The sequence below is a fragment of the Equus caballus genome, chromosome 24 (genome assembly GCF_041296265.1).
Source record: "Equus caballus isolate H_3958 breed thoroughbred chromosome 24, TB-T2T, whole genome shotgun sequence".
NCBI lineage: Eukaryota > Metazoa > Chordata > Mammalia > Perissodactyla > Equidae > Equus > Equus caballus.
The window spans coordinates 57,728,806-57,871,444 of NC_091707.1; the positions used below are offsets into that span (position 1 = coordinate 57,728,806).

Consider the following 142,639-nt stretch of genomic DNA (forward strand, 5'->3'; position numbering starts at 1 on the left):
CAATCAATTAACAACAACAACAACACACACACTGAGGAATGGCTCCTGGGTCCCAGCAGTTCCCACACCCTCTGGTACAGAGAGCACAGGCCCGGGGTCAGGAGATCTAACCACTCGACATGGTGGTATTGGTTTGTATTGGTTAGGAATGTATTGGGCTGCAAGTAACATACAACCTAACTGGCATAGCTTAAACAAATGGGTGCTTATTTTTCTTGCATAAGAAGAATTCTGGAGGAGAGCAGTCTCAGGGATAGTGCAGATACTCAAAGATTCTTTCCTTCTGATGCTGGAGTGGCTGGGGTACTGAACAGATCTCCCCACCATGTGCCTACACTAGCTGTGGAGCAAGGACATGGATCTGGGGCTTGGGAGATCTGGGCCCCATTCTGGTGTGCTGCTCACTAGCTGTGCAACTACAGACAAGTTACTTCACCTCTTTGAGGTTCAGTTCCCCTTCTGTCCTGCAGCAGCAAGGGCAGGACTAGATTATCTCCAGCTTCTGACATCTCATGATGACCTTTCTTCTTGATGTGAAGGTAAGCACTGTCTATGCACATACACAGATTGGCATATATAGTTACATCTTTTCAGTTTAAGGAGACTGAGATAGAACCTATTTTAATATGAAAACAGGAAACAAGGAATATGAAAAAGGACAGAAGGCATTTCAGGAACGACTTCCACGTCTTGCCCTTCTGTTCCTTCTAGACCATAGACCTATAGATGTACATAACTCAGGGCCACAGAGGGTCCTTCAGACAGAAAAACACTTTGGTTTTTTTCTTTTTCCTTCTCCTCCTTCTTTTTTTGCATGTAACATGCACACCCTGCCCCCCCATTTCCAGCACTTTATAGTACCATGATGTCATTTTACATAAGTGCAATGAAAAGTTCAAAGTATTTCTTTAATTCTAGCCTTTAGGAAAACCAGAAGCATTTTGAATTAAGTAGTGTCAGCTTCATTTCCTACCTTTTGGCATTCCCTGACTCATTATTTAACGTGTGGCTTCGGTGAGAAAAGCATTTAGGCAGAAACCTCATCCCCCAGCTACTTCTCTGGCCAATGTGGAATGTTCTGAACAGTCCAAACACTTTCTCTCAGCCCCCGCCCAAGGCTAAAACCCTTTTGTGCATCCTCTGGGTGTTTTCCCAGGTGACCTAGTTGACATTCCTGTCATCAGGATGCAGAATTGTGTGCCATGCTGTGTCCAAACCTGGCCTAGCTCCTGCCTACCCCTCCAGGCTCACCTCTTGCTCTCTTGACATTTACCCCAACCCACCATGTTGTTCCCCATCTCTGTGCCCCTGTACAGGCCGTCCTTCTGCTTGGAATGCCTTTCCACCTATCTTTACCTGGCTAACTCTACTCATGCTTTTAGACTCAGCATAAACACCTCTCTTCCAGGAAGCCCTGACCCAACCCCCCATGTTGGGCTAAATGCTCCTGCTGGGACACCCACAATGTTGTGTTCACCCACATTTCAGTTGGACTCTACGAAACATACATTTAATTAATAAGAATTCAACCATCACTGCACAGCTAAAGAGGGAGAAAGAGAGTAACATATTAAACAGGGCTGCCCTAGGCCCAGTGAACACTTGCCTGAGAGGGTGAGATGGAAATATCTCTGTCCTCTGATGTTTTTATATTGGGAGCATCTGTCCTCTCTGGGAATGATTTTGGTATTTAAAGACATATATGTCTCACAGACCAGGAAATGTCCCAGACGTAGCAAGATGGTTCACATGTTGGGGGACCAAAAGAGAAAAAAACAAAAATAGAAAAAGAAAAGCAAGACATACCCACTGCAAGGCCTTATTTGTTACGGAAGTTTTAGGATATGGTTCAAATCCCAGTTCTGGGGCTAACCACCTTGTGTACTTTGGTCAATTCACTGTCACTTGTCTAGACTTCAGATCACCAGGTGTGTTTGCCCATCTTATAGTGTTACCCTGAGGCTTACATGAGGTGACAAATGTAATGTACTCACAAAGTAGCCTCTCAATAGTTCATGTTACTCCAGGACACACTGCTCTCCTTTTTCAGAATCCTGCCTCAGTGGATTCCACCCACTGTTGGCCAGGACCACCAGACACATGCAAAGGAGAGTGGACAAAGGCTTCCAGGGAAGGTAGCATTTCCAATGTCCCAGGCTGCCAGCATCCACTGAGCTCGGGCCCAGCCTGGGACGCAGGGATGCTTCCAACCCTCCTGCAGTTACATGCTGGTGTATAAGAAGAGCCTTGTTATAAATCCCCTACAGGCATTTAGGAACTGGTCCTTGGGGGTTTCTAGGGCTTTGCCTCGCTCCTCCAAGCCCCCTTATAGCACTCTTCCTTCCGGATGGCATTTAGCTGGGTGCCCGTCCATCTCCCTCCTAACGACGAGGTCCTCTAAGGCAGGACACGCCTGCTGCCCTCGGGATGCCAAGCCCAGTCCCCGCTGCTCAGAGCCAGAGGCAGGAAGGGTGACTGAGTCCTCAACTCCCGGGTCACTGTCAGTGATGCAGGAACCCAGCTCCCGCCCGCAGCCCCGGCCCTATAATTGCTGCCGTGGCTGGATTCGGCGCGGCGCGGTCCCCGGGACGCGACCTCAGGTTTTGCACACAGCAGGTGCTCCATCAACTCTGTAAGTGCCAACACAGTAGTGGGGCTCAGGCCACCGCCCAGGGCAGTTTGCCGGCTTTTTCGGAGGTGTAGGCGTGCCTGGGACGCTGGGAACCCGCCGCCCCCGCCTCCCGCGGGGACCAGCCATCCCTTCCCCGCCCTGGGTGCCGCCCCCTTGGCCCGGGACAGGACCAAGTCGCCCCTAGCAACAGCAGCCGAGCCGGCTTCCTCCGGCCGCGCTGACTGGCCGAACTCCGGGAGGCGGCGGTGTCGTCACTTCCGGCATCCGGAGGCAGCAGAGGAAGCCGAGGGGCGGCCATCTTGGGTCCGTGAGGCTCTGAGGTGCCGGGAGCGGCTGCGGCGGGGGCCACCGGGCGGAGGCTGAGGCCGAAAGCGAGCCGGCGGGAGAAGAGCAGCCGGGCGCAGGTGCCGCCTCTGCAGCCCCCTCCATGGTCGGCGCCCGCAGCCCGCGGCGGCCTGTCTCGCGCTCTACCTCCTCCACATCCTCCTCCTCCTCAGGGGCCGCCGGCGGCGCTGTGTGGAGGCCCCGGCGCTGAAATCCGCGGCGCGACGGGCGAGAGCGGAGAAAGAGGCCAGGCGGTCCGGGCCCGGGGGGCACCCTGAGGCGCGGGGACGCCGGCGGGCCGACCCGCAGCCTGCCGCCACCGCCCGCCGCCGGCCGGGCCCCGCCACCGCCGCCCGCGGGGCTCCTCGGCGCAGCCGCCGGGGCCGGGGGAGCATGAGCCCCGGGACCCGCCGGGGGACGGCCCGGGCCCGGCCCGGGATCTAGACGGCCGTGGGGGAGGGGAGCCGCCCTCGCGCGGCGCCGCTGCAGGACCGCGGCGCTCGACGCCGCCGTGCCGGCCGCGGGCCGCCGCTGTTTCCCCCTCGCATTGTGCTTCAGTGAAGTGGAGTAAGATGTCTACTAGGACCCCGCTGCCGACGGTGAATGAACGAGACACTGAGAACGTAAGTGGCCTGGGCGTTCGCGGGCCGCCCCGGGCGGAGCGCGACAGCAGCCTCGCCGTCGGCCGCGGCGCCGGGCCCTCTGGGAGCGGAGGGCAGGCCGGAGGCAGCGGGCGGAGCGTTTCCTGGGGAGGGCAGCCGTCCGGCCGCGCGTGCGGGGCCGCGCGGCGTCCTGTTTGTGACTCGAGCCGGGCCGCGGCGGTTCCGTCGGCGTCTGGGGAGGCTGGGGTGCCGCGTCGTGCGGGTGGCCGGAGCTCCGCGGTGTTTAGTGCTTCTTGCACCCAGACTCTCGCTCCGAGTTGGGCAGACAGCTCTGGAGAGCCGGTCGGGTTAGAAACGTGTCCGCGGTGCCTGTTGAAGGTAACTCATGGGGTCACGCGGACCGTCCGCTGTGCCTCCTTGTTTGAGACGACCGTCGCTAAGACCAGGTGCCCGCCGAGGAGTCCCGGCGGCCCCGTGGACGGCGCTGCAGAGCCGTTCGGGAGAGGGGTGCTCAGAGCGCGCGCGGACTGCGGGGAGGGCGGCTCCGTTTCCGCACGAATCTGTCTGGAAGGGGTTGGTAAGCCTTTTGGGAGGAAGAGGCGAGCTAAGGCTGCCCTGCCGCTCGCGGCCTGGCTGAGGGACGCCGCTCTCGGCTCCGCGGGGGAGAGTGGCTGAGGGGGGCTCTCAGGCCCCTGCGGCGCTCACGCCCTGGGATTCTGTATGAGGAGCCTTTGATTTTGTTCCTGTAACCCTTTCAGAAAGGCCAGGAGGAGCATTTTTAGGGAATGACAACTTGTAGGCATTCCGTTGGAGAAGTGTTGACTGTCCGAGTGCCTTCTGAACCCTTCTCTGGCGCTGGGTTCAGAACCTCCGATCTAGCTGAGTTATCTTCGGTGAAACATCTAGGAAGTAACTCGTAAACAAGCTTCGCTGGCCTTTCCTTGTAAGTGTTGTGAGGTAGTTCCTGGCAAGAAAATGCTGTCACCTAGGAAGAGCCTCCTCACTCTGCCTGTTTTCCTGCTTTCAATAACGTCCTGAGACAGTGTGGCCTAGTGGTATCAAATACCTTCCTTTTAATCTTCAAAATGCCACTTCTTTGCTGGATACCTATTAGGTGATGTAATCTGTTTATGTAAACCTTGGTCTAAAGCATGCCTCTAGTAACTTAATGTATAGTATTTAATGGTCTTTAACCTGGTCAGTAAGTAGTACGCGGCTGTACGTTCCTTTACCTGAGATGGATTAGAAAATTACACAAAGAGTGAGTAATAGAAATTGTAGACTAGGTGAGTCAGTGAACTCACTTTCTTGTAGACCTTTTGAAGAACCTATTTCTGACCTCATCATTTTCCTGTTCTTTGACTGCCCTGTAGAGTGGAGCAAGTAAAAAAGTGAATTGATTAGCTTTGATCATTGACTTTCATTCAGAGAAGCAAAATCTTACATTGAACCAGAGCAGGAGCTCTATACTTCCTCAATAAACTCAAGCCAAAAACAATCAAAACAGATTTGTAATAATGAAGGATTTACACCAATGGGTCTTTACCGTGTTCTGTGGAGAATTTGTTGAATTATGTTGTAATTTTTTTGTTTCATTAGAAATTACTAGCTTTAGTCTTTAAAAACAACGTAGGGTATAGAGTGTGCCTTTATTTTCATGAAATGTGTTTAAAATAGCATGTTTGACAGCGTTAAAATCAGAGGTTTCCAGCACTTAATTGCATTAACTCACCATGCTCTGTTCCATTTTTAACTCTGGTATTGGCATGTTCTGGAAGTAGTTGCATGTCTTTTGCAGTGTGATGCTCTTGTATCAGTGTTATACGTCTGGCATATACCATGTTATTTACCTATCATTACTAAACTAGGTATTAGACTTCCTGCTGATTGAATGGTGAGGGTACAAGAATGATTGAGAGCTCTGAGTCTCTTGAGCAACTCTTTTGTTAAAGTCAGGTTTATTGAGAGAGAACATTGACTGTTGAAGTGTACAGTTTGATGCGTTTTGATACCATCACAGTCAAGGTGTAGACATTTCCATTGCCCAAAAAGGTCCCTTGTGGCCCCTTTCCCAGTTAGTCTTCTCTCCCTTCCCCCAGCCCCTGGCAACCACTGATTTGTTATCTGTCCCTATGGTTTTACCTTTTCTAGAATGTTGTATAAATGGAGAGTGTATAATCTTGTGTCTGGCACCTTTCATTTAGCGTCATACTTTTGGGATTTATTCGTGGTTGTGTGCATATCAGTAGTTCATTCCTTTTTATTGCTGAGTAGTAAGTAGTTCATTAGGTATACCAGAGATTTTTTTAAAAAATTTTATTGAGGTCATAATAGTTTATAACATTGTGAAATTTCAGTTGTACATTGTTATTTGTCACTCACCATATAAATGTACCCCATTACCCCTTATGGCCACTCCCCCCAACCCCTTCCCCTTTGGTAACCACCAATCCCTTCTCTTTGTCCATTTACTAGTTTATCTTCCACATATGAGTGAAATCATATGGTGTTTGTCTTTCTCTGTCTGGCTTATTTCGCTTAACATAATACCCTCAAGGTCCACCCATGTTGTTGCGAATGGAATGATTTTGTCCTTTTTTATAGCTGAGTAGTGGTCCATGGTGTATGTGTGTATGCACGTACATATATATATCTCTCTCACATCTTCTTTATCCAGTCATCAGTCACTGGGCACTTGGGTTGCTTCCACTTCTTGGCTATTGTGAATAATGCTGCAATGGACATAGGGGTGCATTAGTCTCTTTGAATTGTTGATTTCAAGTTTTTTGGATAAATACCCAGTGGTGGGATGGCTGGGTCATATGATATTTCAATTTTTAATTTTTTGAGACATCTCTATACTGTTTTCCATAGTGGCTGCACCAGTTTGCATTCGCACCAGCAGTGTATGAGGGTTCCCTTTTCTCCACACCCTCTCCAACACTTGTTATTTCTCATCCTGTTAAGTATAGCCATTCTGACGAGTGTGAAGTGATATTTCATTGTACTTTTGATTTTTATTTCCCTGAGATTAGTGATGTCGAACATCTTACGTGTGCCTATTGGCCATCTGCATATCTTCTTTAGAAAAATGTTCACATCCTCTGCCCGTTGTTTTGATCAGGTTGCTTATTTTTTGTTGTTGTTGAGTTGTATGAGTTCTTTATGTGTTTTGGAGATTAACCCCTTGTAAGATATACGATTTGCAAATATTTTCTTCTAGTTGGTGGGTTGTCTTTTTCGTTTTGTCCTGGTTTCCTTTGCCTTGCAGAAGCTCTTTACTCTGATGAAGTCCCACTTGTTTATTTTTTCTTTTATTTCCCTTGCCGGAGTAGACATGGTATTCAAAAAGATCTTCTAACACCAATGTCAAAGAGTATACTGCCTATATTTTCTTTTGGGAGTTCCATGGTTTCAAGTCTTACCTTCAAGTCTTTGATCCATTTTGAGTTAATTTTTGCTTATGGTGGAAGATAATGGTCTCTTTTTGTTCTTTTGCATGTGGCTGTCCAGTTTTCCAAACACCATTTATTGAAGAGCTTTCCTTTCTCCATTGTATGTTCTTGGCTCCTTTGTCGAAAAATAGCTGTCCGTGCATGTGTGGTTTTATTTCTGGGCTTTCAATTCTGTTCCATTGATCTGTGCGCCTGTTTTTGTACCAGTACCATGCTGTTTTGATCACTAGGCTTGTACTATATTTTGAAGTCAGAGATTGTGATGCCTCCAGTTTTGCTCATTTTTCTGAGGATTGCTTTAGCTATTCTGGGTCTTTGGTTACCCCATATGAATTTTAGGATTCTTTGTTCTGTTTCCGTGAAGAATGTCATTGGGATTCTGATTGGGATGGCATTGAATCTGTAGATTGCTTTAGGTAGTATGGACATTTTAGCTATTTTATTCTTCCAATCCATGTGCATGGAATATCTTTCCATTTCTTTATGTCATCATCGGTTTCTTTCAATAACTTTTTATAGTTTTCATTGTATAGGTCTTTCACCTCCTTGATGAAATTTATTCCTAGATATTTTATTCCTTCTGTTGCCATTGTAAATGGCATTGTATTCTTGAATTCTCTATTAGCTCGTTATTAGAGTATAGAAATTCAGCTGACTTGTAAATTGATTCTGTACTCTGCAACTTTGCTGTAGTTGTTGATTATTTCTAGTAGTTTTACCACAGTTTTTTTAGTCCATTCTCCAGTTGATGGACATTTTGGCTATTATGACTAGAACATCTTTGTCTTTCTATTTTGTAAAAAGACTTTCTGTTTTGCTTACCCTAGGAGTCTTATTTAAATTATTTATTTTATGTTTAAATTATATATACCTGTGATAAGAATGTTGCTTGTAGATCAAGAATAATAAAAGGCAGATAATTTGCAACAAGAATATTATCTTCATCCTAGTACACTACTCTATTTTCATGTGTTTGATTTCCAAATATGAATTTCCCCCTTTTGCTGATGAGTCTGATATACTGTTATCAAGTCATTTTATAACTCAAAAGGACTAGTCAGACAGTCTGACCTAATAAGGATAAGAGAGGTGACAGGAGATGCTTTTCACCACTCACTATTTAGTAGCACAGCCTCTGCTAGGCCCCAGATCTCCAGCTCAGTCCCCTCTGCTTTTTTGTACCAGCCTGTTTCTCAAAAGCTTATGTACTAATTATTCAACTAGGGAGATAAGGTTGTACCAATATACAGAGTATATTTAACAAAATATTTTTTAAAATCTTATTTTATAGAAAATTTCAAACAAATAATTAGAATTCAATAAGTATTTATCAATGGTTCTCCACCAGGGACAATTTTGCCCCCAGGGGGACATTTTACAACGTCCAGAGACATTTTTGGTTGTCACAGCTGAAGAGGATTGCTACTGACTGGGAATGCTGCTGAACGTTTTACAGTACACAAGACAGCACCCCCCCTTCTCCCAACAAAGAACTTTCTGGTCCAAAATGTCAGTAGTACCAGGGTTGAGAAACCCGGGTATATAGATAGCCACCAGGTACTCCACAGCTAAATGGCCAGTCCTGTTTCATTTGTTGTCTCCCCAAGAAGCAAATTCAGTATGTCGTATCATTTCATCTCTAAAGCTCTTGGAAGAGATAAAGCTTCTTTTAATTTTTTTGGTTTCTGTGAGGAAGATTGGCCCTGAGCTATCCTCTGTTGCCAGTCTTCCTCCTTTTGCTTGAGAAAGAGTGTTGCTGAGCTAACATCTGTGCCACTCTTCCTCTGTTTTATGTGGGACACCGCCACATCCTGGCTTGACGAGCAGTGCTACGTCTGCACCCAGGATCTGAACCTGGGAACCCCGGGCTGCTGAAGCAGAGCATGCGAACTTAACCACTGTGCCACTGGGCTGGCCCTGAGATAAAGCTGCTTTTAAAAAAAAATGTAATCATAATCCCTTTATCATAAGTTCTTAAATATCCAGTCAGTGTTCAAATTTCCTCTGTTGTCTACTTTTTTAGCACTCTGTTGAAGGGTCCATATATTACAGTTGGCTAATATGTGAAATAAGATGCTTTTTAATGGCAACAAAAAAGTTTGCATTCTAGTTTATTTTCTACGGTTGACTTGTGTAGAGCCATTGACAAATCCTGTTTATATACTCGTAAAGTTAGAAATGTATTTTTCACTTAAATTTCAAACCATATGACACATTGTAAGCCTGGCTTATTTGCCAAAGTACCAGAGGCCCCAGGGCTTTGCCATTTATTTAATAGCTCCTGGTGTGTATGCACCATGTACTTACTTATTATTAGTTAATGCAGACAGTCATCAGAATTTCTTATCTCTCTGAAATAAACTGATGGTGTATTGTTTAGCTAACTATTGATTATGTAAGACTATTATTAACCTCTTCAAATTTGAGTGCCTACTCTGTGTATGACACTGTACTTAGGTGCCATAGAGGATATACCTAGGAACCATATCACTCCTGCTCTTTAGGACTTCGCAGTGCCTGCAGAACAAAGTGTGCTGAACTCTGTGAAACCGTTTGTAAACTCTCAAACTGAAGCAAACACAAGAATCACCTGGAGAGCTTATCAAAGTGCTGATTGCTGGGCCCCACCTGCAAACCTTGATTCTATCATTGGGGCGCTAGAGTTTGCATTTCTAACAAGTTCCCAGGTGATACTGATGCTGCAGGTTCAGGGGCCACACTTTAAGAATTGCTGCCTTAGAGTGGATACCAGGGGAAAGGTGGGGTGGGGGGTGGGCACAAAGGGTGAAGTGGTGCACCTACAACATGACTGACAAACATTAATGTACAATTGAAATTTCACAAGATTGTAACCTATCAATAACTCAATAAAAAAAAAAAAAGAATTGCTGCCTTAGTATTCAGTGAAGGCTTACCAAATAAACTATATTTCTTTAGATTGTATTGTGACTATAGAAGAGAGATTTCCAGCAGATTCAATAATTTTCAGGTTTCATGAGTTGTTTTTTTTTTGAGGAAGATCAGCCCTAAGCTAACATCTGCTGCCAATCCTCCTCTTTTTGCTGAGGAAGACTGACCCTGAGCTAACATCCGTGCCCATCTTCCTCTACTTTATATGTGGGACGCCTACCACAGCATGGCTTGCCAAGCGGTGCCATGTCCGCACCCAGGATCTGAACCAGTGAATCCCGGGCCGCTGAAGTGGAACATGCACACTTAACCGCTGTGCCACCGGGCTGGCCCACTATGAGTTTTTAAAATTGGTTCTTTCTAAGAAAGTGTGGTTATGGAGAATAAGAATAAAAATAGTTACCATTTGTTGATCATTTACTATATATCAACAGTAGTAAGTACTTTATATAACATTTTATTTAAAATATGTAGTATAATTTCATTTAATCTGCATTTTAACTTCCAAGCACAGCTGTTTATTGAATCAAGCTGTTTGGGACTTTAAAAAAAAGTTGAGGGGCTGGCCTGGTGGCATAGTGGTTGAGTTTGCATGCTCCACTTTGGCAGCCTGGGGTTTGTGGGTTCATATTCCGGGCACAAACCTATACATGGCTCATCAAGTTGTGCTGTGGCAGCATCCCACATATAAAATAGAGGAAGATTGTCAACAGATGTTAGCTCAGGGCCAATCGTTGTCACCACAAAAAAAGTTGATCTCTGAAGAATTAATATTTTTTTATTGGGTCAAAGTGTTTGGGAAAAGATCTTAGAGACTTCAATTTGAGGGTGATTCTTGTTTTTTCTGTATGTAAATTAGGTGAAGGTAGAAATTTGCCGTGAGTAGAAAATTGGTCATTTTGATTATTTATGTAGCACATGATTATTTACATTGTAATAACTTTTAGGAAACTTATACATAGCTTAATGTAGATTAGTAGTACTTGTTATCTTTAACTTCAAAGAAGATTGTTCTAGATTCTAAGATATAGACAAATTTTTATCCCTGGAATTTGTTCCCAAGCTGGAATAAGAGTCAGGGAATGTGACCCCTTCTTATCACCACTGGGAGGATTAAGGCAGAAATTCGCTTGTTTTGCATTCTTGTTTTGTTTTGTTTTTTGCTGAGGGAGATTCGCCCTGAGCTAACGTTTGTTGTCAATCTTCCTCTTTTTGCTTAAGGAAGATTTGCCCTGAGCTAACATCTGTGCCCATCTTTGTCTATTTTGTATGTGAGTTGCTGCCACAACGTGGCCGCTGATGAGTGGTGTAGATCCACTCCTGGGAACCAAACCCAGGCAGCCCAAGCAGAGCCTGCCGAACTTAACCACTAGGCCACAGTGCTGGCCCCCTTTACATCCATTTTAAACTTTCAAATTAAACCTGAAGGAGAAAACAAATCTCTTCCCTGGGAATCTCCCAGCTTTAAAGTTGTCTTACACAAGAATTTAAAGAATGTGCTTGGAGTTGATTTGCAAGTAGTAATAAGGGGTTTGTGCTGACCCACGTGCACCTGCCTGTACAGTAATTGAAAGGGTGGAAGTTGGCACTGGAAGAAGAGAACTTTTCTTGGGGAGTCCACCTTCTTCTTCAAGCTAGAGTTCCTTAGCACTGCGCTCTAACCACCTGAGCTGCTGAGCCATGGTTAGTCTTATAGTAATGTTATGGGGACTAGATAAGGCATTGTTTTGTGGGTTACATGTTTTGTGGGTGTTCAAAGTTGAAGCTTGAACCAAGTAGATAGAAGGTGTTTCGTTTGTGTTTCTTGCTAATAGTTAGGCAGTTAGTTGCTTTTGAGGGGAGTTTAAATATTGTGGGATTTGTGTTACGGACATTTTACCTGAAAATCTGTATTGGTAGAATTTAATATGAAATTTGAATAAGCTGAACCCAAAGGTTTTTATTGCAGAATTTTATATAACACTATTCTTTATGTAGTTAGTACATTTATGATTTCATTGACTACAATAGCAGATTCTAGGATGAGAATCCTGGAGAGGAGTAGATTAGAATAACTTCCTAACTCAGCCTTTTGCCCTTAGACTTATTCTTTATCCAGAAGAATAATTTAAACTGGGGCAAGCAGCTTTTGTTGTTGAAGGCATTTGAAGTGTTCTTGATAGCATTCTGTTCACATGCTATCTCCTTGTCTTCCTTCCCTTGCCTCGCCCTCCCTATCCTAGGCCTGCCTTGGTACCCATAGGCATCTATTAGCTTTACTAGTAGAATAGACTAAAGGAGCGTATGTCTTCTCTTTTTTTTTTTTTTTGAGGAAGATTAGCCCTGAGCTAACATCTGCCACCAATCCTCCTCTTTTTGCTGAGGAAGACTGGCCCTGAGCTAACATCCGTGCTCATCTTCCTCTACTTTATATGTGGGATGCCTCCCACAGCATGGCTTGCCAGCCTCTAAGAAATCTTTTTTAAAAAAGTTTTCTTTTTTGGTGTATGCATGTCTAGAGTATATTCTCATTTGTATCTTCTGGTTGTGTAATGACTTATATTCTATGGCTCTTTTATATATGGACAAAATTTTTAAGAACTAATACATAATATATAAAATGGAGTGCATTCCCCATTCATTTTTCTTACTGCTTTTTTCTTTTCGTTTTTTTTCTTTTCTTTTCTTTTCTTTTTTTGCTGAGGAAGACTGGCCCTGAGCTAACATCTGTGCCCATCTTCCTCTACTTTATATGTGGAATGCCCACCACAGCATGGCTTGACAAGCACTGCATAAGTTCGTACCCAGGATCTGAACCTGTGAACCCTCGGCCACCGAAGTGGAACGTGCGAACTTAACCACTGCACCACCAGGCCAGCCCCCCTTATTGCTTCTTACATTAGTGTTGATATGGCCCCTCTAACAGTTAGTAGTACTTTGGCTGAAAATCATAAAAACCTAACATGACAACTTAACTAAATAGAGGTTTGTTTTTCTCACATAAGAAATCTAGGCAGCTTCTAGCTTTGGTTCAGCAGTTGAGTAATATTGGAGCTGGTGGTTTTTAAAAATATTTTTTTGTCTTGGGCCATCCCCGTCGCATAGTGGTTAGGTTTGCTCAGTCTGCTTCAGCAGCTCAGGATCTGCAAGTTCGGATCCTGGGCGCAGACCTATGTACCACTCATCAAGCCATGCTGAGATGGCATCCTACATACAAAATAGAGGAAGATTGGCATAAATGTTAGCTCAGCGAGTCTTCCTCAAGCCAAGAGAGGAAGATTGGCAACAAATGTTAGCTCAGGGCCAGTCTTCCTCACACACACACACACACACACACACACATTTTTTGTCTTTTTTCTCATATTTGAGACCTTATGGCTATAGGAGATCTCATACAGCTCCAGCTGCTATGGTTGCATTCAAGGCAAGAGAAAGGAGAGGGGGCTGTACTAGTGTATCTGTCTCCTTTTATGAGAAACACAAGGTTCTCCCAGAACCCTCCAGTAGACTTTCACTAATGAGAACTGGCCGGAACTAATCCACATGCTACCTCTCGCTGCAGGGAAGTTGGAGAAAACAGGAATTTAGCTGACATTGTTGCCTCCCGAAACACACACGTAGGTTCTCTGGAAATGAAGAAAGGAGGATTGGATATTGAGTAGCTAACTACAGTATTTACTCCATTCTCTAATACTATGTAGCAACTTAAACGTTTTACATTAAAGAGAGGGTTTAGTTTGAAAATGAATGCTTTATGAATTTGTTAATAATCCTTCTTTGGCTTGATTCTGCGTTATTTTCAGTATCAGTGTACATATTCTAGTTTTCATGGTGGATGAATTGGTATCAGCTCAATTCCATGGGAGGGAGAAGGATCACCACTCCTTTAAATTGTTTTGTGTGTGTGAGGAAGATTGGCCCTGAGCCAACATCTGTTGCCAGTCTTCCTCTTTGTGCTTGAGGAAGATTGTCGCTGATCTGACATCCATGCCAATCTCCCTCTATTTTGTGTGGCATTCTTCCACAGCGTGGCTTGATGAACAGTGCTAGGTGTGTCCCCCAGATCCAAACCTGTGAACCTTGGGCCACCAAAGGAGAGCATACTAACTTAACCACTATGCCACTGGGCCAACTCCAGGACTCCTTTAAAATTTAAGAATTAAGTTCAACAGCTTTGAGTACCTGTTAAGTGCTTAGTGCTGCCACAAAATGTTGTAAATTGGCTACTGAAGAATTATATAACTTTTTTTTGGTCCTCAGGTTGTTTATTGGCTCCTTAGGGAGAAGAAAATTCCATGCATGAAATAATTGGCTAACAGTACAAGAATTAAAAATTTTTGTTAAAATGTTTAGTATTGAGGGGCCAGCCCCATGGCCAAGTGGTTAAGTTCATGCACTCTCCTTCGGTGGCCCAGGGTTTCACCAGTTTGGATCCTGGGTGAGGATCCAGCACCAATTATCAGGCCATGCTAAGGCGGCATCCCACATGCCACAACTAGAAGGACCTACCAGCAAAATATACAACTGTGTACCTGGGGCGCTTTGGGGAGAATAAGAAAATATTTTTAAAAAAATGTTATTGACATTGAGTGCTATGATATAGGAATAAGAAACTTTTTCCTCTTTAGGGCCAATGATGAATGCATGGAAAAATAAAATGAAGGCCAAGGAGAAGCTGAAGTCAATTTAATTTGCTTCTGTTTTGAGAGAATTTTTTTAATTTAAACACATTAGACTTTTAAACTTAAGCACTTTATGTCAGGAAACATCAAACTAAATATGCTGAATTTAACCCTATTGGAATTTAACAAACATCAGATATTTCAGTCTGTTGTGTGAGTTTATAATCTAATGGTGAAATACAGGTTTCTTTCTGCTTTGTGTTATGATTGTTTATTTGCATGAGTGTGTATTAGGTTAGGCTGCATTATGTTGTGGTAATACAAATGACCAAAATCTTAGTGGTTTTACACAGTAAAAAATCCTTGTTCACACAAATTTTGCCTGAGGGCTCATTGGCTCTATGAAGAGTGAGCTCCATGTCCAGGCCAATTTGATCCTGTGGCCCTCCATCTTTGGAGAGTGCTCAGGCTTCAGGAGAGCAGAAGACAGGGCTGGAGTCCAGCACTGGCAGTTAAATACTTTAGCATGGGAATGACATGTCACTTTCACTTGCATCTCATTGGCCAAACTTAGGCACGTCGCTAGAGGGAAGTGTGTTTCTTTGCAGTCAGATGAATCCTCCACTAACTCAGAAGCAAAAGAGCCCATGTGGGGGATAGTAATATTGTCTACAACAAAGTAGCATAGTAGAGATAGATACATACAAAGTATCTCAGGAGCCCAAAGGAAAAGAAATTAATTCTCATAGAAAACAGGGAGAGTCCTGGAAGGGCTTCATAAAGATGGTGAGAAACGATCCAAACATAAAGGAATGAGTAGGGTTTTAGGTTTGAAGAGAAGAAAGAGCACTCAAACTGAGGGAACAGGATCACACTAGAGAATAGTGGAGAGGAGGAAAGGATTAGATCCGAGAGGGCCTTGAATTCATTTAACATTCATTCAACAATAATGTATTGCACAGCTACTATGTGCCAGGCACTGTTCTAAGTTCTCAGAATATCTGATAATGAACAAAACAGACAAAAATCCCCTTGTCCTCTTGAAAGTTACATGCTAATGGATGTAGTACTAAAGAGTTAGTCTTTTATTATAAGTAGATTGGGGAGTAAGCAAAGGTATAAACTTGGCGTAAGATATGAATCTTAAGATTCTTTCACCATTTCTATTTTACATGCAGTAAAAGACAGTTGATTTGCACAAAAGTTAATACTTTGTCTCTTTAACTGTCCCTCCCTCTAGAAAACCTAATACATGAAAAGCTGAATTTATAAACCATGTAAATTAGAAAAATGTATGTTTACATTCCAAAAGCTTAACAAAAATTTTGGATAGTAGTATAATTTTTTTTTTTTTTTTTTTTGAGGAAGATTAGCCCTGAGCTAACTGCTGCCAATCCTCCTCTTTTCATTGAGGAAGACTGGCCCTGAGCTAACATCCATGCCCATCTTCCTCTACTTTTTTATATGTGGGATGCCTACCACAGCGTGGCGTGCCAAGCGGTACTGTGTCTGCACCCGGGATCGGAACCGGCGAGCCCCAGACCGCCGAAGCAAAACGTGTGCACTTAACCGCTGCACCACCAGGCCAGCCCCTGGATAGCAGTATAATTTTAATGACTATGTTTTCATTGTGTAAATAGTAAAACCACTTGACACATACCTCATGGAGATGGGGACTTTGTCTTATGCACTGTTGTTTTTCCAACACCCAAAACAGTGTCTGGCACATATTTATATAAAGTTTGTTATATATTGTCACTTGGCAAATATTTGAATGAATGAAAGAAGAAATTCAGAAGATAGAAAAGAGTAATTTCTCGTACTTTAACCACCTGAACACTACAGTGGTTAGTATTTTGATATTTTTTATTTAGTCATTTTAATATTTATTAAGGACCTGTTATGGGCCAACTACTGTTTTAAGATCTAAAGAATAATAAATTACTGTCCCTGTTTTCATGAAACTTAAATCTAGTTTGGAAATAAATATATAACAAATATGGTTACCAAAATTCTTATAAAACCATACTCCAGCTGATCTACAAAATTTGCGTTACAACAGCATGTCTTGTGTACAACAAAGTGTACCTGTTTTGTTTAGTGTCATAACTTAGTTGTTTTAATCTTTTCTTTGATCAGCAAGTCCTCATTTATGAAGAGGCTATTTTTCCAAAGTTCTGATTTGGAAATTAGAATCCTTTTTGTTATAGGAACAGTGTTACAAGTGGCTTAGTTTCATAACTAGTCCTGTTTTACCTAAAATATACATTTACAGTAAATCATACAAATTGTTTTCAGTGCAGTTTTACATGATAACTGAATAGAACAGAGGAGAACTTAATACCAAAATCTGGTACATGAAGGAGAAGTATTTGTTTAGAGGAATATGAGAAAGTAGATGGAGATTAACATGGAAATTCTGGAAAGGACAGGACTTCAGAAGTTGATGGCACAAATTAAGCTTCACTTTAAAATACTTGTTTTTCCTTCTTCTTGATATGAGTGCATTACAAAATACTTCTTATGTTTATCAGCTAGAATGAGGCTTGTGTGGACTGATAGATATAGAGAGAGGATGGGAAAGAAGGGACATTTTCCTGGACAAAAAGTTAGAAAAGAGAAAAGAATGAAGGAGGTTGAAAGTGTCTGTGTGAGGCTGTTTTGAAAGTGAGAAGCCTTCCTGGAGCAGGAGTTCACAGCCATGAGAAACAGGCAGTGGGGCATAGCGTCCTTTGAGCATGTCTGGGGAAAGAGGAACACTGGGCAACTGGGTGCTTGTACTTACAGAATAGCACACAGCAGGCGTTTGTAACTCCCGTACCTTTGTGTTTAATACTGTTAGAGCCGCATATGATTTGTTTTACCTTTATGGAGCACGTTGAGTACTTTATTCATCTTTTCAACAAATATTTATCAAGGGCCACACAGTCTGGCTGTTTCTTTAAACACATTGTTTTGAATTACTGTTAGCAGCGTACTGTTGAAATAAATTGAGAATCCAGATCCTCTTTGGATTTCTCACTAATGATGTGGCTATGAATAAAGCACAGAATATCCTCTGGTGAATGGTCATATCAGCTGTTCTGCCTGCTTCACAAGGTGTAGTAAGAATCCTACGTGCCGGTGTGTTTAATAGCATATGGAAAAGTTAAGTTCTTTATGACTGTAAGGCAGTCCTGTTACTCCTATTTTATATTACAGCCACATATAGAAAATATCTCGTTTCTTTCTGAACACCCGGGTGAATGTCAACAATTGATATTTTTCTTCTAAGTGTTGTCTTGTTTTCCTCATAAATTTATTTCATGTGGGCAAATCCCTTTAAAGTACTAGCTGCATTAGGATTAAAATTAAAGGTGTAATGTTTTGTTTCTTCAATTAGAGGCTCTTAAAACTTGGCAAGTACTATGTGTTCTCTCATTTCCTTATCTTTGTTGTATGTTGTATTGTAGCACACGTCACATGGAGATGGGCGGCAAGAAGTTACCTCTCGCACTGGACGCTCTGGAGCTCGGTGTAGAAACTCTATAGCTTCCTGTGCAGATGAACAACCTCACATCGGAAACTACAGACTGTTGAAAACAATCGGCAAGGGGAATTTTGCAAAAGTGAAATTGGCAAGACACATCCTTACAGGCAGAGAGGTAAAATACAAATTATGCTTAATTTCTGTTATGATGCTTGCTCTGTTTAGTTCCACGTGAGAGAGAAGAGAGTGTCTATATTTGCGCTTCTTTCTAAGCTAAACTTTTTTTTTTCAGAACAGGAAACATATATTAATTATCTAGGAGTTTTTTTGCTTTCCCATTTCCTTAAATTAGTTGTAAATATTATGAGTGTTTGAATAATCTTTTTCCTTTAAAAATAGTGGTCTTTTTCAGCAGTAAACATCTGCCACCACAGTAAAAAGTGTTTTGAACATCAAGTGTAAGCTCTTGGTACTTGAAAATCAGTAGTGTTATCTGTTTTTAAAGATTTATGCTCAAGAAGGTTCTTCATCTCCCCAAATACTTTTCTCATGGCTTATATTTGATGGATTATCATGCACGAAGGCGCATGCTTTTCTAACTTGTGTGATATTGGCTTTCTGCTCAACCACATTCTCTATTTATCAGAAATACTTCCATTAAAACTACTGAGTTAACTCCTTCTTCACATTATGCTTGTGCAGCACAGAACCTGTTTTGCTTCTTTGACATGGTTTCTTGCATTTAGATCTTTCTACCTGTTGTTCCTCTGCCTGAAATACACTTCACCCTTTTGTGTAGGGATCACTTCTGGGAAGTAATCATTGACAGACTCTTTCCCCAGGCATGGGACTCATGTTAAAAATCCTGCTACTTCCCTTAGATAGCTTGTTGTACGTTATATTGGTATTGCTTATTTGCCTGTCTTCCCCCTCTAGTCTGTAGGGTAGAAGTCAGTACTTAACACAATGTTTGGCACATATTAGGTACTTAATATTGTTGAGTGAATGTAATGATACTTTTGAAGGAAGCTTTTTAAAGAAATGCTTTCTCTGTACTGGAGCCTCCTGATATGTGTGCCAAGACAGTGTTACGAATGTGCCGTGGTACAGATGCCTGCCACCCACCATACCCAGGGCTGCTGGAGCAGGACCCTGGGCCTGTTATTCTGTCAGCAAGCAGCCTGTGTTTGCTGCAGTGTGCCCTAAAAATATTCTCATTTTCTCTATGTGCTGGGACCTGAAGAAGGTTGGGGAGCACTTGTCTATGCTAATTGGAGTCTTTTTATTTATTTATCTATTTATCTATTTATTTATTTTATTGAGGTCATATTGGTTTATAACGTGTAATTTCAGGTATACATTATCATATCAGTTTCTCTATAAACTCCGTTGTGCACACCGCCACTAGTGTAGTTTTCATCTGTCACCATACACATGTGCCCTTTTTACCCCTTTTGCCCACCTTCCACCTCCTTCCCCTCTGGCAGCCACTAATCTGTTCTCTTTGTCCATGTGTTAGTTTTATCTTCCATCATATGAGTGAAGTCATATGGTGTTTTTCTTTCTTTGTCTGGCTTATTTCACTTAACATAAAACCCTCAAGGTCCATCCATGTTGTTGCAAATGGGACGATTTTGTCCTTTTTATGGCTGAGTAGTATTCTGTTGTATGTCTATACCACATCTTCTTTATCCGTTCATCAGTTGATGGGCACTTGGGTTGCTTCCACATCTTGGCTATTGTGAGTAATGCTTCAGTGAACAAAAGGGTGCATAGATCTCTTAGTATTGTTGATTTTTGTGTTCTTTGGATAAATACCCAGTAGTGGGATAGCTGGGTCGTATGCTATTTCTATTTTTAGTTTTTTGAGACACCTCCATACTGTTTTCTCCAGTGGCTGCACCAGTTTGCATTCCCACCAGCAGTTTATGAAGGTTCCCTATTTTCAACATCCTCTCCAACACTTATTATTTCTCGTCCTGTTAATTATAGCCATTCTGATGGTTGTGAGGTGATATCTCATTGTAGTTTTGATTTGTATTTCCCTAATAATTAGTGACATTGAACATCTTTTCATGTGCCTGTTGGCCCTCTGTGTACCTTTGGAAAAATATCTGTTCATATCCTTTGCCCATTTTTTGATCCGGTTGTTTGTCTTTTTGTTGTGGAGTTGTATGACTTCCTTATATGTTTTGGAGATTAACCCATTGTCAGATATATGGTGTGCAAATATTTTCTCCCAGTTGGTAGGTTGTCTTTTTGTTATGTTCCTGGTTTCCTTTGCCTTGCAGAAGCTCTTTAGTCTGATGTAGTCCCATTTTTTATTTTTTCTTTTCTTTCCCTTGCCTAAGTAGACATGGTATTCGAAAAGATGTTGCTAAGACTAATGTCAAAGAGTGTTCTGCCTATATTTTCTTCTAGGAGTTTTATAGTTTCAGGTCTTACAGTCAGGTCTTTAATCCATTTTGAGCTAATTTTTGTGTGTGGTGTAACGTAATGGTCTACGTTCATTCTTTTGCATGTGGCTATCCAGTTTTCCAAACACCATTTATCGAAGAGACTTTTCCTTTCTCCATTGTATGTTCTTGGCTCCTTTGTTAAAAATTAGCTGTCCGTACATGTGTGGTTTTACTTCTGGGCTTTCAGTTCTCTTCTGTTGATCTGTGTGTCTGGTTTTGTACCAGTACCATGCTGGGTTTTTTTGTTGTTTGTTTTTTTTTATTTAGGAAGATTAGCCCTGAGCTAACTACTGGAAATCCTCCTCTTTTTGCTGAGGAATACTGGCCCTGAGCTAGCATCCATGCCCATCTTCCTCTGCTTTATACGTGCGATGCCTACCACAGCATGGCTTTTGCCAAGCAGTGCCATGTCCGCACCCAGGATCCAAACTGGCGAACCTCGGGCCACCGAGAAGCTGAACGTATGAACTTAACTGCTGCGCCAGCAGGCGGACTCCCCCATGCTGTTTTGATTACTGTAGCTTTGTAGTATATTTTGAAGTCAGAGGTTGTGATGCCTCTAGCTTTGTTCTTTTTTCTCAGGATTGCTTTCGCTATTTGGGGTCCTTTGTTATTCCCCGTAAATTGTAGGATTCTCTGTTCTATTTCCATGAAGAATGTCATTGGGATTCTGATAGGGACTGTATTCAATCTGTAGATTGCTTTAGGTAATATGGACGTTTCAACTATGTTTATTCTTCCAGTTCATGATCATGGAGTACCTTTCCATTTCTTTATATCTTCTATTACTTTCAGTAATGTCTGATAGTTTTCAGTGTATACATCTTTTACCTCCTTGGTTAATTTTATTCCTAGATAATTTTACTCTTTTTCTTGCCATTGTAAATAAATGGGATTGTATTCTTAACTTCTCTTTCTGCTAGTTCATTATTAGGATAGAAATGCAACTGATTTTTGTAAGTTGATTTTGTACCCTGCCACTTTGCTGTAGTTGTTGGTAATTTCTAGTAGCTTTCTGGTGCATTCTTTAGGCTTTTCTACGTATAGATCCATCTTGTCCACAAACAGCAAGATTTTCACTTTCTTTCCTATTTGGATACCTTCTATTTCTTTTTCTTGCCTAACTGCTCTGGCCAAAACCTCTAGTAGTATGTTGAATAAGAGTGGTGAGAGTGGGCACCCTTGTCTTGTTCCTGTTCTCAGAGGGAGGGCTTTCAGTTTTTCAGTGTTAAGTACGATGTTGGCTGTGGGTTTGTCATATATGGCCTTTATTATGTTGAAATACTTTCCTTCTGTACCCATTTTATTGAGAGTTTTTGTCATAAATGGGTGCTGGGTCTTGTCAAATGCTTTCTCTGCATCTATTGAGATGATTGTGTGATTTTTATTCTTCATTTTGTTAATGTGGGGTATCACATTGATTGATACACACACATTGAACTATCCTTGCGTCCGTAGTATAAATCCCACTTGATCGTGGTGTATGATACTTTTAATGTATTGCTATATTTCGTTTGCCAATAGTTTGTTAAGATTTTTGCATCTGTGTTCATCAGTGATATTGGCCTGTAATTTTCCTTCTTTGTCTTATCCTTGACTAGTTTTGGTATCAGGGTACTGTTGACCTCATAGAATGAGTTAGGAAGCATTCCATTGTCTTCAATGTTTTGAAATAGCTTGGGAAGGATAAGTAATAAATCTTATTTGAATGTTTGGTAGAATTCTCCAGAGAAGCCATCTGGTCCTGGACTTTTGTTTTTTGGGGAGGTTTTGATTACTGTTTCAGTCTCTTTACTTGTAATTGGTCTATTCAAATTCTCTATTTCTTCTTGGTTCAGTTTTGGGAGGTTGTATGACTCTAAGAACATATCCATTTCTTCTAGGTTATCCAATTTGTCGGCCTGTAGTTTTTCATAGTATTCTCCTGTAATCCTTTGTTTTTGTTTTTTTGTGGTATCATTATAGTTTCTCCTCTTTCTTTTCTAATTTTATTTATTTGAGCCTTCTCTTTTTTTTTTTAGTGAGTCTGGCTAAGGATTTGTCAATTTTGTTTATCTTCTCAAAGAAGCAGTTCTTAGTTTCATTGATGCTTTCTATAGTTTTTTTAATCTCTATTTCATTTCTTTCTGCTCTGATTTTTATTATTTTCCTCCTTCTGCTGACTTTGGACTTTGTTTTTCTTTTTCTAGTTCTGTTAGGTGTAGCTTAGGATTACTCATTTGAGATTTTACTTCTTTGTTGAGGTAGGCCTGTATTGCTATAAATTTCCCTCTTAGAACCACTTTTGCTGTGTCCCTTAAGAATTGGTTATGTTGATGTGCCACACTAGAAGGCCCTACAACTAAAAAAAATACACAACTATGTGCTCAGGAGATTTGGGGAGGAAAAAAAAAAAGAAGAATTGGTATGTTGTGTTTTCGTTTTCATTTGTCTCCAGGTATTTTTTGATTTCTCCTTTGACTTCCTCATTAATCCAGTGCTTGTTCAGCAGCATGTTGTTTAGTCTCACATATTGTGACTTTCTCAGCAATTTTCTTGTACTTGATTTCTAGTTTCATAGCACTGTAGTTGGAAAAGATACTTGATATGATTTCAGTCGTCTTAAATTTTTTGAGGCTTGCTTTGTTTCCCAACATAAGATCTGTCTTTGAAAATGTTCCGTGTGTACTTGAGAAGAATGTATATTCTCCTGTTTTTGGATAAAATGTTCTATATGTATATATTAAGTCCGTTTGGTCTAGTATTTCATTTAAGGCCACTGTTTCCTTGTTGACTTTCTGTCTAGATGATCTATCCATTGATGTAAGTGGGGTGTTGTGGCCCCCTACTATTATTGCATTGCTGTCAGTTTTCCCTTTAGGTCTGTTTGTAGTTGCTTTACATACTTGGGTGCTCCTGTGTTAGGTGCATATATATTCATAAGTGTTATGTCCTTCTGGTGGGCTGTCCTTTTATCATTATATACTGCCCCTCTTTGTCTCTCATAGTCTTTTTTATCTTCAAGTCTGATTTGTCTCATTTGCTGTCTTTTGCTTGCCATTTGTTTGGAGTATCATCTTCCATCCCTTCACTGTGTCTTTTGCTTGCCATTTGTTTGGGGTATCATCTTCCATCCCTTCACTGTGAGCCTATGTTTGTCTTTAGAGCTGAGATGTGTTTCCTGGAGGCAGCATATTGTTGGGTCTTGTTTTTTAATCCAACCAGCCACTCTGTGTCTTTTGATTGGAAAATTCAATCCATTTACATTTAGCGTGATTATTGATGTATAAAGGCTTAATAATGCCATTTTATCTCTTGTTTTCTGGTTATTTTATATTTCTGTTGTTTCTTTTCTCTTGTATTTCTGACTGCCACTTCAGTTTGGTGGTTTTCTCTTTATGATTTGTGGCTGTACTTTGATTTTTTGTTTAGTGGTTGCCATGAGGTTTGTATAAATTATCTCATAGATGAGATAGTCAATTTTCTGATAGCCTCTTATCTCCAGTAGCTTATCAGTTTCCATCCTTTTCCTCTTCCCCTTCTGAGTTTGTGTTGTCACACAGTGTTGTTGTCTGCCTTGTGAGTTTGTGACTAAATTTAAGTGTTTATAGTTATTTTTGATGCTTTCCTTCCCTTTGTCTTTTATCATATAATTAAGTATTTACTAACCTATTCTGATACAAAGCTGCAATTTTCTGATTCTGTCTATTTATCTCGTTGCTCAAGGTTTTGTAAACCTTTGGGTTTTAGTTTCAGATGGGAGGGCTCCTTTCAACATTTCTTGTAAGGCTGGCCTAGTGGTGATGAACTCCCTCAGCTTTTGTTTATCTGAGACAGCCTTTATTTCTCCATTGTATCTGAAGGATAGTTTCATTGGATAGAGGAGTATTTGCTGAAAAGTTTTTGTCTTTCAGTATTTTTGATATATCATTCCATTCTGTCTTAGACTGTAAGGTTTTTGCTGAGAAATCGATAGGGGTTCCTTTGTTAGGTTATTTTCTTCTGCCTTGCTGCCTTTTATATTTTTTCTTTGTCATTGACTTCTACCAGTTTTAACAGTATATGCCTTGGAGAGGTCTTTTTGCATTGATGTAATTAGGTGTTCTCTTGGCTTTATGTACTTCTAAGTCAAGTTCTTTCCCCAGGTTTGGGAAGTTCTCAGCTATTAGTTCTTTAAACAAACTCTCTGCTCCTTTGTCCCTCTGGAATACCTATAATCCTTATGTTGCCTTTCCTAATTGAGTCAGATATTTCTCAAAGAATTTCTTCATTTTTAAAAAAATCTTAGTTTTCTTTCCTCCTCCACCTGAAGCATTTCTATATTTCTATCCTCTAAATCACTGATTCTGTCCTCTATAACGTCAGCTCTGTTTTTTATGGATTCTAGCTTAATTTTATTTCATTTTGTTTTTCATATCCAGAATTTTTCTGGGTTTTTTGTTTTGTTTTGTTTTGTTTAGATTTTCAGTGTCTTTGGTGAAGTGTTCCTTGTGCTTGTTAATTTTATTCCTGAGCTTATTGAACTCTCTAAATTTTCTTGTATCTTGTTGAGTTTCTTTATGATAACTGTTTTGGATTCTCCTCTCCGTCTTTGGATTGTAAATTTCTGTGAGTTCAGGATTGGCTTCTGGAGACTTGTGTTCCTTCTGCTCTGAATGTTAATGTAGTTTTTCATGGTGTTTGATGAAATGATACTTGGCTGGTGCATTTGTGGTAGTATCAGGTTATCAGGTTGCAGATTCAACCTGCCACTGCTGGCGGGGGCAGGAGCTTTTGTTTTCTGATCCTGCCCTGTCTGCTGCAAGTTTTGCCAGTAGGGCTTCCCTGCATTTGCATGCTGACTGCAGCCATTTGGCAGGTCATGCACGCATGCACATGTGGGGCCTCTGTGCTCCACCAACAGGTCACTCTGGTGTGGGACCGCTGCACTTCACAGGGGATTGGCTAAGCTGGTGTGCTAGGTAGGAGGGGTTGGGAGCTTTCTTTTCCTCATGGTTGGCTTGGCTGAGCTGCTGCTTTTGGTGGGAGCTCCTTCTCAGGGGCTGAGCTGTAACATGGTGGGCACTCCCACAGGCTACAACTCTGAAAACATGCACGGGGGGCCTGGCTGCCAACACTGTGTGAACATCTGCAACCTATATTGCTGCTGCCAGAGAGGGGAAGGGGTCCACTCACCTAGTTCCGCTGCCTCCTGGGGATCCAATCCACTCACCTTGAGATGCACAGTTGTGTGGATCTCTCAGACATCCTTTTGTGCTGTGTGGGGAATGCTGCATAGGGAATGTTGTGCTGTTCTGCTGGTTACTGAATGTCCATTCAATTGTAGCTTAGAGGGGAGAGACGAACAACTCACTCCACCATGATGCTGACTTATTCTCTGCTAACTGGAGTCTTAAGCAAAGACTCTAAGTAAAGCTTTGTTTCTTCACATACCATCTCAATTTTAGCGACAAATCTCTGGTTAAGACTCAGTTGTTGACTTGCCTGGACTGCTTTTGGAATCAGTAAAGAGCACAAGTAGGTGGAGCTTTCCTCAATGTCCTTGATCACAGCTTGTTGAAATAAGGAATAAAACCTCTGAGTTAGTTCCCACCAGGCTCAGGTGGTTACTCAGCCAGTTTCCTTACATGGGCAGAGAATGGTGGGTTAGAAGAGGAGTGGGACAGACAGAGCCCCTCCCCTTTTACTTAACATACATGGCTGAAATCTGGCCTATAGTGTTTATATCTAGTGGTTCTCTCTCCAGAAATGCTTGAATCTCACTAGATAGTGGCTAAATTTAAATTGTTTGTTTTTTTTAAACTGAACAAAACCATTTTTTCTTTTTTTCTGTTGTATTACCCAGAATCATATAAAATATAAACATAGGAATTCATTATGTAGAATGTAAAAGTTCCTTGAAATTTCTCTCCTCCAAGAGGATTATTTTCAGCAGTTTGGTGTAGATTCCCACAGTTTTTTATGTAGACATTAACTTTTTGATTATTTTAACAAAAAAGGACTCGTTGGACGTAAGGGTAATTTTTTTTAGCCACATGCTTGACCTGGTCTGGATGTTAGTGCTCATAGGTCTGACGCGTTCTGTTTAATGGGACGTCATCTTCCACTGTGTGCTGGTGTCCTAGCCTATCCCCTGTCAGTGGGCATTGGGTGGTTTCTAATTTTTTTGCTGTCAGAAACATTTGCAGTGGGTATTCATTTTTTTTCTTTTTTTTTTTTTAAGATTTTATTTTTCCTTTTTCTCCCCAAAGCTCTCTGGTACCTATGTTTTTAGCTGTGGGTCCTTCTAGTTGTGATGTGTGGGATGCCGCTTCAGCGTGGCTTGATGAGCAGTGCCATGTCTGCACCCAGGATCTGAACTGGCAAAACCCTGGGCCGCCGAAGCAGCGTGCACAAACTTAGCCACTCAGCCACGGGGCTGGCCCCTCAGTGAACGTTCTTTAACATCACTCTCTGTGCTCTTGTTGAGAGTGTTTCTGTAGGATAAATTCCTAGAAGTGGAAGTCCTGGGTCAAAGGGGATGAATATTTGACATTGTAATAGATACTGCTAAATTGGTTTTGAGAAAACATCATACTACTTTATTATCCTTCCAAAATTAATGAGTGTCCATTTTTCTACACCCTTGCTAAGACTGTGTAGATAATTTTTGTCTGATGGACAAAAAAATGGTATCAAAAACTTGCTTTTTCTTGATAACTGCTTAGATTAATGGTATTTTCATATAGTTTAGTCATATTTTCTTTTTGAAACATTTCCTGGTTATATCTGTTATCCATTTGTCTTTTCTTTTCTCTTTTAAATCTTAGTGATTTAAACCCTTTATGTGTTTCAGACATCAGTCTGATTTGTCTGGTTTCAATTCTGATTGGGGTTTCATGTGTTGGTGAGAAAGATTTAGTTTGTCCCAAAATTTTAATAATGATTTTGTATTTTCCTGTAATACTCCTATGGCTCACATTTGAATACTTAATTCATTTGGTATATATTTGGGGGGATTAGTATGAGGTATGGGAACTTTTATTGTTTCATCTGGATTACCACTTGTCCCAGGATCATCTACTCTTTCCCTCTGATTAAAGATACCTGCTTTATCACATACTAAATCCCCATATATGTCCTTTTGTTTGTCTGATTTATTTATTTAGTCTTGTACCAAACTGTGATGTTTTTATTACTGCAGCTTTTGGCTGTACTTTTTGATCTTTTGGGAGTAGGTAAAGTCTGTACTGATTATTGTTATTTTTCAAAAAATTTCATAGCTCTTCTTGCCATTCACTTAGATGAATTTTAGAATCAAGTTACTATGTTCTAAAAATAACCTTACTGGAATTTTGATTAGATTAATTTTGTTTGGAATTAATTGAATTTATAAACTGATTTTGGGGAATTTTGCTATTTTAATGATGCCACATTTTTCTATGCAGAAATATGAAATGCGTCTCAATTTTTTTTTAAGATTTGTAATTTTCTTCATCTGGGTTTTGTGTAATTCTTGTTCATTGCAAAACATTTTATAATTTTTGTCGCTATTGTGAGTGGGATTTTTTTCCCTAGCTGTTGTGAATATATGGGAAAGCTATAACATTTGTATAACATCTTGTATCTGAGCACCTTTTGAACTCACTCTCATTTTGTGTATCAAAATTAAGCAAGTTTATTTTTAAATTATGCGTTATTTTTTTCTTTTGGCGTGCAACTCTCAATTTTAACACATTTATAGATTCATGTTACCACCATCATAATCGAGATACAGAACAGTCCCATTATTTCAGAAAACTCCTTTGTGATCCCTTGATGGTTACCCCCTCCCCCAACATAACCTCCTGCAACCATTTGTTTGTTCTTCATCCCCGCAGTTTTGTTTGTTTTGATGTCAGGTAAGTAGGATCATATAACATGATCCCTTTTGAAACTGGCTTCTTCTCACTCAGCATAATGCCTTTGAAGTTCATCCAAGTTGTATATAGGATAGTTTTCTCGGTCAACAGTGGACCACGTATACCATGGGGCTCCCATAAGATTAGTACCATATAGCCTCAGTATATAGTAGGCTATACCGCTTGGTTTTGTGTAGGTACACGCTATGGTGTTTGCACAATGATGAAATCACCTAACAACGCATTGCTCAGAATGTGTCCATGTCGTTGAGTAATGCAAGACTATACCATTGTATGCCTGGACTGCAGTTTTGTTCATTCCCCCACTGAGGGACATTTGAGTTGTTTCCATTGTTTGGCAGTTATGAATAGAACTGCATAACCATTCAGGTTTTTTTTTTTCTTTCTTGAGGGGGGAAGATTAGCCCTGAGCTAACATCTGCCGCCAGTCCCCCTCTCTTTGCTGAGGAATACTGGCCCTGAGCTAACATCCGTGTCCATCTTCCTCTACTTTATATGTGGGATGCCTGCCACAGCATGGCTGCCAAGTGTTATGTAGGTCTACATCCAGGATCCGAACCGGGGAGCCTTAGGCCGCCAAAGCGGGACTTGCAAACTTAACTACTGCATCACCAGGCCGGCCCCACCATTCAGGTTTTTATGTAAACATAAATTTTAATTTCTCTAGGATAATTAACCGGGAACTAACTAAGTGAATTTATATTATAGAAAGTTGGTTTTATTATAGGTTTATTGCAGTATAATATTTCTAATAGATAGAAGGAAACTTAAAACCTCTTTTCTATTTATTATTGTATTTTTATCACTTGATGCTGTTCTCAGCCCTCTCAAAGCTAAAATCTTTATTTCTGTTAGCATTTTCTTGCCCTTTGATGTGTCTTGCCTATTGAGGTAACTAAGACCACTAAAGAAAACCCAGAGTGTTGTAGGAAGTGGTAGTACCGATTGGGAGACTTAACTCAGTCTGAGTCAGTATAAGATAAAAGAATTATTATATATTATGTTAAGAGACAGTTTTGTGTTTTTTTTCTTGAAGATTAAAAAAATTTTTTTTTCCTTTTTCTCACCAAAGCCCCCCGGTACATAGCTGTATATTCTTCGTTGTGGGTCCTTCTAGTTGTGGCATGTGGGACGCTGCCTCAGCATGGCTTGATGAGCAGTGCCATGTCCGCGCTCAGGATTCGAACCAACGAAACACTGGGCCACCTGCAGCAGAGCTCGTGAACTTAACCACTTGGCCATGGGGCCAGCCCCTAAGAGACAGTTTTAACTGCTATCCTTGGGGTAAGAATAGAGATGAGGTAGAATTATATAGTGGAAAGAATTTCCTAAAAGAAGAAGGGAGTGGGTATAATCTGTATCATGCACTTAGATCACAAGGATGTTGGGAACATAAAAGATACATGAGAAAATTTATGCATTCATTGGAAGAATGGCATTTTTACTGAACAGACAAATTAGATTAATGACTTATAACCAAGGTGTATACTATGTACAGCTAGATAACAGTTTCTGATAAAGTCTTTAAACAGAATGATTGTGGTATAAGCCCAGTTTAAATGAGACCCTTCTCTCAGGATGATTCTTAATTTTTAGACCACGAACTAATCAGAAATAGACACCAAAATCCTTATTTTATATATATTTAAGAACACAAATACCGGTCATAAAGTTTGTCTGATTTAATTCTTTAATGAAAATGCTATCCATTCTTCTTAGTGTCATGGAAGCACTATCCCATATTTACTATGGATTTGGGGATGTTTGGTGCATTTACTGTCTTGTTTTTGGCCAGCTTTTCACAGCTGAAGGTTATTTTCTCTTCTGAAATATTGTCTGTTTCTATACTACAGTTTCCTTTGAACCTAACGTTTTCTTTCAAGCTCATTTTTTTTTCTCAACTTATTTTCATAGCCTCCCAGGGATCTCTCCCCTCACGTGAACTACAGGAGAACTCACTTGTATCTGTCATTTGGTACTTAATTGAGGCTATTTTTAATTATCTTAAAAAAATTTTTCCATAGTAATATATGCATATAGCTTACAAAGTCAAATAGTTCTAAAAAACTTCTAACTAAAATCAGAACTTTCTTTTCCCATCACTCCTTGTCACTCAGTACCATTACTCAAAGGCTCTCACTTTCAATTCTTTAGCTCTTTCTTCTGATACTCTCTTGGCCATCTCCAAATTTGTAATTTTAGATACCACTGACTTCCTCTTTATGGAAGATGAGGATATAGCTTTCTTACATAACTCACTTCCACATCTCCTTTCTTTTCCTCAATATTTCTATTGCAATGATAGCTTTGGGTAAACTTAGATTTATTACTTAACTAAGCTCTGTAAATATTGTTCACTGTTGAACTGTGATCATTTATTTTTTTATATAATTTTTAATTTTGTCTAGAATTGAGTTGCTTCAATTTTTTTAACACCTTTATGATTCTATGTATTTACTGCTAATTGTCCCAGGTGTTCTAGCATATCTCAAACATCTTAGAGTACCCATGCATATCGTGTAATATATTAGTTCAAGAGAGAATGGGTGGGTGGACTTTAGAGACAGCAAGATAGTTCTTTCAAGGCACAGAGAAATGGGATGGTAGCTACAGGGAGATGTCAGACCAAGATATTTTTTAAAAGTTGGGCAAAATACCATGTTTGTCTGCTAATGGGAATAATTTAACAGAAAGAGAGAAAGTGGTGGCGTGGGAGAGATACTGGAGTGAGTTGAGAGATGATGATGGAGGCTTTGGCCTTGGATAATGCGAACAGTTCTTACATGGAAACAGGAAGAAGGTAGAGGGTACTGGCATAGGCACAGGTGTGCGGCTCTGTATGGTGATGGGAGCTTGTAGACGTTTTCTTCTCATTGCAGCTATTTTTTTTTCAGTGAAATGGAAAGCAAGATCATCGGCTAAGAGTGTGATTATCGATAGGAGACAGAGATCTGAGAAGGTTACAGTAATTACCGGGCAAGCTCGAGAGTGAATGGACTAGAGAAATGCAGTAGAATTGTCAGGCAACCTTAAGGCTTCCCTGAGGTTGGTGATCATGGATTTAAAGTGGGAATAGAAAGCAAGGTAGTAAATTACTCTTCAACAACATTCACTACCCCGGTGCAGCATGGCATTTGTGGATGGTTGGGATTTTGTCACACTAAGTGTAGTGAAATGGGAATGGAGTGAAGGCATTGATTTGGAGTACCCAAGGGAGTCATTACAGTGAAGAACTACAGATTTAAGTAGGAAGTAAGAACTTGAGGGAAAGGCAGACCATGCAAAGGTGGTGGGATCAATGGATTTTAGATCCTGGTGAGTTCCGACAGTTGTTGGAGTTGTAGAGCAAGTGAGTGAAAAGGTTGGAGGAGGTGGTTAGAGAGTGGGAAATTCAAAATTAGGATCATACAGCGTTTTCACATATTCATAGTTCCAAATACTAGAGTATAACAGTGCAAGTGGCTTAAGTATGTGACTTTTTTTTTTTTCCTTTCTAGAAGCTTCTCATTTATACTGTTCAGAAATTTCACAGGTGCCAAGGAGTTGTTCATCTTCATTCATTGTTCCTGGTACTCATTAATCAGAGACCTGACTCTTGAAAAGAGCCTTGATTTTTTAAAAAATCTGTTTTCCAGCTCAGCTCTGTTTTTCTATTTTACTTTTTGGGACATCTTTAATTTTATCTTCAGTCTTTCTGTTAAATATTTGTGTGTGTGTGTCTGTGTCCTCTCCTCTCCTCCTAGCTCTTTCTTTATTCTCTGATTATTTGTATCCAGTTCAGGTGTCATGAATGCTTTTTCTTCTGTTAAGTCCCTTAGGATAGTAAAGCCTTAATTCTTTTTTTTTTAGGTAGATTTTTGCTCCCTGCATTGTATCTCTTTTCTCTGGGCTTCTTTCTTGATGTATCTCTTTCATACAGATACTTTCTTTGGAATCTGATCATCTCTAGTTGCCTATTTGTATTAAGGTGGAACCCTAAGAAGCTGATCAGAAGCTGGGTTTGCATATCTGACCACAGAGCTTTCCTGTTGGGAGTTGTTCAGTGCTTTTACTGAAGGACCCCAGATTTGTTTATCTTTAGATCTCTTTTCTGGGCCTATTTAGTTTCTTTAGATAAGAATCCTCTGTTGTGTGTGGGAAGAGCTGGTGGTCCCACCCTTCAGAGGCAGTCTGACCCTTAATTCCCCCTGCCTCACTCCTGTCTTCTCCTGGACTCATTTACCTTGAATCCAGAGCCTTGTCATCTTCTATACAGAATTAATTTCCAGCCTCTTAAGAACCAGTGGTTATTGGTCGGGTTGAGGAACTGCAGACATTCTCTGTAGAGTTTTGCCCTTAGAATAGCTCAGCAGCTCCCCCTTTCCAAGTTGTGCTGGGTGAATCACGTGTCTGGTTATACCTTCCTCTCCTCTGCTCTCTGTCTGCTCTCTTTCAGAAAATTATTGAAATACCTTCCCCGCTCTTGTCTTCTCAATGTCTTATTGTGTTTTTATGCCTCTATGCCTTTACTGTCAGTCCTCCACATTTAACTGGAAGTGTACTGTTACCTTCTCATGTGTGTGTCCTGTCTTCTATGATAGAGGAGACAACAAAGAGGGGTTAGTGGGGAGGATTCGATCTTGAGCCTTGTTTACCCTCAGCCTCTAAGTACTCAATAAGTATTTGTTGTTGATTGTAAGAATGATAAAACCAAAGTTCTTCATCCTGGGATGTGTGCTAAACTTCTTGAGATTTAGATAAGTGGTTATTTATTTTTGTCACAATTTTGTGTGCATGTGAGGACTGCGTTAATAGCTTTACAGAAAGTTTGGAGACAGGAGAAAAATCCCATGATCATAATATTATGAATACCATTTTTATTTTTGTATATTCTCCATATTTATGTGTATATTATTTCAACATACTTTTGGTCATAATTTTGTATCCTCATTTTTTCCCTCAGAATTTTATCCTAAGCAGTTTTCCATTGATGCTGCATGATCATCATAATCATAGATTCAATGGTTATGTGCAATCTAAAGTTTTTTTGCCTTAAAACTCCTTTTAACTTTTTAGATTGAGGACTCTCAAAAACCTTTTGTTTATCAGGTTATATCTACTGATATTTACTGTATTAGAAGTTAACAGTAAGAAACTTAAAATATATATATTAATTCATTTAAAATAATCACAAACCTATTACATGTTAATATAAATAATGTGTTTTTATGAAAAATAGCTATTTTCCAAAACAAATTATCAAGAAGAGTGACAGTGTTTTAATTTTTTGCAAGTCTCTTTAATGTCTAACTTAATAGAAGTTAGCTGGATTTTCCTGTCTGCTTCTGCATTCAGACTCTTTTGGCATATTGTTTTGGTTGAAGTAGATGAATAAAATCTGGCCTCACCCAAATATTTAGCTAGAAATGAGAGGAATATCTTAATACCCCTTCAGGTACTGTTCTTTGATGCTATACTAAAACTCAGCAAGTAGTAATTTCTTGGTGAGGAGCAATGATTAGTAGAATGTTTATTCAAAACAACTGTAGTAACAGACAAAAAAGAATTAATACTCAGAACAATTTGCTTCAATTGGAAATTAATGGCAGCAGATTTGGAAGCAAGCAAGCAGAAAAATGAAAGAACCTTAGTACTTTGGTAACAGATGTAACTGAAAAGCATAAAGATGATCATCATGCTTTTAAGACAATCTGGAAGTGGAGTATTCACAGTTGATCTGTAGAAACAGAAGGAAAACCCATATAAACTCAGTTCTTTTAAATTATGAATCACTTTATTATGCTTTTTTTTTCTTGAGGAAGATTGGCCCTGAACTAACATCTGTGTCAATCTTCCTCTATTTATGTGGGGTGCTGCCACAGCATGGCTTGACTAGCAGTGCTGGGTCCTTGCCTGGGATGCAAACTTGCAAACTCTGGGCCACTGAAGTGGAGTGTGCAAACTGAAGCACTAGGCCACTGGGCTGGCCCCTAATTACACAATTTTGATACTTTTGTTTGTTTGTTTGTTTGGTTTTTTTTTTTTTTTGAGGAAGATTAGCCCTGAGCTAACTGCTGGCAATCCCCTTCTTTTTGCTGAGGAAGACTGGCCCTGAGCTAACATCTGTGCCCATCTTCCTCTACTTTATATGTGGGACGCCTACCACAGCACGGCTTTGCCAAGCGGTGCCATGTCCGCACTCAGGATCCGAACTGGCAAATCCTGGGCCACTGAAGTGGAATGTGCACACTTAACTGCTGCACCACTGGGCTGGCCCTGATACCTTTTTTTATTGTGATAAAAGATACATAAAATAAAATTTACCATTTCAACCATTTTTAAGTGTACAGTTCTGTGGCATTAAGTATATTTGCGTTGTTGTGCAGCCATCACCACTCTCCATCTCCAGGACAGATATAGTCAATCTCATTATTTGAAAATTCCATATTTGCAAATTCACTTACTCCCTAAAATTTATTTGTAATCCCAAAATCAGTACTCTCAGTGCTTTTGCAGTCATTTGTGGACACACAGAGAACAGCAAAAAGTTTGAATTGCTTGATGTGCATTTCCCCAGCTGAGGTTCAACAAGGTGACACTCTTGTCATGTTTCAGCTTTCGTACTGTAGACAAATGCCCTTTTTGTGGTCTGTTTAGTCCACATTTTCCGCATTTTTATGCTTTTTGTTGGCAATTTCACTGTTTTAAATGGCCCCCAAATGTAAAGCTGAAGTACTAGCCAGTGTTCTGATTGCAAGGCTGTGACGTGCTTTACAGAGAAAATACATTTGTTAGATAAGCTTCATTCAGGCATGAGTTATATCGTGCTGTTGACTGAGAGTTCATTGTTAATAAATCGATAATATATAGGAAATAAAGTTTCCTTAATAAACAGAAACACACATAAAACAAGGTTATGCATTGATCAGTTGATGAAAATATTATGACTAGGGCTCGCAGGAACCTAACCTTGTATTTCCCTAGGAGCAGTAGTTCAGTATTCACAGCGACTTTATAGAACATAATCACTGTGAATGATGAGGATCAACTGTCTCTCTCTCTCTTTTTTTTGTTTTTGAAAAAGGAGGCTTAATTATTGCTGATAGTTTTGCCTAACAACAGATATCTGGAAAGGGCTATTAGAAAAAATCATAGGCTTTCCTCATATGTCTAATGATTTTTGATTCTCAATGTTGTCAAGAGGGGAGCATTAAGAAGCAAATTGAGAGCTCTCTCCATGAGGTGGGGTGTGTGGAGGTGCTGGTCAGGTACCTGACTTAGCTTCATGGTGGCTAGGAGTTAAGTTGGCCCCTACACTGGGACCTTCCAGTTATTTTCTCTGGTCACTTAAGTTTTTCCTGTATTGTACTCTTTGAGCACATTCTAGGCTTGTATGTGCCCTGCTACAGGTGCCTCAGATTTTTATCTCTCAGAAATTGTTTAAAGTCACTTGTCTACTGATGGCACCTCTCCCATTCTCTTTGCCATTCTTTGTTATTCTTCCTTCTTTTTTTTTTTTTTAAGATTTTATTTTTTTCCTTTTTCTCCCCAAAGCCCCCTGGTACATAGTTGTATGTTCTTAGTTGTGTGTCCTTCTAGTTGTGGCATGTGGGATGCCACCTCAGCATGACTTGATGAGCAGTGCCATGTCCACACCCAGGAACCGAACCGACTAAACCCTAGGCCACCACAGCAGAACATGGGAACTTAACCACTCGGCCACAGGGCCGGCCCTGTGTCTTTATTCTTTAATTGAGCTATCAGGTGGGAGAAGAGAGAAAGACATGTGATGAGTATGCCATCTTATCCAAATGTCTTCATTATGGTTACAAAAAACCTTTTTATTTTTATTCTAGTTACATATTATACAGTTTAAGAGTCAAAGCTTGTTAAAAAAAAAAAAAAGTGTCCTCTGACCTCCTCTCCCCGGCTCCCAATTTCCTAATTTCCCAGGATGGCCACTTTCAGTCTTTCAAACTGATTCTTTAGGTTTTACTTTTATATCTGTAATAACATGCTTCTATTCTTAATTATTCCGTCAATTTTAGGCGTTGTCTATTGACTTTTCATTATCAATTTTTAAAGTCATCATCAGTAGTTTTAAAAACTCTTTAGTGAAATACAACACACATCCAGAAAAAGTCCTCTCATAAGTGTACGACTTGATGAATTATCACAAATAAACACATTTGCATAACCATAACTCAGAGCAAAAATATACTATGACTTGAACCCCAGAAGCCTCTCTTCTACCTCCTTCTAATCATTTCACCATCCTTCCTCCCCAAGGTATCCACTCTCCTGACGTCTAACACAGTAGATCATTTCTTCTGTTTTTTCTTTAATATCATATTAATGGAATCATACAGTATGTATTATTTTATGCCTGCTTCTTCTACTCCACTCTATGTTTGTGATATTCTTCCATGTCGTTATGTATCATTAGGTTTTAATTTGAACTTTTATTTTATAGCCCACTGTTGTTGTTTGGCTTGGTCTCCATTGCTGTGGACTGAATTGTGTTCCTCAGAATTCATGTATTAAAACCCTAACCCCCAGTGTGACTGTACTTGGAGATAGGCCCTTTGTGGAAGTTGTTAGGTTAAATTAGGTAGGTCATAAGGGTAGGACCCTGATGCAGTAAAATTAGTGTCCCTATAAGAAGAGACACCAGAGAGGTTTTTTTCCTCTCTCTGCCATGCAAAGACACAGAACATGGCCATCTGCAGGCCAAGAGGAGAGTCCTCACCAGGAACTGATTGTGCTGGTACCCTGATCTCGAACTTCCAGACTCCCAAATTAAAGAAAATAAATTTCTGCTTTTTAAGCCCCCCAGTCTATGGTATTTTTTGTTATGGCAGCCTGAGTTGACTAGTATACCATTCTTCCAGCTACTGTGTCCTCCTAAAGGATTTGGGATCTTTTTTTGCCTTCTCTTTATTGATTGTGGGTGTTTTAACACCTGCCAGGAGCAGAATATTAGGATCATGTGACTAGTAGTGAGTTGACAGGAAGTAGAAGATAGGATTTTTCTCCAGTAGGTGTTTGCTACAGGTTTGTTGGGCCCTTTCAGTTGAGGAATGCTGGGAGAAGCCCTTCTCATGTATGAGCTCTCTTTATTCCTACTTCATAATTTTCTACTTTGCTTCTGGCATCAGGACGAGTAAATGGAATTTCCCAGAACTTTACACACGTGGCTGGGACACTCATCTTTCCTTGCCTAGTGTGCTCCCTTGACTTTGGCTGTGTGCACCACCCCTCCCCACCCCAGACAAAACAAAACAAAACTCTACAACCTTGAGAGTGAGTGGGTGGTCTTCTCTCCAATCTCCATCTTCCTGAGGCACCTAGGGATGCCTCACAGTTGCCTCTTTTGGTGACCTCAAGGTCTGAGCTCTCCTCCAGGCTCCAGCTCTGGGTCAAGGTTATTTTTGGTAGTTGAGTCATCCCAGAAGGGAGCTCGAAGGAAGAGGGGATTAAGAGCTTCCCCCCTCAGGCTTCAGTGACACACACGCACATCATGTTAAATGATGTTTTACTCTGAGGACACTTGCTTTTGATAAAATGACTCTTTCCTACTGGTCGATTTAGCTGAATGCAGCATATTTTGAGCTCCTGTTTTTGCTTTAGACACTGTTTGAATAGCAGTACTTGAAAATGAATAAGAAACATAATCAGAATAGAATCTTTAGAATAGAAGGCAGATATTGAGCAGAACCAGAAAAAACTAGTGATCAAGAGTCCAGTCATGAGAAAAGATACCATTCTGGCTCCATCTCTAATGTGTGTGTGTGGTTACTGATGTGAGTGTTCAAGGCCTCAGATCAACTCAGCAAGCATTTATTGAATGCTTCTTATGTACCTGGTAATGTGCTAGGGCTGTAACAATGAATAAGACATCTTCTTTCCAGTTGAGATATACACAAGGTGGTCATTGTTTGGGTATTCCAGTAGCCAGTATGTTGTTTTGCTTAATTTACTATAATTTCTATCAAGACTTATATTTTCCAAATAGAAAATTACAATACTAACTTTACTTTTTTCAAGGATACATACTCATTAACTTTCCACTCCTCCTTCAATTCTGATTTTGTTCCTCTCCCAGATGGGAGCAAGAAGAGGTGGGCTCCTTCCACTCCAGAGAGACTCACTGGAGTCCTCGCTGCAGCATTTCTCTTTCTGTAGCTCCTCTGGAGGTTAATAGGTTCATAGGAAGTAATCAGATAACTTGGGCAGATGGAGGCTTTAGACCAAGTTAAGCAGATTTTTGTTTTTAAACAGTGTTAATATGAATAATGCACCAGTTCTTGAAATAGGCATGGGGACCCCTCAAGGTTTTTCTGAGACCATTTTAGGGGGTGTGCAAAGTCAAAACTATGTTTGTAATACTATTAAGACATTATTTGCTTTTTCCAGTCTAACGTACAATTTCAGGAGGCTATGTGACATGTGATAACACAACAGATTGAACACAGAAACACATGAGAATTCCATAAAAATGTTATTTATATTAACATGTAATGGGCTTTTTCCCCCCAATTTTTTATTGTAATAAAATACAACATAGGGGCTGGCCCTGTGGCCGAGTGGTTAAGTTCGCGCGCTCTGCTGCAGGTGGCCCAGTGTTTCGTTGGTTCAGATCCTGGGTGTGGACATGGCACTGCTCATCAAACCACGCTGAGGCAGCATCCCACATGCCACAACTAGAAGGACCCACAATGAAGAATATACAGCTATGTACTGGGGGGCTTTGGGGAGAAAAAGGAAAAAAATAAAATCTTTAAAAATAACAGTAACATAAAATGTATCATCTTAACCATTTTTAAGTGTGTATTTCAGTGGTATTAAATACATTCATAATGTTGTGCAACCGTCACCACCGTCTATCTCCAGAACTTTTTTCATCTTGTAAAACTGAGACTCTATACCCATTAAACACTAACTCCCCATTCCCCCCTTTCCTCAGCCCCTGGCAACCACCATTCAACTTTGTCTCTATGATTTTGAAAACTCCAGGTATGTCGTATGAGTGGAATCATACAATATTTGTCTTTTTGTGACTGGCTTATTTCACATAGCATCGTGTCCTCAAGATTCACCTATGTTGTAGTGTGCACCTGAATTTCCTTTGTACGGCTAGCATTCCATTACATGGATATACCACATTAGGCTTATCCGTGCATCCCCTCAGTGGACACTTGGGCTGCTCCCATGTGTTAGTTATTATGAATAATGCTGCTATGAACATGAGTGTACAAATATCTATTTAAGTCCCTGCTTTCTATTCTTCTGGGTACATACCCAGAAGTGGAATTGCTAAAATCATATGGTAATTTTATTTTTTTAATTTTTTGAGGAACTCTATACTGTTTTCCACAGGAGCTGTACCGTTTTACATTCCTACCAGCAGTGCACAAGGGTTCCAGTTTCTCCACATCCTCACTAAGGCTTATAATTTTGGGGGTTTTTTTGTTTTATTTTTTTAAATAGTAGCTGTCCTGGTGGGTATGAAGTGGTATCTCGTAGTTTTGATTTGCATTTCCCTAAAGATAAGTGACGTTGAGCATCTTTTTCATGTGCTTATTGACCATTAGTATATCTTCTTGGGAGAAATGTCTCTTCAAGTCCTTTGGCCAGTTTTGAATTCGGTTGTTTTTTTGTTGTTGAGTTTTAGGTGTTCTCCATTTATTCTGGCTATTAATCTCTTGTCAGATTTATGATTTGCAAATATTTTCTATTTGATGGCTTCCCTTTTTACTCTTGACACTGTCTTTCAATGCACAAAATTTTAAAATTTTCATGAAATCCGATTTATTTTTTTCCTTTTTTCCCTATGCCTTTAGTGTCATATTTAAGCAATCATTGCCAGATCCAGGGTCATGAAGTTTTTGCCTTTTATTTTCTTCAAAGAGTTTGATAGTTTTAGGTCTTAGATTTGGATCTTTGATCCACTTTGAGCTAATTTTTGTATATGTTAGCTAGGAGGCCAACTTCGTTCTTTTGCATATGGATATCCAGGTTTCCCCAGCACCATTTGTTGAATATTACGATGTTGAAATGAGTTGTTCACTTATTTTTACACTTTTTCAGTTTTCATTTGTAATATGGTAAATATTGATAGATATAACCTACACTTGGGGTCATCAGTAATCTTCAGGAGTGTAAAGGAGACCAAAAAGCTTGAGAATCATTGATGTAGAGAATCTCTGAGCTGCTTTCCCCAGACTTTGACTATAGTCCCTTTCTTCAGTGTTTCTTCTCATTGGATCTGTCCTCTGAAGGATGCACAGGAGGAAACACAGCCTCATCGATATGTTCTGGACCTCAGGTGCAAAGCTGAGTTAATTATGTTGCTCAGTTCATGGCAAAGCTGCTCTCTTCAGTTATGTTCTCTTCCATCCCGTTGTCACTCCCGTCCCCTCATTCTGGATATCCATAGTTCCTAGAAATCACTTTCTGCAAGAAATGATGAACAGACCAGGTGAGGATGCCTGTGCAGTTCCACTTAGAAAATATTAGTAAGACTGATTTTTCTACTTTTTTTAAGATAAGAAGTACATATAACTAGAAGCTTTAGTTTTCTTTCTATGTCTTAGTGGATTGTTTTAGACTTCCTGGGGTATCCTCACCCCTTTTTGAGAGAAGGCTATCAGGTGACCAGTTTGTTGCCTCTGTACATTCATTGTGTTAACCTACAAATTGGTCTGGAACTCATCCCTTTTCCTTCTTTAACCACCTAAAAGTCTATTTATCTTTTTAATAAAATGTTTTTAAAGTTTTCAGATTTAACAACAACCTATTTGTTTACGTATTTACTCAATTATCAAGCTCCCACTGTGTGCAAGACACTCTGGGAGCCATTCTGGGCTATATAAACCTATAAAAGCTGCAGTTTCTGCCCTTCAATCCCAGAGTAAGATAAAATTAAAGTGTCAGTAAATAGTGAATGGATTTGCTACATTGCCATATGTTTTTAAAAGTGTTTTGTATAGTCTCTCTCTCTCTCTCTCTTTTTTTTTTTAAGATTTTATTTTTTTCCTTTTTCTCCCCAAAGCCCCCCGGTGCATAGTTGTATATTCTTCATTGTGAGTCCTTCTAGTTGTGGCATGTGGGATGCTGCCTCAGCGTGGTTTGATGAGCAGTGCCATGTCCACACCCAGGGTTCGAACCAATGAAACACTGGGCCACCTGCAGCAGAGCGCGCAAACTTAACCACTCGACCACGGGGCCAGCCCCTCTCTCTCCCTTATTTTTTGGTGAGGGAGAGGTTTGTGGGGGATTTTTTCCCCCATATCTATAGGTAACTTAAATATAAAATGTTATAATAATACCCTTATTTGCTTGAAGCCCCTCTTTTCAATTATAAAATATTTATAAAATATAAAATATTATTGTAACTAGTTGAGTTTTAGGTTTTGAGATTTGTTTACTTGCTTTTTAACAATGCCACTGTCTGGGCATTTATAAAACTATTACCAGTTAGTCTGTAATTACCAAATTCTTAAAATCCATGAATATTTGTTAATTTTTTTTCTAGGTTGCCATAAAAATAATTGACAAAACTCAGTTGAATCCAACAAGTCTACAAAAGGTAAGATTGGTCCAGTATCCAGTATTTTTTAAATTATTTTCAGTGCTGATTGCCATCTAATTTTTCCCTTAAATACCTCTACCATTATTTTTATTTATTACATTTAGTACAATAAAACTTTAGCCCTCATGAGTGCAACTTAAGTGTAGTATTGTTTAAAAATAGTATTGTTGGATTTTTTTCCTTCAGTTGAAGATAATGATTTAAATGATCTTAATAGTACAAACTGAAGGCTGTACTTCAAAATTGAATATTCTAAATATTGACTAGAATAGAGTTTTTAAAAATAAGACAGAACAACATGTTTTCATATAATGAGCAGAGTTATATACCTTTCTTATAGCTAATACTGAGATCTTTAAAGTCAGTACTTTGGCTATATTAAAGTGTCCCACTATGTCTAATTAAGGAGTGATGATTAATTCATATAAAAGGAAAATATAAAAGTAAAACTGAATGATAGTTGAAAAACATGTTTGTAATGCACTGTTGCCATTTGTATCATGTAACATAGATCAGAAGTTCTCAACCCTGGTGCCTGTTAGAATCACCTGGGCCTCTTTTCAAAGTCCTGATGACTGGCTGACAGGCGAGATTTAATTGCTAAGGTGGGGCCTGGCCATAGCTATTTCACTGGCACATCAGCAAACGATTAATGACCTTCATAGTAAGATCCTTCTAGTTCTTTTTATGTGCAAAGCGTTTTACATACTTTATTTGATTTCTAGATTTGACCTATAGTAGTTGGGGGTACAAAGACCTTGAACTAGGGACAGGAAGTCCTGAATTTAAGTCCTGGCTCTGCCACTTAAGCGAATGTCTAACTTGACCTTGAGAAAGTTAAGTCATTTAACTTTCTGGACATTGGGTTCCTCATCTTTAAAATGGAGAGAATTTCATCTTCTCAGGATGGATGTATTAAAGAAATAATGCATATAATGAAGTACTGCACATGTAAGATATTGTAAGTGTAATGCCCTATAAATATGTCCCTAATAGTTATTTTCCATTTATATAATAATTTTGAAGCCTGTGTGTGTGTGTGTGCGCGCGTGTGAGATGGGAAGGGAGATAGACTTTATCTTGCACTAAAAATGGTATTCAAACAAGTGGTTCTGCAGGACATAGTGGGTTCTCAAGGTGGCACTGAAAGGATCCAGAAATTCCAGTCTTTTGTTCTGAAGATGAAATTGTACCTAGTTCCTTAAATTTTCATTTCTTCATATATCTAGGGACTTGGTACTAATAAGTAAATTAGGGATTACTAAAATTTGGTATTCAGAACTAAAATCACCATATAAAGAAGTTCAGTGTTCTGGTGATGTTACAAATCTTCCACTATTCGAGTGTACTTGTAGATAAACTGGAATTGTAGCGGTTTTTTAGGAAGAATTTTATCATAGTATTGTCTTGAGTTGGTTGTAATTTTTCTTGCTTGCTTTTTTCATTATTTTCGGTTATAGTTTTTAATTGCTGCTACTTTATTATCATTATTACAGATTACTGTTTGTCATGTTGTTATCAATTTGGTACATGGTAGATTGATTAGCCTGATAGTGTGATTGTACAGATTTGCATCAGCATTAATTGTAGCACATAATAATCTAATAGGTAGGACTTTAAGATTTGTTTATGGTATAGTTCAAGTATGAAGCATACACAAAAGACTTATACTAAAGCCAGATCTGTCCAAGTTATATAACTTGATAAGTGTAATGTTTTCAGTTTATAGGGCATTGTTTTAAATTGTGTATATAAATTCATATTCTTTTCTTATAATTTAGAAGCATTCTATATATATATTTCTTTCACGTTATTTTTCGCTGAGTTCCTTTTCCATGGAAAAGTAGAAGCAGGGTGGAGTGTACCTGGCATCTTTTGCTTTTGGGATAGTAGTTCTTGCGATCTTTTTCTTCCTCAGCACCATTCACAATCATATCACACCTGCGTGAGGAATAGCTCTCTTTATATTGTGACTTTAAGTCCTGGAGCTTTGGGCACTGCCTTAGAAGCTAACATTCACTTTAAGGAACATTCTGCTATCAACACTATGTAATCTTTTTGTACTGCTACTACCAAAACATGTGAACTGGTTCATTCAGTCAGTATTCGAAATAGGTATTAAAATAGTGTCCATTTCAAAATGTTCACAATATTCAGGCTTGCACATTGAATCATGTACATTTAATAAATGCATGTAAATAAACCTGAATTGACTGCCTATTTGCAAACTGATGTTATTTTCACAGACAGGCTTTTCATTTTTCCTTTTTATTTTTCCAGCCATTGAGTTAATAAATGTTAGATTCTAGTAAGCGATATATTTTTCGCCATTGCTTTAGTACTCCTTAACTTCTAACTATTATTCCTGAGATGTTTCCTGCTCATAAATGTCTTTTAGGTCAGCCTTTAAACAACTCTGTCATATTGTATACCTATAATGGTTTTGAAAACAACAGTAATAAATAACAGTTAGTGTTCTTCCAGGTTTTACAAAGTCATTTTTAGTTTCGATTTGGTTATACGCAGGTGATCTTGCTGGGTCTTGTTTTATTGCATCTAAGTCTGTCATTAAGAAGTAAGTCATGGTTCATTTTTTAAAAATGTGTTTACCTATTCAAAAATACTAGACTTTATTAAGACATGCCAGTACACTAAGTGTAATCTATCTAAAGTTGTTAGTGTTCTTTTTCAGTCTTGGAGTAGACTGTTAACATAAAGAGGGACTGTAGAGTAATGGTTAGGAACACAGTGAAGCCAGACTGCATGGATTCAAACCTAGTCTTCAACCCAGGCTAGCTGTGTGACAAGTCACTTAAAGTCCTAGGTCTTAGTTTCCTCATTTGTAAAATGGGAACAATAACAGTATCTCATAGGGCTTTAGTGAGAATTTAACATTTAAAACCCCTTAGAAGAGCTCAGAATAATACCTGGCACATGGTAAGGACCGAATGTTTGCCATTATTGTGTGTCCTGCTGAATATTAGTTTTTTTGTTTGCTTTGTTTTGGGGCATGAGAGATGCTTTTTGTTTGTTTAAAATTTTCCTCTCATAGGAAGTAAGTAAAGCTTAAGAATTGAATGGTAGGTTCTGGCTAGGTCTCTTTTGTAGGACTTAATTGCAGTAGCCTACTTCTGATAATGGCTGATATTTGAGCATTTAGTATATTCTGAGCACTGTTGTAAGTGTATTCCCTATATTAACTCACTGTAATAATTTGCTCCAGCTGCTGTAACAAAATACCATAGATTGGGTGACTTAAACAACAGATGTTTATTTCACACACTTCTGGAGGTTGGACAGTGCAAGATCAGGGTGCCAGCATGGTTGGGTTCTGGTGAGAGCTCTTTCTGGCTTGGGGAGGGCTTCCATCTCACTGTGTCTTCGTGTGTGGCACAGAGAGAGCGAGCGAGTGAAGCAGTTGCGAAGTGAGTGCGCTTCCACTCTCCCTGGTGTCTCTACTTATAAGGGCACTAATCCATCATGAGGACCTACCCTCATGACTTCATCTAAACCTACTTAACTCTCAAAAGCCCCATCTCCAAATCCCATCATTTTGTGTGGCAGGATTTCAGTGTATGAATTTTGAGGGAACACAGTTCAGTTGGTAGCATTCGTTTATTTAATCTTTACAACTTTATGAGGTAAGTTCTATTATTAAAGAAAGAGAGGCCAGAGAGATACCTGCCCAAAGTCCCCTAATTAATAAGTGATGGATACTTGGACAGTCATTCTGTGATAGGTATACTTAGCATTGAGTCAAGCATTAATGAACTCTAAATGAAAACGTTTGCCACAGTTCAGACGATAGAGCAGTTGTGGTAAGCAACATCCTAGGAGCACTATTGTGTATTAGTTACATAGGAATTCATTGTCATTAGATACTACAGCATGTGCCTCCTGTGTTCTTACACATGTAGACATTAAACTGTTTCGCATCAGCTAGTCTGGTAGGTATCTTTTCCTCTTTATACTCTGTTAGGTGAGTACGTTATTACCATCTTGATTTTCCAGTAAGGAGGCAGACTCTGAGAAGTTCATGTAGTGAAGCTCCCCAGCTAGTAAGTCATGGAGCAAAGATGTAAATTTTGACCTGACTCCCAAATATGGGCACTTTTCATCCCATTATGCCACCTTACCGTAGTTATTTGTTTCCCTAATTCAGAATTTATGAAAAATTGGATGAGAACTAACCTGAGGCTTTCCTTTGTAGTAACTATAAAGAAGTTGGTTAATAGTTTGAAGTTGGGAGAATATTTCAAGTACTTGAGAGAAGTAGACCTTGTACCTCCCCTCCCCTTACAAACATTGCATTAGCCATGTTTTTATGCAGGTTTGTTTAGTTATTCACTCATTCATTCAACAAACACTTATTATTAAACACCTGCTGTATGCCAGGTACTGTTCTAAGCACTGTGAATATTACATTGAACCAAATGAAGTTCCTGTTTTCATGGAATTGACATCCTAGTAGGGGAGCAGCAATAAACAAATGTATAATGTCAGTGCTATGAAGAAAAAGAAAGCAAAAATATTAAGTATATTTTCTTTTTTTCTCTACTCTTGATGCTCTGGCATCTGGGACTTTGCTGACCTGAGAGAGACTGCCCCTCGCAGGGCTAGCTAATTCCTAGAAATATCAGCCTTTCCCCTTTGAGCACACTGTTCATATGCAAACCAGCTAATCCCAAGCCTGTATTCCACACCACCTCACCTATCTGGCTCCTGAACTCCAGGAGGCAGTATTCCTCTGCCCTAACCCCAGTGCTAGGTACCAGACAACTAGGAGCGCACTTATACCCCAGAGCCTGCTGGAATTATTCAAATGAGCCAGTCCTCAGCCTGCTTACCTGCCTGGCCTTATCTTTCTTGTGGGAACCATGATAAAGACTCTTTCCCATACTTTCCCTTTGCTCCTTCTGCCTCCTAACTGACCCTGGGCTTCCACATCTGGCCCTGCGTGACACTATCTGCCCACCCTTTCTTGGGAACTATGAGTAACAAATGATCCTTTCACTGGCAGTCCCCTCCTGATCTCTTGGTTCACCATACCTGAAAAATAATAAAACCTACATTTTAAAACACAGAGTAAGGAGATAGTGTTACAAGGAACATGTAGATTTCAAATGAAAAATAAGAGTGTCTTCTTAGTAATTAATTTAGGAAACATCCTTGTCCTCCTGAACCAAGTTCTGTTTTGTCTCTGAAGAGTCAGATAAGGTCAACGAACTCTGGGTGAATCCATGTAGTTTGGAGTAAAATTTTACCTAGGTCTTGAAGGATCTAAATATTTTTCACCAAGTAATAAAGAATGGAAAGACTTTTGCAGTCTTCATTGCTGTGTTGACGTCGGGGTACTCACTAAGTGTTGGTGGGAGGAGTGCACACACAGCCCAAGAAGCCACAGCAGCAGTGGGCTGCAGAGACCTGCAAGTGTGCAGGGCAGGTCAGGCTCCTGAGCTGGAAGAAGATGAACTGGAGGCTACATCAGGCCTTGGCAGGAGCCTTGAATGCCCCAGCTCTTATAAGGAACAGTTGTCCGTGTGTAATAAACTTTTCAGTGATTCCCTAATATTCCCCTGGGTTCTCCTGACTGACTAAAATTTGATCTTAGAAATAGTCTTCTCGGTGGCAGAAACTTAATTGTCACCATACTGTGGCAGAATCGATTTAAACAGGAATCTCTTTTTCTTAAGCTGGAACTACTTAATTAAAAGCAAGAAATTTGTAACATATAATGAAATAATTGATTTTTTAAATATATGTGATAGCTCGTTAGTTAGCTAGCTTTAAACACATCTAGGGATGGCGGCACACTCCTTTCTATGCCATCTTGTTCCAATGTTGGACAGCTGTAATTATCAGGGGGTTTTTTCCCTTAGTTCGTAGTAGCATCTGTCTTCTAGAAACTTCTACAACACTTCTCTATTCTGCCATATGGAGTTAGAAAGGTTAAATCTACTACTTCAAACGTAGCCAGCTATTTCGAGTCTTTGTGGTCCCTTCTGAGAATAAATAGCCTCTTGGGCCAGCCGCAGGAATTGCCCTCAATATAGGACTAGTTTGTTCCATACCTAGAATTGATTTTTTTCTTACCTGAATTTGATACCTGCTAAAGAGCATTTAATGGGTTTTCTGCCATAATTCAAGTCTCTTGGGGAATTTTTGATTAATGAATCTTTGTATTAGCTATCACTTCTAGTTTGGTGTCATACAAATTAGATAAGGATGTCTTCATCCAATTAAAATATCCAACAAGGCCCTTAATGGAGAATTCATTCTTTAGTTGATCTGTTGACCCAGTAGTAAAGCATTTTTTGAGTAAGATTCAAGCACCATTCTTAAATGCAGACTTTTAGTGAGAAAGGGAAATCCCTGTGTTTGAAAAATTTTAATCAGGGTCCAGCCCCATGGCTGAGAGCTTAAGTTCGCACACTCTGCTTCGGCGGCCCAGGGTTTCACCAGTTCGAATCCTGGGCACGGACCTATCACCACTCATCAAGCCATGCCGAGGTGGCTTCCCATGTGCCACAACTAGAAGGGCCCACAACTAAAATACACAGCTGTGTATTGGGGGGCTTTGGGGAGAAGAAGGAAAAATAAAATCTTTTAAAAAAATTTAATCAAAATTACTGAAGAAAAACAGAATGAACATTAAATACAAGTATATGCAAAATATACAGTAGATTGCCAAATGATCATTGAAGGATTATTGAGTATTCATTCCTTTTATTAGGGTCTTTTGTGGGGAAATCCTACTTACACCCACTCAGTCTGTTTTCTTTTTAAAGCTGATATTTGTTTTGGAGCCACTGTTAATGTTAGAACTCTGTAACAGTAGTGGCATTTTTTGGCGTCCCAGGGAATCTTAGTTGTAGGACAAATCAGAGAACTGTCTAATTTGAAGGCAGAGAGAACAGTTGATGCTTTTCATGTGGTCCACAGTGTAATTGCTTTTACTGCTACCCCACCGGGTTATTTGGGGCTGTTTTGCTTCAGCCTCCTTAAACCAGTCATTTTTCAACCCTTGCTGTGCATTAGAATCATCTGTGGAGTTTGAAGAGAAAAAAAAAGCCCATGTTTCCTTCAAAATGCCCCCCAATTCCCACCCCTCATAGGTCTATAGGGTGAGGCAGAGGAATCCCAAGTGCCCAGCCCGGGAGAGAATGGCTCCTAGACTTCCTTTGGTTCCTCTCAAAATTCTTAGTTTCTCTTCTCTTTCTAAAGGTAACCTGTTTAAAGATGACCCCTTCCCAGGGTTCTGAGTCTTAAAAACTGCTGCCACTGCCACTCCTGAGAATTTCCTCCCTCTCTTGAATTCTTTTCCTGGGAATGCCGTGATACCCAATTTCTGGACTTGATTCCTTCCCCTTCCCCATCAGGTGAAGCACAAATCATTTTGGGAATCTTTTTCATTAAACAACTCTGTTCATCTTTTCCTTTCTTAATGCCTCCCTTTTTCCATATTGACTTGTATCAGGCTAACAGTTCAGGCCATTAACAAAAGTAATTATTAGAGTCCTGACGTTTATTTACCGTCCAGCATCTTCATCCATATCATGTAATGGATCTGGTAAACTAATACAAGTGGGTGATGATAAATGAAATCTAAGGCAAACCCTTGCTAGACTTATTTTCACTTTGGCAGGAAATAATACAGCTTGATAATTGAGTAGATTGTGAATTGAGAGTATTAGAATTTATTTACTTATTTTTTTATTTTTTATTGAGTTAATGATAGGTTACAATCTTGTGAAATTTCAGTTGTACATTATTGTCTGTCAGTCGTGTTGTAGGTGCACCCCTTCACCCTTTGTGCCCACCCCCCACCCCACCTTTCCCCTGGTAGCCACTAATCTGTTCCCTTTGTCCACATGTTTAAATTCCTCATATGAGTGGAGTCATACAGAGATTGTCCTTCTCTATCTGGCTTATTTCACTTAACATAATTGCCTCAAGGTCCATCCATGTTGTTGCAAATGGGACGATTTTGTTCTTTTTTATGGCTGAGTAGTATTCCATAGAATTTATTTTTAATTGTACCAATGATTCATTATCCCATTTTAGATAAGTCATCATAGAACCAAGTATTTTAAGTAGGTTAAACTTAAAATATAGCGTGGACCCATTTGCAGAAAATTGAAAATGGGGCACAAATTAGATCTTTGGGAGAGAACCATAACAACAGCCTGAATCACAATCACATATCACATGCTTTTTGTGTGCCAGGTTCTGTTCCACGCCTTCTACATGTCAGGCTCCTTTAGCTGTGGGGGTACCACAGTTAAAGCCAGTGAGTGAGTGCTAGAGCCAGGCTGGAGCCAGGTAGTGTACTCCAGAGGCCAAATTCTTAATGACTCTGCACACTACCTGCGTCATTTGTGGCCTGTTTCTTACAGCAGCCCTGTGACATAGCTATTTTTATCTATATTTTACAGATGGCTAGACTGAAGCTTTCTAAGATTTTGTAGCTCCTTCAGTCATCTAGTGAGAAAGCGACTGAACTAGCGTTAGAACCTAAAGTCCTAACTTCTAATAGTCTTTTTCCAACATGTCCCCTTGGAAGGAATCAGGCCCAGCACCTTCCATATGGGAAGGATAGCAAAGGAGTGTACTGAAGTTCACCTTGCATGTGGTAGATACCCAACAAAATCTGTTCTTTATTTTTTAAGTGCCAAATTTATTTTAACACTAATATTTCTTCATATGGCCCTGATTCCAGGAATCTTGACCACAAGAACTTTGGGTTTGGAGGAGTGGAAGAATTTGTCTTTGAAATATTTGATCATAAAAATCCACATTGCTACCACTCTTATTTTAAAATTTTAAAAACTGCTTAATTTTATTAATCAGCTAAATCTGAGCAATTATTTACAATTAAGTTTTAATTTTTATTAAATTCTTTACATACAGAAGAATATTACGTGTTTTCAGTATAAATATGTTTAGGAAATGAACGCCTGTTTGGTTTAAGAAAGATCATCAACAACACCTTAAAGTCAGTCACACTGTGGCTCTCCCAGCCTGCTTCCCCTTCTTCATTTCCCACCTACCAGGCAACCAGTAACAAGAGTTTCGTGTTATTATTTTCTTGACTGTCTTTAAGTTTTACCACATATGGATCCCTCATCAGTATCGTGTGAAGATTTTAAATATTGTATAAATGGAATACTATTTTATGTATTCTTCTCCTTTTTCCTTTCTTTTGCTCAAATTGTGTTCCATGTTGACACTAGCTATAATTCACTTTCACTACCATGCTCATTTTTATGATTATATAATATCCTATTATATGAAAATGTCACAATTTATTTATCCATTCTCTGGTTCAGAGTCATTTGGATTGCTTATAGCTATTTCTATTACAAATGTTGCTGCTATGAATTGTCCTGTATGTGTCCTGGTACACTTGTGCAAGAGTTTCTTAAGGTGTATATCCAGTAGTAAAATTACTGGTTCACAGAGTATGTACATCCTCATTCATTAGAGGAGGCCAAATTGTTTTCAAAGCAATTGTGCTAATTTATATTCCCACCAGTAACATATAAGAAAAAGGTCAAGTAATGTCACATCCTCATCAAAATTTGATTTTATCTGATTTTTTAATTCTTGCCGGTCTGGGAGGTATAAAAATAATATTTCATTGTGATTTTAATTTATATTTCCTTGATTACTGATGAAGTGTTACATCTTTTCATATTTTTATTGGCTTTTGTTTCTTCTGTGAAGTGCCTCTTCAAGTCTTCAGTTTCTAGTGGATTTTTTTTCCTTAATCATTTTAGGAGATTTTATATTCCAGATACTAACATGTGGCGGATATCTTCTTCCGCTTGATGGTATATCTTTTCATTCTTTTGATGTTGTCTTTTAATGGAAGAGGTTCTTTTTTTCCTGATGTTTTTTATTTTTTTATTGAGGTCATAATAGTTTATAACTAAAATTTCAGTGGTACATTATTATTTATCAGTCACCATATAAATGTACTTCTTCACCCCTTGAGCCTACCCTCCAAATACCTCCCCTTCCAGTAACCACTAAACTGTTCTCTTTGTGTGTTTATCTTCCACATATGAGTGAAATCATATGGTGTTTGTCTTATTTCGTTTAACATAATACCCTCAAGGTCCATCCATGTTGTTGTGAATGGGACGATTTTATCCTTTTCTTATGGCTGAGTAGTATTCTATTGTATAATACCACATCTTCATCCAGTCCTCAGTCACTGGGCACTTGGATTGCTTCCACGTCTTGGCTATTGTGAATAATGCTGCAGTGAACATAGGGGTGCATAAGTAAGAGGTTCTTACTTTTAACGCACCTGCATTTGTCATTCTTTTCTTATATGGTTTGTACTTTTTGTGTCTTTTTAAAGAAATTCCTCCCTACCTGAGGCGCTAAAGATATTCTTCCCTGTTGTCTTAAAGTTTTCGTAACCTTTAATCTACCTGGAAGTTGTGCACATTGTGTGGTAGGGATCCAATTTTGTGTTTTTTTGTATGTGTTACGACTTGTTGCCCAGTCTCTCTTTTCCCCACTGATCTGCAATGTAGAATTTCCACACCTCTTTGTACACTCACACACTCTGTTCTTGGTTATTCTGGTTCACTTAACAATTGCTGTTTTAAGGGCAGTTATTTTAAATTTATTTTCGTATTTTAAAATTTTAATAGTAGAATGGCAAATGATAAATAGAACCCCAGAATATGTGACAGATAAAATCTGAGCTAAATTAATAGAAACACAAGAGTGACAAAGGAGACTTTCCTCTCTCAGGCCATTATGACACATTAAATTGAGGGAAAAAAGATGCAGATCTTAATATACAGTGTCTCACTAGCCCATAGTACAACTTCATGAAATTTTTTTTTTTTAAGCGTCCCTTTCTGAGGATACATTACGGCTGTGTGCCAGGAAATTGTAGTAACTATTCAGATCTATGATTACTACAAAGTAAATTATTTCCTTAGGGTAGGGCAATATGTAATTTGCACAACTTTAAGCAGTGGTCCTGTTAATATGATTAATAAGCCTAACTAACGGATCTTTCCAGGCTACATTTTCTGAATGAAGAGCAATAAAAATAGAAACCAATAAAATTAGAAACAAACAAGTGGAACTTAAAACACAGAATTCATGGGTCAAAGAGAAAATGCAAGCCAAAATGGCAATATATATAGAAATTAACACTAATAAACAATGTATCAGAACCTATAGAATACTATTTTTGGTACTCAAAAAAACTTGTAGCTTTAAAAACATTATTAAACAAGAAAGAATGACAATAAATACATTATTAAACTAATAGGTTAAAAAAGAGAGCAGAATGAATCTCAGGAAGTAATAATATAAGGGACTAATAAAGTTAAAGGTGGAAATTAATGAATTTGAAAAACAGTGGAAATAATAAATCTAAAGCTTTGGGGTTTTTTGAGGGGCGATGAGAAGGGAGGCGATAAAATAGATAAACCACTGGTTATTTAATCCAGGAGAAAGGAAGAGAACACAGGCAAAGAACGAAATGAGGGCTGGGTAGAAGACCAGGCAAAGTAGAATTTAAATTATTATAAAGGAACCTTTTGTGCAAATAAATTAGAACCAACCTAAAGAAATGGATAATTTTCTAGGAAAATATGTTATCAAAATTAACTTCAGAAAAGAATCCATATGCATCAGTAACTATAGAAGAAATTGAGAAAGTGATAAAAATGCCATCTGCCCACTTCCAGATTGCCAAACTCAGAATTTCATAATTGGCTTTTTTCAAACTTTCAATGAATAGATAGTTATGCTTCTGTCCAGCAGTTCCAGAGCTGAACAAAGAAGGGACACTTGCAATTCTTTTCTCAAATTCAAAAACATTGCTATCAAAATGTTTTGGAAACAAGGAAGAAAACTGTAGTTCAGTCTCACAATCTCCTTTCCAAAATTGGAAATTAAGTGTTAGCATATAGGACTTCCAGTTAAACATTAGTACATTTATCTTTTCTCCCTCCCCTCATTCACTAAATAGTGGTAAAAGAATTAAAAAGGGAGTATCAAAAATAGGAGAGAAGACTAACTGATAAAGAATTAAACTTAGTCTTGCCCGATGGAAAATAGGTGGATGAATTAGTGCATGTAACACTATACTACACAACACAGCACAGCATAACATAACATGTAATAGACTTAGTAAACCAGAGTGAGCTGAAACCAAGTCCCTAAGGGGAGGAGTTAGGGTTGGGAGTGGTGGGCTGGTAGCAACAAGAATCTTGCTGAGTCATGCTACAATATTCAGAAAGTTCAGGAATGAGTTCTGCTGGCTCCTGTTATGGGTGGAGGTACAAGTAGAAGTGGAAACAGGAGTGGCTGAATACCTGTATAAGGGCCCCGTATCACTTCCTGCAGTCTGCCCAGTCAGGCAACTGCCCTCTCTCTGCCCTAGTAGAAACTGAGCAGTTTGTTTTCTAAAGAGGTTGAATCAAAGAGCATTTACACCTGGGGACTGCATACTGAAAACAGGGGCCCACTGAGTGGTGAGATGCTTACTCCACCCTGTTTCTTAGCTCGCTTCCTGGAACTCTGTTAGCCCTTTGTATATTGCCTGAAAAGGAGATTGGAGGATTCTTATCTGGGAAAACTGGCTTACACAAAAATATAAATACCGACATTTGCCTGTTTTCCAGTGAAGCTGCTTAATCTCTGCTCACTTATCCTCTGGTCCAGCCCTCACACATACAAAACATTCAGTCCAGCGTTTTGGCACCTCTCTTAAACTTGGAAGAACAGCCAAGAATCTCCAGGTATTTCAGGATAATCAGAGGTGAAAACAAACAGGAATAAAAAAAACCTGGAGAGGAAACTAGACTACTTTTTTAAAAAATTGAGGTCATAATGGTTTATAACATTGTGAAATTTCAGATGTACATTATTATTTATCAGTTTCTGTATAGACTGCATTGTGCTCACCACCAATAGTCTGGATTTTATTCGTCACCGTATATATGTGCCTCTTTACCCCATTTGCACACTCCCCGACGAATGCCCTTCCCCTCTGATAAGCACTAAGCTGTTCTCTTTATCCGTGTTTATCTTCCACATACAAGTGAAATCATATGGTGTTTGTCTTTCTCTCTCTGGCTTATTTCTCTTAACCTAATACCCTCAAGGTCCATCTGTTGCGAATGGGACAATTTTGTCTTTTTTTTATGGCTGAATAGTATTCCATTGTATATATGTACACACCACATCTTCTTTATCCATTCTTCACTTGATGGGCACTTGGGTTGCTTCCACGTCTTGGCTATTGTGAATAACACTGCAGTGAACACGGGGTGCATAGATCTCTTTGTATTGTTGATTTTGTGTTCTTTGGATAAATACCCAGTAGTATTGGGATAGCTGAATCATATGGTATTTTATTTTTAAGTTTTTGAGACATCCCCATACCGTTTTCCATAGTGGCTGTACCAGTTTGCATTCCCACCAGCAGTTTATGAGGGTTCCTTTTTCTCCACATCTTCTCCAACATTTGTTATTTTTTGTCTTGGTACTTATAGCTATTCTAACGTGTGAGGTGATATCTCATTGTAGTTTTGATTTGTGTTTCCCTAATGATTAGTGATGTTGAACATCTTTTCATGTGCCTAATGGCCGTCTGTATGTCTTCTTTGGGAAAATGTTTGTTCATATCCTCTGCCCGTTTTTTGATTGAGTTGTTTATTTTTTTGTTGCTGAATTGTATGAGCTCTTTGTATATTTTGGAGATTAACACCTTGTCAGATATATGATTTGCAAATATTTTCTCCCAGTTAGTGGGTTGTCTTTTCATTTGTTCATGGTTTCCTTTGCCTTGCAGAAGTCCTTTTAGACTACTTTTTTTTCCTAAAAAAAAAAAGGGAGAAAAACCCTATAATTTGTGTTTTCAAAGGTTTAATAAAGAGGAAGACAGTTCAACAACCATTATATTCGTGAAAGAAGAACATGGTGCATTGAAAAAAGACCATTGGGGAGGGGATAATTTATGGTATTGGAAAGAAATTCAATAAAAGGGTTAGAAAATACAGTCAAGGAAACCTCTCAGAAAGTGGTATAAAAATTCAAAGAGATGAAAATTAAGAAAGATACAGTATAAACTGAAGTCTCTCTAGGAGATCTAGTTTGTGATAAAGAGGAGTTACAAAAAGAACTGAGAACAGGAGGAGAAATTATCAAAGACTAACAGAAGGTCATTTCCCAGAACTGTAGGACCTGAATTTCTAGATTAAGAGGTTCAATGCCCAATGCAGTAAATGACAGAAGGCTCACAATGTATCTGGATTGAATGCTAATGTACTACAGATACTGAATCTGTGCTACATTAAAATTTAAATTCATCAAGGTTAAAGAGAAGGAATGGGGAAAAATAGGTCACAAAGGATTGTAACAGAATGGCATCATACTATTCCACATCACTGTAAACTGGAAGAAAATGGATCAAGGCCTTTAAAATTCTGAGAGAACCGGCTATTCACATATAAAAGAGTGAAATTGGACCCCTGTCTTATAGCACCCACAAAAATTAACTCAGAATGGATTAAGGACTTAAATGGAACACCTGAAACCATAGAGCTCTTGGAAGAAAACATAGAGGAAAAGCTCTTAGACATTGGTCTTGAATGATTTTTTTGATATCATACCAATAGTACAAGCAACAAAAGCAGAAATGAAAAGGCAACCTACAGAGTGGGAGAAATTATTTGCAAATCACGTATCTGATAAGGGATTAATATCCCAAATATATAAGGAACTCCTGCAACTCTATAGCAAAAAAAAAGGCCTCACCAAATAATCCAATTAAAAAATGGGCAAAGGATCCGAATAGACATTTTTCCAAAGAAGATATACAAATAGCCAATAAGCACATGAAAAGGTGCTCAGCATCACTAATCATCAGAGAGATGCAAATCAAAACCACAATGAGATGCCACCTCATACCTATTAGAATGTCTCTTATCAAAAAGACAAGATATAAATGCTACCAAGGATGCAGAGAAATGGGAATTCTTGTGCATTGTTCGTGGGGATGTAAATTAGTCCTATTATGGAAGACAGTATGGAGGTTCCTCAAAAAATTAAAAATAGAGCTGCCATATAACCCAGCAATCCCACTTCTGGGTATATATTCATAGGAAATGAAATCACTATCTTGAAGAGATATCTGACCTGCCGTGTTCTTTATAGCATTATTTGTAATAGCCAAGACATGGAGATAACTTAGGTGTCCATTGACAGATAAATAAAGAAAATGTGGGGTGTGTGTGCATATATATATGCATGCACACACACAAAATGGAATATTATTCAGCCATAAGAAGGAGGAAATCCTGCTATTTGCAACAACATGGATGAAACTTGAGGACATTATACTAAGTTAAATTTAAGTCAAAGACAAATACTGTATGATATCACTTATATGTGGAATCTTAAAAAAAACAGACTCTCATAGAAGCAGATAGTAGGTGGTTGTTGCCGGGGCTGGGGAGTATAAGAAATGGGGAGATGTTGGTCAAAAAGTACAAACTTCTAGTTAAAAGATGGAAAAGTTCTAATATACAGCATATACTTGAAAGTTGCAGTAGAGTAAATCTTCATTGTTCTCACCATAACAGCAACAACAACATGGTAATTATGTGAAATCAGGATGTGTTAATTAACGTTATTGTGGTAAAGATTTCACAATATATGTATGTATCAAATAATCAGATTGCACACCTTAAACTTACACAATATTATATGTCAATTATTCTCATTAAAGTTGGGGAGATTTTCTGAGAGAAAATGATTCTTTGAATTCTTTACCCAGCCAAACTATCAATCAAATGTGAAGATAGAATCAACATTCTGGCTCATGTGAGGTCTTAAATCATTTACTTACCCCTCCTCAGGAGCTATTTGTGAAATATATTTTGCCATAACAAGAGAGAATACCAAGAAAGAGAGAAGCTTAGGATCCAGCACAGGAAATCGAACACAGCAGGCCTTGAAAACAGGACAGAGGCCTCCAGATATGGATATCTACAGGGAAAACAAAGATTACTTGACTTTTTGAAAGTATTTGAGAGGAGATTTACATTTCTGTCACAAAGTTTAAGGGTGAATTAGTAAAGAGAGATACGTAGAAAACAAGTGTACAAAATTATCTCCCAAAGCCAAAAACATTAAAAAATAAATAAAAAGAATGAAAATGCATTCCTAGTGTGGCTGTAAGTAATATTTACATAGTGTAAACTGAATAATTTTGCCAAGTATCATGATAACTGATTGGGGGAAGAAGAGAAGGGATATTGGATGGTGGGCAGGATGTCAGAGAGCTAAATTTTTACTGCCTATGTTAAGAAGTTAATAGATAATGGAGGAGGAGGGAGCTAAAGAATCATTGACAAGCAGCGCAAGCATGCTGTTTAGAAGTAGGGCGGCAGATACCAGAGTTAAAAGTGCTTACCATTATGAACAAGGATTGAGAGTGGAGAAAGACATTAAATTACACAGTTTGACTTTTAAAGGTATGTATGTCTACTACTTTTATAAATAAAAATTAAAAACAATATTTATTTAACCAAAACTGTGACAGAACCTCATGAGGACATAGAGGGAAAGCAAAAGTATGTGTTTGGAAGGGCTTAGGAAAGCTAAATCCAGAGTAGGAAGCCACAAGACAGTGACCTAAATAGAAAATCAAGGAAGCAGTATATTCTGACTTTTTAGAAATATGTAGTTAAACAATAGATGAAATAGCTAAAGGAGTTGAAAGGATTGCTCTTGAAAAGTCAGAAAGAATAAGGGGACAGGGTGAATTTGGTGATGAGGAAAAGCAGGTACATCATCCTTCCCTCTTTCCTTCATGAAGTCCCCCAGAGGTGCTCCAGGCGATCTTGGAAGCTAGTTATAAATAAAGATTTATGGCTGCATGTGTAGGCCTGTGGCAGGCATTAGACTCTAGTGTCTGGATTTCGTTCTCTGTCTCTCTGGCTGCCTTTTCTGAGGGTCCATTGTGGACCCCAGCTCTTTTTCTCTCTGAAATATTTGTCCTTGGTGGTTCTATCTTTTCATTCTACACTGTTGGGCAGTGTCATTTCCTTCCAGAGTTGCCATCTTTATGCTGATAATTCTACAGAATGTCTCTAGCCCAGGTTTCTTTCCTGAGCTTCAGACCCAAATAGCAAATATCAAGGTGTGCTTTCAGTAGTATCCTCGCTTAATCGTCCCTCCCATGGCGTGTCCAAAACCGGATTCAGCCTGCCCTGCCATTCCTCTCTGCCAACCTTTTGTGTCTTTTCTGTCTCAGTGGCGCCATATCCACAAACATGGGTGTCAGCTTCAACTCAGCCTCCCTTTCCCTTACCTCCTGAGTATTTCTTGACTGTGTCTCCTTTTCTTCATCCAAGGCATCTAATAATTGTTCCTTAATCTTGGGTTTACAATACAGCTATTTCCTATTAAAGAAGAGGGTGGCCATTGTATTCCCTTCCATTATTTCTAACGCGTAAGTTGTCATTCAACCTGTCTCTCAGCTGCCATGAAAAGTACAGGTTCTCAACGTTGTGGCCTGTTTCTTCTGTCTCATACCCATCTATCTGGAGAAGAGAGTGTGAACACTTTCATGATGATGATTTAGATCATAGTTTGATGTCCGTAACTCCCCCGCATGCTCTCTTTTGTGTGCTCATTTTATTTTTATATTGCTTAGTAAAATTGTCTTTTTCCAAAGATAATTTCTGTACATTCCAAACCCTGGCTATTGCGACATTTCTTTACTCTGTGGTACTGTAGGTTTGGTGTCCTTGGTATTCTGATCACCAGGATCCCAAATCTGTTTTCCTCCTGCGTACCAGTTCCTAGAGGACATAAAGACGTGAAAGTGTGTGCAGGATGCAGATGGGTCGATGAGGAGAGAATTCTTTCACTATATACATTTCTGTGTTATTTGGTTTTATTTTTTACAACTAGCTTTTGAATCTAGCATCTGGTTGAAAGGGAATGTAGAGAAATAAGTTTAGTTAAGATAGTAGAAATAGGTGAATTTCCCTTATTTAAATATCCTTTTCTAATAAAACTTTTAAAATATGTTATACAATCCTAGTAGGGACTTTCCTTAAAGTTCATGTTTTCTTTTCAATAAATTATTTCTGTTTCTATCCATATTGAACTGTCTTCAGCCATCAAGTTCACAGTTGGTCCAAATATATGAAATCTCTGGCTTTTTTTCTTTTTCCTAAATATTTGCTCTGGAATTGCTCCTCACTTTTTTTCTTTTTTTTTAAAGATTGGTCTTGAGCTAACATCTGTTGCCAATCTTTTTTTTTTCTTCTTCTTCTCCCAAAGCTCCCCAGTACACAGTTGTGTATTCTAGTTGTAGGTCCTTCTAGTTGTGATTCTCTGGCATTTTTATCATTTATATGCAAATTGTCAACTTCTTAAAAAGTTCTATGCCGCTGCCTAGCTGTTGCCCTGGAGTTTCCTATATCACCAGCTTGTAATCTGTCAATTATTTTACTTGGGAATTTCGAAGGTAGCTGCGTGAGATGAGTGTGAACTTTGGAGTGAGACAACTCAAGTGCTGGCTCCAGCACCTACCAGCTAGGATTCCTTGAACAAGTTTCTTAACTTCTTCAGTCCCCGTTCCTATACATTGGAGATGATCATAGTCACCTGACCGAGTTCTGAAAATTAAGTTAGATCCTGTCATAGATGTGAAGCATCTAGCTCTGTGCTTCAGGCACAGTAAGCAGTTTATAACTATTAGCTTCTTTCTTCCTCCCCACCCCTTTGATTAACTTGGTATAGAGTTTATTAACTCATTTTTACCTGATACAAAATTCTGATAGAGGTGCATGTATAAAGTTATTTTGGTAACATCCTGACACTCTCCTACTAGGGACTCATTGGCTACTCTTTCTGCCTACAGAATTAAACTTGTACTACTCATCCCTCTGTCTGGTTCCACTTACCTTTGCTCTGTATTTTCACAATACATCCCTTGGTGTGACCTCTGCTGTTAACTTGGGAGTTCTCAAACTTTAACGTGTTGTCTGTAGTGTATTAGTTATCTACTGCTCTCTAACAGATTATTCCAAAACTTAGCAACTTAAAACCATTTGTTATGGCAGTTTCTGGGCGTCGTATGTTTGACAATGACTTAGCTGGATGGTTCTCGCTCAGGCGCTCTCAAGAGGTTTTAGTTAAGAGCCACAGCTGCAGGCATCCAAAGATTTGATTGGGACTGGCAGATTTGCTTCCGGAAGGTCCCTCAGCAGGCTGTTGTTGAGAGGTTGCAGTTCCTCACAGGCTGTGGGCATGAGGCCTCAGTACTTTGCCATCTGGGCTTGTCCATCGACATGTGTAATGTCCTCACTACATGCAGGTGATTGATTTGTGAGAGCAAGGAGGGAGCCGCAGTGCATTTTATGGCCTAGTCAGTCTCTGAAGTCCCCCACCATCTCTTCTACCTTACTCTGTTACAAACAAGTCACTAAGTGCAGCCCACACTCAAAGGGAGGGACATTAAGTGCTACCTTTTGAGGGGAGGATTGTCAAGAAATTGATGAATGTATTTTAAAACTGCCTTACCTGGGGTTCTTGTTGAAGCACCAGCCCAATGGCATAGCAGTTAAGTTCATGCACTCCGTTTCCATGGCCCGGGGTTCGCAGATTCAGAGCACAGACCTACTCACTGTTTATCAAGCTGTGCTGTGGCAGGGGTCCCACATATGAAATAGAGGAAGATGGACACAGTTGTTAGCTCAGGGCCAGTCTTCCTCAGCAAAAAGAGGAGGATTGGCAGCGAATGTTAGCTCAGGGCTAATCTTCCTCACCAAAAAAAGGAAAGAAAAGAAAGATGCTCAAGACCCATTTCAGATCAAGTGATAGGTAGGGCCCAGGAACCTACAGTTTGCACAAGCACCCTAATGATTCTGATGCAGGTGTCCTGAAGTCCACACTTGGAAACACACTGCTTTATGGATCACTTGGTCTTCCTTAAAGAGTTTTAATTAGTCACACCTCCATATCTTTGCAGAGCACACATAGCCTGTTTTCAACTGTAGATAGTGTTTTTTAGTCCTGGGTAAGTCTGATTACCTTCATGGTTCCTGTACCCTAGACTGAAGTGAGCTCTTGCTACCTTGAATTTCTACAATATTCTGTTTTTTCCTGCTCTTTAGCTCTAATTACTTTGTTTCAATGTTCCACTGCCAGTAAGAATTTTTAAAAAATGATTGCCTGCATCTGACCTGCTCTCCTGCCAGCCAAACTATGACAACAAGCATTCTGCTACTCAGGATTTAAAAGCAGAATGGTCATTAGAATGCCAAGGAAGCTGGCTTAAACCACACTTCTTGGTAGTTAGTACTTTCACGCAGGCATTTATCAAACAGATGAGTTCCTGTTGTATTCTAGGCTTGGTTTCAAGTATACAGCAGTGAAAGGAGACAGATGTGCTCCTTGTGGATGAAGAGGTAACAAGAAACAGGTACACAAAAATATGTCATCACAGCTTGACAGACATTCTAGGAAAGAAATGGACAAACTGCTATGATGTAAAACTAAGGAGACCTACTTAGATAAGGTTTTTAGAGAATCTGCCTGAGATTTGAAGGATCCAGAGGAGAAAAGACTCTTAAGGAGATAAAAAGCTTAGTATAATATTCTAATACCTGAGAGGAATTGGGGTGGTTGGAAGGGTAAGAGAGGCTGCCATGGCCATGGTCCGGGTTAATTTAGCAGTTGTAGAAATACCTGGGAGATTCAACTTATAGCTACAAATTCAACTATAACTGATTGGAAAACAGGATTTCTGTGTTGGCTTGACAGATGGAAGCTAAGAAAGAACTCAAGCCCGAATGGTTGTCAGAGTGGCTGTGTTCTCATCTCAGAACATAAAATGTGGAAATGACCACAACAGCAACAGGAGGTTTTTATGTTAGAGATAAAAGTATTCCTGCCTTTAGAGATGATCCAGTATTCTAGACAGGAAGGTTATTCATCTGATTCCATGTTTTTAAGCTCTGAGCTCCATTTGTAGATCAGATACGTCCTTGTCCATCTCTCCATGCTCTCACTTGTTAGCTGCTGATTCAGTTCCAGCTTAGACATGGTGGGTAAGGACAAGTGCAGTAAGAGCCCTGTGATTTCTCACCAACTTCCTTTCCACATAGCCAGCTGCTCCTCATCTCCCAAAGTTCTTCCCCACCCTTGCCTCCTGTAGGTTGAAGTATACTGGGTGTTGGGAGACCTAGTTCTGGCCAAATTGCTCGGGAAAGATAACAGGACCTTGAAAGATCTTTTCCTCTCTTTTTCTGGTTCCCACTTATTCACAACAGGCTTGGATAAGATGACCTCTAAAATTCTGTTATTTTCTCATGTTAGCCCAGGCCGTAATCCTATGACCCTCCTCTGAATTCACAGCATGTGTTCATACAACAACAATTTAATATTTCTCCTTACTCTTTGGGATGACTGGACAGTTCTGCTGGTCTTGACGGGGCAGTTTTTCTCACTGTCCCTTCAGTCTACTTGTGTGGTACCATTCAGCTTATGAGTTGGCAGGAGCTGCACTCAGTTGGAACAGTGGATCTCTCTCTCGATTTCTCCATATAGTCTTTCATCCTCAAGTTAATTGGCTTCTTCATATTATGGCAACATTGTTCCAAGAGAGCAAGCCCCAAGGCGCAAGCATTTTACCCAGTCTTTCCTTGCTTCAAATTTGATAATGTACCCTTGGCCAAAGCAAGTCACACAGCCAGTACAAAAGTGTGAACAGGACCAGTGAGAGGCAGGACGCAATACGGCCGTTAATGTAACAGTCTACCACAATCTCTGTGCTAAATTACCTACCTTCTCCAATGAAGATTTCCCAAAGTGGTTTTGTTCAAAATCTTCTCATAGAATTGCTTGGAATTACGAATCTAATACACTCATGATGTAGTTTGTTGGGACTATACAAGTTTTGATTTGCAGAGTTAGAACCCCTGGGTAGATAGTAAATCAGACCGAGTTTAATCACAAACTCTTCTTGCCTAAACCTCGTATGTGTTCAAGATAGCAAAATATGATTCTGATTGTGGTATCATCCTCCTCTGGGACCTCTGCTGTTTTGTAAGATAAAATTGAAGCAGGTAATATTAGGTTATAAAGCAACTTCATCGTTAACCTGGACTTCATGTTAGTCTAAGACGTGGACTACTAAACATTATCAGTCAGTCAGTTATCTAAGAGAAAATATAAATTTATATTGTAACAATGAAATATAATGTTTAATAACCTGTGTTGGGGGGTTGTGTGTTTGTTTTTTAGCTCTTCAGAGAAGTAAGAATAATGAAGATTTTAAATCATCCAAACATAGGTACTTTCTGCTTTCTTCAATCCTTTTGGGTCTAAATGCTTTTTTGAAAGTATGTCATAAAGCTAAACATATCTCCCAGGAGTGATAGGAGATTCCTTCCTTCCTCCCAGCCCAGATACACTTTTAATAAAATATGTATACAGACTGTTGATCGTACATATTAACCTTTTGAAATTACTAAAGACGGTTAAAAGCTGAAGTGTTAAACATTTGAATTTAAAGCTTTAATGTGGTAGAAACATCTGTAATCAGATTATAATTTTTTACCATATTAGGAAAACTTCATAATTATATTTAATTCATAGATAGAAGGGGATTATAGTAAGTCAGAGTTAAGATTTTCAAACTTATAACACTTTTTGCTGTGGCTGTGTTCCTAAGAAAATACTTGTGTGTTGAATCATATTTTGAAGGATATAGGATACTTAATATTTAATGGAATTTTTATATGAATTGTTTTCTACAGCACGGATTTGTTTTCTGTGTCCTCCATGTACACAGCTCTGTGCTGGGTGTGATGAAGGAGGTTTAAAGACACAAAGGGTCGTGGTCCTGCCCTCATCATAATTGTAGGAATAAAATGGAAATATGCAGTTTACTTAATACTGACCCTGTTATATATACAGCTCAATGAAAACTTTTGATCCCACATATATCAGAGCTCTTTTTAAATAATGTAACTGCCTTTTCACACAGTGATAGCTTCTACATTTTAAAGATATTATTCCTATGATGTACACCTGAAACTACTAGAATATTACATGTCAGTTATATATCAGTAAATAAATAAAAATATTATTTCAAGAATGAAATAGCTCTTAAGACTGCCAGTTATATATCAGCTTACTATCAAAATCAGTTCTGGGAAGTGGGAGGGGTGATGTTTGATGTTAAGGATATCCTATCATGAATTCTTGAGACACAAGAATAAAAAAATAAAATGGAAGCACAGGAGGGAAAAAACCTATACCTTGTTTCATCAAGTCTAAGCCACCATCATTTAAAAGGCGTTATTATTTTACACACTACTAAGAAAAAAAATACTACCAAAGCATCATCCTATTATCAGTGGTATTAGTTAAAATATGAAAAAATATACATCTTAGAATCAATGAAGTATGATATATTTGGAGAAAAGAAAAATAACATGAAGTACAGTAGTGGGAAGAAAACCTTTCATCACTCTTTATTTCAGTCCTTTGGGGTTAGCTAGCCAGCTCTGGATTTCAAATTCCAACTTTTCACTAAAACAGTACTTTATCACTACTTCCTAGAACTGGCTAACTTAAACATATGTATTTTGTTTTTTATTTACTTAAGTTCTACCACAATTAGAGTTCTTTACTTACTAGTAAATGACATATCTTTGATAATAGATTTAAATTTCTAAAAATTTAAATTTTTATTGGATTAAAATAGTTTTTCCAGAAGAGCCAATATTTGCATTGGAATTTTAGAAAGGTTTTATTTATATGTTGAGGCTTACCAGCATATATGTGTTAAATTTCTTTAAATGATTTTTCTTGACAGTCCAAGCATATCTTAGAAGTGATATGATAGTTGTATTCATCAGTTCAACAAACATATATTGAATACTATGTTAGGCACTTTATTTGGCCTAATAGTTTATATTAAAACATCAGAAAATAGCAAGAGAAATGTAAGAGACTAGCATCCCCCTCCCCTTGGTAAATTTAATTTTAAAGTATATGTTATCAAAGTACATATGCAAAATAGTGATTTGATAGCTTTAGAAATTTACTTCAGTTTCATTTAAAAATGTGTATGTTTCTGATTGATTTGTTATGTATATTTATGAATTAGCAGTAATAGAAATATTATTTCTGAGGCTGGCCTGGCAGCGCAGCAGTTAAGTTTGCACTTTCTGCTTTGGTGGCCCAGAGTTTGGGGGTTCAGATCCTGGGTGTGGACATAAGCACCACTTGTCAAAGCCATGCTATGGCAGCGTCCCATATAAAATAGAGGAAGATGGACACAGATGTTAGCTCAGGGCCAGTCTTCCTCAGCAAAAAGAGGAGGACTGGCAACAGATGTTAGCTCAGGGATAATCTTCCTCAGAAAAGAAAAGCAGTATTACTTCTATCTGTAAAAAGGGTTTGCTATAGCAAAGTCACACTGACTCATTGAAAATAAATCTATACAAAAGTTCTTTTCAGTTAATTATGGTGTAATCTGTTCTACTTTTTGCCATCTCTGGCTTCAGGATAGTGACAAAGGAACCTTATTCTCTGAGAACTGTAGTGAGTTTCCCAAGCAACAGAAATTTCAAGGGGAATTATATATATCCTTAAAGCCATAATGACAAGTGAATGGACTTGGACTTGTAGAAATAGAGAGATCTGAGCAGTTCCTGCAGGTTGAATGTGAAATAAGAACGCTTTTCCTGAAGGGCAGAGGATGAGCTGCTGGCAGGGCAACTAGCCAATATAAACATCATAAGACAATGACAGAGGAAAGGGGAATAAACACACTGCACCGTACTACTGAGTGCATGCTGAAGTTACGTAGTTTGAGCACCCAGAAATAATCTTTATTTTTATGGAATTCCATGCTTTCATAAAATCTTTTCTGTTCTTATTGTAATATGTAATAAAATTTCCTAAAAGCGTTTTTGTAGAGAGCCAAAAATGTAAATCTAAAATCTTTAACAGAGGGGCCGGCCCCTCTGACACCGCTCGTCAGGCCACGTTGAGGTGGCATCCCACATGCCACAACTAGAAGGACCCACAACTAAAATATACAACTATGTACCAGGGGGCTTTAGGGAGAGAAAGGAAAAATAAAAATAAAATCTTTAACAGAGGAAAAGTTACTTTTCGTAGTTAGAGTTTATATGTACATGGTATATGCATATAGACATTTGTTTCTTTTTCTCCTGTATCCTCTCTCCTCCCCCAGTGAAGTTATTCGAAGTCATTGAAACTGACAAAACACTCTACCTAATCATGGAGTATGCAAGTGGAGGTAAGAAATTTAAATATATTGTTTTTCTTTCTTTCTTCTCTTTTAGAAGAATACACAACCACACTGTCCATGTGGATAATTGTTAAGGTTTTGTTTCACATCCAGAGTCATAACACACTAGGATGAGAATCAGAAAAGCTGACTCTTAGCAGTTCTGTGGGTTGCTATGAAATGTTTTGCTATTAGCATCGTTGATTGATAGTATCCAAATACTTGTATTTTTTTAATTCTGGTAAAATATAACAAAATTTACCATTTTAATTGTACAGTTCTGTAGCATTAGGTACGTTCACATTATCGTGTAACCATTACCACCATCTATCTCTACAACTTTTTGTTTTTCCCAGATTGAAACTCTGCCCCCATTAAACAATAAGCCCTCATTCCTCCTCCCCCTAGCCCCTGGCAACCACCATTGTGCTTTCTGTCTCTATGAATTTGGCTACTCTAAGAACCCCACATAAGTGGAATCATACAGTATGTGTCCTTTTGTGACTGCCAGTTTAATGTGACTTAATGCCCTCAAGGTTCATCCATGTTGTAACATCAAAATTTCCTTCCTTTTTAAGGCTAAACAATATTATATATATATATATACACACACACACACCATATTTTGTTTATTCCAGGTACTTGGATTTTTAAACATATCAATGTATTAGCCTGTTTGAAATAAATGTGTACTGCGTGTAGGATGGTTTTCTTTATCAGATTTTAATGTTGTTGGTATCTGTCTTTCTCAAGGCCAGAAACGGTGATGACACTGCATATGATTAGATTTTCCTTAAAATAAAGATTAAGGAGTAGTAATTATTTGCTTACAAGATTATATAAATGTTGGACGTTTTTCTGAAATGAATGTGAGTAGCTATTATCTTTTATAAAGATTCTCATTTTAGGGATGAGGTTAGGCTAGGTTTGTAGGTTTTGGACCACATGTGAGTTTCATTGTCTGTGGAGGGCAGAAGCTTTCCTGCTTGTCTTTGTGTGTTCCCTAGCTCTAGCACAGTGCTTGGCACAGAGCATATACTCAACAAATAAGAGTGGAACTGAATTTATGAAATTATAAATTACTGGGGACATATTCTGTTTAACTCTACAGTATAGTTTAAATAGTTTTGATTACAGTGGAGTTGGGTTTTTTTATCCTTAGTACTTTGATCCAGGTTGTAAAACCTGGAGAGAGACAGTTGAATCACAGCCTCACTGTATGAGTTAACTATTAAATGAAAGATTGTAAGCCTGTTGTGGGCAAGAATGAGTTATAGTAGACACACCTCTAACACCACTTTTCTGTACTTCTAATCATTATTAGTTGTATGATTTATAGTTTAAATGTGTGGTTTGAAAATTTAGTTGGAATTTTCACAGCTGACAAACAGTAGGAAGAGCTGAAGGTTGATTGCAATACCAAAAATCTGTATGGAATTCTGATGCTTTTTAGTCATCTTGCAGAATAATGTTCATAACCTTTTCATTTGTGTAGCCTCTACAGTGCACAACCGCTTTCTTACCTGATCTCCTTTGACCTTTACAATGACTTCATGATGTGGCCAGCAGTGAGTGGTGGGCTTTTACCCTTGAGGAAATGGAGGCTGGAAAGTCTCACTGTAGTCACTCTGTCAGGTCTGGAGCCCCACCCATCTGACACCGTATAGCCTCTCCTGGTTAGTCAGTTGGTCGTGGCTTTCTGTTCCCATCTGATTTAGGTACCAGAGTCATAGAGATTGCTCTTATATAGGAGCAAGACAAAAAACGTCTGAGAAACATCCAGTTTTATTAGAAAGAGGATGGCTTTTGGAAAATTCAGAGGTGAAGTCAGTCTGGCCAGTGCCCCTCATTGGTAGCGTGACCTGATAAATTATATGTCTCTGAGCTTTTCAGTGGACTTGCTAACACAGCCCTCATTTGAGAACTCAGTGCCATTGCTCAGCATTGTAACAGCACTGATCAATGATGGTGGTGGTTTATTGGCTTGGGCTGTTTGTTTTAATCAGCTCAACAAAGCACTGTCAATCTCCAGGACATCTGTTTTATTGTTGATGCGTTTGCTATTTTGAACAACAAAAGTTTCGGTAAATTGACTACCTACTCCTCCCCGGCCTGGTATTTTTCAGTTTGGTAGAATCATAGAATTTTAGAATTGGAAAGAATCTTAGAAATCATCGAGGGCAACTGCCTAATTTTTACAGATGAAACTAAAGCTCTGAAAGGTTGTTCAGTGCCGGTGTTTCCATCGGTAGTTAGTGGCAGGATGTGAAGTAGGACTAAGGGCTTTCTGAACTGTCGTGTCCGGTGTCCTTCCGTCAGCCCGCACAGCCCCTGACCTGGGTGAGGAGAGCCACCGTTTGCTCTTTTTTCTCTAATAAATACCCCTCATAGATTTTCAGTTCAGCTGCTTAATCTGAGTGCTAATACATTTTTAATGAGGGAAAAAAAGAGAGATCTGGGGTGAATTCCTGATTTATAAGTTGAATTCCTGATTTATAACTTAGTAATTGTGAGTGTGACTTTATGGTTCCAAAATCTTTTAAGAGGTTTGTATTGCATTTGAATTGATAAAAAATATTTTAAAATTATATCGACAAACTTGGACTTTATCTGTGTTACTCTACAACAACTGTGGGTTTAATCCATTAATTTTTTCTTTTAGTCAAAAATGTTTTCTATATGATATGCACTTTAGTTGTTTCCACTTTCTGACCACTTGTTTTGACGTTATATACTATTCCACAAATAGGTTATTTGCTTAGAAAATGCTGACATTTTACTGAGTTGACATTTAACTTCATAATTCATCATAGTTGGATGAATTGTGTAGTGTAAATTAGCAATATGTAATGCCTTTTAAAAGATCAGTAACTTGAAAATATGTATGCCCACCATTATTTAAAAATGTATTCAGAGTTAGAGCTAAAAGTGTAAAAGTCAGAAATATTAATGTACAATTCAGAATGACTTTTTCCTCAAAAATATTTAAATTATGTTCTCAAACTGAGCTTTTTTTAAGTATCAGAATATTTTAGTTGGATGTTGTCGCTAAGATGATGGAGGTGCTCCTTATTTGTATGAAATAGACGCAATTCTTTCCCAAATACTTGTTATATCTAATTTGCTAAATTAGTACTCTTTTCTGTTGATTTCAGAGGTGTTGCCTCCTTATTCCAAATTGATAAGCAATTGGCAATACTAATATATTTCCTGAAGTGTCACCTGTCTTCCCTGAGGAATTAAAACTACCATGTAGATGTCCGCCAGCACATTCTGTTGGCTTCACCTCACATTGAGTCCTGAATCACCCCTTTTCTCACCACCACTGCCACTTCGCACTCTAGGCCCAGCCACCCTCATTCTTGTCTTGATTATTGTATTACTGCCAATTGGTCTCCCTGTCCCTTTCCCCAATCCTGACCCTCTACTCCCACTAGCAGCCAGTGATCCTTTTAAGAGGTCATTTATTTCATATTCTCCACTTCTCTCAGAGCAAAGCCCGAGTCCTTACGAAAGCCTACAGGACTCTTCATGACCTCACCCCTCCTACCCATCTCTGTGCTTGACCTACCTCCCTTCCCCTGTTCATGCTTCAGCCACATGGGCCTCCTTGCTCTTTTCTCTGCCTAGAATCTTTCTCCCAGATGACTATATTGTCCACTCCCTCAAAGTAGTCGGCAAGGTGCTTACACACACAAACGCACTTCCTGTTCTTTTCCCCTGCTTTTTCTCCACAGTACTTCTTATCATCTGACCTACTGTATATGCATTTGTTTGTTGTTTTTTTTTTTTTTTGAGGAAGATTAGCCCTGAGCTAACTACTGCCAGTCCTCCTCTTTTTGCTGAGGAAGACTGGCCCTGAGCTAACATCCATGCCCATCTTCCTCTACTTTATAAGTGGGACGCCTACCACAGCATGGCGTGCCAATCAGTGCCATGTCTGCACCGGGGATCTGAACTGGCGAACCCCGGGCAGCTGAGAAGTGGAACCTGCAAACTTAACCGCTGCACCACTGGGCCAGCCCCGCATTTGTTTGTTTATTGTCTGTCTCCCCTACTAGAATGTAAACTCCATGAGGAAAGTGGCCTTGCTTTGTTCTCTGCTATATTTCCCCAGAGCCTAGAACAGTGCCTGGCAGTTAGTAGGCACTCAATAAATATTTGTTGAATGAATGAATATATTCAAGAAATGCTTTTTTGTCATAATCCTACAGTGAAGACCTCCTTTTTAACACAAATAACTTATCCATTTTAACTTTCAATTTTCGTTGCTAAGTTTTGATTAAAACATATTGTGAAAACATGGCCTTTAAAATAAAAGTTGTTATATTTTAAACATACGAGAATTTAATTTTAAGGCTTTTCTCTAGCTTAAAGATTTTGTCAGTGAACTTTTCCTGTAGTTAAACTTAAGCCTAGCTTAGTTCAAATTCCACTTTTTTCTGTTTGTGTTCATACTTATACTTAAAAATAAAAATTAGAGCATTTCGAAAAGTGAAACATCATCAGTTTATGGGAAGATTAATGCTCAGAAGTAGGACTTCTGCTTACTTTTATTTCTCTCAATTATAGGTGAAGTGTTTGACTATTTGGTTGCACATGGAAGAATGAAGGAAAAAGAAGCAAGAGCTAAATTTAGACAGGTATGAATTAATGCACCTTTAGTTTATTAATTTAATAAATTTATCTCCCTTAAACCTGGTCATAAGGCCTGTTAGATGGTGCAGGGGTTGGCCATTCAGTTCAACAAAAATTTATTAAGTACCTTTTATGCCTAAGGCACTGTACTAGAAGCAGCCATGGGTTCTATTCTTAGCTTTGTGATTGGGATTTTCGTCTCACGCTTAACCTTAGTTTTTGACAGTTAAGCCTTTAAAAATTAGAGCCTTTCAAAACACTTGTGATTGCATTATTTTCCGAGTTTTAGCAAGAAGAGTGTCACAATCCCAAAATTCATTATTAGTTTTGTCTTACATAAGCTGAAATCAAACAGAACTTAATCTGTTAATTAATGACTTACCTTCTTGCTTTATCTTTATCCTGCTCTTTATAGAAACACTCATTTTAATAAGCATGTTTTAAACGTAAAGGTGACTTAACTCTCCTGTCTTTATTAATAATAATTTCTATTTGTTGGTTGATCATTACCTGGCAGACATTGAGATAAGTGCTTTAACTATGTTAATGTAAATCCTGCAGCAGCCTTGTGAGTTAAAGAGTATAATGATGCCCATTTGCTAAAGATAAGGAAACTGAGGCACAGAGAGATTAAATAATTTGCCCAAAATTTTGATGCCTGGCAAGTAGGAGACCCACTGATTCAGACCCAGGTCCTCTGACCCCAAAACTCAAATTCTTAATCATTATGTTGTGCTATTATTTAGATTAGGAATCAGCAAACTCTTTCTGTAAAGTGCCAGATAGTAAAGATTGTAGTTTTTGTGGGCTGTACAGTCTTTGTCTCCACTATTTAAGTCTGCTCTTGTAGCATAGAAGGAGCTGTAGACAGTATGTAAGTGAACACACTCACATGATTGTGTTGCAACAAAACTTTTATTTACAAAAACAAGTGGTGGGCTGCATTTAGCTTACAGGGCATAATTTGCCCACCCCTAATTTAGATGAAGGGAAGGAGCAGGTGCTTTATTACTTTTAAATTAACTCTGTAATCCCATAGTTATAAGTTTCGTATTTAAACAGCAGTACAGCTTCATTCTTTCAGAACCTTTAAATTTTTGTTTTATTCACATATAACGTCAAGGTAGAGGTGTAGACAGACGTCTTTAAGGTTTCACAATATTTGGAAAGGCAATTTTAGCTGATTTTCAAGATTTCTCTTAACAGGTGCCTCCTTTGATTTGCTTAAGTCTAGTGTTTACAGTTAAGAACTCATTTATAAGTTTCTTAACTTTTGTTGTTGCTTTAACTTAAAAGCTTAAGAAATACTAATTGTACTTTGAATTAAAACTTATTAAATATCAAAGTTGAAACTTACTTGTGGCTATTATTTAACTTGTCTCATCAGTTTTTCTAGCTGTAACAAAGACGACGTTATACTTGAATTCTGAAGTTCTTTCCAGTTCTGATATCATTTTATTCTGTGGTCTATGGAAGGAAACACTAATTTAATTTCTCTTTATTACAAAACAAGTCTGTTTGGCCCTCTCCATAACTATACTCTTAGTTTTTATAAATTGGCCATCTAAAAGCCAAGATTTTTTTTGCCTCATAAAATTTAAATTTCTTCCCATTCAGGTGAATCTGTCTGACTTGCAAATATTTATGTAAATATGGTTTATTGACTTCGAGGAAAAGGCTGATGCTGGCCAGCAACAGGTGTCAGCCTGGACCCTCTCCAGAGAAGTCCTTTAGCACGCAAACCCGTAACTCCTCTCTCTGTCTCCACCCATCCCCCTGGTGGGATCCAACTTGTCAGAGGAACTTAGGCATTTACTAACCTAAATCTTTAGGAAATTACTCAGATTTTTATTTTAAATTCCCTGCAGAAATTCTGAAGCCTTTATTTGCGGAACCTATTAGTTGGTCCAGGAAAGATAGTTTATGTGCTTTTACAATTAATAACTTGATTTACAGTGCTTACAATTAACATAATCCTTTCTCCTTGCCATAGTATTTCCTCAAGGCAGTGTATTTAAAGCTGGAAGGATCGAGCATGATATTGGTGTTTCTGCTTTTCTCCATTTCTAATTGCCATGCTTTCCAAAATTTATATCATCATAACTTTGACTAAATAAAAAGGTTTCCTATTTCTGACAAAGAGGAAGATATGCCACACACAAAGTATGCTATGCCTGATCTGTTTTCCGTCAAAAATAGGCCCTTCTTTCCATATTCATCAGCAGATGGTTTTTCTTCTTCCCATTTCCTTCCCCATTTTCATCTAGTTACTGCTTATGTTGTTTTAATTTTTTGGCTTAGCTCTTGTTCTTTTCAAAGAAAGAGAATAGATTCATCGCTCTATCTTCTTTCCTCACATCTTTCTTGGTGGATTGGTATTGTTGCTGCCTCTCTTCTTTCGTGTTAGGCTTGCATTCATATTTTAATCTGGAAAACATCCAGGTTCTCAACCTTCTTTAGAAATAACTACTCCCAGCTTAAAAACAGAATACAAAACAATAATTTAAAGTTGAGTGTTTTCAGGTTATTGTAGCATTAGGTTAGCTTTGAGCTGTTTGGAGATAAAAGAAGAGAAATTCTTTGATCTCTTTGAGAAAGGCTTGGAAATTGTCAAATCTGATTCAAAAGCAGAATTTGAAAATAACCTATAAGAGAAATCTCAGTATGAGGGGAAAAAGAGGGGGGAAATTGGATAAAATTTACCTATGTTCTAGGCAATAAACCTACTACTTTGTTTTGGGAAAACAAAGCTGTTTCACTTCCCCAGTTTTCCTGTTGACAGAATAGAATAGCAGCATAAGCGATAATCCAAAGTAACAGGTGCTGGAAAACCGATACTTTGGCATTGGAATTTCTGTACCTTTCCAGTTGAGTATGAGTGAGTCTCATCCTGTGAATATTTAATTTATGAAACATGAAGCTTCTTAGTGAAGCCCTGATTTTGGCATCATCCCACCCTGACCCCAGCCCAGTTTCTCCTTGCTGCTTATTCTGAACCAAAATATCACCTGACCGAACAGCACTCTCTGAGTTATGTCCAGTGTAGGTGGGTGCACGTTGCTTACAATTAAAAGTTGATGATGATTTGGAGGAAAAAGCAGTATTTTCATTACCAAACCCCAGTTTTGTGTGTATGTAATTATATATGTTTAAATACACATTCATAATACCAAGGAAAAGACCAGAAGCAAAGGCACCAAAATAACTCGAGATGTTATCTCTCTTTGGTGGTAATACAGGCATATATACTTGTGTATACTTTTCTGTGTTTCCTAAAATTTCTATAATGAGCATATAAAAACTTTTATAATTAGAAAAGGAGACTTAAAAAATTACTAGTGAGTGTGAATTTCAGCAAAACAATTGTTTAATTAACATTGCTAATCACAGGAATAATCAAAAATTGACTAAAGAAAAGCATACCATTTGCTGAGAGTAGGAGGGATCCTTATTGATAGAGCGCATAATAGTTTTCGTAGTTAGTAGTTCACATACATTACAACATTCGTTCTTCCACTTTAAGGAAGAAGAAACTGGTCCTCAGAGAAGTGAAGTAACTTTTGCTGTCCTCGAACCCACATCAGCTGAAAGGAATAGAGTGTTGTAGGAAGCAAACTGACTGGAAAGAGAAGTAATTAACAAAGGAGAACTGACCTAGATGAACACCTGGCCATGGATAGCCTGTAACTGTCAGTTTGGTTTTGAGTTGATTTACACGGGCATGGAAAGGTTGTACCACAGCCATCTGATCCTGAGCCCCAGGGCAGCCAGTGTCCTCTAGTTCCTAGTGGTCTGTTGGGCCCTGGCACCACACTCAAAAATAACTGAAATGTCAGGGGTAGAGCCCGAGAAGAGTCTTTCCACTTAAAACTATAAAGAATAGGAAGAACATCCTCACCTCTCTCCTCTTGCCCTTACCCATGAATTTCTCCAAATTGAAAAGTTCAAAGCATAAGAAAATTACAGAGATTCACACATTGAAGTGCTCACTGAGTATTTTGCATGTGTAAACATTAGTGAAGTATTTTCATTCTAATTAATTATCAGTCTGCAGCAGTGATGACTATTAACCTTGTACCTCTCCTGTCCAGATAGTGTCTGCAGTCCAGTACTGCCACCAGAAGCGGATCGTTCACAGAGACCTCAAGGTGAGTCACAGTGTCTTTACTAGTGTATGCTCTGTTTGTATGTATTCAATTCTCCCAGTGGTCGTGACACAAATGAGGCATAGATTAGATTGTGTTATTAAATTAAAAAAAATCCTTTCATAATTGAATCCTTTTAATTCAGTTATAGTAAAGAGCATTAAACATAATGAAAAATGAGATTTATTAAAGTACTTTACATTTCAGTTTAAGGTAGCTTGTAGTTAGTTGGTCTCTGGAGAAAAATCATCATACCACTAAATAAAAGGAGCCTCCAAAAATGTGTATTCTCGCCTGACCGTGTACTCAAGGCTGCCTGGCACCCACCCTTCTCTGTCTCTAGTCAGCATTCTCTCCTGTTAACAGCAGTGGCTATTTGAGACCTACTTTCACAGTCCTCCACCTCTGCCTTCACTCTTGCCATAGGATAGTTTCCTATTTTACTGAGAAAATAGAAACACCAGGCAGAAACTCCCTCAATTTCCCAGGAGGCCCACAAACTTAGCTGCACCTACACCCATCCATCACCTCTCAGAACTTTCCTCTTGTTACAGGACAATGGGGGCGCCTCTGCCAACCTTGCCTCTGTGTCCTGGATCTTGTCTCCTGCCAGGGGCTGCTGCACTCTGTTCGTTGCCTCCTGTCTCCCATTTCTTCATCCACCCTCTCGCTACTAACTTTTCACCACCAGCATTTACAAAAACATACTCAAGTATATACCATCTTTTACGAGAAAACCTCTCCACATCACTTCCCCTTGCATACCCCTTTTTTCTCTCTTCACCTTCACAGCCATATTTCTCTACACATTGTCTAAATTCTGTCTTAACTTGGTCTTTACTTCCTCTATCTCCTCACATAATTGTCATGGACTTGCTTGTTCCTCTCTGCACCCACCTTTGCCACATTCACATCCAGTCTAATAGCTGCAGTGGCTACCAATGTGTTGATGACCCCTAAACCCATGCCTGCAGCCAGACCTCTCTTCTAGGATGCAGTATCCAGCTGGCAAAAGGACACCTTCACCTAAGCATTCCTCAGGCATCTCAGGTTCACCAAGTTCACAGCTTAAGCACTTCCCTCCTAAACTTGAATATTCATTTCTCATTCTGGTGATTGATGTCCCTCAGGTGCCTCTCTCTTCTCTGCTCTACCATCCACTCAGTCCTGGGGTCCTTTTGCTACTGTTTCCTAAATTGCTCTTAAATGTACTTTTTTCTTCCTCATTACCACTATCCTAGTCCAGACTACTAGCATCTTGTACTTGATTACTACACTAGTTTCTTACCTGGTCTTCCCTGCTTCCAATTTGCCTCTCTCTCCCATGTTTTCTGTATTGCAACCAGAATGGGCTTTTACAAACACAAATAAGATTGTCATTTCCCTGCTTGGATGACTCTTCAGTGGCTTTCCGTTCCATTAGGTTGAAAACCTGAGCTCCCTGACTGCAAGTCTCCCAGCTGGCCCTTTGTGATTCAGACATGGCCACATCCCCAGCCATCTCTCTCCCACAACTGTCTTTCAGTTTCTTGAGTGAAACATGTTCTCTCTTACCTTCCGGGTTTGCAGACTCTTTATTCTGTCTGAAATACTTTTCATCAATTCACCCACTACTGTCAGCTGAACTTTAGGCAGCAGCTTCGATTTCACCCCCTCCAGGAAATCATCCCGCACCTTTCAGTGCCGGACTCACGATTACCCACACCTCTTCTGTCACAGCACTTAGGTCAGAGAGTGTAGCTGCTTATTTTCCTGTCTCTCTCCTTCTAAACCGTGAACTCCTTGAGGATAGGACCCTGTCTGTCTTGTTCGTCATTATAATCCAGACACTAATATAACACCTGGTGTGTAATTGCCTCGTAGTAAATGTTTGTTGAAATAAATGAAAACAACTGTGATCTGTATCTTGAGTGAGGTTTACGATTTTCCCCTACCCAATAATAGCCATTATACAACTGTTTAGCAGTTTTTATGAGATGGGGCTGTCCACTTACAATAATTATCCGTTTTCTAAAAGCTCCTTAGTGTTCTCAATTGAAAGAGCTATTTAAAGGTTTTTTTGACCCTAGGCATTTGTTGTTTAAATTAGTGCTAGAATTACTCTATACCTTGTGTCTGTTATTAGTTGTTAATGTTTAAAAATTCGGAATTCTGATTTCTTGCCTGTTTTTTTCTCATTTTGCTTATTAGGATATAGTAACTTTATATCATTACAGGAAGCTTTTATGAAATACCTAATTCTATCACAATTCTAATTATATTTTGGTTAAATTTCTTTTTTTTCTTGATGTTTTCCCTCTAGGCTGAAAATCTATTGTTAGATGCTGATATGAACATTAAAATAGCTGACTTTGGTTTTAGCAATGAATTTACTGTTGGCAGTAAACTGGATACGTTTTGTGGCAGTCCTCCATATGCAGCCCCAGAGCTCTTCCAGGGCAAGAAATACGATGGGCCAGAAGTGGACGTTTGGAGCCTTGGTGTCATTCTTTACACTCTAGTCAGTGGGTCGCTCCCCTTTGATGGACAGAACCTAAAGGTATAAGAAGCATTTGCATTCATATTCTTCAAAAAACTAAAAGGATTTTATAAAATAATGAGTTAATATTTTATTGTTATGTCAGTATGCGGGTTTTCGATGGGTTTTTTGAGGTTCTTTTTTACCATAAATGTTGACTCACTAATTTTCTTTCCTGTCCTTACCTCCCCAAAGGAACTGAGAGAGAGAGTATTAAGAGGGAAATACAGAATCCCTTTCTACATGTCCACAGACTGTGAAAACCTTCTCAAACGTTTCCTGGTGCTAAATCCAATAAAGCGAGGCACTCTAGAGGTAATTTCATAAGTAGAAGTAAATAACAACTTTGAAGAATCTGTAAACTATTTTTAGAACTTTGCTTGATTTGTATGACATATTGAATACTATCCTGGGGCTTTCTAAGCAGGAACTGAGACATTTAAAACATTTTTTTAAGTTACCTTTGAATTATAATCAATGAAACGTTGAAAATACATTTTCCTAAGTATTGTGATTATCAGAATGTTTTATTTTATGCTGCTAATGAACAGTTCACCTTTCAGCAAATCATGAAGGACAGGTGGATCAATGCAGGGCATGAGGAAGATGAACTTAAACCATTTGTTGAACCAGAACTAGACATCTCAGACCAGAAAAGAATAGGTAATTACTCTGTGCCTGCATGCTCTTGTGTGTACAAGTAACATGTTTCTGTTTTCACTCATGCATATGCCTAAAATGGGAATAATGGGAAGTTGCACATGTTATATGAATCAGCTTATCTGTTTGTCATATTTAGGAACTTACCTAGAGTTTCCTGTAATAGCAGTCAGTAACTTAGAAATAAGCCAACCACACATTTATGTTAGAAAATGTATAATCTTTTGGGTCAGATAAAGGAAATTATTTTACCGTATAACACAGTGATTTCTTACCAAAACAAAAGACATAAGCTATATTATGCCCTTCTCTTTTAGATATTATGGTGGGAATGGGATATTCACAAGAAGAAATTCAAGAATCTCTTAGTAAAATGAAATATGATGAAATCACAGCTACGTATTTGTTGTTGGGGAGAAAGTCTTCAGAGGTAAGAATAATCAGAAAAAGCTAAAATATCCTTTATGTAAATTATCAGTTTATGTAAATTCTTTTCTTAGTTCTAATTTTTTTAATATGTATATTTTGGTATATTATTTTTTAATTTACCTGCAAATAACAAATTTAACTCCTATGACCATTATGAGCCGCTATTTTAACTCTAAGATAATAACCTTAATGGTGGATATTGTCACAGACTTTGCCTTCATAAGTTAACCTATAGTTGTTAATAGTTTAGAAATGTTGTCAGGTATCAGATGAAGTAGATACAGCCTTTTAAGTTATGTGAAAAAGCCTAGAAAGAAGATCATAAATAGCTATCCTTTTGTGAGTTTTTCCAGTGGTCAGAAAAATACTTTTGCCTGAGTTTAGGGTTGTTTTTTTTGTACATCTTGATTCTGCTCTCTAAATGAGCTGTTTATGAGCGGTTTGTATGTTATGAGAAGTTTAGTTTCCTAATAAACTATTTGGGTTCGTGTTGTGGTTTGCTCTGTTTTTCTCATTTTCTCTTAGCTGGATGCTAGTGATTCCAGTTCTAGCAGCAATCTTTCACTTGCTAAGGTTAGGCCAAGCAGTGACCTCAACAACAGTACTGGCCAGTCTCCTCACCACAAAGTACAGAGAAGTGTTTCTTCAAGCCAGAAGCAGAGGCGGTACAGTGACCATGGTAAGTTTCAGACCATTCCAGGGTGTTCTCTTAGAGTCTCCCCTTACTTAAAAAGCCTCCTAACATTGGGAAGCAAACTTTTGCTTAGGGCCTATGGAAGCCAGGGATTACCTTGACTTCCCTTCTTGGCATTTCTTTCATAGCAGCCCTACAGGTACTAGCATGATTATCTCAAGGCTCTGATCTCATTCCCTGGGCTTCTGCTGGGTAAGGCCTTGCTGGGGGGAAACCTTACCATTCTCCTGTCTGGGACCCCTGCTTCAGTCTTTAGTTCTCTGTTCACTCTCTTCCCCATCTCTGCATCAGATCTACTTTCTAGAGCAGCACGGTCTAGTATAACTTTCTGTGGTGATGAAAATGTTTTATATCTATACTGTCCAATAGAATAGCCACTAGCCACATGTGGATATGGAGCACTTGAACTGAGGAAATGATTTTCACTTGTGTTTAACTTAAAATTAAATTTGTATAGCCACATGTTGCCAGTGGCTACCATGTTGGACAACACAGCACTGGAGAATGTGTAGTACCCCACTTTTGCCTTAATTTGTTTAAATTTTTACCGGTGTCATTTTAAGCCACACTCTAGCTGTTGGACTGTCTAAACACCCTCACTCTTAAAATTTTCACCATAGAGGTGAATCTTTTATGAGACTTAGGGCCTTAAAGGTATGCTTACCAAACTTGACAGTTGTTCTACCTTCCCAGCCAGCCCCATGTGTGGGAATCCAGAGACTCTAGCATTTATATGTTTATTTGCCCATAACTATGAATGTTAACGTTGCAGGTATTTCCTTTAATTCTAGTATTCTAGGATTCAGAAACCAAATCTACGTTGACCTGGTCTTAAGTTTTAAAAATATATCCTTACATGGAACACCCATTTATCTCTTGTTCAGGTTATTTCCCTTCTCTGGACATTGTCCACCTCCATTCTTTCATCTTGAGATTTGGCACTTAGAACTGCACCGAGCATTCCAGGTGTGGACAGCTTTGGTTTTGTACCAAAAATGATGACACTTTTCTCGCTTTCCATTTCTCTTGCTGCTGATGCCACTTCTCTATGTGGTTTGAGCTGAAGCACATTGTACTGATATTGTCAGTAAACTGTCTACCTGTCTGCTATAACAGAGCTCAGAATCTGTTCTGACGCCAGAATTTGTGCTCATGGCATTTGTAAACCAAGTGTTGATCTGGGTCTCTGTCTCTTTTGTGTTCATGTTAGTTGCTAACAAGGAGGGGTTTTCAGTGCCTTGTGGACTGCAGGGCAATTAGCAAAGTGCCTACATATTGCTCTAAACTATCTAGTTTAATGGGAATTGTTCCTAAATCCTAGAAAAAAACTGGTAATAGAGTTTTCTCCTGTCTCTAGTGACTGTCTTAATAAGTTAATTCTTCCTTAAGCACGCAGATTCCATCTGGATTGGTAATGCCTTTTTCGCCAGCTCAGAAAATTTTAGAACTAAAAAGGGCTTTAGACATGATGTCATAGCCTCACCAAACCCCCGTTTTATCATTAAGGATAAGAGAGCTCACAAAGTCTCCCAAGGTTACATAGAAGTGGGAACACCTGGGACAGAACCCGGGCCTCGTGGTCTCTCCTGTGGCTCTGTCCACTAACCCGTCCATTACCTCTTGGAGTAGTCTTTTTATAATAATAGTCATCCTTCCTTCTTGGAGCCTCTAATATTAAAAAGCAGTTCATAAAAGCATTTTTCCAGAAATCCATGTATACAGAAAATCACTCACCCAATTCCTCATTCTCTTTTCTTCTTTATGCGGATGAAGATAGTGGTCAACAAAGGAAAGATCTGATTATACCTCTGGCGCTTTTGTTTTAAGTGCTATAAATGAGATAGGTTCTAAATACAGTGTCTAGTAAAGCATTTCTGCTTGATGCCAAGTGAAGGCAGACGAGCCTATAAGCAGATCAGCTTGTAGTTTGTCCTCCCACCTCCTCTCATGTCTCTCCTTGTTCCCTACCTCTAGATGCCAGTGATTTCTATATGTCTGCTTCTGTAAAATCACAACTTAATTTTTATCTGTTTCTTAATTTGGGTCTCATGTGTGAACCCCCTGTATGTGTGTACATGTTTTTCTAGGAGGGGTGGTTTCATCAGATTTTCAAAGAGTTCTTTGTCTTATATATATAAAAGGTAAAGAATCACTAGTTTATTAATCAGTAAATGGTACTGGGGCTGGCTGGTAGTTATCAGAAAAAAAGTAAATTTGCATCCATTTCTCTCGTCTTATACAAGGGGAGATTCCGATTGGAATGAAGATATAAATATAAAAAAATAAAGCTGCAGAAATATTAAAAGAAAACATGAGATATTTTGCTTTTAACTTGGACTAGTGAAGGTCTTTCTAACTATGGCCCCAAACACTAAAAGCCCTGAGAAAAAAGATTTGACAAATATGACTAGTACAGAAAAATCGCATTTCCATCTGGTACATCCACACCATGGAATGCTACTCACGCTAAAAAGAAACAAACTATTGATACATGCAACAATTTGGGAGGAATCTCAAGGGAATTATGCTGAGTGGAGGAAAAAAAAAAATCTCAAAAGGCTACATAAAGTTGATTCCATTCATATCACATTCTCCTTCTTCTTCTTCTTCTTCTTCTTCTTCTTCTTCTTCTTCTTCTTTTGAGGAATATTGGCCCTGAGCTAACATCTGTTGCCAGTCTTCCTCTTTTTCCTTGAGGAAGATTGTCGCTGAGCCAACATCCATGCCAATCTTCTGTTTTATGTGGGATGCCGCCACACTGTGGCTTGGTGAGCAGTGCTAGGTCCACGCCCGGGATCCAAACCTGCAAACCCCAGGCCACCGAAGCAGAGCGCGTGAACTTAACCACCACGCCACCAGGCCGGCCCCCATATAACATTCTTGAAATGACAGAATTACAGAGATGGAGAGCAGATTAGTGGTTGCCAGGTTTTAGGGAAAGGGGTTGGGGTGGAAAAGAGGTGGCTGTGGCTGTGGCTGTGAAAGGGTAACCCACAAGGTCCTTGAGATAGAACTGTTCTGTGTCTTGACTGGTGGTGGTCACATGAATCTGCACATGTGATTAAAGTGTGTGTAGAACTAAATACACAGAGGCACAAATGATTCAAGTAAAACTGGAGAAATCTGAATGAATAAGGTCAGTGGATTGTGTCCATGTCCGTTTCTATTCAGAATCTCAAATCTTAAAATTAAAGGATTTTGTATTTTCTAAATAGAAATAAAAGTTTCACAGTAAATCAATAATAACACTAAAAGTTCAGAATATCATTAGACATCTCATGATATTAAGAAGAAAAATAAGCATTAAGGGTAACATCATTCTATACTTGGTTCTTTGGTTTATATGTTAAAATTGCCAAACTTAAGAGCTTAATTCTTGTCCTCTCATAAATAAAATCAAACCCTTATTTACTTTTAACTCTGTTCCAAATAGTTTTGCCATTTAGATTTTTGTCTGAGAAGTAGCTTTTCTGCACCCCACCCTACCCTCTTTTAGACCTAAAATGTCAAGTCTCTTCTACTGTAGACTAAGTGATGAGCATTTGGTGCTGTTCCTTAAGATTACCACTGGACATCGTATATAATGAATATACTAGGTATCTTCTTTATTTCCAAAGTCCCTTAAAGTCTGAATCTCCTGTGCTACTATCGGAGTCTCCAGATGGTTTATTCCAGCACATCAGTTAATTGTTCACCCAAGATGTCCCTAAGTACACCCCTCTTGTGGTGTGACTGGAAACCTCTGCCCACTTCCTCTCTGTCACTTGCATGGGGAACATGCTTTCCTCTCTCTACTTGTATCACCTTTCCCTGTCTACTCAAATTCCTGTTTATCTAGAAGATTATGAGTGCTTTAAAAAAGATCCAAGATTGGGGCTGGCCCCATGGCTGAGGGGTAAGTTCGCGCGCTCCGCTGCAGGCGGCCCAGTGTTTCGTTGGTTGGAATCCTGGGCATGGACATGGCACTGCTCATCAGACACGCTGAGGCAGCGTCCCACGTGCCACAACTAGAGGGACCCACAACGAAGAATATACAACTATGTACTGGGGGGCTTTGGGGAGAAAAAGGAAAAAATAAAATCTTTTTAAAAAAAAAAAAGATCCAAGATAAAACTTCAAAAGAAAGGCCCATAAATCTGTACTGTTCTGTCCCAAAAGGTGAAGGCATCTCTTGTACAAAGGATGTGATTCACTCAGATGTACCAGGTGAAGCAGTTCATTCTGCATGATGTGTGTGCATCAAGTTCGTTTGATGAGTTATCTGTACAGTAACACCCCCGAAGATGTTTCCAATGGACACCTGTCCCTGAAGGTGTTTCCAAAGGACAGCTGTACAATCTTATTAATAATAATAATAAAAACTTTAGAAAGTTAAGAAGTAATAAGTGGAATTGCAAAATTGAATTCATTGCATAGGGAAAACATTGTACATGAATGGGAAACATCTTAGAGGATTTTACTGTCTTATATTTTCTTAGATGAATAGCAATCTTAGGTCATCTTACAAAATATATTTATTTCCACAGAATAAAATGTGAAACTGTATTCTCACTTTTAAAAAGCGAACTCTTTATTTTAGCTGGACCAGCTATTCCTTCAGTTGTGGCGTATCCGAAAAGGAGTCAGACCAGCACTGCGGATAGTGACCTCAAAGAAGATGGAATTCCCTCCCGGAAATCAAGCAGTAGTGCTGTTGGAGGAAAGGGAATTGCTCCAGCCAGTCCCATGCTTGGAAATGCCAGTAATCCCAATAAGGCAGATATTCCTGAACGCAAGAAAAGCTCCACTGTCCCTAGTGTAAGTATTGTTGCACTGTAGAGCTTTTCTAGGATTGTAGGGTTGAAATGATACAGACATTTTGCGCCAGTGTTCTCGTCTGCCTGGAATGCCCTCCCCACTAGGCCACCATGCCCAATCTCAACCTGTAGAGATCACTTGCTGCCTCGAAGGGATTTCTTGTTGAGCCCTATCCTACTAGAGGAGTGGTCAGATCCTTTATGTCAAGGGCTGTTCCTAGTTATTCTACAAACATCTACCGAGCTTTAGGTTGTGTCAGGCACTGAGAGATGCAAAGACCTCATAGTCTAACAGAGGAAATAAATAAAACCAAATGATGACAGTGCAGACAGGCGACTGCAGACAGAAGCCTGATGGAATCTGTACAGGGCACTGGGAGGTCTGCCTGCCTGTGAGCCAGGGATGTGGTGTTTGCATTGTATCTTCAAAGGGCTCTAACGATAAAAAACGTTGACTGAATCCTTAGGATGTGCCAGGGATCGTGCCAAGTGCTTTTCCATGTATTAGCTAAATTTTAAGGTGAAGAAAAGTTAGGTAACTGCCTAAAATTACAGTGCTAACCTGAATCCATCTCTTGATCCCTACCCTTAACAAAATCTTCCTAGTTAAGTAGGTAGTACTTGTTAAATTAAATTGAGTCTATTGAGTTTCAGAAACTTTTCCATGAATCGAAATGTATTTTGTCTGACCTAACATAGTAATTATTATTCTTAGCACTCCTAAAGTAATTTTAGAAAGAAATTGCAGAGAATGAGCAATCTTAAAGATATTCTGTAACCACGTTTTTCCCTACAAAGTTAACAATGACACAGCCCTCCCTCCGCTCCAGAAAAACCCTAGAGTGAGCCACCCATGTGGAAGTTCTGCTGCTCCCTGTGGGAGTTTTGCATTTGTGCCATTCTGGGGATAGGGTTTCATAAAGGAGCCCAAAGAGTTTTGTCTGCTCCATCCTCTGACCTTGTGCTTTATCAGAGTAAACCCTGTGTGAAAGGGTTTTTATTTTGGCTTCCTATTGCCATCAAATTGGATTGTCATACCATAGCCCTGCAATTTAAATTCAGCCTCCAACATTTGTTGACAGTTAGCAGAGGAAGGTGAGGACCTTCCTGCCTTCTCTGTTCTGTGCCTTCATAACTTTCATCCCTATCGCCCTACTCATCTGCACACTGATCTTTTGAAAGTATATCCTGAGCATTATCAGTCACCCATATTTGATTATTTATGAAGGAAAAAAGAAAGATTACTATAATTTTCTCCTGTTAGTCTTCAGGGTTTACCTGTACATGGTCCCCTCATGCTGTGCTTAAAATTGTTCTTATCTGATAAAATTCCTTAGTTGTGACTTGTTCCTTGCTTTTTAATTTTGAAAGTATTAACTTTTTAAAGCTTGATGTGAAATTCACGTGACATATGGTTAACCATTTTGAAGCATACTGTTCAGTGGCATCTAGTACCTTCCCAGTGTTGTGCAACCACCACCTCTCTCTGGTTCCAAAACTTTTTCAACACCCCAGAACACCACCCTGTACCCATTAAGTAATCACTCTCCAGTCCCTCTTCTCCCATCACCTGGCAACTACTAATCTGCTTTCTCTCTTGTTGGATTTGCCTATTCTGGATATTTCATATAAATGGACTCATACAATATGCAGCCTTTTGTGACTGACTTCTTTGACTCAGCATAATATTTTCAAGGTTCATCTGAGTTGTAGTATGTATCAGTGTTTCATGCCTTTTTGTCTGCCATAGTTTATCTGTCTATTGATGGACATTTAGGTTGTTTCTACCTTTTGGTTATTATGTGTAATGTTGCTATAAACATTTGTGTACAAATTTCTATGTGGGCTTATGTTTTCATTTCTCTTGGATATATATCTAGGAATGAAATTGCTGGGTCATATGGTAATTCTATGGTTAACTTCTTAAGGCACTGCCATACTGTTTTCCACAGCAACTGCACCATTTTACATTCCTACCAGATATGAGAGTTCTTGTATTCCACATCCTTGTCAACCACTTGTTATTTTCTGCTTTTTTATTACAACTGTCCTAGTGGGTGTGATATAGCACTTCATTGTGATTTTGATTTGCATTTCTTTAATGACCGGTGCTGGTCAGCATATTTCCATGTGCTTGTTGGCCATTTGTATGCCTTCTTTGGAGAAATGTCTATTCAGATCCTTTGCCCATTTTTAAATTGGGCTGTTTGTCATTTTTTGGTTGAGTTATAAGAGTTCTTTACGTATTCTGGATATTAAACCTTTACCAAATATATGATTTGCAAATATTTTCTCCTATTTTGTAGGTTCTCTTTTCACATTCTTAATAATGTCATTTGATGCCCAAAAGTTTCTAATTTTGATAAAGTCCAATTTAACTGTTTTTTTCCTCTTGGTACTCATACTTTTGGGTGTGTCATATCTATGAATCTCTTGTCAAATCCAAGGTCTTGCAGATTTACCCCTATATTTCTTCCTAATAGTTTTATTGTTTTATATTTATATCTTTATTTTTATTACTTTTTACTTTATTTGTGTATTTACCTTATATTTATAATCCTTTATAATTTTTTATTTTGAAAGTATTAGCTTTTAGGGCTGGTCCTGTGGTGCAGCAGTTAAGTTCACATGTTCCACTTTGGCGGCCTGGGGTTTACCGGTTCGAATCCCAGGTGCAGACATGGCACCGCTTGGCAAAGCCATTCTGTGGTAGGCATCCCACGTATAAAGTAGAGGAAGATGGGCACAGATGTTAGCTCAGGGCCAGTCTTCCTCAGCAAAAAGAGGAGGATTGGCAGCAGATGTTAGCTCAGGGCTAATTTTCCTTCAAAAAAAAAAAAAAGTATTAGCTTTTAAAAATGTGGATCTCTCTATCTTCCTACTTTGTGTTCATCAGTAAATCCATGAGTTATCACTTTATGGATTATTACAGCCAGCTTTTCAGAATTCCTCTGCCACAACCATTTTTCATTCTTTCTGCCAAGAGAGAGGGCAGAGACTGCTGCCTCCACCCCCTTTTCTGATCTTTTGGCCAGTACTGTTGATATTTTAGTGTAGGTTTATCTGAAAACTGTTTGTTTATTTAGATGAAGGGTTTTTTTCCCCTCATTACATTATACTTAGTTTGACAAAAATGCCTTCTTCTTTTAATAGAGTAATACAACATCTGGCGGAATGACACGGCGAAATACTTACGTTTGCAGTGAAAGAACCACAGCTGATAGACATTCAGTAATTCAGAATGGCAAAGAAAACAGGTATGAAATTTCTCCTGGTTGCAAGAAAATTTGTTTGTCCCAAGAGAAATGGAGGCATGTTAGTTACTTCTCAGTTTTTATAATAATAATTCAAATAGTGATGGTAAGTATTCCCCAACGGTAAGTTAAATTTGAATGCAAATTTTTAACGAGATACTAGAATTCCAAATTTCTCTCATTGTCCAGAACTTGTCCTCCTGGCTAGCTGTGTATGATGATTGAAAAGGTTGAGTTAAACCAGGGAGCTTTCCCAGAGGAGATAGATAGTAAGCTATAGTTTACATGTAGAATAGTGAATAGGGAAGTGGAGATTATTTTGGGCATATTAGTAACTTGAACAAAGGCTGAAAGGGGTGTGGGTAAGGACCTGAAGCAGGGAGCCAGGTCTCTGGAGGATATAGAACACGAGGTAAGGTGGACGAGCCTTCAGTTACAGGTCAGCAGTTTGCCAGAGGGGCCAGGTGGACAAAGTAGTAACATAGGCTCCACCTTAAAAGAGATACAGTTGAGAATCCCAAAGAAATAGAGAGTGCAATCTTCTGAATGATTGTAATCTGGTGAAGAGTCAAGCATACATAGGATAAATGTGATTTAAAATGCTAACAAAGTATTATGTCAGTAAGGAGTGAGCCATATGCAAACAACTTTTGGGGTTACAAAATAAGAGAGAGTTAGAGTCAGAAAATCGCAATTAAGTAGATCTAGAGACCATGGGGTAGAGTTAGTTTGGGGGGAGAGAAAAAAGAAAAGTTGGATTGGTAGAGTAATTAAATATATTCTATATAAAACAAATTTCCCAGGCTAACATGGATTTTCCTTCTTTCCTTTTGAAAGAATAGTATATAAACTAAATTCATAGTGGTGAGATATAGTCAAAGTGAGCAGATAAGGTTCTAGAGTAGAAATCATAAAGTAAATTCACATCATCTTTCATTGTCCCTTGACCTCTTGACTTGAACATTGTTTGATCATGTCACATTCCCATGTCTAGCATGAAAATTGTTTCTTTTTTTCTGACATTTACTTTCTGAAGTTGCATTGTAAGTTTTCTTTTTCCTTTAGACTTCATTAGTCACATGACACGTTTGATCATTAATTGCTATGACAGCCTAAGCAAAGATTCATCTTTCCCCTTCCTCCTTTAAAACCAGACTCTTTATCATTTCCCTTTTCCACAGATCACTTAAGTTTGAATTGATATGAAGGTAAAAGCTTGTTATGTAAGATAGTGTTGATTTTTCAGTGAATTTTTTGAAATATTTACATTCCGGTGTTCTCTTTTCTGATTCCTGTGTGTGTATTGTTTTAACATTGTCTTTTTCCTTATGATAAAAAACTATTAATAACTTGAGTATAGCAACTGGGCTAGATAGCTTACAAGTAGTGATTGATATATTTATTCCTTAGTAGTAATCTATTCTCTGGTAAACTTTCTTTCGTTGCAGTTACATTCTCAAACCTATCAAATTGCTTGTAGTTCAGAGTGATTTAATAGAAGACGTCAATAGAAGACTTAATTAGAAGTTTCTAATATGTTAGGGGTTTTAGTCGATAGAACTAGAAAGATGTAGTCTCATGACCCTTCTTCTTTTTACAAATTCTTCTAATTGTTGCACTGTCAGATTCCTTTTGAACTTAGAATGCACATTCTCTGAGGTACAGATTCAGACTCTTTAGGAGTTTGTTAAGACCAACCTCCCCCGCTTTGTGTCTGTATGTGTGCATGACATGCTCTTCTAATTCTCCTTCCCTACAATTATTCAGTTCACTCTTTGGAAATAGTTTTAAGAATTCTCTAACTTCTTTGGAGTCATTACCTGTCTGTGTTCTACGTGCCAACACCTTCCTCGTGAGGGCTGACTCCTCCTTATCCTGACCTGTTTGCCTCTGTTAGCATCAGTCATTTAAATGCTTTGCTTTTGAAAGTGTTGTCCGTATCTCATATCAAATAGAGCCTCAGGGGCAAACCACAGAAGACTGGGGCCTAAAATTTTAGTAATATCTCTTTTCTTTTTCTTTCTATCTTACAATTGAATTGAAAAACTGGAAAATTACTGGAGATTTGAGTGCCAAGCTAATGGTCATATTTTTTACTTTCAGTTAAGGCACCAAATGTGACAACTTTCTCATCCTTAAAATAGATGCTTGAGTCATAAATTAGATACTCAGATGACTTCTTAGGCAGATCGTTGCTTTTTCTTCTACATACGTATTTTATTCCTTGACTAAAATACTAGTGAGCTACAGGATGCCTGGATCTATGTTAACTTCTGAAAGAAGGACATTAATTTCCACTTTTAGCCTTGAATATGTTGAACTTTTTTCTTATATATGTGAGTATTTATGCAGAATTCCAACATAAGGATGATCACGACTAATAAAACCTGTATGAAAGTTTAAACCAAAGCCTGCATGTCTTAAAAACCCTTCTTCAGCTGTCTTCAAGTCCTACTTTGAACATGGGGTGATGTTTTAAAAGCCTCAGCAAGTGTATTCTCTTTATTGCCACAGGCAATATAATTGATTTTTAATAAATAGTTTTTTCATTTTAAAATTAATTTTATTGATTCTTACTACTGTAATCTTTCTGCTTTATCAGCTTCACTGTGTGAAAAATAAAACTAATCATTGGTGTCTGGGGCTGGCAGAGGTGTAGGTTTTGGCAAATTGTCTCTTTGGCAGGGGCACACATGACTAGTTTTCTAAGTAAGACTGTTTTGAAACCAGACCTGCTAAAATCCATTGTACTTTCTGCTGTAATCCTCCTGATTTAATTATTCGACCTTCTTCTGATGTCAGTCTCTGAAAATGGCCCAGTTCCAACATTGACTAACAGTCAGTATAAACTACACGGGAGAAGGTGTAATTATATCTTCAGTTGTATGATTCTGTCAAAATCACGTAGATTTATAATGAGTCTTAAACCACTTAGCACAGACACTGACACATAGTGCTCAACAAATACTGGCTTTCATTATTATAATAAACAGCTCTGATATGAATGTGAAGAATTTTCTCTTTTTTTCCTTTTTTTTTTTTTTTTTTTTGGTGAGGAAGATTCACCCTAAGCTGACATCTGTTGCAAATCTTCCTCTTTTTTTTTTGGCTTGAGGAGGATTAGCCCTGAGCTAACATCTATGCCAGTCTTCCTTTATTTTGTATGTGGATCACTGCCTCAGCATGGCTGGTGAGTGGGTAGGTCCACACACAGGATCTGAACCCATGAACACAGGCCACCGTAGTAGAGTGCACCAAACTTAACCACTATGCCACCAGGCCAGCCCTGTGAAGAATATTCTTAGTTTACACTGACTATACCTAATCTCTCAACTTAGTAATGTTGCTAACCAAGCCATATAACATAGACACTCTGTCCTCTTTCATATGCTTTTAGATATCTGTGGGAGACTATTGAAAATGTGTTCATTTGAGGAACCCCAAAGAAGCAGGGTGATGTTGTTATAATAAAGCACAACAATCTTTCCAAAGAAGTTTTAGGTATTTGATATCATACGTAAAATTTTAAAATTATAAAGTGGCTCTATTATTTTATCCATTTATCCACTTGTCCTGCATCAAGACACAGGGATTGAGCAGAGAAGGTTTGATCATAGTTAACACATGTATCTTTTGGAGTGTATTTTTAATTCTGCTTTTGCCCAATCAATGAGCATGTTTTGAATCAGCAACCAAAACATTTCATGTCAGAATGTTCTGATACAGGATAGGTATCATATCAAACAAATTGAAAATACCTGTCCTTTAGTAACCATAAGTGAATTAAGAGTTTTTAAAAAAAAAAGAGGGCTGGCCCTGTCGCTGAGTGGTTAAGTTCGCGCACTCTGCTTCGGTGGCCCAGGGTTCACCAGTTCGGATCCTAGGCGCAAACATGGCACGGCTCATCAAGCCATGCTGAGGCGGCATCCCACATGCCACAACTACAAGGACCCACAACTTAAAAAATATATACACCTATGTACCAGGGGCGCTTTGGGGAGAAAAAGGAAAAATAAAATCATAAAAAAAAAAAAAAAAAAGATGATCAGACATAAATATCAAGCAGTTAGGAAGATTAATATGAACTCATGCAACATGAATTTTAAGAAACTCATTATTTCTGTAAGTTTAGGTTTAAAAATGGTTCTTCCTTGGACCCAGAACTACTGAAAATGTAATGCAGCTTATTTAGCTTGTTGTGGGCTAGTCTCTGAAGTAGTATCATTATCTTTAACACTTTTCTGGAGGGAAAATTTTGTCCAGCTTTCACAAGAAACAACTTGATGAACTTCCAAAATATGCGACCAGTTGTGATGTTGGGATTGTCTATTATAAACAAAATTTTTGTGAGTTTGATTGTACAAACATGAAATTCAGTAGTTACTGAGTTTACTGTTTCCTTAATCAATGTGCTAGGCCTCCTGTAGAAATCAAAAAAACACATTTGTTTTCTTGCTTTCTTTGTGTAATTCTTGATATGACATGGATTAAATTTCTAAAGAAATAATTCACTTAATTGCCTTTAAGCTTAGTACGTCAAAAAAATTAATAATTTGTATTGAAAATATCAATTTACACTTCCTTTCTAGAATGGTCTCCAACTTGAAGGAGGGTCACTTTTTTGCTCCAAAGCCTCTGTCCAAACAGTCTTGCCATGCTTGTCTACCTTGTAGATGTTGCCTATACTGTCCCACCAGTGAGCATTGTGCTTTGCGGGGAATAGGTGGAACGTCTCCTTGCTTGGTATGCTGACTAAAAGCCTTTCCTTCTCCAGAGTCTTTGGAACCATATATTCTCCAGGGAAAAAGCCAAACACCCCAACCTCCCCTTCTTCTCTCCTTTTCTTAATGCATCCATTGATTCCAGCTCCTCATTTGAGCAAGAGGAATGTCAGCAGCTGGGCAGGGGTTAAAGTGTGTTGACCCTTGACCTGTCCTGAACAGATAATAGAGCACAAAAGACAGTTGTATTTGTCTATAACTTGTTAATAAAGTAAAATAATATAGTATATGTATATGTATGTCTGTATGTATGTATTGGGAACAACCAGGCATTTCTTCAGATAGTTGAATCAGTTAGGACTCTGTGTGTTGCAGGTGACAGAAAGCTGGTCCAAACAAGCTTAAATTTAAAAAGTTATCTCTTGAGTTCCGATATAGTCCAGAAATAGAGTCAGGTCCGTCTAATAGTTCTGCTTCCTCTGTAGTAGTTCCCTGGTTGGGCTCGGCAGCATCAGACTTAACTTCTTCCCACACTCAGCTCTGCTCAAACAGAAGCCCTGGGCTTGTCTCCTTGGTCTGTGTTGGTCTGGCTCTGGCCATGTGCCTGGCTCTAAACATGTCATTAGCCGGGATAGCTGCGAAGGTCTGGGGTGGAATCAGCAACGTCTAGAGCCCAGGAACCTGCTTCCCCCAAGTATTGTTGCCACAGGAAAAGAGTGGGTGCTAAGTGGCAAAAACACAAAAGTGAATCTATTTTTATCTTTATGAGACATTTGTTTCCAGTTCTGTGACTATATTAGAGCCACTCTCCCAAATCAGGGCAGAATTCCCAAACAAAAATGCGGGGACAAGCAGATCTTCTTGAGCAATGTATTATAAAGACCCAGCTCCCTCATTTTAGGACTACCAGAATTCTAGTGACTCATTTCATTAACTTACGTTTTCAGTTAGGAGAGCATTTATTGAGCACCTGCTCTGTCTGAAGACTTTCTGCTGACACTGAGGACACGCTGATGAGACTGTGGGCCATGTTTTCAGGGCGCTTAAGCAGGGCAGGGTCACCATGATACAGTGTGGTGTGCCACAGCAGGTGCATGCACTAAATACACGGGAGGAAACGATGAACTCCTGATGTGTGAGGGTGTCAGGGAAGAATTCCTGGACAGGATAACCTCTGGGTTGAATTTTGATGAAAACAGGAAGATGCCAGCTCTCCAGGCACAGAGGATAGTTCCTGAAAAAGTTTTTGACCTGATGCATGACCCAGGGACCTCACATCGTCAGGAGAGCCAGAAGGTTGAGTTTTGTGAGATAACAATAGAAGGTAAAGCTTGGAGAGCTGGCAGGGGCCAGGCTGTGAGTGCCTGAGGATGTGACTTGGATGCCACAGTGAGAAGTTTAAACTTGTTCCTGAAGTTGCAGTGTGCTTTTGTATAAGCAGATGAGTGACAAGGTCAGGTTTGTGTTTTAGGAGTTCACAGCTTTATGGTACACAGATTGGAAGGTATGCCCGTGAAGGCCAGGACACCAGTGAAGACAGATGCTGAGTAATGGGCCTGTGAGAGAGCTGAGGCTCTACACTAAGACCCTGGGAGTAGAAGTGGAGGGTAGGAAGTTGACACCAACCAGGTGTCACAGTGGCTCTGGATATGGGCATGAGGCGGAAAAACCTGATGGTTTCTAGATTTCAGGCTTTAAAAGGATTTCTGCAGAAAGAAAGACAGTGAAAGAGTATGATCAGAATTCTAAATCCTTGATTATCCTTAAAGGAAAGAAACTGCCCCTTTGGAATTCCAAGGACACAGTGACTGAGCTGGAATTAAGGAGTAGCCTGGTCATAGTGAGACTCATGTAGGTAGTTTTGTCCCGTAGCTATGTTTGCCAGGTGAAACTGCAGACTTCCAGCCGTTTCTCTTGCTGTTTCTCTGTCTGTATACAGTTAATTTGCTCTTATAGTTTTCCCACCTGAAAAAGGGGACTCTGTTGACCCCTTAGGAATTTTGACTACTGTGTATAAAGAAGTCAATGTCCTTTGAGTAGGAGGATTTTCAGCTATATTTAAACAACACATAGGATACTTTGATAACAGCCAGTCACTATATGCATAATTTGACTAGTCCATTTAAAATATTTCAGTGTGCTTTGGGAACAGGTTAAGAGCACAGTGTGCTTATGTTATCGATTGACTTTACCACTTTGATATGAATGGCGACATCTTTTTTAGCATAAGCTTTATACCTAGCTCGGAAGACATTGTCCCTCTTGCATAAATAATCAAACATGTAAAATGTTATTTTCTTTAAAGCTAATAAACTTTTTAAATTACTGTTTGAAAAATAGATACAGGTTAGCAGCTGCTCCAGAATCCCCAAAACAAGTTTAAGAGATTTTTATTCTTTGACAAAAATGAGATGGTTTGGGGAGGAAGGTATGTGCTTTAAACAACAGGTTGCTCTTATTGTCACTGGTCCATCATACTGTTGTTTCTGCCTTTGCCTGAACCCAAACCCCCTCCCAGCCTGACAGAAATGTTCGCTTACGCAGCTAGCCCTGCCTCAGTTTGTACCACATCTTCCACCTGTCGGCTGAGACATCAGAAGTCGATGTCCATGTCAGCCTCTGGGCACCCCAAGATGATGTTACCTCCAATAGACAGTGAAGGAGATAACTTCAAGGCTATGTAAGAACAATGCACATTCCTTGTGAAACTAATGTGTACCCACTGCTTCTTAATTTTGTGCTGTGGATTATAGTCCAAGATTTTGTTACAGTTGTCCACAAAGTGTCCTTCTTGTGTGTGGTTTCAGTTAAGCACATCCTGTCTCATGGTGTCCTTGGTCATCTGTGTGTGTCTTCATGCCTTATGCATACTACAAAGGGTGTAAGAAATTCCCCCTCCTCTCCAAGTTGCTTTCAGCATGTGGAATTTTATACTTAGACCTTTTGTGTGCTTCCAAAACTTTTTAGTTGCCTGTTCTTCAATTTCACCTGCATAGCCTTTTATTTCTTTTATATTTGCAAGGTTCTCTGCATGTAAGCAATTTGAGAGGGAAGCAAAGGAAACAGCTTGAGTTAGCCATTTTTTGTTCTAGAATTTCCCTGCGTTAATCTTGTCCTTGAAAATACGTATGTACTCTTTCCTTAAACTCCATGAGGCTTTGTTTCATTAGATACTATTCCTTTGGTACCCTTTCCCATTTAACTTACCTTTTGTTCCTAAGTCCTGTAAAATACCCCTTGGACCTGGATTTATTATAACTGCTTTTCTCCACTGTATATAAAAGATATATTGTGATTGTAAATCTTTGTGTGCCATGTTTGCCACAGAGCCAGGATTTTGTGAACAAAGATGTAAGAATTTATTACTTTCTGATCTCGTAGCACTATTCCTGATCAGAGAACTCCAGTTGCTTCAACACACAGTATTAGCAGTGCCACCACCCCAGATCGAATCCGCTTCCCAAGAGGCACTGCAAGTCGTAGCACTTTCCACGGCCAGCCCCGGGAGCGGCGAACTGCAACATATAATGGCCCGCCAGCCTCGCCCAGCCTGTCCCATGAAGCCACACCATTGTCACAGACTCGAAGCCGAGGCTCCACTAATCTTTTTAGTAAATTAACTTCAAAACTCACAAGGAGGTAAGTGCCAGGCGGCGCTGGTTGTTTGGAGCAAATGCAAGAGCAAAAAGAGAAATGTCTTCTCCTCTGTTGTGTGAAGCCACTGCCCAGATGCTGTGCATTTTGTCTTTAGCTCATCTGTTTCTGGTTTATTTATCTAATTTTGTACTTGAAAACCTCTTAGAATAGAAATTACAAAGTTCAAAGTCTTTTCACAACACTCAAAGTTCTGAAGCACTTGGGAGGTTGTTGTTCTTTAATTATTGTTCCTTTTGATTACACATCTCTCCACAAGGCATGTAAACTGCAGTTTAGCAAAACCCTAGATCCACTGTAGGCGGGGGCCTGGCGCTCTGTAAGCAGTCCCTGAAGAAGACATTATACAATGTAATCATCCCCAGACACAGAGGAGAGAGATATTTCCTCGTCTCTCATTTCATTTCATTGTCGTTGAGGAGCACTGAGTTTCTTAGAGTCTAAATCTTGAAGTTTCTCTCTGTTGGTCTCAGTAAATTATAGTGAAAACAAGGTAACTTTCTTAATTGCTGTAGTTTTGGAGACAAAGTGCCTGGTTTATTCTTAGAAAGAAACTAGTATCTGGTCATGTATAAAATCCTTCATGTGTCCAGCAGACTATCATTTTGGGCTTTGGGAAATCTCTAAGGGTTCCTGAGGTGCTTTAACTTTGTTTCCATAATCTAGTCTGGAGGTTGCAAAAGCCTAGAAACACTGACTGCTACAAGAGAAAAAAGAAAAGATACCACTTTGCACCCACCATAAGCAAATAGCCCAAGGCATCTTTAGCCAGGGCCACACCCAGGAAACCTGAGAACCCCTGCAGTTCCTGGACTCCCGGAGGAAATTCTTTGAAATTAAACCTCACTATAGATTAGTATGTGCAAGGTTTGTCTTCAGGTTTGTCTGTTACAGACCTTCTTCATCATCTTATCTTACTCACAGAACAAAGGTAGGGTCTTCTCAGAATCTAAAATGATTGATGCCCTCGTCTTTGTTTCTCTGCACTCCCTCTGGCCCATGAGCCTATACTGCTCTGTTTCATGCCATCTTTGTTATTTAACCTGCAAGCTAAGTACCACTTTTCAATCCCCTTATTTCCTCCAGTAGTTTTATTTTATTTTAGAGCAGTCATCTAAAACTTAGACGAGTCACATTTAACTGTCTTTCCTCAGATGATCTGTTTGTTGTCAGGGCATTGAATACCAGATTAGGGAGGACTTCTGATATTAGCATTGACTAGAGGTCACAGGAGTCAAAAGGTTCCAGTCTACCCTCTTATTCTCTTCTGAACCCCTTTGCTGAGACACCCCATTCCAGACTGGGCAGAAGAGCAGAATCGTCTATAAAGGGCCTTGCCAGGTTTGGGGCACCCATTCGTGACCAGCGAGAGAGAGAGTGAATTCAAGTCTGGTGACTTCCAGAAGAATTCATTCCTTCCTTTCAGAGTTATCCCATGGCCTATGCCAGGCTGCCCTGTCCCCCAGTTCCTTCCTCGGGGACTAGGCTGAAATGGAATCTGCTTCTGAAATTTGAGTGGTAGCAGATGGAGCCAGGTATCATTCACCTGGCTGATTACCTGCCTGACCCTGCTTAATATCAACTCATGTTTTGCCCTCTGAGCCCCAAGCACAACAGGGATGTCCAGTAGTCAGGTCTGTCTAAGCTTTAGTTAAAGGACAGTCAGTTTTGTGACTCTTTGGTCTATAACAGGCTCTTTAAATAAAACCTTGCACATCATTAAAATTCTTCAGTCTGTCTCCTTTGTGTGCATTTTTTTTTGTCATCTTAATATTATCGGTGATAAAAAATAATATCAGCTGCCATTTATTGAGTGCTTACTAGATGCTAAGTTAAATAGACATAGATGTATAGATATACTCGTTTTACATATATAAATATGTATGTGTGTATACACACACATTTTCTCTCACATACTCATTTAATCTCCACAGTCTACCCTGTGGAGAAGATATTATCCCAGTTTCATAGAAGAAATAGGTGAGGTTCAGAGAGATTAAGGCACATGTTCAAGATCCTACGGCAGAAATGTGCTGAGCCAGGTCTGTGGCTCCAGAAGAAGCCCTTGCAGCCGCTCCCTTGTGCTCCCTTGTGGAGAAAACCGTAAAGGACTGTTGCAGGCAGGAGCCCTTTTCCCGCATTTTTTAATTGTATGTATTCATCTATTTGAATTGAAATTGGAGACTGAAGTTTCCTATTAAAACAAAAATTCTAGGGAGTGCCCTTGTATTTGCTAGATAGGATGCTGCCTGAGTCATGAATTGCTTAATGAAACCAATTAGATCTTCAAAAGAAAACACAAAAACAAAAATTCTAGGGTATCATCTTATTTTATAATTTCCAGGCGATTTCCACCCCTAAATTTTTGCAGAAGGATAGTCTTTTGTTTGGTAAAGTTTGCAGACTGAGGTCTGTAGTCTCCCTTCAGTTGTAGACAGTTCATTCTTAAAAACAAAGTCCTTGCTGCTGTGTCAGCCTTCTTATCCTCCCCTGACGATAATTCCTAGGATTACAGTTCTAGTGTCTGAAAGTCTCAGGTGTTTACACTTAGGTGCTGCAAAGGAGAGTGACTGCCAGTGACTTGGTGGGAAGAGGTCTGGCCTCAGAAAACCCACACTGCTCCTAGCCCTGCCCTGGACATGTGTGGCTTGGAGAGCTTGGGCTCTGCGGTGCTTTGCAGTCAGAAGAAGCAAGGCTTTCCCTTTCTGGGGCCAGGCCTAGTCTGCTTGGGCACTCAGTGCCACCTGTACCCTGGAAGCAGAGCGGTCCTGGCATGGATGCAGGGACTCTGCACCCGAGATTCATCCGTGTGGCCCCAGGCACAGAGGGAGGGCCTCAGTCCTGCAGCTTCCTCTCCTTTATCCCTTAAGGGATTCATGGGAGGAAAAGTTAAGAAAGAGAGTCCTGTGGTACTTGACCAATAACCCTGACTTTTCTCAGGTTGAAAATTTGAAAACAAAAATACATTTTCAAGACCTTTTAGTCAATTTTCAACTAAAATAATCTTTTGAATAATACTGCTTTATATTTATGCAGTGCTTAATTATGTACAAAATATTTTCACTTATTATCTTCTCTACTGTGCATAACCCTGCTGTGTACCACTTTTGATCTGATTATGAAAGTGGCTGGCAGTTATCTACCGTAGTTAGATATTTTTTAAATTGCTCAGTATCTGGAGCAATGCCAGCGTTATCCCAAATTAGGGGGGAAAAATCCAAGGAATTCATTAATTCGGTCAGTCACTCAGCAAATACATGTGAGTGCCTGCTGGGTTCAGTTGCAGAACTGGGTTTTAGAAATGGTTTGATGGGCCCAGCCTGCACTTGCCTGGGAACGCTGATAGCATGATAATACAAGCCTGAGTCATAGTTGGAAATTTTTTTGTCAGATTCTGTTCAATACAACCTAAGCATCTTCTTAAATTTTCTTAATAAGCAGAGTTACTACTTTTAAATACAACTCTTCCAGTTTAATACATAAAACATAAAATGCAACCCCCTCTGTTACCTTGTCATTTAGTTTTCATTTTGATAGCTAAAACTCTGAAAAGCCTACTTCATTTTAAACCCTAAGAAGTTATTTTTTTTCCTCAAAAAGTGATTTTTATCATACCACTGTGACAGACATTCTGTTAATATTTAAATCATATTCCTAAAGTAATGATTCTCCTAATGGTTAAACGTTTTATAATGAAATTTTTAATGTTTTTTACAAAGATGAGATTTTTGTTCATAAGATAATTCTGAAGAAAATTGAGAAATGTTGTTACTAGTACATTGCAAATGACTTAAGTCATTTCTTTAACACAAGATGTCGAATTTTATTATCTTAAAGTATATCCATCTGAAGATCCTTAGTAAATTTGATTACAGCCAGTGGCAATATTTACTGCTGAATTTTTTCTTACGAGTACAGATTTTTTATATTTCTAATTAAAAGATCACATACTCTGGGCCAACCTGGTGGTATAGTGATTAAGTTCACGTGCTGCCTTTTCGCAGCCTGGGGTTTGTGGGTTCAGATCCCCAGCACAGACCTACGCGCCACTCATCAAGCCACGCTGTGGTGGCATCCCACATAAGAAAATAGAGGAATATTGGCACGGATGTTAGCTCAGGGTGAATCTTCATCCCCCCAAAATAAAAAGATCACATACTCAATTACCTGCAATAATTTTACTTTTTCAACAAATGTCACTGTTTTATTGTTCATTGGCTAGAAGAGGAGCCCTGTTTTATTTGTTGTTTTTCTTTTTCTCTGTAATTGACTAGATTTTCTCTTTAATTTATGTAAGTCATTTTTGTTAATTTTTTTTTTTGGCTTAATTTCTTTTAGAAACATGTCATTCAGGTTTATCAAAAGGTAGGATTTATGTATACACATTTTTTTTCAATCCTCACCCCAAAATGGCTCCTGCAATTAACATCAGGTTTGGCTTTCTAGCCCTGTTTTTTTCCTTTAAAACTAAACTTTCTGCTGAGAACTAAATACTTATTTCTTTGAGAGGAAACTGTGGGAAGAGATAAATTAACTGTCGGGCATTTTTAAAGGGACTGTGGCACCCCTGTAACAAGAGGCCTACGCATGCTCTGTGCATTTTCTTTCTTTGGTAGAATTATTTAGCATCCAAATAATTCTGTCTTTACTAATAACACTTAGCATGCTTCTGTTTGAAGAATGAGATGTTCAGTAACATTAATGTACAATTCATGATTAGCCTCAGGCATGCAAAAGGTAAGTGGTAATTGTGTTAGTCATCATTTTTTATTTCACAGAGGATTGAATTAGCAAAAGACTTTAAAATGACAGGGAAATTAGTTGATATTCTGATGCTTGAAACAAGCGTAAAATTCATGCTTACAGCCTCATTCGGTTTGGGTTTTTCTGAAATTAAGATGTGAACAGCTACATAGCAGAACTGTGTTAATATTTTCAGAGAGTTGAAAAGTAAATAATATTCTACCTAAAGCCACTTTCCACCAACCACTGGAGAAAGCATATCTCATTATTTTTACTTAAAGCACCGTAGTAAATGTTATTCCTACTAGATGAATACTTTTGGATGTTGGCAGTCAAGAGAACAAAAAAGTTGCTCACTGTCTTGGAATGCACACATATAAGGCAGACAATCTGCCATTGAGGCTGCATTGTGCCTGTGCCGCTCAACTCACTGTAAGGCCAGGCTACGGTTTTTTATGGTGATGAAACCAGTGGGTCACTGAAGGGCTTTGTTAACATGAGCTCTTTATCAAAAACTGTGGGAAGAGTGCTTTCTTCCTGTGGGAAATTCCACCCCGTGATTATTTTTTAATTGATCTTCCCAGTTGCCAAATTTTTCGTTGGACAGAAAATTTTATAATTGAATGTAGAATTCAACTGATAGAATTCATTTCCTTTTAATTGGAAACCCATTATACTTTGGGGAAGTGATTTAAAACGTCAAAATAACTTCATTCAAAGGCCATGAGTGTGCTCAGACTCCAGAGCTGGGCAGGGGTTCCTTTTGTGTGTGTGCAGCCAGACTCCTGCATGGCCTGCGTGGATACATGAAGAATAGTCGCTGGTTGAGTCACAGCTGTGAGAGTAGGAGTTTTAAAATAAGCTCATCTGGTGAACAAAAAGTGCTTTGTTCATTTTATGATGTTTGTGTTTGTATATGGGTGGTCATGTACTGGTATGTAAGATTTCTTTTCTCTTTCCCACTTGTCTGTGCTTCTACATTCTATTCGTTGAGGCTTCCAACTGAATATGAGAGGAACGGGAGATATGAGGGCTCAAGGTGAGGGAAATGATTTTTACTTAAAATATTTTATAGATATTTACCTCATTTCTGTTGCAGAGGCAACACTCTTTTCTGAATATTCTGCGTCATATTCCTGCTCTCAATGGAGGATTGCTTAGTTAGGTCAGCATTATGTGGTTCAAGAAGCGTATGTGTGTCCCTGCTGCTGCCTCCCTGGGGGCCTGGGCCCACACGCTATGCTGTGCCCTGGTGGCCACATGAGGGCGTCGGAGTCCCGCTACCACCCACTGGTGAAAGGCTTCCAGATTCCAGCCTCACCTGGCTTTACATTAGTATTTGGGTGTTAAAATACACGTCTCTCCTACCTAGGCACTGACAACCTGAAATACGAGGTCTGGGAGTCTGTAGGAGCACTCTGGACGTGTCAGTGACTCTTAGCATGGTTCTAGTCTCAAGGAATGAAAACAGAATATTAAGTATAATTTTCGTATTTCAAATTAGTTTGGTTTTTTTTTAAGAATGATTATGTAGGGGCTGGCCTGGTGGCATAGTGGTTAAGTTGGGTGTGCTCCACTTCAGCATCCCAGGTTCGGATCCCAGGCATGGACGTACACCACTCATCAAGCCATGCTGTGGAGGTGTCCCACATACAATATAGAGGAAGACGAGCACAGATGTTGGCTCAGGGTCGCTCTTCCTCAAGCGAAAAAGGAAGATTGGCAACAGGTGTTAGCTTAGGGTCAGTCTTCCTCACCAAGAAAAGAAAGAAAAGAAAAGAAAAAAAGAGAACAATTATGTAGCCAAGTGTTTGTGGGGGTTTTTTGAGGAAGATTAGCCCTGAGCTAACATCTGTGCCCATCTTCCTCTACTTTATATGAGGGACACCTGCCACAGCATGGCTTGCCAAGCAGTGCCATGTCCACACCCAGGATCCAAACAGGCAAACCCCGGGCCACCAAAGCGGAACATGCAAACTTAACCGCTGTGCCACCGGGCTGGCCCCAAGTGTTTTGCTTTCAAATTTTGTATAGCTGTCACTGGGATTTGGGGGTAGGGGCAATCACCACATAAGCTCAGGACGCTGTCATATTTCCTGATCTCTTCCACTTGTGTCCTTTTTTATACCAGTCACCACCATGCTGTTTCAGGTCGTTGGTAACTTATTTGCTCTCTTCCTGGTCTTTCTAAAGCACAACTCTGATCATACGACTTTTCTGAATGAAAACCTGCAGTGGCCCCAGTGCCTGACTGACTATGTCCATGCAAGGCCCTGTGTGGCCTCAGAAGCCCCAGCTCCCTGCCCCACCCCCCAAGTTGAGACAGAGCGTTGGGGTGAGAGGAGCCAGGCAGCATTCCCACCCCTGGGCCTGACCATCCCAGCCTTGAGCAGGTTCTAGCTGTCCTGAATTTGTTCCCCATCCATGATAGGACCGAGCTCCTGCTGTGATGAGGATCAGGTACAGTGGGCCTGCCCATGCAAGTGCTCAATAAAGGCCAGCAGCTGTTGTGGGGTGACACTTTGACCCCGGTTCCAGTCTGTCTGTGCATTTTATTATGCCCTAAACACTTTCTGTGCTTTATATACCTCCTTGCCTTTGCTTATGATGTTCCCTCAACACACAGAAACTCTTCCCCAACCTCTGTCATGTTGTTGAAATCCCACAGGCTCTTCAGAGCTCTTCTCAGATGCCCTCGTCCCTCATGATCCCACCCTGCCTTTCACTTGCACTTCTATTAGCCAGGCCCCACCTCCATCTGTGCCCCTCTAGCAGGCTGCCATATCTTTCCTGTCCTACTGCTGTTTGCTTAGGTTACAATCTTCCCTTCCCCCACTCCAACTTAGTTTGAGAACTTTTGCTAATTTTCGTAACTTAGCAACTAACAGCATTTTATACATAGGAAGCTTCCAGTCAGTTTTGGTGGATGTAAACCAAATTGAATATTTTCCTAGCAGGTTGGCAACAGGGAGAGCTATGTGCATAGTAAAACCTATGACCCACCTTCAGCTCTGATGAATTTGCCGTAGGATTAAGTATATTTAACATACCTATACTGGGTGTTTTTAGTGCACAAGAATGTTAGGCATTCATCATCCTAGTTAAAGCACCCAGATGCACACATGAGAATGTAAATAACAGTTTGCGGCAATAATGATGAAATGCCTTGGAACAGTAAGATAGTAGATGCCTGTTCTTGGAGTTTCTGAGAGAGCTGTGCCTGGACCCCACTGTGAAACCACTTCGTGGATATTGGGACCACAGCTTGCATTTTGTGAATCCATACAGTTTGCATTCAAACTGGTGGTTTCAGTGCTCAGTAGCAAATAAGCCTTAACATTTCATTTTTCTATTTCAATAGTAAGATAAGGTCATCTAAGAATTCCTTTTAACTGTGAAATTAGAAGTTTAAATTAGGGGACCCCGGTGGTGCAGTGGTTAAGTGCGCACGTTCCACTTTGGTGGCCCGGGGTTCACCAGTTCGGATCCCTGGTGCGGACACGGTACCACTTGGCAAGCCATGCTGTGGTAGTGTCCCACATATAAAGTAGAGGAAGATGGGCACAGATGTTAGCTCAGGGCCAGGCTTCCTCAGCAAAAAGAGGAGAATTGGCGGCAGATGTTAACTCAGGGCTAATCTTCCTCCCAAAAAAAAAGTTTAACAAAATACAAGGAAAAATATCGATGTGGGTGGAGGGGACTGAGAGAATGGCCCACCCTCCACCCAGTTGTGCACACAGCATCTGGGGCCATTTGCAGAGAAAGCGATTTTGAACTGTGTTGAGCCACTGGTTATCCAGAGTTAAAAGTTACAGTGGAGGTTATCATAATTGAATTAAAAAGAAAAACTGTGGTAGAGGGGAAGCAGCCAGGCCGAGCAGGATCAGAGGCTAGCCTGCTGACCCCTCCCTGCTGAGCTGGGTCTGTGAGGGCCCTGACACCTTCTACTGCCTGCATTCAGCCTGGGAGGGAGAGTTGGGCTCTTGGAGATATGATCAGCTCTCTACTTTGCCTGATTTCCAAGGATTCTGTTTAACAAATTATTTTCTTAATTTTCATAAGTACAGATGGCTGGTGAAGATTCTCAGCCAAATAGATTTTTTGCATGTGTGGCTTAAGATTTTGGAGAGTGGGAGAGATAATAGGTGAATACTTCTTAGTAGAGGAACAGGTTACCACATGTGAGCCTGTGCAGGAAAAATGTGGAGATCAGCTATTATGCTATTTTAAAGATGTTGATTATGAGCTAGCTAAAGTAGAAAAGATTGGTTTTCCTGTGCAGTTAAAAATAAACCTGCCACTGTGCATTTCAGTCGCAACGTATCTGCTGAGCAAAAGGACGAAAACAAAGAAGCAAAACCTCGTTCCCTGCGCTTTACCTGGAGCATGAAAACCACTAGTTCCATGGATCCCAATGACATGATGCGGGAAATCCGCAAAGTGCTGGACGCCAATAACTGCGACTATGAGCAGAGAGAGCGCTTCTTGCTCTTCTGTGTCCATGGCGATGGGCACGCAGAGAACCTCGTGCAGTGGGAGATGGAGGTGTGCAAGCTGCCAAGACTGTCTCTGAATGGGGTCCGGTTTAAGCGGATATCAGGGACATCCATAGCTTTCAAAAATATTGCTTCCAAAATTGCCAATGAGCTAAAGCTGTAACCCAGTAATTATGGTGTAAATTAAGTAGCAATTTAAAAAGTGTTTTCCAGAACACTGATGGAAATGTATAGAATAATATTTAGGCAATAACGTCTGCATCTTCTAAATCATGATATTAAAATATAAGGATGAGAGCACGCCTGGGAGCGAAAGCTGGCCTTTTTTCTACCAATGCACTACATTAAAGATGTGTGACACGTGTGCCCTCTGTCTTATTTCCACTGCCCTGAAAGTCAGCGTGTGACATCCATCTCCATGTGCCTCCTGTCTGTGTGGGTGTGAAAGTCGACTGTGTGTGTATGAAGTAGTGCATACGGAAGCATCTCCTGACACTGGCAGCCAGAATTGTTACAAGTACCTCTGCGGGAGATCATTTGGTGCTAAAACATTAAAATTGCCAAGAAGGAAAATAATGAATTACTACTAAGAATTAACCTTAAGACTAGTTGATAATACAGGTTTACAGTTCATGCCTGTGGTTTTGTGTTTGTTGTTTTGTGTTTTTTTTTAGTGCAAAAGGTTTAAATTTATAGTTGTGAACATTGCTTGTGTGTGTTTTTCTAAGTAGATGCACAAGATAATTAAATTCACTTTTTCTCAGTAAAATCTTGCATTGTCTCCTAATACTATATTTAAGACTCAGATTAAGGCAGTGACTAAAAGTATGTCTCTTTGCCTCCACCATCAAGTTGAACAAAAGCAATTGGAAAATGTATAAAGGCTTGGGGCCGCTGTGTCCTTAGTGTGGGTCCTGGCATTTTGTGATTACTAGCATCTTTCTTCCCCAAAGGCAATAAAGGGAGAAGACGGTGACCTGAGAAGGAAGGGAATCGGGAGTGGCTGGCAGCCTGAGCCTCAGGAGCCCCTGCGCACCCCTGTGTGGAGAAACGCCAGGTCTTGACAGTTCTGGGTTTATTCTCCATTAAGTATGTAATTTTCCTCTCCTTTCTTTTTTTGTGATTCAGTACATGAATCAGACCTCCAGCTTTTTTCCAACACCTACATGGTTATATAGAGGGGGTAATGAACTCTGTCAGTCAGCTTGACACTTTAATCTCATGGGGAAGTTGTCACTTGATTGGTGTGCTGTTTGGGTTCTAGGTTTGTTAGTAGTGGTCAGAGTATGAAAGGCTGGACAGATAGTCAAGCAGTCACAGATCCTTGTTGTCTACCAGGCCGGGCACTGTTCTAGGTGTTTGGGACACATCAGTGAACCAAACAGAGATCCTTAGCCTGATCACGGTGGCAGTCAGTAAACACTAATAAGTATCTAGTATGGAACAAAGGTAGTAAATGCCATGAGAAAGTCACAGAGTGGGGTAAGGCATTGCAGAGGTCCTGGGGCCAGTAGTGATGGGTGGGGACAGGGTGCTTAAGCAGAGACTTGACTTCAAGGGACACATCCACACAGATCTCCGGGAAGAGTGGCCGGCAGAGGCCTGAGGCCAGAGCACACCAGCGTGCTGGAGCAGAGTTGTGGGTGATGCGGTCAGAAGGCCCACTGGGTCTTGAAGACTATTGCAAATGCAAGTCTTTTACTCTGAAATGGGAGCTAAGGGTGGTGGGGTGGGGCGGGAGGAGGGGGGTTGAACAAAGGAGTAGTATGGCCTCAGGTTTTCACAGAATTGCTGTAGCAGCTGTGTTGCAAATCATCATAGGAAGAAAGGAGAAACCAGGAAACAGGAAAGCCGTTGGGCGGCTGTTGACAATAGTTAGGCAAGAGATGGTGCTGGCCCAGTGAGATGGTGATTGGATTCTAGAAGTTTTGAAACAAGAGTCAACTGCCCTTGCTCTTGGATTGGATATGGTGAATGAGAAAAAGCCAAGGATGACTGTGCGATTTTGGCCTGAGCCACAGAAAGGATAGGGTTGCTGCCAGTTGAAATGGAGCAGGATGTGTGAGCAGGTTTGGACGTGTTGAGTTTGAGGTGCCTTTAGACACCAGGTGGAGACTGGAGAGAGACCCTGGGAGCCCTCCACAGGTGAATGGTTCCTATTTAAAACTGGGGGAGAAGCTCACCAGAGAAGAGGAGAGGACCAGCCCTGAGCCCCGAACACGAAGTGGTGAGGCCAGGGAGAAGAGGCGGAGCAGGCAAAGGAGCACTGAGGTAGGAGGAGCGGCAGGCCTGGGAGCAGGGAGGATGGCGGCGCAAATGCCCTTTAACACAAAAGTACAGAGCATCATTTTAAGCTCCCTGGAACTTTCAAATCTCTATTAAAATAACAGTAAGTCCTCTCTCCCTCCTTTTTTCATTTGAGGCATCCTACTTCCTTTTCCAGACCCGGTTCCTTTCAGCCTGCACTTCTGTAACAGCTCAGTGTGCATGGGTTCCTGTGCGTCATCACCCTGCAGAAGTGTGCAGAGATGAAGGGAGCTCTGCCAAGTAAAGGTGTGGCTACGGCCTGGTTCCTTCTTATCTTTATGCCTAGGACACGTTTTAAATTGTTTTTCACATCCATCTTCTCAAGGACAAATTGAATACTAGAAGTTAAACTCCTTTAAGAGAAATTAGTGTACCACATACCCTGATGAAATAGCTAGTCCTTAGCAGACACAAATGTTCGTAGTACTTTCAGTTGCTTATTTGTCATAAGCAGTGTGTGCATTTTAATACATTACTGATCCAGTGAGAAATGACTGTGTCTGTAAGACCACTGTTCACCCACAGAAGTCATTTAAGTTGGTCATATTTAAAAGGCTCTGTTAGTAATTGACATTGACTTGATTTTACCAGCAACATAAGTAGTGTTACTGAGTTTTACTGAGGTTAAAACATGAAATCTCATCCATTACTAAGGGACCCATGCCCTTCGTTTAGATGCTGCATTTTCAGGATGTGACATTTTTATTCTGCATACAGTGAATTTGGAAAAGGGATGTTTTCGAGTACTTGAAAATCACTTGAGATGCAAAGACAAGGCCACATTTTTTCCTCCTTCACTCCCCTGGAATCCCTCTGAGGTGAGGTAAGGTACCTGCTGGGGGCGGTGCTGCTGGTCTTATTTACCCAACAACCAGAGTGTTGTCCTACTCCTGAAAATAAAGTTGATGTTCCAGTTATGCTGGCTTTTCCTCTCCTCTGGATCAGCAAATCACAGGAACCAAGACAATGTTCCTTAATGACATACCTGGCTCTCAGGTCCTCCTTTCATTTCTAAAAATGAAGATTCATGCAGAAAACTGTTCAGAAACATGACTGACTTTCAGAAGCAGAGTGGATACTTCAAGGATGCCTAAGTGAACTTGTAAAAAAGTACTCTGCCAGGAAGTGAGCCCCCGGCTATAGAGCAGGTGCTGAGGCTCTGCCCACTAGTTACTGAAGCAGAGTCTGGGTGGCCATGAAGGCTGGTGGTCCAGTGGGTTTCATTCTGAAACAGGACTTCTTAGATTCACTTCACCCAGATGTCAGAGCCCTGCCTGTTTAGAAGTGATTTAGGCAGTGCAGCCTAGTGGTTGAAGTGTACGCCCTTGACCTAGGCAGCCTGGTTTCCATATTCCAGCTTCATGACCTTGGGTTTCCTCCTCTAGCAAGTCAGCATGTTAGTAGTAATATCTCACTCTGGGTTGTTGGCAGAGTCCACCAGACAACAAGTGCAGCAGGGCGCCTGGCAAATGTTAGCAAATAGGGCAGCTCAAACAGGCTCAGGTCTTTTTAAACAAAAACATAAGCTAACCCTCTCCTCTTCCTCCCCACCAAGCTTACCCAGGGCATGGAAGTCCTTGAACAGTGGACTCTCTGGCTCTCAGGAGAGGACACTGCCCTTGCAGCAGAGACTTGATAGAGAAATTTTAATTTCTAGGGACCGGCCCCATGGCCGAGTGGTTGGGTTCGTGTGCTCCGCTTCGGAGGCCCAGGGTTTCACCGTTTTGAATCCTGGGCTCGGATGTGGCACCGCTCATCAGGCCATGCTGAGGCAGTGTCCCGCATTCCACAACCGGAAGGACCCACAACTAAAAATACACAACCATGTACTGGGGGGGGGGTTGGGAGAAAAAGGAAAAGTGAAATCTTTTAAAAGAAAAAAAAAAAGGAAATTGCAATTTCTAAAGTATAGAGTTCTGGTCTCTAAGCCTGCTGTTAGAAAAGTTCCTGGCCTCAAGCCTTTGCTGGTGTTCCAAGAGGACAAGGAAGATGAGTGAGCCTGGGGTAAGGGCGCAGACAGAAGGAGGCTGATGGTGCCCTGCCCTCCTCTAAGCTTTTGCTCATGTCTCCTCCTCAAAGAGGCCTACCCTGGCCATCACATTTAAAATTGCACCCAGGTCTCCCAGGCCTGTTTGCCTAACTCTGCCCTCTCACTGTCTGCTGTTCTTAACACACCAACAGTCAAGATCATTTACAAATTTATTTTGTCTCTTGTGTCTACCCTCCCTGCCCTTACTAGAGTATAGCAAACCACATGGGGCAAGGATCTTCATCTTTTTTTCTTCCTGTATCCCAAGTACCTAGAATAGTGCCTGGTACACAGTACAAAATAAATATTTGTTTGATGATGATGATGAAGAAGCACAGGCAAGAGATACCTAGAAAGCACAAGGCAGCTTTAGTGGCTTCAGTCAAAACTGTTACTGAGGTTTGTGCACAGCTGCCCTGACCCCAGATGGCCAAGGATGAGACAGGCAGTGGCTGTGGGAAGCTGTATTTTGGTTTGTGGCCCATCCTACTTGGTCTCCAGCATCCCTCGGAGCCCTTCCTGTTTTATAGACAAGGCTCAGAGGTGGGATGAGAATGGAGCCCACAGTTCCCGGGTTTGGCCAATGTGCTTTTTTCTTCACCGAGCTGCCTGTAATGCTGATGCCCATATTGTGTCATTCAGCTCTAGTCAGACACAGACCACTCAAGTCCCCAGGTGAGTCATACAGGAGTATGGTCATACAGGAGTAGGTCCTGCATCACATGACATTTGCTGTCAGGTGTGAAACTGGGAGTTGAAACACTTGGCTTAACACCTTAATCTGTGTCCCACACAACAGAGTCACGTGGTCAGTGTATCATTTAGATTTCAGTCTGTTAAAAGAGTAGCAACCTGAGGCTTGGCAGCTGTGTATAAGCTGGTGTTTAATCAGGAGATCAGAAAGTTCTCTAGGTATTGACAGTAGCCTTCACCTCTGACTGCTCTGTCACTGGCGTCAAGCCGAAAGTGAGATGTGGTGAGCGGAAGTCCTGGTTCGTTGTGCCCACACGTGCCTCCCACCTGTGATAGGGAAGCTGGTTCTCGGGTTCACCTAGGGCCGAAGACTAGACCACCACTTGCTAAGACGACCTGGATCTGCAAAGGTGAAGGCTGGGGAAACTGGAGGCTGCATTGGGCACTTACGTTGCCCTTGGCTTTGTTTTGTTGGTTTCTTTTGGTATTTGTTGTTTGTGTAGTGGGGCTGATCTGTTACAAATTCTGAGGTTCTCACATCTTTTCCAGCTCCCTGGATATTCATTCCTATGGTTTCCAGCTGTGCTGAAATACCTTCGTACCAAATGGGTTGATAAATAGGAGCCTTTGTGGAGGTTCACTGAGAAAAGAGACAACTGATCATGCTGCAGCTTTCCCCACCAGGCTGTGCCTTTTGCAGTTTCCTGCTCTCTTTCTACATCCCACCCACCTAACCCACCTCTAAGTGCTATTTTAAGCCAGCATTGTAGAACTCATCCATCAAGCAGAAGGGAAGTCTACAGTTGCTCATCAGGAACGTCTCCAGCTTCTGCTGGACACCTTCAGTCCAGGGTGCTCAAGCACATGCACATCCCAGGGAGCTGGGAAGAGTTTTGGCTGGTTCTGCATTTTCCTGATGCGGATCGGCTTCTTGCACCACCCTGGTGGTATCTCCTGCTCTCGGGAGTTTTAACTAGTCAAGGCTCAAGTATGTGAAGATAAAAATTGTATTGCTTCCCTGAAATTCCCTTCTCCAAGTTAAACTGATCTAGTTCTTTTCAGATGTTTCAGGACAAGAAATGAAGACTTTTCATCATTGTTTGTTCATATGGTCATTCATGGATCTGCATATTTTGAGGGGGTAGGGGGGCAGCTACTCTCGAGGGCTTGGTGCTAAACTCAGGGGATCCAGAAATAAACAAGGTAAGACCCATGTCCTCCAAAAGCTTGGTCTGATGGCAAGAGGGGTACAGACACAGTCCCAAAACCCGGTATGGCCAGTGCTGCATGAAGGAATGCCAGGGCTCGAGGCTGAGCAGGAAGCCTGGTCTGGGTGGAGGAGGCAGGTAGAGATGACAGCCTGAAGCACCCCCTAGTTTGCTCAGTGGAAGAGGAAGGAGTAGCACCTGCAAAGGCAGGTAGGGAGGGGCCCACCCTGTCTCAGACTCAGAGTGTGGTGGGGCAGTGACGGGGCCAGGGTGCTGCTGGACGGGCTCTGTCTTGTTGCTGTCCCAATAAAGCATGTCTCAGACAATGCACCTCTGTTCTTTTAAGGGGACTTCCTTAGGGAGTGACCTGGCAGGCTTCAGGGTAGAGTTCTGCTGCTGCCAGACCAAAACAGACTCCATTGCACTGGGAAGCCAGGTCCTGGGGCCCAGAGAGGAAGGCGTGGGGCACCTGGCATGGCAGCTTCTTCCGGAGTGAATTCTGCGCTGACTTGTCTCTCCCTCTCTCTCCAGAGGGAGCTGCCAGCAGGCGTGGGTAGGTGTGAATACATTCTCAAAGCAGGCATGCTTTGCATAGAAATAAGCTGGGAAGTAGGAGCATATGTAGCCATGTTTATTAACATGGCACCAGTAGTCCTTTGGTAGAGAGTGCCCCTGAGAGCCGTTTCCCAACACCAGGAGCTGCACCCCTCCATTAGCCCCAAATGCACTGTGCATGCTAGGATGCTGCTTGGGCTGGTCCCTCCCCTGCTCGTGTCCTCAGGCCAGTTTCTGCTCACTCCTCAGCACCCAGCTCAGCTGTCATCTGCTGCCTCCAGTCCTCGAGGTTCTTAGCCTCTCAGCCCCAGCCCAGCTGGCCTCTCTCATTGGCTGTCCCTGTGCCCTGTATTGCTGGGTCCTCTGCATTTTCTGAGCTCTGGAGAATCCTGATGGGCTTGTCTGATGGCTCATCAAATATGAACTCAGCCTGTCTGTAATGGATGGGAGTTCCCGTTTCCCAGAAAGGCCATGCTGGGCGTCGTTTTGTCCTGACGTTGCTAAATGTGTAGGACATGTTTTGCTGGGTTGCATTTCCTATGATCATATCATTAATAAATTGAACTGCACTGGAAAAGCAAAGTCATGTTATCGTATGTCCTTGAGGCTAGGCGAATACAGAAAAGCAGTCAGCACCTCAATCCTCCTTCCTGGTGTAAACAAAGAGTGAGGAGGCGGTGGCAAGACCTCTGGCCTACCTCTGCTCAGAGCGTCTCCTCTCTGAGATAGGCACTGTTGCCATGACTTGTGGTGCAGCAGCACAAGTGGCCCCTACCAGGCACAGAGTCAATTTCAAGTATGGATTTTTATGCACCACCTTTATTTCTTTTTGAAAATGTAATGCATTCAAAGTGCTGTTTAATATGTTGGGCAGTTGATGGGTAAAAAGTATCGACAACTCTAGACTTCTGACTTTAGTGAAAATTTAATAGAAGTTTTGTGGGGTTTTTGCTATATTGTGTATTTCTGGAATAACCTGGGCCTGTGTAACCACAGGCCACCTGTACCAGTAGTCGGAGCAGCCCAGGTCAGTTGGCATGGATGAGTGAGGGAAGGCCCAAAGCCTGACCCCATAGTTGGCATTCTCAGAAGCTTCACAGTGAAACAGTTGTATGACAGGAGAGTGACAAAGGATAAAGCCCAAGGAGAATGACAGGTGAGCACTGAGATCCTTCCTGAAAGGAAGGCTGGAGCAGGTGGGAAAGTCTTCCCTGGAGATTTGGGTATAGGTGGGTTCTGCGCTTTGGGTGGGCAGCACAGAACGTGGAAAGCAGAGAGCAGACATGCAGAAGGGAGCCCCAGGTTAGACAGCAACAGCAAGTGAAAACAAGTCTGGAGGTGTTAGTGCCACTGCCATCAGTCTCCGGTCTTGTGTGTGTGTGAGGAAGATGGTCCTGAGCTAACATCTGTGTCAATCTTCCTTTTGTAAGTGGGATGTCTTGAGATCATGGCTTGATGAGTGGTATATAAGTCCGTGCCCAGGATCCCAACCCACGAACCCCAAGCCGCCAAAGCGGAGCATGTGAACTTAACCACTGTGCCACCGGGCCAGCTCATCGTGTGCCATGTTGAGTGCACATTGGCATGGGGGGTGTGCCCAAAGCCAGGCTGTGTTTCTGAAGCCAGTGGTCTCAGTTCCAACTAAATTCCTGGACACATTCACCTCCAAGTCCTGCAGAACCCTGAGCAGACCGGCGAACACCAAGTTGGGCCCCACTTTGCAGTAGGGTTCGTAAATGACAGAGCAGGGTCCCAACCCCAGTCCCCATCGCCCAGTCAGAAATGGTGCTGGCCGTGATGTGTGTGCACCAGGTTGCACACAGGCGGGTGTTCCACCTGCCAGACTTGGGTGGTGTGGTCTTTGTCCTCATCCTAAGATGGCCACTGGAGCGTTTTAAAAATCCATGGCTATGGCTGCTGCCAGAGAATCTTGGAAATATGCTCCTCTAACTGGAGCTGTGTGCCAGGCTCAAAACCAGGGTTTTGCTCAAAAACAAAAGCAGAAGGGGAGAATGGCTGCTGGGAGACAAGCAGCTGTCTCTGCTCAAAGATTTGGCAGAAACCTGAGGAGCTAGAAGGAATGCTTTTCTGGGTCTTAAGGTTAATTATTTAAGTCAAGGCTTAAATTTTGACAAGCCCCCAAGAAGGGTGTGAAAATCAGGACTTCTGAAACCAAGCAGAACATTTTCACTTCTCTGTGTCTTTAGCAAAGCAGGACGTATTATGCAAAGACAGGTTTGGCGAGAGAAGTGGAAAGAGTCCACATGCTGTGGAGGACCCCTGCAGAAAGCCTCTAGCCACACTTGGAATGAGGATTTTTGTCATCCAGTTCACATGTAAAAAGCCTCAGTTCTCCAAACTGAAATGCTGTCTCCTGCTCCAAAACCTCACAGCCAGAAAGATGACTTCTTACCAGTCAAAAGATTGTTTCCCTTTGTTACCTATGGAAAAGGAAATTAGATCAGAATCCATGTGAGTGCAGTGTGCAACCCGCAGCGGGCTTTAGGAGGCTTTGCTGTAGGCACCGGCGGCTCCAAATAGAAATTCAGGGGCCTGCCGGGTGGCACAGCAGTTAAGTGCACATGCTCCGCTTAGGTGGCCCAGGGTTCGCTGGTTCATATCCCGGGTGCGGACATGGCACCGCTTGGCAAGCCATGCTGTGGCAGGCATCCCACATATAAAGTAGAGGAAGATGGGCACGGATGTTAGCTCAGGGCCAGTCTTCCTCAGCAAAACAAAAAAGGAGGATTGGCAGCAGATGTTAGCTCAGGGCCAGTCTTCCTCAGCAAAACAAAAAAGGAGGATTGGCAGTAGATGTTAGCTCAGGGCTAATCTTCCTCAAAAAAAAAAAAAAATTCAGAATAAGGAAACTTCCAGGCAACTGCCACCTGCTCAGTTACTGCTAAGAGAAGGGGGTCCTGCACATGAGAGGTCTAGAATGTTCTGAAAAGTCAAAGAGCAGTGAAAAGAGCCCAGGACTTGGAACTGGATGATCTCACTAGTGACCCTGAGCCAGTCTCCCTCTCTTTGCCTCAATTTCCCTGTCTGTGGGGAAGCCTCAGGAGTGGTGAGAAGTTTGTGAAGAGCACATGAGGGGTGGTGGCATGAAGTCCTGCTACCTCAATAGTCTCCCACGAACTGTGACACAGAGCATTTTTTTAAAAACGCCACTTTAAAAAAGATTTGTTTTGGGTTATATAAGTAATACATGTTCACTGCAGAAAATTTGGAAAATAAAGTATAAAGAAGGAAATCACCTGTTCCCCGACCGCCCACAGTTAACTACAGTTCTCAGGGATTTTTCCATACGTGTTCTGTGTGGGATCTCAGAGGACAAGCTGTTGTATAACCTGCTTTTACACTTCAGCTTTTTTAAGCATGTCGCCATCTCAGTCAGTTCTGTTGGGGATGCCTGCGCGGTGCCTCATCGAGGGAGATGTCCTGGTTTTTAACCAAGCCTTTATTGTTCGCAGCCCTGACCCATTCTTCCCTATTCTAAGTAACTGTATCTCTTAATTATTTCTGTAGGCCAGTGGTTCTCAAAGAGGCAGGGGGCGATTTTGGCCCTCCCGGGACATTTGACGATGTCTGGAGACATTTTCATTGTCACAAGGAGGGGTGGGTAATACTGCTGGCATCTGGAGGTTGGAGGCCAGGGGTGCTGCTGAAGTCCAGCAAGGCCCAGGGGTGGCCCCCCACAGAATCACCCTGCCAGGTGTCAGTGGTGCCCAGGGGTGGCCCCCCACAGAATCATCCCGCCAGGTGTCAGTGGTGCCCAGGGGTAGCCCCCCACAGAATCACCCCGCCAGGTGTCAGTGGTGCCCAGGGGTGGCCCCCCACAGAATCACCCCGCCAGGTGTCAGTGGTGCTGCAGTTGAGAAACCCTGCTGTGGGATCATTTCCATCCGGGCCAAGGTGGAGTCACAGGTGTGAATGCTGTCAGTGTTACTCATGGGTGTACTTCACCGAAGACAGTGAATGAATAAAAGTGCCTTCCCACGATCCTGTCCTGTGGTAAGGTGTTTCTTAGACTGATGTTTGACTGATTTCAAAGAAAATTAAACTCACCCTCTTCAAAAGTTTCTGGAATCCCGGGAAAGGGGGAGGTTGTAGGGACTCTGGTCAAAGGGTCCATGGACTGCTGAGCAGAGGTCAGCACTCAGAGCCCCCCTGAATGTATAGTAAGCCCTGCCTTGTCCCGAAAAGAACTAGCACAGCTTACAGGAGTGCATGTGATAGAGCAAGTTAAAATAAATGAGAAAGAAAATTGAGGCAAAGGGAAAATTACGGGTAGAAAAACAAGTGGCTCAGGAGAGCAGCAGTGGTTTCAAGTGCAAGCCAGGAAGTCAGGTGTAGGGGCCAAGCGGTTAAGATCTCGCACTCTCCTGCGGCGGCCTGGGGTTCGCTGATTCGGATCCTGGGTGCAGACATGGCACCGCTTGTCAGGCCATGCTGAGGCGACATCCCACATGCCACAACTCGAGGGACCCACAACTAAAAATATATAACTATGTACCAGGGGGCTTTGGGGAGAAAAAGGAAAAATAAAATCTTAAAAAAACAAAAAGAAGTCAGGTGTAGAAGAGGCTTCTCCCTATGGCCCTAGGGAGCAGGGCCTGAGGTGCCCACAGAGGGCGCTTGCCCCACCAGGTTCCGGAGAGAGCCCAGGTGCCTCAGCCAGCTGAGGGCCAGGTGAGGAGGGTTGGGGCTCATGCCTCTGCCTTTCAAGCTCCAAGGGGGTGGCTTTACTGCCTCAGAAGAAATCCTAAGCCACGCCCTGCACCTTCTGGGCCTTCCTAAGTGGCGTGTTGAGAGGCCTACACAGCACAACTGGAGATTTCAGCTCATTTGACATGACCACTGGTAGTTCTGGGTATGCCCTGTTCTGACAGTCCCAGCGGTGAGGAGGGTTGAAACATTTTCTTTGTGGAGAAGTGATGTGCCTGCCTGACCAGGCCCCTCAGGTACTTATGCACCTCTCAGGGTGGGGTGGGGACAGAGGCCCATCCCCTTTCCCCCCCAGGCTCAGCCCAATCGGTGGCGAGGGGGCCTGAGCAAGCTGGAGGGCCTTTGGCTGGAGGGAGCATGGGCAAGGGCCCCAGGGATGGGTGCAAGCGGACAGGCCCATGTGCTGTCACTGTGTGGCTCATGGGCACAGCAGAGCCTCTGAGCGGCTCCAGGAGTAGCTGGGAAGGGCTTCCCACTGTTCCTGCCATCTCTTCTGCACTGCTCTCAGCCTCCCCTCCCTGCATGGCAAGGCCTTTCCAGAGGGGCACACTCCCTGTGCTCATCACAACCCTTTCTCCCTAGTCACCAGAATCTACAGTCAACAAGTCACTGTCTGAGCCAGCCTCCAGCCCTCCAGCTGATGTGTGCCCCTGGCCTGCCGAAGACCTTCAAGGCAAAAGGGCAAGCCCAGAGCTGGCCCTGGCTCCCAGGGGGAGGGGGCTGGGTGCCAGCCTGGGACCCAAAGGATGGGGGCAAGAGACCCCCCCCTCCCACCAGCCTTGTGCATCAGAGGTCCTGCCCCCTACTATGCCTAGCCCACCCAGGTGTTCATTCAGCCCAGTCTCAGGGCCCATGCCCCTTGCCCGACAAAGGCTCCTTCAAGCCCTCCCCAGTGTGGACACTGCCTGGATGGGCTCCCCAGACCTAGCCTGGACACTGAGCCAGGACACACCTCCTGCAGCTCATACTCCATTGCTGCCCCCTAACCTACTTGTCCTGGGCTTCAGGGTCTGGGTTGACAAGCTGCCCCCAAACCTGGGGCATGAGAGTCCATTAGTCCACAATCTTTAGTGGACAAGACTGCCCAGCGCAGGATACGGTAGGTGTGGAGGCCATGCCCAGCTTCTCTCCTCCCAGTTATGGAGTAACCTCGGCAGGGTAAGGCCTGCCTGGCCAAAGCACAAAGAGTTGGGATGCCTCAGACCCTGTTGGGGGGTGGGAGTGTGGAAGGACAGAGGGGGCTCTGGCCAGCAGGTGGCAGCACAGACTGTCCGCAGAGCTGAGGAGCAGAAGGAAGACAAGCCTGGGCCCTTGGCTGGCTCACTGGTCCCACTTAGGCTCCCCAAGCCCTGGCTGAGCCCCTCAGGGTGCCCACCTGTGGCGGGGCTCCTGAGTGAGAGGCCAGGTGGTATTGGCAGCTGGGGTGGGTGGGCTGGGAAACCGAGACCAAGGAGACTGTGCCCTGAACAGCCCCAACCGCCGTCCTGCCCGGGGAGCCTATGGTGGGGACCCACCATGGGAGGCCAAGGGGCCCCTGGGTTTCCTGGAAGGGACTGGAGGGCTGGGCCAGGCTTGGGGGCCAGTGAGGGAAAAGTTCAGCCTGAGTAGAAGCTGGGAGGGAAGTGGAGGGGAGAGATCATTTAGGAGACAGAGAAGTGTTGGGGAGGGGAGGAGAGGTGGCCTTCAGACAGAAGGAGGCACAAGGAGGAATAGGGTTGTAGGGGAGTGACTTGGGGGAGTGGAGGACCGGAAAGGTATCAAGTTTCTGGGCTCCCGCCCCCACTCACAGCCATCCACACATCCTCCACGCCACAGGATGAGGCTGAGTAAAGTGCCAGGCTCCACCCGCCAGTTCCAAATGCCCTTAGATGCTCAGATTGGGGCTCTGCCACCCTGGATCTCCTCCCTCTCCCTGTACTTCGCCCACCAACCCACCCCAGGCCTGCAGGGAAGCCAAGTAGACAGGATGACAAGGAGGAGTTCATGGAATAGAACTGGGTGGGCATGGCAGAGAGACTGCCTCCTGCCTAGTCCCATCTTACAGAAGTGAAGCAGAAAGGGCAGACCCAGGACTCAGGCCCCCATGGCCTGGCTTCCAGGGCCTGGGCTGCCCCTGGAAAGGGGAAGTACCACTCAGACACTCAGGGCAGGCCAAAACCCTAGTTTATTTCAGCATCAGCAACGTCTTAGCCATCACAAAAATAAACTCTACCAAGGGTGAAGGAAGAAGTCTCTACAGCGAGGCTAAAGGCTCAGCTGCTAGGCAGCGAGCATCAGGGGTGCATGGCGGGCACTGCCCAGGCAATAAGTTAGGAAGCAGCGGGGCTGGTGGCGGTGGCAGGTGCAGGCCAGGACTTCACTTCTGGGCGGGCACGAGGTCATCAATGGCCTGGCCCTGCTCCAGCCGCTGCTCCATCTCAATGAGCAGCTTCACGCCATCCACCACCATCTGCACCAGCTCCACCTCCGAGAAGCCCAGGCGGTCTGCGTTGGAGACATCGAAGACCCCACCCACAGCCGCTGTGTCTACACCACCTGGGGAGGCAGTAAGGTCAGCAGGCTGTGGAGGGGCTGCCCCAGGGGAAGAGGACTGCCTGCAGCCCCTGCCCCACTTACCTGTGCCTCGCTTCTGAAGCCGCAGCCGCTTGAGCACCTCGGGGAACTTCTCATGCTTGCCCAGGTGGGGCAGCTTGATGTGGACACCTGCCCGCAGCCCCGTGCCAAGGTTGGAGGGGCAGGTGAGGATATAGCCCAAGTGAGGGTTCCACATGAACTCATAGTTCTTAGACTTGAAGAGCGTTTCAATCTGGAGGTGGAGAAGGCGTGAGAGGGGAGAACTGGCTGAGACAAACCCCCAGGGGACCAGCCAGAGAAGGTGGGACTGGGACCCGGGAGCCCCCTGGCAGGACCCTGAGGTGACTGAGACCTGGGTTCCCCAGGGGGACAGATGGGGCACCTACATCCCTGCCTGAGCGCTGGAGTCTGGCCCTGCCCCTTCCCTGGCACCAAGCCCCTAAAGTGCCAGCCTGGGTTGGGGGTGGCCAGGCCTGACCTGGGTGAGGCCGTTGCAGAAGCGGGTGAACACCTCCTTCATGTTGCCCCCCTTCTGCATGGAGATGACCCGCAGGTGGTCCTCTTCGTTGATCCAAACCAGGAAGGTCTTATTGTCATTGTGCCTGGAGGAGGGGCATAGTCAAGCTTCCTCCCTGGACTATGGTCTCAGGACACATCCAGGAAAAAACTCAAGGGGTCCCCAAACCTGAAGAACTTCCCAACTCCCTGAGGTTCTCATTCCAGCTGTACCCAGGAGCATCCACATGCTAGAGGCAGGCAGGGAGGCCAGGCCACCTCAGGGTACAAAACAAGCCCTGAGCTGCTTCCCAGCCTCCCAGCCTTGTGCTGTGTGGAATGGGTGTGGTGAGGGAGACAAGGTCCCCACCTAGGAGTTAAGTGGCGGGGACAGCCAGGACAGCCCCCCATCTCCAGGCAGGGAAGCGCTGTATGGGTGCTGAAGCCCACTCTACACAGACCCTGCACAGGGAGCAGGAGGTTGTAAGCCCTCCCGCTCCTTGCCCCTCCTTGAGGAAGCATCTGCGTCACCCAGCACCTGGCAGAGTCCCGGCGGGGAAGCGGTTGAGAAAGAAGAGAGAAAACAAGAAGCTCCAGCTCCCAAGAGGGAATGGAGAAGAGAAGCCAACACGACCTGTCCCCCACCTCTAAGATCCCGAGAGGCCGAGGCCTCCACCAGCTGGGATCCCTTTATACACCTGCGTGGTCAGGTCAAGGTCACCTTCGAGGAGGCCTGGGCGGCACCAAACCTGTACCAGGAGTGCGGCCCCTCCCTCCGCCTCCTCGTCCTCGGCAAGGGGAGGGTAAAAGGGAGGAGGGAGAAGGTAGAGGAGAGAAGATGGGGGCCTCGCGGGAGGGGGCACGCACCAGATGCCGCGGGCGTCTGGCCAGTCTCGAGCCATGCCCGAGGCCAGCAGCAGGGGCGACACAGGCTTGTCGAAGAGGAAATGGTCGTCGATAAGCTGCTGCTGCTCCGCCTCGGTCATGCTCTTGAGCGCGTAGTATCTGCCCGTCAGGTCGCCGTCCAGGCTCGACAAGGCTGCGGAGGAGCCCGCTCAGGAGGACAGGCGGGCAAGCTCCGGCCCCCCCCACACACCCCTACCACCCAGCGTCAGGGACCCGCCCCACCTCCCCATGCCCTCCTGGTTCTGTGGGAGCCCAGTCTACGCGGTCCGGGCGGCGGTCTGAGGCGGTGACCCCGGCCCTCGCTGGGTCCCAGGCCGCTGTAGGCGCGGGGCCGGACCCCGTGCCTCTGTCCCTCTAGGAAACCGGACCCGGCGCACAGATAAGAGCGCGGCGGTGGCGGCGGTGGTTCGGGTGACTGGTAAACAAGCCGGGCGGGGACTGGAACGGGGTCCCGGACGGGGACGGGGACGGAGACGGAGACAGGGAGGGGCGCCCGGCCCGCCCGACCCCTACCTTCCACCGCGAGCTTCTCGATGGCGCGGCGCTCCCCGCGGCTGCAGTGCGGGGGGAGGCAGAAGCCGCGGATGCTGCGGCCCGTGCGCACTCGCGAGCTCAGCACGTAGTTGGGGTCCAGGTCGTCGCCGCCCTGGGGGCCGAGAGGGGGTGAGAGCCGGGAGATCCCTCCCCAAAACGCCCCGCCGCCCTGGGCCGCCCCGCACCTGCAGGTTGTCGGGGTTGAGGTCGGTCTTGTGCTCGTCGCTGGGCTTGTAGCCGCCGTGCCGGTCCTCGATGATGGGGTCAAAGAGCTCCTTGAACACGTCGTACGACTCCTCGTCGCCCGCCACGCAGCCCACGGTCATAATATAGGGGTGGCCTGGGGGGGACGAGGAATGGGGACAATGACGTCACTGCCAGGCCTGAGCGAGCAGCTGAGGACCCTGCGGCTGCTTGAGGGAAGTGGGGCACTGGACCTTCGTCCCGGGGGTGTCTTGTGGATAAGGCACCGGCACCCTGACCCTGGGACTGGGGCGCGCGTACCCGGGTTGTCCACGCCGGTCTGGATGACGTCGTCCAGCGTGAAGCCGCTCGGCGTGCTCTTGGCTCGCAGCTCAGCGTACAGCTCGGGGGTCAGCACCTTGGCCATGTGGTTGTTGTGGCCGCTGAGGTCGGGGAACTCGTCCTCGGCAGGGAAGCGCAGCTTCAGCGTGTTGTGGCTATTGGAGAAGGGCATGGCGGCGGCGGGCTGCGGGGAGACGCGGGGATCAGCGGGGACTCGGCGCACTGGGCCTCCTAGGGACCTGCAAACCACCCACGGCCCCGGCCCCCAGCCACCCCGGGATGCAGCCAAGGTCAGCGGGGTCTGCAGCGCGCGCATTGGGGCGCCCGCACTGCCCAGGACCCCCGGCCCAGCCGGCGCGCGCGCTCCAGGCGGCCTGCCCTGGCGCGCCCGGAGCGCGTGATGCCCGGGACCCTGCGCCCACTCCGTGCGCAGCGCCCTGGCTCCCGCGCCCAGCGCGGCCGCCCTTGGGCCCACTCACCGGGCGGCCGGGCAGGGGTGGGGGTGCTGGGTCCGTCGGCAGCTCCGGGCGCGGCGCAGGCGAACAGCGGCCGCTCCGCGCTCCCGCGGCTCTTAAGGGACGCAACGCGGGCCGCCCATTGGCCACTATTTATAGCCCATTCATTCAATTGGCCCGCGCTGCGGGGTGGTGCCGCCGCTTTGTCCGCTGCCCTCAGCCCCCTACAACCCCCTAGGCTGCCCACCCCGACTGTCCCCTCGCCGGGACCCCGCGCAGCCAGCCTACCCCGCCCGGCACCCACCCAGGACCCCGAAACAAGAACCTCAGGCCGTTGGACATCCTGGAGTTACTCCCCCCACCCCCACTGCCTCCGGGCGGGAAACTGAGGCAGGAAAGCCACCGGGCACTTGAGGACGCCCGGGCTCGTCTGCACCCCAGCTCCTGCCTTTCCTTGCCCCGCCAGTCCTCGCGGCGGCCGCGGCGAGGGGCCGAGCAACAGAGGCCCGGGTTCCGCAGCAGGTATTGCCTCTCCCCGCCCTCTCCCCTCGCCCTGTCCGAGCTGGCCCCGAGCCGCCGACCTTCCTCAAGGTGCCCGCAAGCGTCTCCCGGGTGATCTTGGCGCAGAGCGAAGGTGTGCGATAGTTGCATTCTGGCTGCGGCCCAGCCCGGCGGCACCCACGGTGCCATGACCTTGGACACGTTTCCGGGCTCTGGGGCATCCGAGACAGAGACACCCCCCAGCCCCCCCACCACCCCCCACCCCGACCCGCGGGCCCAGAGCCTCCTGGTAGATGAAGGAACGCCGTGGCCCAGAGAGGCCGCTGGAGAGTGTGAAGTCTCATTCTCTAGACCCTAGCCCTGGGCCTTCTCCACAGGGAACAGGTTCCTCTCACCACCCCACCCCCACAGGAGTTCCCAGAGACTTGGCAAAGAAGGGAGAAAACGCTAACAAACAATAAGCATATGTGAGGGTTTTTTTTAACTCATTAAAAATCAGAATCATGCAAATTAAAATAATAACTATTCCTTCCACTACCTCTAGATTGGCAAAAATGTAAAAGATTGACACCAGCCAGTGTTGGCTTGGGGCTGGAATATGGAGAGACAGGCATTCACACTGCAACTGTGAATTGCTACATCCTTTTTGGAAAGTAATTTGGCAGTATCTTCTAAAATTAAAAATGTTTGTACTCCATGACCCAGCAGTCCCACTTCTAGGAATCCAGCTTATAGAAAGGACAGCCTCATTTCTCGTCGCAGATAGACCAAGGGATGTGTAGTGGGAAAAACAAACCTGGATATAACTCGATGCCCATCACTTGAAGAATGGCAGGGGTAGGAAGGCATGTCCCCAGTGTGGAATACCATGCAGCTGTTAAAAAGAGTGAGTCGGAGCTTGTGTGGTTTATGTCCATCATACGTTGCTTCATGAATAGAGGAAGGAAGGAAGAAACCCTTATCTATATGTATATTTAACAAAATTCCTCCAGGACTGCGCAGTGAGCTCTGTGGGCAGCAAGGTGAACATTGCACTGCTGCTGCGGAAGACTGGCCATAAGCAAGCGGCTAAGTGAAGGAAATAACGTCAGGAGATGGGAGGAGCTGGGTGCAGAGCGGGCAGGGCAGAGCAAGGAATTCCGGGGTACTTGGTGCCCCGAGGAACGTGCACTGGAGCAAAGGCCCAAAGGAGGACAAGTCTGTTCATCTCTGCCTATGTGCTCACCAAAGGGTGTGGAGTCTCACTTGGCTGTCCCCTGGTTACCGCAGAGGGGACTTCTGCCTCGTCCCTCCCTCACCTTGGCGTGCTTTGACCTGTTCCCAGTCAGCATTTTTTTAGACCCATAAACCAAGGTAAAAAGGCAAATGGCCCAGGCTGGCCAGACAGCAGGTGTCCCTTAAGCCTGGAATTCCTGCTCTCTGTGCCCCTGAAGCCCCTTCCCTCAATTTTAGAAGCATCTGCAGCTGCCCTCCCCACCCCCAAAGGCCTGATGGGCTCAAGTTTCTGTTTCTAGAAAGGAGAGCTGCTTGCCCTGCAGGCTGACGTGGCTTTCAGAACCCGGGGGGTAGGAGGGGGCACTCAGGGCTTCCTCTTTGTCTTCAGCTTCTCAAAGGCACCGCCCCTCCCAGCAGCCAAAGGCTTGACTGGTTTCGGGGGGAGGGAGAGGGAAGGACCCCGATTCTCCTCTGCCTCCACAAGCAAAGTCCACCCTGGAGAGTTGAGGTCCAGAGGCTTGGGGCTGCCCTGCCCAGGATCAGGCCCTGGGGATGTTCCTGCCCGGGGCTCCAGCAATCTTCTACCTTCTTAGATGGATGTTTTGCCCTCATTTTGCAGAGGTGCAAAGGCAAGATCAGAAGGTGGGTGACAGAGGGGCCAGGTCAGAGGTCTGGCAATCCCTCAATGATCCTGGAGTGCATGGCCCTGTGCTAACCTGACCCCAGGCTCCCCGTGGGGACCCCTAGTAGACCAAGCCTGGGCAGGACTCAGCCTGACAGTGCGGCTGGTGAGCAGCTGTGATGGGGGAAGGGAAGGGGGACTTGGAGGCCTTTAGACCCAAATGTCAGGATGAGAGCCCCAGCACGCAGGGGCTTCGTGGGAGCCTGTGTGGTCCCAGAGCAAGGGGGCGGTGCTAGAGGGTGCCAGCCTCCAACTCAGCCAGAAGAACACTGCCCCTAGCTGACCTAGCCCTTGTCTGTGGACCCTCTACTTTTCCCAGGGCCCACAAGAGCCGGTTTGGCAGCATCCAGGCGAGAAGCCAAGTGACATCATCGGGCCAGTTTATGGTCTAGGTTCCTCAGATAACACACCTGGTTATATATTAACCACCTGGCTCTGAAGGGGGGTGGGGAGGCTGAAAGGAGTCACTGGCCTTTCATCCACAGAACATGGTCTGCCTCAGAGCGGCAGCAGCAGGGCCCAGCAGGCTCTGGGCTGGGCAGGTAGAGGTGGGCCAGGTGGGAGGGCAGGGCCAGGCTCCAGGTGGGGAACCGGAGGCCATCCTTGAAAGTCTGTGCTCAGAGTGCAGCCAGGGTGGGCATTACTTCCTCCTGGTGCCCTGTCCCTGAGCTCCACAGAACCCAAAGGGGAAGTTGGTTGGGATCAGGAGAGGGGTAGGGGCTGCCTTGGGTCACAGAGCATGATGGGGTAGGAGGCTGGGCTGGTCAGAGAGGAGGAGACCTTGGCTCATCTGATTCCTGCCAGGAATGCTGGCAGAGCAGCCTCCCCCAGTGGACATTCTCTACTTCTTCCTTTCCTCCAGGGTGAGCCTGACCCTTTTCTCAGGGGTCTCCTTCTTGCCTGTTCCCACTGTTCTTCAAATCTGCCCTTGGTTCTCTGGAGCCAGGTTTACCAGCTTTAAACCCCAATCCCACTTTGGCCACATTGCCTGTGTGACCTTAGGCAAGCTCCTTAACCTCTCTGAGTCTGAGTTTCCCCATCTGGAAAGTGGTTCCTCTCTCATAGGATTGTGGGGAGGACTCAATGCGATGACACTTGGCTGGGCTTATATAGCATCAGTTCTTGTTAGGGGACCCCCATAAACAAACTCTGTCCTAGGCAAGGTGTCCACTTCACCTGGGTAATCAGCTGGGGTCCGGGAGATGCCAGTGCTTGAAGACTCAGGCTGAGGGCTGGGGCAGGCTCGGGGAAGCTCAGGGATGGGCAGCCCTGGGAAGGCTGCCTGGAGAAGAGCTGGTCAGCCAGTCACCAGAAACACAAGTGGGAAGTCGGGACCACAGGAAACCACCACCAAGTCACCAAGTCCTAATTTAGGCTCTTAGTAGGCACCCAGTCTCGGCTTCACACACAGCTGAGGGGCTGGGGAAGAGGAACCCCAGAAGTGGAAAGTGAAGACCTCCCCGGGGAGCAATTAGGGAGTGATTCAGGCAGAGTGCATCACACAGGGCTGAAGCAAAGTCACCTGGAACAGAGGTTGGCCAGCCGAGGACGGAGCTGGGTAGTCTCAAGGTTGAGAACAAGAGGCAGGAGGCCATGATGCAGCTGCAGAGGCAGCCAGTGGCCAGAACGCTGGCCCTACACAATATGAACCCACAGAGAGTGAGAGGCCACCAAAGGCCCAACACCTTGCCCTCAGAGCTCCCAGATCCAGTCCCAGCAGGGCAGGGGCATGGAGGGGCCTGAAGCCAGGCACCTGGGTTCCCACCATGGACTCTGAGGGGCCCATGGCAAAGGGCCACAGATACCCTGGCCAGTCCTGGCCCCAGAGGAGGGGGTGGTCCAGAGTGCTCCAGAGGTTGTCAGGGCCTGGGAAGGGGTGGCTCTCCTGGGACCTGGCCACTCCCGTTTTGCCAGGCTGGAGGAGCCTGGGCCTGGGAAGAGCAGCCTAGGGTCATTGCTAGCTGGCCTTGGATTAGAGGCCAGGGCAAGCCCCAGGGTAGCTGAGTGGGCTGGGGGCGGGGGGTGGTCTCTATTCCTTTCCAGTCCCCAGGGCTAACAGGACAAGCCCTGGTCACAGGGAGCTGAGTGCTGGAGGGAGCCCAGTCCATGTCCCCTGCCCCCCCCCCACTCTCCACAGAGGAACCAGCTCTGAATCAGCCCTGCTGAGACAAGACAGGGCTGCTGCTTCCCTTTTCTGCCCTTGTTCTCCAGCTGCCCCTCCCCCAGTCCCCTGTTCAGGCTGTTGGCCCTGTCCTCACCACCCCAAAGTGAGCTCAGTTCATCCAGCTCTCATTGCGCCCTGGGTCCCAGGAGCGGACACAGGACCCCTCCTTCCTTGAAGCGGCTTCTGCACTCTGGACACTCTGGAGAATGTCCCCCTGCAGGGGATGCAGGCCAGGGAAAGGCAGACCCTTCCAGACCACCATCTCCTGCACCTCTGGCCGACTCCAGCCAAAGCCTTCTGGGACGACCCTCTTGACCTGCGATTCCATCTTCTGGAATTCACCGTGGGACCCAGTCAAAGGTGTTCCCAGAGCGGTCTGCAGTGACAAAATGCCCATGGCAGAGTCCTCATGGAGGACTGAGCAGCCAGCCGCGGGCCTGCCATGCCGGGGACTCCCGGGCTGTGAAAGGGTGCGGTACGGGGCCCTGCGCTGGTCCCGGCCGGCACTGCCCGGCTGACTGTCCTTTTCAGTTTGTCTCCTGCACGAGCCTATATGAACGAGAACCCATGTTAGGGCAGGAGCCGACCAGGAGTCGCGCCCTGGAGGCCGGGAGGGGCCGTCCCGGGTCCCGGGATCCCGTGCGCGAGGGGCGGCGCGCCGTGACGTCATCGGCGGGCGCCGCAGCGGGGCCGCAGCCGGAAGTGCTGTGGCCGTGGTCGCCGAGCCACGTGCGGAGCCTCCGGGAGTGGGAGCCGGCCGAGCGTCGGCGGTGAGATTCTGCGGGGCCACGGTGGCAGTGCGTGGGTGGGGTCGCCCGGCGGGCGCGACGCTTCCCTCCAGCCTCCCGTGGGCCGTCCCCCCAGCCCAGTGCCAGCCTGGCCTGACCCGCCCCCTGCCCCTGAATGGGCCTGGCCAGTGTGTCCGTTTATGGCCCCCTGCGCATCCCCAGCCTCTGCCTGGGGGGTCCTTACATTTCCTGCATCTCCCTGCCACCCGGCCGCCCAGAAGCCCCCCTTGGGGGAGATCGGGGAGAGGGGAGTTCCGCGGAATCGAGCCTGGCCTGAAGATGATCTCACGGACCATTTGTTGCTACCCCGCTGTGGCTGGGAGCGGGGTGGGGGGTGGGGGGGGGGGGAGGCCTTCCCTCATCTCACACCTGGACAATAGGATCCAGGGTCCTGGAGAAGGGTGATGAGGGGGTCAGGTCTTTTGTGGGAATCCTTGGGTCCGTGCTCTGCCATTGACCGGCCTCAGTCTCTGCATCTGTGATTTCGGGATGATGGCCTTTGTCTCATGACTCAGACCAAGAAGGGCTTCAAACGTCGGGTCAGGGTGCGGCCCTATTGTGCTGTCCTGTTGGACAGTGCCAGGGGCTGAGCCAGCCACCCCACCCCCACAGCTCAGGATCTGGGCCTCACAGCTTTCTACCTAGACCCCAGGTGCACATCCTGCCTCCTGGCGCCCTTACATGCTCATGCCCACGCACCTCCTCCCAGGTCCCAGGCACCTGCCAGACAGTAACACCATGAGCTTCGTGGCCTACGAGGAGCTGATCAAAGAGGGTGACACGGCCATCCTGTCACTGGGCCATGGTGCAATGGTGGCAGTGCGCGTGCAGCGCGGGGCACAGACCCAGACCCGGCATGGTGTCCTGCGACACTCAGTAGACCTCATCGGCCGCCCCTTCGGCTCCAAGGTGACCTGCGGCCGAGGTGGCTGGGTCTATGTGCTGCACCCCACGCCTGAGCTTTGGACACTGAACCTGCCACACCGCACCCAGATCCTCTACTCCACCGACATTGCCCTGCTCACTATGATGCTGGAGCTTCGGCCTGGCTCTGTGGTCTGTGAATCCGGTGAGTTCTTCAAGCTGCTTCAGTTCTAACTCAGACATTGACAGAAAGGTGGAGGTCAGACCTAACATCCAGACAGCCTCTGGCCTGCTCTTCCTGCAGATAGGCATGGCTATTTCTGTCTTAGCAGGATCTTTCTGGGAGGCTGTCTGTAGGGAGTGAGGGGCAGAAGCAAGGAAGCCAGTTAGGAGGCTGGTGCTGTCATCTGAGTGAGAGGTGATGGGACTAGATCAAGGATAGGCTTCCCCGTCCCAGCCCCTCCAGGAGGAGCTGGAGCCCTATGAGGGTCCTATCTGCCTTAGTGGGCGGGGCCAGAGTGTAGCTGGGCGCTGACCAAGGTGCTGACTGCCGATCCCTAACCTTATGCTGACAGAGGGACAGAGAGTGCCTGGTCAAGCAGTCCCTGACTGCTGCGAGTGGGAGCCCCAGGTCCGGGGCTGAGAGTTGCCCCTTCCTGGAGCACGGTGCTCTCTGTAGGTGGGGAGCCTGCCTCGTGCTCATCCGTGGCCAGCACCAGTTTTGCTGAGCCCAGGGCCTGGGGTGCAGACGGAAGTGCCTGAAGGCCAGCCATTCCCAGCCTTTCTACAGGCATGTGCACACCCACTTACACATCACACAGGTGCTGGGGCCGCCTGGGGTGGAGATTGAAGCACACAGCCAGACCAAGAACAGCCCAGACCCAGATGCACCTAGATTCCCAGCATGTTCCTCCTGGGCTGGGTAGCTGGGTTCTGGGGTCATGAGGAGTTCCCAACACCACTGTTGTCGACTTTCTGAGGGCTTCAGGCCGTCCTGTCCCTCTCTGGGCCTCAGTTTCTCCATGTGGACAATTGGATGGTTCCGGTTGGCCAGCCAAGCACTTTGAAATAGGAAGTCAGATGCAGAACCTAGGTCAGAGAGTGGGTGGGGGCTGAGTCAAGCCGACTGCTCGGCATGAGGGGACAGGGGGTGCCAGTGGCCGGCAGACAGCAGGACTCAGAACCAGCTCCATCCCCTGTTTCTCCCTGTGCACCCACAGCCAGGGCCTCGCCCCACTCAGATGGAAAGAGCTATGTCAGCGGGCGCACTTCTGGGCTCCTCTCATGTGGCAGCTCCCCTTCTAGGAACTGTGGGTGCAGCTGTAAACAAGACAGGCCAGGTTTCTGCTTCTCAGAGCGGGACAGACAGTAAGCCTGGTGTGAGCATGTCAGTGCTATTGACTACCGTGAGGCTTATAAGACAGGGCTGCGTGTTTGAGGCGACTCGAAGGGGTCCCTCCAGCGAGGGTGGTCAGGGAAGACCTCTCTGAGGAGGGGAGATTGAGTTGAAAATGATGAGAAGGAGGTACCTATCAACAGCCAAAGGAGGATGTCACCCCAAGAGAGAGCTGTGCAAAGCCCTCGAGTGAGGTTGGGGACAAAACAGGTGCAGCTCGGAGGGTCATCAGGAGTCTGACTCAGCCTGTGTGGACGGGGAGCTGTGCAGCGGGGAGAGGCCCAGTCTGACGGGGTGAAGAGAATTCTGCGGCTGTGTTGACAGGATTGCAGCCGGCCAGTCTGGTGGCTGTTGCAGAGAGCCAGGAGGGAGGGGCCCAGGCGAGCTTGGCAGGCAGGTGGGAGAAGGGGTGGCTCCTGGGGAGATGTGGGAGGAGGTGGCAGAAGTTGCTGGTGGATCTGATCTGGGGTGGGAGAGGGGAGAGTCAAGGGTGCCTCCATGGTGTCTGGCTGAGCAATGGGTGGTATTGACTGGGTGGGGAAGTCTTGGCAGGGAGTGGATTTGGGGTTGGGTCGGGTCCAGCTTTGCACTTATTAAGGCAGAGTGCCGTTTGGGTGTTGAGGCGGTGGGAGGGGGTGGGTTGCAAGTATGCGGTAGATGCTAGGTAGGAGTGTGGAATGGAGGGACATGGCCCTAGGGAGTTGTCATCAAGTAGGTGGCACCTGGAACCGTGGGGCAAGGGGAGGTGATGGGGGGTGGATGGGGAGATGCAGGCCCCAGCCAGGTGCTGCAGGATAGGAGGTCAAGCAGAGGGGCGCCCTGAAGGAAGCTGAGGAGTGGCTGGTGTGGTCAGAGGAAAACCAGGAGACATGACGTGAGGGGAAGAAAGGAACTCTTTTTCTGGCAGGGTGGTTACCATGTCACCGTGCTGTGGGGTCAAACAAGGTGAGGGCAGAGCTGCATCCTGTGTGGTGAGAGTGGATAGAGGGCAGCGAGATAGACCCACCCGAGTAGGCCGAGGAGCTCCAGAGCTTGGGACCAGCCACCGCATGGAAGCATGGAAGGCAGTGGGATGGGCCCAGCCTCTTCATCTGCTCTGCCCAGAGCCTAGGAGGCCTTGGGCCAACCCCAGCCCCAGTCAGAACCTCGGGCTCCAGAGCTCCATGTCTGGCAGCAGGGTTTGCTCCAGTGCTGGCATTGGGCAGGGCTGCCACTCTCCCACATGGCCCGATGGCAGACATCACTAATTAATCCCAGCTTGCCCTCTCCCTGTCCCCCAGCCCAGACACAGCCTAAGTGGTGTCCCAAACCCAGGGCGGCCAACCCAACAAGTAGCCCTTGGAGTGATGTCCACTGGTAGACCAGGATCGGCAGACCTTGTGGGCTCTTTGTAGGTCTCTCTAGGGTGGGGACGGGATTGTTTCCTGGGTGCCCCGGCAGTCTCTGATGACACCTCCCCTGTCCCGCCAGGCACCGGCAGCGGCTCCGTGTCCCACGCCATCATCCGCACCATTGCGCCCACGGGCCACCTGCACACGGTGGAGTTCCACCAGCAGCGGGCGGAGAAGGCGCGGGAGGAGTTCCAGGAGCACCGCGTGGGTCGCTGGGTGACGGTGCGCAACCAGGACGTGTGCCGCAGCGGCTTTGGCGTGAGCCACGTGGCAGATGCCGTCTTCCTGGATATCCCATCGCCTTGGGAGGCTGTGGGCCATGCCTGGGACGCCCTCAAGGTTGAAGGTGCATCAGGGTTTCTGGGAGGGGTGCAGCTTTGGGGGCTGAGCTCCTGGGCCCAGGCCTGCCTCTAGGTCATCTGAAGCCCAGAGAGGTCAGAAACCGCCAGGCCACACAGCAGCCATGGCCAGGCTGGAGCTCCTTTTGGCCTGATGTTGGGGTGGGTCAGGCTGGCCAGGGGAGTTGTGGGAGGTCACCTGGGGAGAGGGTGAGAGTTGGCGATGGAGTCAGAATTGGAGAGAACTAGCTCTAGCTGGGCCCCTGCTTCCTGGCCCTGCCCACTCCCTCCCTGAGGGAGCAGATGTCTGAGGCCCCTGGGGAGTGTGGCAGCCCTGCCTGAGTGAGGTGGGACCTGCACCACAGGCGGGGCGGGTCGGAGGTTGGGTAGCCCCTGACCCAGGCCTTCCTTCCCTGCAGTCTCCCTCCCCCCAGCCAGAACCCAGGCCACCGGCCCCTTTTAGGGAAGATGCTGGGCGCAGAGGCGGGGAGGTGGGCTCTGAGCCAGGGAGGCGCTGGCGAGGCCCTGGGTTTTTCCCTTTTCTGGAGAAGGAGTCGGCTCAGGCAGCCAGGCCTCTTCCCCCTCCCAGCTGAGGGTGCAGCGCGGGAGGGCGGGGAGCAGGCTGGGTTGCCCGGGGGAAGGGCTGCCTGTCTGAAAGACAGATGCTGAGGCCTGGCTCAGACAGCACTGCGGTGGCCAGTGGGTCCCAGTGGGTCCCCTGACAGCTGGCTCAGGCTCCACCCCGGACTGCCCTGTCCTGGGCCTGGGGCTGGGAAGAGGGGCAGCCCTGGCTTCCCTTCAGCCCCGCTCTCTTTAGCTTTCCCTCCAGAAAACTGCGGGCCCTCCCTGCTCCAGGGACACCAACGGGCCCAGGGCCCGGTCCCAGGGAGGCCAGAGCCGGCTGCCCAGCCCTGGCCAAGCCCAGGCAGTCACACTCCTGGGCCTCCCTCTTGCTGCCGAGACTCTGTCCTCGTGGCTTGCCCTGGGGGAGCCACGCCAGCTTTGGCCCCATCCCTTGTGCCTTTCTAAGCCCGCTCCTTTGGGTGCTGTCCCTGGATCTGTTCTGGGCCCAGAGGCTTCCAGCTTATTTGTGGGTTTGGCGTTTTCTGATGGCTGCCTGCCTGCTGTGGGAGCCCGGCCCCGGGGAGGTGTGCCGCTGGGCTCTCCAGTCCTCGGGCTGGCCAGCAGGCTCAGGCCCTCACCTAGGGGGGGTCTCAGTTTCCCCAGCAGTGTGCATAGGGGTTGGGCCCCCTCTTGGGGGTGACGCTGTGCCCTCTCTGGGTCGGCGTTAAGCTGCACGTGGCTCCTCCAAGCCCAGACCTCCCCCCAGCCCTGCCTGGGGGTCTGTGTCACTGTGTATGGCTGAGGGGACCAGGGCTCAAAGACTTGCCTGGGCCACATCCCTTCCCCTGCCCTGGCTTCCCCATGCCCTCCCTACCAGAATGGGGACTTGGGCTGGCCCCGGGCCAGGCTGAGGGACACCGCAGGCGGGCCTGGTGGGATGCGGCAGGAAGGGGCTGTCAGTTCTCGCCCCCGCCCTGTCATCCTCAGGGCGTCGGGCTCCCCTAGGAGCAGGCGCCTCCTGTTCCCAGGAGCGGACGACAGCCTCTAATTTCCTGTGACAGCAGTGGCCCCCGCCCACCCAAGCGCCCCCTTCCCCATGCCCGCCCCCGCCTGTACTGCGTTGTCTGGTTATGGTTAGAGCTGTCCTGGCCCTGAGCTCTGGCAGCTGCCACACTGGGGCTCCACTGTGACGCATGACCCCTAACTCTTGGCTGCCTCGTGGAAGTCAGGGTGGCAGTGCCCATGGAGGCCACATGAGGTCAGGGTAGTGGACGAGGCCCTGTGCCTGGGACATGAGAGGGCTTGGTATGGGCAGCCCCTTCGACATGGCTCCAGGAGAGCCCCTGCTCTGTGGCCTCTGCCCATCTCCTCCCTCTGGGGCCCCAGGGCTCAGCCGACAGCTCGGCCCACCCCAGACCGCAGGCCGGGCTCCAGGCGGCCACCTCCTCATGCTCTCTCAGAGGGGTTTCTGTGCCAAGGCCTGCTCCTGCAGGGACGGGGCTGCCCACGGACAACAGGGCATGAAGAGGCTGCCAGGGGCAGGCAGGCAGGGCTCCAGGGGTCCTGCAGTCCCCCTGCCCTCTGACCCCTGTGTCCTGCTTCCCCGCAGGCGGGCGCTTCTGCTCCTTCTCACCGTGCATTGAGCAGGTGCAGCGCACATGCCAGGCGCTGGCGGCCCGGGGCTTCTCAGAGCTGAGCACGCTGGAGGTGCTGCCGCAGGTGTACAACGTGCGTACCATCAGTCTGCCTGCGCCCGACCTGGGAGCCAGCCCTGGCCCCGACGCCAGCCCCTTCCGCAGCGGCACGCCCATGAAGGAGGCTGTGGGCCACACCGGTTACCTGACCTTCGCCACCAAGACCCCCGGCTAGCGGGCTGCCAGGAGCTCCAGGGAGCTGGGAGCGCTAGGCTAGGCAGGGAGAAGCAGCTCGGCCAGAGGCCTCCTTATATGGTCAGCGGACGCCTGCCGGGGGCCTGTGTTTAGAAACAGGGCCTGTGTTTAGAAAAGGACAGAAGGCGGGGCAGGGCTCGGGGGCCTCCCGGGTGGCTGAAGGGGGGTGTCCATGGTGGAGGAACATAGGCAGGGCCTCTGGGGAGGGAGGCCTCCTGCCCGCGCCACCACTGTGCTCAGCATCCCCCTCCTGCTGTTTGTTGCCACACAAAGTCTCCACTGCCATAGGCTCTTTTGAGTGTTGAGGCTAAGGGGTGCAGGTGGCAGAGCCCAGGTCTGGCCCCTTCCCAGGTGGCCCGAAGCAGGGGGGCAGGGAGGCAAAGACTCAGAGGAGGAGGGCTTGGGGCTTGGTGCTGCACTGGACCCCGGGACCCCCAAGGCCCAGCCTGCCCTACACGGTCTGTGGGCCTGCTCGTCACCTCCCTCCCTGGTCCTGATGGGGCCAGACCAGCCCAGCAGCTAGGGAGAGGCGACCCTGCTGTGTGGCCTTAGGCCTGACCCCACCCCATGGGCGCTGCACAGGCCCTGTGTGAGTGTCTCCGCATCTTCTCCCGTGAAGGGGCAGGCGGCAGCCCCCAGCCACCCCCCTCACTTCTCCCACCCCTGGAAAGTGCCTTCTGCAGCCTGGCCCAGCCCGAGCCCCCAGCAGGTCACTAAGTGAGAACACACAGCGTCACTTAGAGAAGAACCTGAGAAGGACAGTGGTGTGCTTCAGGCGACCTGGCCAGTCCTTGTCGGAACTGTTTGGACCCCAGCTGTCCAACCCCAGAGTTACTGGGGTGTCCCTGCCCCTCGTAGGGACCCTGAGGTCATGGGGGCCTGGGGGTGCATCCAGGGCTGAGGGCACATGTCCCCTGCCCTGCCTGGCCTGGCCTCCAGCTCTGTGGTGTGCAGCTGGCGTCCCTGCCTGCCACTGGTGTGCGAAGGGCCTGAGCATCCGCCCTTGGCCTCAGCTGCCATCAGGGACCTCAGTTTTCCCACGTTGGGACAAGAGCCCCAAGGTCCTTGCTGGCCTAGGGCTGGCCCCTGACCATGCCTGGCAGAGAAATAAACACCATTCCTCCTGTGCTGCCTGGTCTTCCTGGTACCCCGTGAGGCCAGACCCCCCCCACCACACCCCAGCGTCCAAGCTGGACCTCCCTGCGCGCAGCCCTCCTGAGCCCTGCTTTTTCCTTTGCTCCTCCCAGGCCAGGCACCACAGGGGCTCCAGACTCCAGGACAATGGCCTGGGACGTGCTGGACAAAGGGACGAGTGTGTAGCCACCCCCATCCAGCTGTAAAAAGGGCCACTTGTCCTTGGTGGGGGGGGGGGCAGGGACGACGCGTGTGTGTGTGTGTGTGTGTGTGTGTGTGTGTGTGTGTCCGTCCGTCCCAGAGCGCAGGGCCGTCCCTCTGCAGTGCAGCCTGCCTGCGTCCACAGCATGGGCGCCTGGGCTGCTGCTCCCTCTTGTGCTCCCTGACAGGCCCAGAGCTCAAGAAGGACCCCCTGGGCCTGCCATCCCAGCTCAAGGCCACCACCTGAGCTTTTGGGTCCTTGAAGGGACACTGAGTGAGGTGGGCCTGCCGGAGGACCAGTCTCCTGGTGGGCCTCCCCTCCCATCTCCTCCCACACAGCCTCCTGGTAAGACCTATGTCCAGGGGCCAGCCTAGTGGCGTAGTGGTTAAGTTCACACACTCTGCTTTGGTGACCCCAGGTTCGTGGGTTTGGATCCCAGGCACAGGCCTACACACAGCTCATCAAGCCATGCTGTGGCGGCATCCCACATACAAAATAGAGGAAGATTGGCAAGCTGTTAGCTCAGGGACAGTCTTCCTCACAAAAAAAAAAAAAAAAAAAAACCTGTGTCCCCTCAAGTCCCTCAGGGCCCTGGAACCACTAGCCCTTCTCCAGAGGTCTTGTTCCCCCTTCCAGGACCTGTCTTGACCTCTGACCAAAGGCCTGGATTGAGGGACAGAGCAGGTTACCTGGGCCTTACCCTGGCCTTGGGGAAAGGCCTGCAGGGGTCTGATGCAGGGCTCAGCTCTCTACAGTTTACTGAGCACGCAGGCCCCAGGACTGTGGGCTCGGCTGGGCCCCATTTTCCAGATGGGTCTACACCTGGGTGTGTGTGAGCTGGAGGGGCAGTGGGAAAGCCCTCCTGCCCCAGGATGGATGACTGGATCCCTGTCCCTGCTCACTGTTGTCCCTGGCACCAAGCTTCTCTCTTGAGTCTGGGTGGCCCTTCAGCCCCTCCTCTGGGCTGCCAGTCCCTGCACACGAGTCCTTGTAGCTCCACTGGGCCTCTGGGCATCAATCCCACCCCAGATAGCGATCCAGGCTCAGCTCAGCCTCAGCCCAGAGCCCCACCTGGCCCTGAGCCAGTAGTGAACCCCTGTGCATCCTTCAAGGCCCTGCTCAAATGTTCCTCAGCACCTCCCAGCACCCACCCCCAGGCAGAAGCATCCTGTTCAGCCATCCTCTGCTCCAACATGTCCCATGCTGGAGCACAGCGATCGTTCCTGCAGGGTCTGACCCCAACCTGGAAGCTCCTACAGACAGAGGGACAGAAGCCAAGTGGCACCCCAGTTCTGCAGTTGGGGAGCCTGATGGCTAGAGAGGCATGGCAGGGCCTATGGTGAGTGAGTGACCAATCAGCAGGTCAGTGAGAGAGTCAGCAGCATGGGGCTGGTCACGGGGCAGGGACTCATCCGGGAACTCCCCGCCGCCAGCCGCAGACACCCACTGGCCTCAGCCCTCAGTTTTTCCTTGGAAATTCCTGCACTCACCCTGCTGCCCACCCCTGGCCCCAGTGATGCATCTAACGCCGCTGCTGCCCCCACTCCCGAATCTGAGCCCCAGAGGCAGGCTGCTCAGACCAGGCTAACCTCTCCGAGGGCCCCAGGCCAGGACCCCACCCCGGGGCTGGGATTAGAGTCTGCCTCCCCCAGGAAGCCCCCTGGGCCTTGCCTTCAACTCCCATGTGTGCTGCTCCTGGCCTCGCTTTGCTTCGCCCTCACCCACCTCTGAGGAGCGTGTCACCCCCTCCGCAGGAGACTCGGGGGCAGGGGCCAGCCCTGTGCCCAACCTGGGGCAGTGCAGGTTTGGGACCCAGGGTGGGTTTTGTGTGCATAAGGGACACGAGGCCACTAGAGGCCATACTCTGCCTAGCAGAGTGTGACAAGGAGGGATTGTCGCCCCATGAGGACAGCGGAGGGGGAGGGCGGAGGCTTTCCCAAGCCTGCCCGGCTCACCCCTGTGGCCCGGGTCTGCTGCCTTCTCCTTACCCTCTTGGCCTCCTTTGCCTGCCCGTTCTCCCAGGGACGCCGGCTCTCCTGCCTCCAGCCTGCGTGCTGGGGTGCGGGCGGGCTGCATGGGGCCTGGCCTGGGCTGCGTGGGGCCGGGCCCAGGGAGGCAATGCCACTCCCACCCCACCGCAGCCCACTGCACGGGTCGGGAGACTGAAGCCCAGAAGAGAGGAGACTCTGGCATCCAGGCCTCCAGTCTCTGCCTGCCCACTGGGACCCCCCATAGCACGCACTCTCCCACCCTGCATGGTCCCCTCACGTGCAACTACAGCGGCCAAAGGGGAGAGAGATGTCTGCTGTAGTAGCAGAAGGCTCCTCAGAAGAGGTGGCAGCCACACAAGGCCTGGAAGGGCCGGTGGGAATGGGAGGAGGGTGAGCAGGAGGGCTTCCCAGGTGGGAGGGGGCAGGCCTCAGGAGCAGACCCTCAGGCAGGCCCTGAGGATGGGCTGGAAAGGCTGGATTAGACGCGGAGGCAGCATCCCTGCCCGCTCTCAGGCTGGTAACTGCCTACCCTCTCTGCAAGGCTGCTTGCCGGCCACCCTGGCCAGTGCCCCACTCCGCCCAGGGGCTGATGGGCTCACATGCCAGCCTGGGGGTGTACCTGCCTCCTGGTGAGAGGCTCCCAGGGGCGGCCCTGCTGGAGGTCTCGGTTCCCGATGCCCCCAGGAGGGAGATGCAGGTGGGGGTTGATGGTGCCCAATCCTCAGCGCTACCCTCTTCACCACACTCCTGGCACCGGGGTCTCAGACATTCAGGGCAGTACAGCCTGTGCTCCAGGGGCCCCAGGAACGGGGCACAGACAGTGCGGGTGAGGCATGCACGGCGGGAGCAAAGCAAGGGAAGGAGTTGAACTCTGTGCTGGGGGCAACGGGGAGGCCTCACCAGGAGGTGGCCCCTGTGGTCACCGAGGGACAAGGAATTTGGACTTGATCCTTTGGGTTTGCCCTCAGGGAGGATGTGAGCACTTAAGGGCTCAGGCTTTCGGCTGGCCAGCCTGGGTCACATCCTCCCTCTGGTGCTGTGGTGACGTGTCACTTCCCTTTCTCTTGCAGAGATGAGAAGTACACAGTGTTGCCTTGGGGCGGGGTGGGGGAGGGGACTGCGTGAGGTTCAGTATCACATCAACCTTTGACAGTCAGTGCTCATGGATGTCTCTGATTTTGTGTGTGTGTGTGTGAGGAAGATTGTTGCTGAGCTAACATCTGTGCCAGTCTTCCTCTACTTCATGTGGGACGCCACCACAGTGTGGCTTGATGAGCAGTGCTAGATCTGTGCCCGGGTTCTGAACCTGCGAACCCTGTGCCGGTAAAGTGGAGCATGGGACCTTAACCACTGCGCCACCGGGCCAGCCCCTCTATGATTATTATCACTAGTGGGAGCTGCTGCCACCACCTCCAAGCAGGCCCCCCATTCTGTTTCAGATTCCAAGACCAGAATTTTGGGGCCACTGCTGGGTCCATCTGAGAAATGTCCTTTGCACTTTGAGGCACTTGAATAGCTTTTTGCACCTTCAGATGTGCTTGAATAGTTTATCAGGATAATGGGAGAGAAGATTTGACATTGAGACTTTTCTGGAAATTCCAGGTCATCCCATTACTGTGCTTATAGTTAGTTGTGCAATAAAACCGAAAACTACTTTAGGTTTCTGGCTGGGTGAACATTAGGCTGGGTGGGGGCCGATGGCACTTCAGTTGATGTCCACAGCTTTCAAGGTAGGTGTATCAGTTAGCTATCCCCATGGACGTGCTGCATAACAAATGCCCTCCCCCCGCCAAAAACAAACAAACAAACAAACGCAGAGGCTGAAAGCAGCAGTCAGTTCTCTCGAGTCTGTGATCCGGCTGCTCCGGCCACCCTCAGCTGGGCTTGTTGACATGCGGGGGCTGAGCCCATGTAGACACAACCCTGCCCCTGCTTCTCCTCTTCCTCCTGGGACGGTGGCCTGGCCTGCGAACGCCCTTCTCAGGCCCAGTAGGGGCAAGCCAGGTCACGCAGGCCCTTTTTAAGCCTTTGGTCACATGGCCTAACCTCAAGTCTGGTGGAGAGAGACCCTGCGATTTTAGGGGAGGAGCTGCCTGGCCGCAGGCAGAGGGTGTGGGTGCGGGGCTGGGCCTTCTCTGCCCCCGTGGGCACCATACACAGTGGGTCCCCCTCAAGCAGGGAGTGGGGCTGGGGACCTCGCCGGCCTGGCCTGCCCTCCCTGGCTGTGTCTCTGTGCCTGGGTGGCCAGGAGGAGGGCATTTCAAAGTCAGGCTGCCCCCGAAGTGCTGGTGCTGGAGGGCGGGAGCACCTCGGCTCCCAGCGGGCTGAGAATAGCTCGGAATTGGGTCACGCTCACCGAGAGCTCCGGTCACAGCCTCCAGCCTCGGACAATAATCAGCTTTCTCCCCGACATCTGTCCCTTCAAAGAGGGGGCAGCCCGGGTGCAGGCACATTTTTAGAAGCAGCGGGGATGGGACAGGGAGGAGAGTCACTGCGGGCTGGCCTCCCATCCCTCCTCCTGCTTCCTTTGCTCTCCCTGCTCCAGCCCCGGCTCCTGCTGGCAGCCGCCTCCATCCTTCCTGCCCACCCTGCCGCTTCCCCTGACGCCCCAGGACCATCAGCACAGCACGCACGGCCCCGTGGTGTGAGAAAGCTCCAGGCCGCCTGGGGGCACGGGTGCCCCTCACAGGTGGGGGAGGCGGGTCGGCTGCCTCTTTGCCTCTCTCTGGCAAAGTACCTTTGACTCCTTCCTGGGCTCTGCTTCCTTCTATCACGGATAAAGGCGATGGTGGGGAGTGGGCCACCCCACCTCTCCGAGGTTTCTGGGGCTCATGTCTCTCCAGGCCTCAGGCCCTGATGTGCTCCTCAGGGGCCCCACACCTCCCCACTCGGGCGCAGCATGGTCTGCGGCCCCTTTGCCCCAAACCCCCTTCGCCCCCACACTCCCTCAAAGCCTCCATGTGGGCCAGCCCCGGAGCACTGGGCACAGGCGGACCCCCTGCGCCTCAGCCCTCGGTTCCCTCCATGGGCCTTGGGCCCCTCCTCCCGGCCTGCCCAGCACAGCCAAGGCACAGCCAGTCGTAGGCTTAGGTCCCGGTGCCCCGGGACAGATGGACAGAAATCACTGTGTCCTGGGACACCATCTGGAGTCAGGTCCCTCACTGCCTGAAGTCAAATGCGCATTTCAGGGAAAGAAGAGAGGCCGGGTGGCCTTTTCTTTAACATGATCCAAGGCTCAGCAGCCCCACTTCCTGCCTCTGCAGCAATGTCATGATGGATCCTCCCAGGACGACTTCTGCCAAGCTGCCCTCCCCCTCCCCCGGGAAGCACAAGTGTCCTCCCACAGCCTGGGCTTCGGTCCCCTCTCTGCTGGCCACTGTCTTGGCTGACCGCTGAAGTGCCCAGACATGACCCTGGCTGAGAGAGGCGGAGCTCCTGGGGCCGCTGCCCCGGAGGGGCCTCAGGGCTTCCTCTCGGAGAGCGCTGGGCGCAGCGAGCTGCAACGCTGCACAGGGCTCTTGGTACCTGGAGGGATGGGACTGCTCTCCTGCCTGCTTTTCATCCCAGGGACACTGAGTTGTACTCAAAATTTGGTGTGTGGGTGGCAGCACCTACGTCTCCAGGAGGACTTGTTAGGTGACATGGAATCTCAGTGCCCTCCCACATGCACACCAAGACCTCCTAATCAGAAGGTGGATTTTAGACAGATTCCCCGGTGATTTGAACAGCATTAAAGGTCAGGAAGCACTAGTTTGGGGGCTGGCCCAGTGGCATAGCGGTTAAGTTTGCGTGTTCCACTTTGGCAGCGCCAGGTTCGCCAGCCAGGATCCCAGGTGCAGACGTCCGCACCGCTCATCAGCCATGCTGTGGCAAGTGTCCCACATACAAAACAGAGGAAGATGGGCAGGGATCTTAGCTCAGGGCCAATCTTCCTCAGCAAAAAGAGGAGGATTGGCAGCGGATGTTAGCTCAGAGTTAACCTTCCACAAAAAGAAGAAGTACTACTTTGCCTAATCTTACTTCCCTCTTTGCCTCAGCCACTCGGAAGCTCAGAGCCAAATTCACTGCCCATCTGGCAAGAGTGTACAAAACTTCACCCTGTTTCATCTTATTTCCCACCAGTTTTTTTCCTGATGTCTTACCCTCCTCCTCCCAGAGAGGCCCTGAGAGGACTGAGGTGGGTGATGTCACAGGTCCTCAGAGCCCATGTTCATGTTGTCACCTGGGTACACTGCCACCAAGTGGTACCTCAGGGTGCCAAATCCATCCTTGTAACAACATAGTAAGTACCCCTTACCCAGCTACATATATGTCTACATGAACATACATATACATATATGGGGGTTTTTTTCCTGCTACCTGTGTGCCAGACACTAGTTTTGGTTCTTTAATCTTTAGAAACCAAGGCGGTTCTCATGTCCTGGGTGACAGAACCATTCCTAAACTATGGCCACGGGTATTTGTGAAGTCCATGGAGCTGAGGTTCTCAAAAGGAGGTCCCGGGACCAGCGGCATCAGTGTGCGC

At 44.0% G+C, this 142,639-nt stretch overlaps 3 protein-coding genes and 2 long non-coding RNA genes across 23 annotated transcripts in view; 3 read left to right on the forward strand and 2 right to left on the reverse strand.

The window, feature by feature from the left end:
* The first annotated feature begins 3,376 nt into the window (after positions 1-3,376).
* On the forward strand, positions 3,377-106,755 carry MARK3 (microtubule affinity regulating kinase 3). 18 transcript variants are annotated; one of them, XM_023628470.2, is made up of 19 exons: positions 3,444-3,579; positions 17,977-18,168; positions 41,849-41,902; positions 64,214-64,262; positions 67,182-67,247; positions 71,811-71,881; positions 75,968-76,024; positions 78,324-78,560; positions 78,735-78,854; positions 79,103-79,202; positions 79,517-79,629; positions 80,154-80,307; positions 84,902-85,119; positions 88,272-88,375; positions 95,612-95,773; positions 96,475-96,732; positions 101,086-101,112; positions 102,485-102,529; positions 105,804-106,755. In XM_023628470.2, the coding sequence occupies exons 1-19, from the start codon at positions 3,529-3,531 to the stop codon at positions 106,147-106,149; spliced, it is 2,424 nt and encodes an 807-aa protein (XP_023484238.1). In that variant the 5' UTR covers positions 3,444-3,528; the 3' UTR covers positions 106,150-106,755. The 18 variants fall into 18 exon arrangements, with proteins under 18 accessions (XP_070105415.1, XP_070105417.1, XP_023484238.1 ...); XM_023628463.2 differs by having other exon boundaries at positions 80,202-80,307; XM_023628461.2 differs by lacking the exon at positions 102,485-102,529.
* A 184-nt stretch (positions 106,756-106,939) lies between these two features.
* Positions 106,940-112,544, forward strand: LOC138920536 (uncharacterized). Its single transcript, XR_011431902.1, has 2 exons — positions 106,940-107,075; positions 111,565-112,544. It is a non-coding gene; the product is annotated as an uncharacterized lncRNA (long non-coding RNA).
* A 7,108-nt stretch (positions 112,545-119,652) lies between these two features.
* CKB (creatine kinase B) lies at positions 119,653-123,905 on the reverse strand. Of its 2 annotated transcripts, none has more exons than XM_070249319.1 (8): positions 123,577-123,905; positions 122,520-122,724; positions 122,201-122,355; positions 121,995-122,127; positions 121,443-121,614; positions 120,559-120,682; positions 120,123-120,312; positions 119,653-120,041 (listed from the first exon to the last, which is right to left on the reverse strand). In XM_070249319.1, the coding sequence occupies exons 1-8, from the start codon at positions 123,838-123,840 to the stop codon at positions 119,863-119,865; spliced, it is 1,422 nt and encodes a 473-aa protein (XP_070105420.1). In that variant the 5' UTR covers positions 123,841-123,905; the 3' UTR covers positions 119,653-119,862. The 2 variants fall into 2 exon arrangements, with proteins under 2 accessions (XP_070105420.1, XP_023484241.1); XM_023628473.2 differs by having other exon boundaries at positions 123,020-123,842.
* Positions 123,906-128,195: 4,290 nt separating this feature from the next.
* TRMT61A (tRNA methyltransferase 61A) lies at positions 128,196-135,914 on the forward strand. Its single transcript, XM_001491057.7, has 4 exons — positions 128,196-128,327; positions 129,055-129,414; positions 132,076-132,342; positions 134,508-135,914. Exons 2-4 carry the CDS (start codon positions 129,084-129,086, stop codon positions 134,765-134,767), a joined length of 858 nt encoding a protein of 285 aa, XP_001491107.1. The 5' UTR covers positions 128,196-128,327; positions 129,055-129,083; the 3' UTR covers positions 134,768-135,914.
* A 6,530-nt stretch (positions 135,915-142,444) lies between these two features.
* Positions 142,445-142,639, reverse strand: part of LOC111770433 (uncharacterized) — a 1,913-nt gene continuing 1,718 nt past the window's right edge. The window contains exon 2 of the long non-coding RNA XR_002803710.2: positions 142,445-142,639. This exon is cut by the window's right edge and continues 138 nt beyond it. This is a non-coding gene — a long non-coding RNA (uncharacterized lncRNA).

Coding starts and splice junctions, on each gene's coding strand:
- MARK3 (XM_023628470.2), top strand. CDS start 3,529: ATGTCTACTAGGACCCCGCTGCCGACGGTGAATGAACGAGACACTGAG. Junction 79,203..79,516: donor CTCAGACCAGAAAAGAATAG/GTAATTACTCTG, acceptor CTTCTCTTTTAG/ATATTATGGTGGGAATGGGA. Junction 85,120..88,271: donor AAAGCTCCACTGTCCCTAGT/GTAAGTATTGTT, acceptor TTCTTTTAATAG/AGTAATACAACATCTGGCGG.
- CKB (XM_070249319.1), bottom strand. CDS start 123,840: ATGAGACTTCACACTCTCCAGCGGCCTCTCTGGGCCACGGCGTTCCTT. Junction 122,725..123,576: donor TTGCGGGCACCTTGAGGAAG/GTCGGCGGCTCG, acceptor GTCTCCCCGCAG/CCCGCCGCCGCCATGCCCTT. Junction 120,313..120,558: donor TCTGCAACGGCCTCACCCAG/GTCAGGCCTGGC, acceptor CTCCACCTCCAG/ATTGAAACGCTCTTCAAGTC.
- TRMT61A (XM_001491057.7), top strand. CDS start 129,084: ATGAGCTTCGTGGCCTACGAGGAGCTGATCAAAGAGGGTGACACGGCC. Junction 129,415..132,075: donor CTCTGTGGTCTGTGAATCCG/GTGAGTTCTTCA, acceptor CTGTCCCGCCAG/GCACCGGCAGCGGCTCCGTG. Junction 132,343..134,507: donor GGACGCCCTCAAGGTTGAAG/GTGCATCAGGGT, acceptor GCTTCCCCGCAG/GCGGGCGCTTCTGCTCCTTC.